Below are 144,179 nucleotides of genomic sequence, written 5' to 3' on the forward strand. Positions count from 1 at the left end.
TCTTGATTTTCGAATCCGACGTAAAACTGATATTTAATTGTAATGTTCGAGGGCCTCCTAATGACGATGGAACACTGAAATAGCGTCGAGATCAATACATCGTCCTTCAGCCGTCTTGTCTCCAAGCGTCCATTGCTGCCTCGTGCACCTTATGGTCGTTCTTCTATGAGACTACATTTTCGATTCCGACACATAACTGATAGTTAATTATAACGTTCAGGGCCTCCTAATGACGATGCTACACTTAAATTGCGTCGAGATTCAATACATCGACCTCCAGCCGACTTGTCTCCAAGGGGATATTGCTGCCTCGGGCACCATATGGTCCGTGTCCTGTGAGACTAGATTTTCGAATCCGACTCAAACCTTGTAGTTAATTGTAACGTTCATGGCCTCCTAATGACGATGGAACACTCAAATTGCGTCGAGATCCAATACATCGTCCTCCCGCCGTCTTGTCTCCAAGGGTCTATTGCTGCCTCGGGCACCTCATGATCGTTCTCATGTGAGTCTAGATTCTCGGATCCGACGCATAACTGATAGTTAATTGTAACGTTCAGGGCCTAGTAATGACGATGGAACACTCAAATTGCGTCGAGAATCAATACATCGTCCTCCAGCCGACTTGACTCCAAGGGTCTATTGCTACCTTGGTCACCATATGGTCCGACTCCTGTGAGTCTAGAATTTCGAATCCGAAGCAAAACTGATAGTTAATTGTAACGTTCAGGGCCTAGTAATGACGATGGAACACTCAAATTGCGTCGAGAATCAATACATCGTCCTCCAGCCGACTTGACTCTAAGGGTCTATTGCTACCTTGGTCAAAATATGGTCCGACTCCTGTAAGTCTGGAATTTCGAATCCGAAGAAAACTAATAGTTAAGTGTAACGTTCAGGGCCATCTAATGGCGATAGAGTACTCAAATTGCGTCGAGATTCAATACGTCGCCCTCCAGCCGACTTGTCTCCAAGGGGATATTGCTGCCTCCTGCACCATATGGTCCATCTCCTGTGAGTCTAGATTTTCGAATCCGACTCAAAACTTGTAGTTACTTGTAACGTTCAGGTCCTCCTAATGACGATGTAACACTCAAATTACGTCGAGATTCAATACATCGTCCACCCGCTGAATGGTCTCCAACGGGATATTGCTGCCTCGGGCACCATGTGGTCCGTTTCATGTGAGTGCAGATTATCGAATCCGACGCAAAAAAGTTAGTTAATTGTAACGATCAGTGCCTCCAAATGACGAGGGAACACTCAAATTGCGTCGAAATTCAATACATCGTCCTTCAGCCGACTTTTCTGCATGGGTCTATTGCTACCTCGCTCACCTTATGGTTGTTCTCCTGTAAGTCTAGATTTCCGAATCCGACGCAAAACTGATGGTTAATTGTAACGTTCACGGCCTCCTAAGGGCGATGACACACTCAAATTGCGTCGAGATTCAATACATCGCCCTCCAGCCGACTTGTCTCCAAGGGGATATTGCTGCCTCAAGCACCATATTGGTCTGTCTCCTGTGAGTAGATTTTCGAATCCGACGCAAAGCTTCTAGTTAATTGTAACGTTCAGGGTCTCCTAATGACGATGGAACACTCAAATTGCGTCGGGATCCAATACATCGTCCTCCCGCCGACTTGTCTCCAACGGAATATTGCTGCCTCGGGTACAATGTGGTCCGTCTCCTGTGAGTCTAGAATTTCAAATCAGACGCAAAAATGAAAGTTAATTGTAACGTCCTGGGCCTCCTAATGTCGAAGGAACACTCAAATTGCGTCGAGATTCAATACATCGTCCTCCAGCCGACTTGTCTCCATGGGTCTATTGCTACCTCGCTCACCTTATGGTCGTTCTCCAGTGAGTCTTGATTTTCGAATCCGACGCATAACTGATAGTCAATTGTAACGTTCAGTGCCACCTAATGACGATAGAACACTCAAATTGCGTCGAGATTCGATACATCGTCCTCCCGCCGACTTGTCTCCAACGGAATATTGCTGCCTCGGGTACAATGTGGTCCGTCTCCTGTGAGTCTAGAATTTCAAATCAGATGCAAAAATGAAAGTTAATTGTAACGTTCAGAGCCTCCTAATGACGATGGAACACTCAAACTGCATCAAGATTCAATACATCGTCATTCAGAAGACTTGTCTCCAACAGTCTATTGCTGCCTCGGGCACCTTATTGTCGTTTTCCTCTGAGTCTAAACTTTCGAATCCGACGCAAAACTGATAGTTAATTGTAACGTTCAGGGCCTCCTAATGACGATGGAACACTCAAATTGCGTCGCGATTCAATACATCGTCCTCTAGCCGCCTTCACTTCCAAGGGTCAATTGCTGCCTTTGGCACCTACTGGTCTTGCTCCTGTCAGTCTAGATTTGCGAATCCGACACAAAAATGAAAGTTAATTGTAACGTTCAGGGCCTCCTAATGTCGAAGGAACACTCAAATTGCGTCGAGATTCAATACATCGTCCTCCAGCCGACTTGTCTCTGAGGGTCTGTTGCTGCCTTAGGCACCTTATGGTCCGCCTCCTGGTAGTGTAGATTTTCGTATCTCACGCGAAACTGATAGTTAATTGTAACGATCAGGGCCTCCTAATGACGATGGAACACCCTAATTGCGTCGAGATTCAATACATCGTCCTCCATCCGACCTGTCTCCAAGGGAGAAATTGCTGCCTCGGGCACCATGTGGTCCGTCTACTATGAGTCTAGATTTTCAAATCCGACGCAAAACCAGTAGTTAATTGTAACGTTCAGGGCCTCCTAATGACGATGGAACACGCAAATTACGTCGAGATTAAATACATCGTCGACCCGACGACTTGTCTCAAACGGGATATTGCTGCCTCGGGCACCATGTGGCCCGTCTCCTGCGAGTCTAGATTTTCGAATCCGACGCGAAACTGATAGTTAATTGTAACGTTGAGGGCCTCCTAATGTCGATGGAACACTCAAATTGCGTCGGGATTCAATACATCGTCATTCAGCCGACTTGTCTCCAACGGTCTATTGCTGCCTCGGGCACCTTATGGTCGTTCTCCTCTGTGTCTACATTTTCGAATCCGACGCAAAACCGATAGTTAATTGTAACGTTCAGGGCCTCCTAATGACGACGGAACACTGAAATAGCGTAGAGATTCAATACATGGCCCTTCAGTCGACTTGTCTCCAAGCGTCCATTGCTGCTTCGGGCACCATATGGTCCGTCTCCTGTGAGTCTAGATTTTCGAATCCGACACAAAACTTGTATTTACTTGTAACGTTCAGGGCCTCCTAATGACGATGCAGCACTCAAATTACGTCGAGATTCAATACATCGTCTACCCGCCGACTTGTCTCCAACGGGATATTGCTGCCTAGGGCACCATGTAGTCCGTCTCCTATGAGTCTAGATTTTCGAATCCGAATCACAAATGAAAGTTAATTGTAACGTTCAGGGCCTAGTAGTGACGACGGAACACTCTAATTGCGTCGAGAATCAATACATCGTCCTCCAGCCGACTTGACTCCAAGGGTCAATTGCTACCTTGGTCACCATATGGTCCGACTCCTGTGAGTCTAGAATTTCGAATCCGAAGCCAAACTGATAGTTAATTCTAACGTTCAGGGCCGAGTAATGACGATGGAACACTGACATTGCGTTGAGAATCAATACACCGTCCTCCAGCCGAATGGACTCCAAGGGTCTATTGCTACCTTGGTCACCATATGGTCCGACTCCTATGAGTCTAGAATTTCGAATCCGAAGCAAAACTAATATTTAAGTGTAACGTTCAGGGCCTTCTAATGACGATAGAGTACTCAAATTGCGTCGAGATACAATACGTCGTCCTCCAGCCAACTTGTCTCCAAGGGGATATTGCTGCCTCAAGCACCATATTGGTCCGTCTCCTGTGAGTAGATTTTCGAATCCGACGCAAAACTTGTAGTTAATTGTAACGTTCAGGGCCTCCTAATGACGATGGAACACTTAAACTGCATCAAGATTCAATACATCGTCATTCAGAAGACTTGTCACTAACAGTCTATTGCTGCCTCGGGCACCTTATTGTCGTTTTCCTCTGAGTCTAAACTTTTGAATCCGACGCAAAAGTGATAGTTAATTGTTACGTTCAGGGCCTCCTAATGACGATGGAACACTCAAATTGCATCGCGATTCAATACATCGTCCTCTAGCCGACTTCTCTCCAAGGGTTAATTGCTGCCTTTGGCACCTAATGGTCTTGCTCCTGTGAGTCTAGATTTTCGAATCCGACGCAAAACTGATATTTAATTGTAACGTTAAGGGCCTCTTAATGACGATGGAACACTCAAATTGCGTCGAGATCCAATACATCGACCTCCCGCCGACTTGTCTCCAACGGGATATTGCTGCCTCGGGCACCATGTGGTGCGTCTCCTGTTAGTCTAGATTTTCGAATCCGACGCAGAAGTGATAGTTAATTGAAACGTTCAGGGCCTCCTAATGACGAATGAACACTCAAATTGCGTCGAGATTCGACAAGTCGTCCTCCAGACGACTTGTCTACAAGGGGATCTTGCTGCCTCGGGCACCTTACGGTCCGCCTCCTGTGAGTCTAGATTTTCGAATCCGACGCAAAAGTGATAGTTTATTGTAACGTTCATGGCCTCCTAATGACGATGGAACACTCAAATTGCGTCGGGATTCAATACGTCGTCCTCCAGGCGACATGTCTCCAAGGGGATATTGCTGCCTCGGGCACCATATGTTCCGTCTACTGTGAGTCTAGATTTTCGAATCCGACGCGAAACTGATAGTTAATTGTAAAGTTCAGAACCTCCTAATGACGATGGAACACTCTAATTCCGTCGAGATTCAATACAACGTCCTCCAGCCGACATCTCTCCAAGGGGATATTGCTGCCTCGGGCACAACATGGTCCGTCTCCTGTAGGTCCAGATATTCGAATGCGACACAAAACGGACTGCTAATTGTAGCGTTCAGAGCCTCCAAATGACGATGGAGCACTCATATTGAATGAAGATTCAATACATCGTCATTCAGCCGACTTGTCTCCAACGGTCTATTGCTGCCTCGGGCACCTTATGGTCGTTCTCCTCTGACTCTACATTTTCGAATCCGACGCAAAACCGATAGTTAATTGTAAGGTTCAGGGCCCCCTAATGACGATGGAACACTGAAATAGCGTAGAGATTCAATACATCGTCCTTCAGTCGACTTCTCTCCAAGCGTCCATTGCTGCCTCGGGCACCATATAGTGCGTCTCCTGTGAGTCTAGATTTTCGAATCCGACACAAAACGTGTAGTTACTTGTAACGTTCAGGGCCTCCTAATGGCGATGACACACTCAAATTACATCCTCCTCCAGCCGACTTGTCTGCAAGGGGATATTGCTGCCTCGGGCAGCTTATCGTCGTTCCTCTGCGAGTCTAGATTTTCGAATCCGACGTAAAACTGATATTTAATTGTAATGTTCAGGGCCTCCTAATGACGATGGAACACTGAAATAGCGTCGAGATCAATACATCGTCCTTCAGCCGTCTTGTCTCCAAGCGTCCGTTGCTGCCTCGTGCACCTTATGGTCGTTCTTCTGTGAGACTACATTTTCGATTCCGACACATAACTGATAGTTAATTATAACGTTCAGGGCCTCCTAATGACGATGCTACACTTAAATTGCGTCGAGATTCAATACATCGACCTCCAGCCGACTTGTCTCCAAGGGGATATTGCTGCCTCGGGCACCATATGGTCCGTGTCCAGTGAGACTAGATTTTCGAATCCGACTCAAACCTTGTAGTTAATTGTAACGTTCATGGCCTCCTAATGACGATGGAACACTCAAATTGCGTCGAGATCCAATACATCGTCCTCCCGCCGTCTTGTCTCCAAGGGTCTATTGCTGCCTCGGGCACCTTATGATCGTTCTCATGTGAGTCTAGATTCTCGGATCCGACGCATAACTGATAGTTAATTGTAACGTTCAGCGCCTCCTAATGACGATAGAACACTCAAATTGCGTCGAGATTCAATACATCGTCCTCCAGCCTCCTTGTCCACAAGGGGATATTGCTGACTCCTGCGAGTCTAGATTTTCGAATGCTACGCAAAACTGATAGTTAATTGTAACGTTCATGGCCTCCTAATGACGATGGAACACTCAATTTGCGTCGAGTTCAATACATCGTCCTCCAGCCGACTTGTGTGCTAGGGGATATTGCTGCCTCGGGCACCTTATCGTCGTTCCTCTGTGGGTCTAGATTTTCGAATCCGTCGCTAAACTAATAGCTAATTGTAACGTTCAGGGCCTCCTAATGACGATAGAATACTCAAATTGCGTCGAGATTCAATACGTCGTCCTCCAGCCGACTGGTCTCCAAGGGGATATCGCTGCCTCGGGCACCCTGTGGTCCGTCTCCTGTGAGTCTAGATTTTCGATTCCGACACAAAAACGATTATTAATTGTAACGTTCAGACCCTCCTAATGACGAAGGAACACTCAAATTGCGTCGACATCCAGTACATCGTCCACCCGCCGACTTGTCTCCAACGGGATATTGCTGCCTCGAGCACCATGTGGTCCGTCTCCTGTGAGTTTAGAATTTCGAATCCGACGCGAAACTGATAGTTAATTGCAACTATCAGGGCCTCCTAATGACGATGGAACACTCAAATTGCGTCGAGATTCAATACACCGCCCTCCAGCCGACTTGTCTCCATGGGTCTACTGCTGCCTCGGTCACCTTATGGTCGTTCTCCTGTGAGTCCAGATATTCGAATCCGACGCAAAACGGACTGCTAATTGTAACGTTCAGAGCCTCCTAATGATGATGGAACACTCTAATTGCGTCCAGATTCAATACATCGTCCTCCTGCCTGTCTCCAAGGGGATATTGCTGCCTCGGGCACATATCGTCGTTCTCCTGTGAGTCTAGATTTTCGAACCCGACGCGAAACTGATAGTTAATTGTAACGTTCAGGTGCTCCTAATGACGATGGTACACTCAAATTGCGTCGAGATTCAATACATCGTCCTCCAGCCGACTTGTCTCCAAGGGGATATTGCTGCCTCAAGCACCATATTGGTCCGTCTCCTGTGAGTAGATTTTCGATTCCGACGCAAAACTTGTAGTTAATTGTAACGTTCGGGGCCTCCTAATGACGATGGAACACTCAAATTGCGTCGAGATCCAATACATCGACCTCCCGACGACTTGTCTCCAACGGGATATTGCTGCCTCGGGCACCATGTGTTCCGTCTCCTGTGAGTCTAGATTTTAAAATCCGACGCAAAATTGATAGTTAATTGTAACTTTCAGCGCCTCCTAATAACGATGGAACACTCAAATTGCGTCGAGATTCAATACATCGTCCTCCAGCCGACTTGTCTACAAGGGGATATTGCTGCCTCGGGAACCTTATGGTCCGCCTCCTGTTAGTCTACATTTTCGAATTCGACGCAAAACTGATAGTTAATAGTAACGTTCATGGCCTCCAAATGACGATGGAGCACGCAAATTGCGTCGAGATTCAATACATCGTCCTCCAGCCGACTTGTCTTCAAGGGGATATTGCTGCCTCGGGCACCATATGTTCCGTTTCCTGTAGGTCCAGATATTGGAATCCGACGCAAAATGGACTGCTAATTGTAACGTTCAGAGCCTCCTAATGGCGATGGAACACTCAAATTGCATCAAGATTCAATACATCGTCATTCAGAAGACTTGTATCCAACAGTCTATTGTTGCCTTGGGCACCTTATGGTCGTTTTCCTGAGAGTCTAGATTTTCGGATCCGACGCTTAACTAATAGTTAATTGTAACGTTCAGCGCCTCCTAAAGACGATAGAACACTCAAATTGCGACGAGATTCAATACATCTTCCTCCGGCCGACTTGCCTACAAGGGGATATTGCTGCCTCGGGCACCTTATGGTCCGCCTCCTGTTAGTCTAGATTTTCGAATCCGACGCGAAACTGATAGTTAATTGTAACGTTCAGTGCCTCCTAATGACGATGGAACACCCAAATTGCGTCGATATTCAATACATCGTCCTCCATCCGACTTGTCTCCAAGGGAACATTGCTGTTTCGGGCACCATATGGTCCGTCTCCTGTAGGTCCAGATAATCGAATCCGACGCAAAACGGACTGCTAATTGTAACGTTCAAAGCCTCCTAATGACGATGGAACACTCAAATTACGTCGAGATTCAATACATCGTCTACCCGCCGACTTGTCTCCAACGAGGTATTGCAGCTTTGGGCACCATGTGGTCCGTCTCCTGTGAGTCTAGATTTTCGAATCCGACGCACAAATGATAGTTAATTGTAACGTTCAGCGCCTCCTAATGACGATGGAACACTCAAATTGCGTCGTGATTCAATACATCGTCCTCCAGCCGACTTGACCCCAAGGGTCTAATGCTGCCTCGGTCACCATATGGTCCGACTCCTGTGAGTCTAGAATTTCGAATCCGACGCAAAACTGATAGTTAATTGTAACGTTCAGGGCCTAGTAATGACGATGGAACACTCAAATTGCGTCGAGATTCAATACATCGTCCACCAGGCGACTTGTCTCCAGATGTCTATTGTACCCTCGGGCACCTTATGGTCGTTCTTCTGTGAGACTACATTTTCGATTCCGACACATAACTGATAGTTAATTGTAACGTTCAGGGCCTCCTAATGACGATGGAACATTTACATTGCGTCGAGATTCAATACATCGTCCTCCAGCCGACTTGTCTCCATGGGTCTACTGCTTCCTTGGTCACCTTATCTTCGTTCTCCTGTAAGTCCAGATACTCGAATCCGACGCAAAACGGACTGCTACTTGTAACTTTCGGAGCCCCCTAATGATGATGGAACACTCAAATTGCATCGAGATTCAATACATCGTCCTCCAGCCGACTTGTCTCCAAGGGTCTATTTCTGCCTCGAGCACCTTATGGTCGTTCTCCTGTGAGTCTAGATTTTCGGATCCGACGCATAACTGTTAGTTAATTGAAACGTTCAGGGCCTCATAATGACGACAGCACACTCAAATTGCGTCGAGATTCAATACATCGTCCACCCGCCGACTTGTCTCCAACGGGATATTGGTGCCTCGGGCACCATGTGGTACGTCTCCTGTGAGTGCAGATTATCGAATCCGACGCAAAAAATATAGTTAATTGTAACGTTCTGGGCCTCCTGATGTCGAAGGAACTTTCAAATTGCGTCGAGATTCAATACATCGTCCTCCAGCCGACTTGTCTCCAAGGATCTATTGCTGCCTCGGGCACCATGTGGTCCGTCTCCTGTGAGTCTAGATTTTCGAATCCGACGCAAAAATGATAGTTAATTGTAACGTTCAGGGCCACCTAATGTCGAAGGAACACTCAAATTGCGTCGAGATTCAATACATCGTCCTCCAGCCGACTTGTCTCCAAGGATCTATTGCTGCCTCGGGCACCATGTGGTCCGTCTCCTGTGAGTCTAGATTTTCGAATATGACCCAAAAATGATAGTTAATTGTAACGTTCAGGGCCTCCTAATGTCGAAGGAACACTCAAATTGCGTCGAGATTCAATACATCGTCCTCCAGCCGACTTGTCTTCAAGGGGATATTGCAGCCTCGGGCGCCATATGGTCCGTCTCCTGTAGGTCCAGATATTCGAATCCGACGCAAAACGGAATGCTAATTGTAACGTTCAGAGACTCCTAATGACGATGGAGCACTCAAATTGCATCAAAATTCAATACATCGTCATACAGAAGACTTGTCTCCAAGTCTATTGCTGCCTCGAGCACCTTATGGTCCGTCTCCTGTGAGTCTAGATTTTCGAATCCGACGCAAAACTGATATTTAATTGTTACGTTCGGGGCATCCTAATGACGATGGAACACTCAAATTGCGTCGAGATCCAATACATCGGCCTCCCGTCATCTTGTCTTAAACGGGATATTGCTGCCTCGGGCACCATGTGGCCCGTCTCCTGGGAGTCTAGATTTTCGAATCCGACGCAAAAGTGATAGTTAATTGTAACGTTCAGCGCCTCCTAATGACGATGGAACACTCAAATTGCGTCGAGATTCAATACTTCGTCACCCGCCGACTTGTCTCCAACGGGATATTGCTGCCTCGGGCACCATGTTGTCCCTCTCCTGTAAGTCTAGATTTTCGAATCCGACGCAAAACCTGTAGTTAATTGTAACGTTCAGGGCCTCCTAATGACGATGGAACACTCAAATTACGTCGAGATTCAATACTTCGTCGACCCGCCGACTTGTCTCCAACGGGATATTGCTGCCTCGGGCACCATGTGGTCCCTCTCCTGTGAGTCTAGATTTTCGAATCCGACGCGAAACTGATAGATAATTGTAACGTTCAGGGCCTCCTAATGTCGATGGAACACTCAAATTGCGACGATATTCAATACATCGTCCTCCAGCCGACTTGTCTCCATGGGTCTTTTGCTACCTCGCTCACCTTATGGTCGTTCTCCTGTGAGTCTAGATTTTCGAATCCGTCGCAGAACTGATGGTTAATTGTAACGTTCATGGCCTCCTAATGACGATGGAACACTCAAATTGCGTCGAGATTCAATACATCGTCCTCCAGCCGACTTGTCTCCAAGGGGATATTGTTGCATCGGGCACATATCGTCGTTCTCCAGTGAGTCTAGATTTTCGAATCCGACGCAAAACTGATAGTTAATTGTAACATTCAACATTGTAACGATGGAACACACAAATTGCATCGAGATTCAATACATCGTCCTCAAGCCGACTTTTCTCCAAGGGGATATTGCTGCCTAGGGCACCATATGGTCCGTCTCCTGTAGGTCCAGCTATTCGAATCCTACGCAAAACGGACTGCTCATTGTAACGTTCAGATCCTCCTAATGACGATGGAACACTCAAATTGCATCAAGATTCAATACATCGTCTTTCAGAAGACTTGTCTCCAACAGTCTATTGCTGCCTCGGGCACCTTATGGTCTAAATTTTCGAATCCGACGCAAAACTGATAGTTAATTGTAACGTTCAGGGCCTCCTAATGACAATGGAACACTCAAATTGCGTCGCGATTCAATACATCGTCCTCCAGCAGATTTGTTTCCAATTGGCAATTGCTGCCTTTGGCACCTAATGATCTTGCTCCTGTGAGTCTAGATTTTCGAATCCGACGCAAAACTTATATTTAGCTGTAACGTTAAGGGCCTCCTAATGACGATGGTACCCTCAAATTGCGTCGTTCAGGGCCTCCTATTGACGATGTAACACTCAAATTGCGTCGAGATCCAATACATCGTCCTCCCGCCGACTTGTCTCCAAGGGTCTATTGCTGCCTCGGGCACCTTATGGTCGTTCTCATCTGAGTCTAGATTTTCGGATCCGACGCATAACTGACAGTTAATTGTAACGTTCAGCGCCTCCTAATGACGATAGAACACTCAATTTGCGTAGACATTCAATACATCGTCCTCCGGCCGACTTGTCCACAAGGGGATTTTGCTGCCTCGGGCTCCATATGGTCCGCCTCCTGTGAGTCTAGATTTTCGAATCCGACGCAAAACTGATAGTTAAGTGTAAGGTTCATGGCCTCCTAATGACGATGGAACACTCAAATTGCGTCGAGATTCAATACCTCGTCCTCCAGCCGACTTGTCTCCAAGGGCATATTGCAGCCTGGGGCACCATGTGGTCCGTCTCCTATGAGTGCAGATTGTCGAATCCGACGCAAAAAAGATAGTTAATTGTAACGTTCAGGGCCTCCTAATGACGACAGAACACTCAAATTGCGGCGAGATTCAATACGTCGTCCTCCAGCTGACTTGTCTCCAAGGGGATATTGCAGCCTGGGGCACCATGTGGTCCGCCTCCTGTGAGTGCAGATTATCGAATCCGACGCAAAAAAGATAGTTAATTGTATCGTTGAGGGCTTCCGAATCACGATGGAACACTCAATTGCGTCGAGATCCAATACGTCGACCTCCAGCCGACTTGTCTCCAACGGGATATTGCTACCTCGCTCACCTAATGGTCGTTCTCCTGTGAGTCTAGATTTTCGAATCCGACGCAAAACTGATGGTTAATTGTAACGTTCATGGCCTCCTAATGACGATTGAACACTCAAATTGCGACGAGATTCAATACATCGTCCTCCAGCCGACTTGTCTCCAAGTAGATATTGCTGCCTCGGGCACATATCGTCGTTCTCCTGTGAGCCTAGATTTTCGAATCCGACGTGAAACTCATAGTTAATTGTAACGTTCAGGGCCTCCTAATGACGATGGAACACTCAAATTGCGTCGAGATTCAATACATCGTCCTCCAGCCGTCTTGTCTCCAAGGGTCAATTGCTGCCTTTGGCACCTAATGGTCTTGCTCGTGTGAGTCTAGATTTTCGAATCCGACGCAAAACTGATATTTAATTGTAACGTTCAGGGCCTCCTAATGACGATGGAACACTCAAATTGCGTCGAGATTCAATACATCGTCCTCCAGCCGACTTATCTCCAAGCGTCCATTGCTGCCTCGGGCACCATATGGTGCGTCTCCAGTGAGTCTAGATTTTCGAATCCGACACAAAACTTGTAGTTACTTGTAACGTTCAGGGCCTCCTAATGACGATGGGACACTCAAATTACGTCGAAGTTCATTACATCGTCTACCCGCCGACTTGTCTCCAACGGGATATTGCTGCCTCGGGCACCATGTGGTCCATCTCCTGTGAGTCTAAATTTTCGAATCCGACGTACAAATGATAGTTAATTGTAACGTTCAGGGCCTAGTAATGACGATGGAACACTCAAATTGCTTCGAGATGCAATACATCGTCCACCAGGCGACTTGTCTCCCGATGTCTTTTGTACCCTCGGGCACCTTATGGTCGTTCTCCTGTGAGTGTAGATTTTCGAATTCGGCGCGAAACTGATAGTTAATTGTAACTTTCAGGGCCTCCTAATGACGATGGAACACTGAAATTGCGTCGAGATTCAATACATCCTCCTCCAGCCGACTTGTCTGCAAGGGGATATTGCTGCCTCGGGCAGCTTATCGTCGTTCCTCTGCGAGTCTAGATTTTCGAATCCGACGTAAAACTGATAGTTAATTGCAATGTTCAGGGCCTCCTAATGACGATGGAACAGTCAAATTGCGTCGAGATCCAATACATCGTCCTCCCGCCGTCTTGTCTCCAAGGGTCTATTGCTGCCTCGGGCACCTTATGGTCGTTCTCATGTGAGTCTAGATTTTCGGATCCGACGCATAACTGATAGTTAATTGTAACGTTCAGCGCCTCCTAATGACGATAGAACACTCAAATTGCGTCGAGATTCAATACATCGTCCTCCAGCCGCCTTGTCCACAAGGGGATATTGCTGCCTCCTGCGAGTCTAGATTTTCGAATCCTACGCAAAACTGATAGTTAATTGTAACGTTCATGGCCTCCTAATGACGATGGAACACTCAATTTGCGTCGAGATTCAATACATCGTCCTCCAGCCGACTTGTGTGCTAGGGGATATTGCTGCCTCGGGCACCTTATCGTCGTTCCTCTGTGAGTCTAGATTTTCGAATCCGTCGCTAAACTAATAGCTAATTGTAACGTTCAGGGCCTCCTAATGACGATAGAATACTCAAATTGCGTCGAGATTCAATACGTCGTTCTCCAGCCGACTGGTCTCCAAGGGGGTATCGCTGCCTCGGGCACCCTGTGGTCCGTCTCCTGTGAGTCTAGATTTTCGATTCCGACACAAAAACGATTGTTAATTGTAACGTTCAGAGACTCCTAATGACGAAGGAACACTTAAATTGCGTCGAGATTCAATACATCGTCCTCCAGCCGACTTGTCTCCAAGGGTCTATTGCTGCCTTGTGCAGCTTATGGTCGTTCTCCTGTGAGTCTAGATCTTCGGATCCGACGCATCACTGATAGTTAATTGTAACGTTCATGGCCTCCTAATGACAATGGAGCACTCAAATTGCGTCGAGATCCAGTACATCGTCCACCCGCCGACTTGTCTCCAACGGGATATTGCTGCCTCGAGCACCATGTGGTCCGTCTCCTGTGAGTCTAGATTTTCGAATCCGACGCGAAACTGATAGTTAATTGCAACAATCAGGGCCTCCTAATGACGTTGGAACACTCAAATTGCGTCGAGATTCAATACACCGCCCTCCAGCCGACTTGTCTCCATGGGTCTACTGCTGCCTCGGTCACCTTATGGTCGTTCTCCTGTGAGTCCAGATATTCGAATCCGACGCAAAACGGACTGCTAATTACAACGTTCAGAGCCTCCTAATGATGATGGAACACTCTAATTGCGTCCAGATTCAATACATCGTCCTCCTGCCGACTTGTCTCCAAGGGGATATTGCTGCCTCGGGCACATATCGTCGTTCTCCTGTGAGTCTAGATCTTCGGATCCGACGCATCACTGATAGTTAATTGTAACGTTCATGGCCTCCTAATGACGATGGAGCACTCAAATTGCGTCGAGATCCAGTACATCGACCTCCCGACGACTTGTCTCCAACGGGATATTGCTGCCTCGGGCACCATGTGTTCCGTCTCCTGTGAGTCTAGATTTTCGAATCCGACGCAAATATGATGGTTAATCTTAACGTTCAGCGCCTCCTAATGACGATGGAACACTCAAATTGCGTCGAGATTCAATACATCGTCCTCCAGCCGACTTGTCTCCAAGGGTCTATTGCTGCCTTGTGCAGCTTATGGTCGTTCTCCTGTGAGTCTAGATCTTCGGATCCGACGCATCACTGATAGTTAATTGTAACGTTCATGGCCTCCTAATGACGATGGAGCACTCAAATTGCGTCGAGATCCAGTACATCGTCCACCCGCCGACTTGTCTCCAACGGGATATTGCTGCCTCGAGCACCATGTGGTCCGTCTCCTGTGAGTCTAGATTTTCGAATATGACGCAAAAATGATAGTTAATTGTAACGTTCAGGGCCTCCTAATGTCGAAGGAACACTCAAATTGCGTCGAGGTTCACTACATCGTCCTCCAGCCGACTTGTCTTCAAGGGGATATTGCTGCCTCGGTAACTTTATGGTCCGCCTCCTGTTAGTCTAGATTTTCGAATCCAGCGCAAAACTGATAGTTAATAGTAACGTTCATGGCCTCCTAATGACGATGGAACACTCAAATTGCATCAAGATTCAATACATCGTCATTCAGAAGACTTGTATCCAACAGTCCATTGCTGCCTCGGGCACCTTATGGTCGTTCTCCTGAGAGTCTAGATTTTCGGATCAGACGCATAACTAATAGTTAATTGTAACGTTCAGCGCCTCCTAAAGACGATAGAACATTCAAATTGCGTCGAGATTCAATACATCTTCCTCCGGCCAACTTGTCTACAAGGGGATATTGCTGCCTCGGGCACCTTATGGTCCGCCTCCTGTTAGTCTAGATTTTCGAATCCGACGCGAAACTGGTAGTTAATTGTAACGTTCAGTGCCTCCTAATGACGATGGAACACTCAAATTGCGTCGATATTCAATACATCGTCCTCCATCCGACTTGTCTCCAAGGGAACATTGCTGTTTTGGGCACCATATGGTCCGTCTCCTGTAGGTCCAGATATTCGAATCCGACGCAAAACGGACTGCTAATTGTAACGTTCAGAGCCTCCTAATGACGATGGAACACTCAAATTGCATCAAGATTCAATACATCGTCATTCAGAAGACTTGTCTCCTAAGGACTATTGCTGTCTCGGGCACCTTATTGTCGTTCTCCTCTGAGTCAAAATTTTCGAATCCGACGCAAAACTTGTAGTTAATTGTAACGTTCAGGGCCTCCTAATGACGATGGAACACTCAAATTACGTCGAGATTCAATACATCGTCTACCCGCCGACTTGTCTCCAACGGGGTATTGCAGCTTTGGGCACCATGTGGTCCGCCTCCTGTGAGTCTAGATTTTCGAATCCGACGCACAAATGATAGTTAATTGTAACGTTCAGCGCCTCCTAATTACGATGGAACACTCAAATTGCGTCGAGATTCAATACATCGTCCTCCAGCCGACTTGACCCCAAGGGTCTAATGCTGCCTCGGTCACCATATGGTCCGACTCCTGTGAGTCTAGAATTTCGAATCCGACGCAAAACTGATAGTCAATTGAAACGTTCAGGGCCTAGTAATGACGATGGAACACTCAAATTGCGTCGAGATTCAATACATCGTCCACCAGGCGACTTGTCTCCAGATGTCTATTGTACCCTCGGGCACCTTATGGTCGTTCTCCTGTGAGTGTAGATTTTAGAATCCGACGCTAAACTGATAGTTAATTGTAATGTTCAGGGCCTCCTAATGACGATGGAACACTGAAATAGCGTCGAGATTCATTACATCGTCCACCCGCCGTCTTGTCTCCAAGCGTCCATTGCTGCCTCGTGCACCTTATGGTCGTTTTCCTGTGAGACTACATTTTCGATTCCGACACATAACTGATAGTTAATTGTAACGTTCAGGGCCTCCTAATGTCGATGGAACATTTACATTGCGTCGAGATTCAATACATCGTCCTCCAGCCGACTTGTCTCCATGGGTCTACTGCTTCCTTGGTCACCTTATCTTCGTTCTCCTGTAAGTCCAGATACTCGAATCCGACGCAAAACGGACTGCTAATTGTAACTTTCAGAGCCCCCTAATGATGATGGAACACTCAAATTGCGTCGAGATTCAATACATCGTCCACCCGCCGACTTATCTCCAACGGGATATTGGTGCCTCGGGCACCATGTGGTCCGTCTCCTGTGAGTGCTGATTATCGAATCCGACGCAAAAAAGATAGTTAATTGTAACGTTCTCGGCCTCCTGATGTCGAAGGAACACTCAAATTGCGTCGAGATTCAATGCATCGTCCTCCAGCCGACTTCTCTCCAAGGATCTATTGCTGCCTCGGGCACCATGTGGTCCGTCTCCTGTGAGTCTAGATTTTCGAATATGACGCAAAAATGATAGTTAATTGTAACGTTCAGGGCCTCCTAATGTCGAAGGAACACTCAAATTGCGTCGAGATTCAATACATCGTCCTCCAGCCGACTTGTCTCCAAGGGGATATTGCTGCCTCGGGCACCATATTGTCCGTCTCCTGTAGGTCCAGATATTCGAATCCGACGCAAAACGGACAGCATATTGTAACGTTCAGAGCCTCCTAACGACGATGGAACACTCAAATTGCATCAAGATTCAATACATCGTCGTACAGAAGACTTGTCTCCAAGTCTATTGCTGCCTCGGGCACCATGTGGTCCGTCTCCTGTGAGTCTAGATTTTCGAATCCGACGCAAAAATGACAGTTAATTGTAACGTTTAGGGCCTCCTAATGTCGAAGGAACACTCAAATTGCGTCGAGATTCAATACATCGTCCTCCAGCCGACTTGTCTCCAAGGATCAATTGCTGCCTCGGGCACCATGTGGTCCGTCTCCTGTGAGTCTAGATTTTCGAATATGACGCAAAAATGATAGTTAATTGTAACGTTCAGGGCCTCCTAATGTCGAAGGAACACTCAAATTGCGTCGAGGTTCACTACATCGTCCTCCAGCCGACTTGTCTTCAAGGGGATATTGCTGCCTCGGACGCCGTATGGTCCGTCTCCTGTAGGTCCAGATATTCGAATCCGACGCAAAACGGACTGCTAATTGTAACGTTCCGAGCCTCCTAATGACGATGGAGCACTCAAATTGCATCAAGATTCAATACATCGTCATACAGAAGACTTGTCTCCAAGTCTATTGCTGCCTCGAGCACCTTATGGTCCGTCTCCTGTGAGTCTAGATTTTCGAATCCGACGCAAAACTGATATTTAATTGTAACGTTCAGTGCCTCCTAATGACGATGGAACACTCAAATTGCGTCGAGATTCAATACATCGTCCTCCAGCCGACTTGTCTCCAAGGGAATATAGCTGCCTCGGGCACAATATGGTCCGTCTCCTGTGAGTCTAGATTTTCGAATCCGACGCAAAACTTGTAGTTAATCGTAACGTTCGGGGCATCCTAATGACGATGGAACACTCAAATTGCGTCGAGATCCAATACATCGGCCTCCCGTCGACTTGTCTTCAACGGGATATTGCTGCCTCGGGCACCATGTGGCCCGTCTCCTGTGAGTCTAGATTTTCGAATCCGACGCAAAAGTGATAGTTAATTGTAACGTTCAGCGCCTCCTAATGACGATGGAACACTCAAATTGCGTCGAGATTCAATACTTCGTCACCCGCCGACTTGTCTCCAACGGGATATTGCTGCCTCGGGCACCATGTTGTCCCTCTCCTGTGAGTCTAGATTTTCGAATCCGACGCAAAACCTGTAGTTAATTGTAACGTTCAGGGCCTCCTAATAACGATGGAACACTCAAATTACGTCGACATTCAATACTTCGTCGACCCGCCGACTTGTCTCCAACGGGATATTGCTGCCTCGGGCACCATGTGATCCCTCTCCTGTGATTCTAGGTTTTCGAATCCGACGCGAAACTGATAGATAATTGTAACGTTCAGGGCCTCCTAATGTCGATGGAACACTCAAATAGCGACGATATTCAATACATCGTCCTCCAGCCGACTTGTCTCCATGGGTCTCTTGCTACCTCGCTCACCTTATGGTCGTTCTCCTGTGAGTCTAGATTTTCGAATCCGTCGCAGAACTGATGGTTAATTGTAACGTTCATGGCCTCCTAATGACGATGGAACACTCAAATTGCGTGGAGATTCAATACATCGTCCTCAAGCCAACTTGTCTCCAAGGGGATATTGCTGCCTCGGGCACCATATGGTCCGTCTCCTGTAGGTCCAGCTATTCGAATCCTACGCAAAACGGACTGCTAATTGTAACGTTCAGATCCTCCTAATGACGATGGAACACTCAAATTGCATCAAGATTCGATACATCGTCTTTCAGAAGACTTGTCTCCAACAGTCTATTGCTGCCTCGGGCACCTTATGGTCTAAATTTTCGAATCCGACGCAAAACTGATAGTTAATTGTAACGTTCGGGGCCTCCTGATGACAATGGAACACTCAAATTGCGTCGCGATTCAATACATCGTCCTCCAGCCGATTTGTCTCCAATTGTCAATTGCGGCCTTTGGCACCTAATGATCTTGCACCTGTGAGTCTAGATTTTCGAATCCGACGCAAAACTTATATTTAATTGTAACGTTAAGGGCCTCCTAATGACGATGGTACCCTCAAATTGCGTCGTTTAGGACCTCCTATTGACGATGTAACACTCAAATTGCGTCGAGATCCAATACATCGTCCTCCCCCCGACTTGTCTCCAAGGGTCTATTGCTGCCTCGGGCACCTTAAGGTCGTTCTCATCTGAGTCTAGATTTTCGGATCCGACGCATAACTGACAGTTAATTGTAACGTTCAGCGCCTCCTAATGACGATAGAACACTCAATTTGCGTCGACATTCAATACATCGTCCTCCAGCCGACTTGTCCACAAGGGGATTTTGCTGCCTCGGGCTCCTTATGGTCCGCCTCCTGTGAGTCTAGATTTTCGAATCCGACGCAAAAAAGATAGTTAATTGTAACGTTCATGGCCTTCTAATGACGACAGAACACTCAAATTGCGGCGAGAATCAATACGTCGTCCTCCAGCCGACTTGTCTCCAAGGGGATATTGCAGCCTGGGGCACCATGTGGTCCGTCTCCTGTGAGTGCAGATTATCGAATCCGACGCAAAAAAGATAGTTAATTGTAACGTTGAGGGTTTCCGAATCACGATGGAACACTCAATTGCGTCGAGATCCAATACGTCGACCTCCCGCCGACTTGTCTCTAACGGGATATTGCTACCTCGCTCACCGTATGGTCGTTCTCCTGTGAGTCTAGTTTTTCGAATCCGAAGCAAAACTGATGGTTAGTTGTAACGTTCATGGCCTCCTAATGACGATGGAACACTCAAATTGCGACGAGATTAAATACATCGTCCTCCAGCTGACTTGTCTCCAAGTAGATATTGCTGCCTCGGGCACATATCGTCGTTCTCCTGTGAGCCTAGATTTTCGAATCCGACGCGAAACTGATAGTTAATTGTAACGTTCAGGGCCTCCTAATGACGATGGAACACTCAAATTGCGTCGAGATTCAATACATCGCCCTCCAGCCGTCTTGTCTCCAAGTGTCAATTGCTGCCTTTGGCACCTAATGGTCTTGCTCCTGTGAGTCTAGATTTTCGAATCCGACGCAAAACTGATATTTAATTGTAACGTTCAGGGCCTCCTAATGACGATGGAACACTCAAATTGCGTCGAGATTCAATACATCGTCCTCCAGCCGACTTATCTCCAAGGGGATATTGCTGCCTCGGGCACCATGTGGTCCGTCTCCTGTGAGTCTAGATTTTCGGATCCGACGCAAAACTTGTAGTTAATTGTAACGTTCGGGGCCACCTAATGACGATGGAACACTCAAATTGCGTCGAGATCCAATACATCGACCTCCCGTCGACTTGTCTCCAGCGGGATATTGCTGCCTTGGACACCATGTGGTCCGTCTCCTGTGAATCTAGATTTTCGATTGCGACGCAAAAGTGATAGTTAATTGAAACGTTCAGGGCCTCCTAATGTCGATGGAACCCTCAAATTGCGTCGAGATTCAATACATCGTCCTCCAGCCGACTTGTCTCCAAGGGGATATTGCTGCCTCGGCACATATCGTCGTTCTCCTGTAAGTCTACATTTTTGAATCCGACGCGAAACTCATAGTTAATTGTAATGTTCAGGGCCTCCTAAAGACGATGGAACACTCAAATTGCGTCGCGATTCAATACATCGTCCTCCAGCCGACTTGTCTCCAAGGGTCAATTGCTGCCTTTGGCAACTAATGGTCTTGCTCCTGTGAGTCTAGATTTTCGAATCCGACGCAAAACTGATAGTTAATTGTAACGTTCGGGCCTCCTAATGACGATGGAGCACTCAAATTGCGTCGAGATCCAGTACATCGACCTCCCGACGACTTGTCTCCAACGGGATATTGCTGCCTCGGGCACCATGTGTTCCGTCTCCTGTGAGTCTAGATTTTCGAATCCGACGCAAATATGATGGTTAATCTTAACGTTCAGCGCCTCCTAATGACGATGGAACACTCAAATTGCGTCGAGATTCAATACATCGTCCTCCAGCCGACTTGTCTCCAAGGGTCTATTGCTGCCTTGTGCAGCTTATGGTCGTTCTCCTGTGAGTCTAGATCTTCGGATCCGACGCATCACTGATAGTTAATTGTAACGTTCATGGCCTCCTAATGACGATGGAGCACTCAAATTGCGTCGAGATCCAGTACATCGTCCACCCGCCGACTTGTCTCCAACGGGATATTGCTGCCTCGAGCACCATGTGGTCCGTCTCCTGTGAGTCTAGATTTTCGAATCCGACGCGAAACTGATAGTTAATTGCAACAATCAGGGCCTCCTAATGACGTTGGAACACTCAAATTGCGTCGAGATTCAATACACCGCCCTCCAGCCGACTTGTCTCCATGGGTCTACTGCTGCCTCGGTCACCTTATGGTCGTTCTCCTGTGAGTCCAGATATTCGAATCCGACGCAAAACGGACTGCTAATTACAACGTTCAGAGCCTCCTAATGATGATGGAACACTCTAATTGCGTCCAGATTCAATACATCGTCCTCCTGCCGACTTGTCTCCAAGGGGATATTGCTGCCTCGGGCACATATCGTCGTTCTCCTGTGAGTCTAGATCTTCGGATCCGACGCATCACTGATAGTTAATTGTAACGTTCATGGCCTCCTAATGACGATGGAGCACTCAAATTGCGTCGAGATCCAGTACATCGACCTCCCGACGACTTGTCTCCAACGGGATATTGCTGCCTCGGGCACCATGTGTTCCGTCTCCTGTGAGTCTAGATTTTCGAATCCGACGCAAATATGATAGTTAATCTTAACGTTCAGCGCCTCCTAATGACGATGGAACACTCAAATTGCGTCGAGATTCAATACATCGTCCTCCAGCCGACTTGTCTACAAGGGGATATTGCTGCCTCGGTAACTTTATGGTCCGCCTCCTGTTAGTCTAGATTTTCGAATCCAGCGCAAAACTGATAGTTAATAGTAACGTTCATGGCCTCCTAATGACGATGGAACACTCAAATTGCATCAAGATTCAATACATCGTCATTCAGAAGACTTGTATCCAACAGTCCATTGCTGCCTCGGGCACCTTATGGTCGTTCTCCTGAGAGTCTAGATTTTCGGATCAGACGCATAACTAATAGTTAATTGTAACGTTCAGCGCCTCCTAAAGACGATAGAACATTCAAATTGCGTCGAGATTCAATACATCTTCCTCCGGCCAACTTGTCTACAAGGGGATATTGCTGCCTCGGGCACCTTATGGTCCGCCTCCTGTTAGTCTAGATTTTCGAATCCGACGCGAAACTGATAGTTAATTGTAACGTTCAGTGCCTCCTAATGACGATGGAACACTCAAATTGCGTCGATATTCAATACATCGTCCTCCATCCGACTTGTCTCCAAGGGAACATTGCTGTTTTGGGCACCATATGGTCCGTCTCCTGTAGGTCCAGATATTCGAATCCGACGCAAAACGGACTGCTAATTGTAACGTTCAGAGCCTCCTAATGACGATGGAACACTCAAATTGCATCAAGATTCAATACATCGTCATTCAGAAGACTTGTCTCCTAAGGACTATTGCTGTCTCGGGCACCTTATTGTCGTTCTCCTCTGAGTCAAAATTTTCGAATCCGACGCAAAACTTGTAGTTAATTGTAACGTTCAGGGCCTCCTAATGACGATGGAACACTCAAATTACGTCGAGATTCAATACATCGTCTACCCGCCGACTTGTCTCCAACGGGGTATTGCAGCTTTGGGCACCATGTGGTCCGCCTCCTGTGAGTCTAGATTTTCGAATCCGACGCACAAATGATAGTTAATTGTAACGTTCAGCGCCTCCTAATTACGATGGAACACTCAAATTGCGTCGAGATTCAATACATCGTCCTCCAGCCGACTTGACCCCAAGGGTCTAATGCTGCCTCGGTCACCATATGGTCCGACTCCTGTGAGTCTAGAATTTCGAATCCGACGCAAAACTGATAGTCAATTGAAACGTTCAGGGCCTAGTAATGACGATGGAACACTCAAATTGCGTCGAGATTCAATACATCGTCCACCAGGCGACTTGTCTCCAGATGTCTATTGTACCCTCGGGCACCTTATGGTCGTTCTCCTGTGAGTGTAGATTTTAGAATCCGACGCTAAACTGATAGTTAATTGTAATGTTCAGGGCCTCCTAATGACGATGGAACACTGAAATAGCGTCGAGATTCATTACATCGTCCACCCGCCGTCTTGTCTCCAAGCGTCCATTGCTGCCTCGTGCACCTTATGGTCGTTTTCCTGTGAGACTACATTTTCGATTCCGACACATAACTGATAGTTAATTGTAACGTTCAGGGCCTCCTAATGTCGATGGAACATTTACATTGCGTCGAGATTCAATACATCGTCCTCCAGCCGACTTGTCTCCATGGGTCTACTGCTTCCTTGGTCACCTTATCTTCGTTCTCCTGTAAGTCCAGATACTCGAATCCGACGCAAAACGGACTGCTAATTGTAACTTTCAGAGCCCCCTAATGATGATGGAACACTCAAATTGCGTCGAGATTCAATACATCGTCCACCCGCCGACTTATCTCCAACGGGATATTGGTGCCTCGGGCACCATGTGGTCCGTCTCCTGTGAGTGCTGATTATCGAATCCGACGCAAAAAAGATAGTTAATTGTAACGTTCTCGGCCTCCTGATGTCGAAGGAACACTCAAATTGCGTCGAGATTCAATGCATCGTCCTCCAGCCGACTTCTCTCCAAGGATCTATTGCTGCCTCGGGCACCATGTGGTCCGTCTCCTGTGAGTCTAGATTTTCGAATATGACGCAAAAATGATAGTTAATTGTAACGTTCAGGGCCTCCTAATGTCGAAGGAACACTCAAATTGCGTCGAGATTCAATACATCGTCCTCCAGCCGACTTGTCTCCAAGGGGATATTGCTGCCTCGGGCACCATATTGTCCGTCTCCTGTAGGTCCAGATATTCGAATCCGACGCAAAACGGACAGCATATTGTAACGTTCAGAGCCTCCTAACGACGATGGAACACTCAAATTGCATCAAGATTCAATACATCGTCGTACAGAAGACTTGTCTCCAAGTCTATTGCTGCCTCGGGCACCATGTGGTCCGTCTCCTGTGAGTCTAGATTTTCGAATCCGACGCAAAAATGACAGTTAATTGTAACGTTTAGGGCCTCCTAATGTCGAAGGAACACTCAAATTGCGTCGAGATTCAATACATCGTCCTCCAGCCGACTTGTCTCCAAGGATCAATTGCTGCCTCGGGCACCATGTGGTCCGTCTCCTGTGAGTCTAGATTTTCGAATATGACGCAAAAATGATAGTTAATTGTAACGTTCAGGGCCTCCTAATGTCGAAGGAACACTCAAATTGCGTCGAGGTTCACTACATCGTCCTCCAGCCGACTTGTCTTCAAGGGGATATTGCTGCCTCGGACGCCGTATGGTCCGTCTCCTGTAGGTCCAGATATTCGAATCCGACGCAAAACGGACTGCTAATTGTAACGTTCCGAGCCTCCTAATGACGATGGAGCACTCAAATTGCATCAAGATTCAATACATCGTCATACAGAAGACTTGTCTCCAAGTCTATTGCTGCCTCGAGCACCTTATGGTCCGTCTCCTGTGAGTCTAGATTTTCGAATCCGACGCAAAACTGATATTTAATTGTAACGTTCAGTGCCTCCTAATGACGATGGAACACTCAAATTGCGTCGAGATTCAATACATCGTCCTCCAGCCGACTTGTCTCCAAGGGAATATAGCTGCCTCGGGCACAATATGGTCCGTCTCCTGTGAGTCTAGATTTTCGAATCCGACGCAAAACTTGTAGTTAATCGTAACGTTCGGGGCATCCTAATGACGATGGAACACTCAAATTGCGTCGAGATCCAATACATCGGCCTCCCGTCGACTTGTCTTCAACGGGATATTGCTGCCTCGGGCACCATGTGGCCCGTCTCCTGTGAGTCTAGATTTTCGAATCCGACGCAAAAGTGATAGTTAATTGTAACGTTCAGCGCCTCCTAATGACGATGGAACACTCAAATTGCGTCGAGATTCAATACTTCGTCACCCGCCGACTTGTCTCCAACGGGATATTGCTGCCTCGGGCACCATGTTGTCCCTCTCCTGTGAGTCTAGATTTTCGAATCCGACGCAAAACCTGTAGTTAATTGTAACGTTCAGGGCCTCCTAATAACGATGGAACACTCAAATTACGTCGACATTCAATACTTCGTCGACCCGCCGACTTGTCTCCAACGGGATATTGCTGCCTCGGGCACCATGTGATCCCTCTCCTGTGATTCTAGGTTTTCGAATCCGACGCGAAACTGATAGATAATTGTAACGTTCAGGGCCTCCTAATGTCGATGGAACACTCAAATAGCGACGATATTCAATACATCGTCCTCCAGCCGACTTGTCTCCATGGGTCTCTTGCTACCTCGCTCACCTTATGGTCGTTCTCCTGTGAGTCTAGATTTTCGAATCCGTCGCAGAACTGATGGTTAATTGTAACGTTCATGGCCTCCTAATGACGATGGAACACTCAAATTGCGTGGAGATTCAATACATCGTCCTCAAGCCGACTTGTCTCCAAGGGGATATTGCTGCCTCGGGCACCATATGGTCCGTCTCCTGTAGGTCCAGCTATTCGAATCCTACGCAAAACGGACTGCTAATTGTAACGTTCAGATCCTCCTAATGACGATGGAACACTCAAATTGCATCAAGATTCGATACATCGTCTTTCAGAAGACTTGTCTCCAACAGTCTATTGCTGCCTCGGGCACCTTATGGTCTAAATTTTCGAATCCGACGCAAAACTGATAGTTAATTGTAACGTTCGGGGCCTCCTGATGACAATGGAACACTCAAATTGCGTCGCGATTCAATACATCGTCCTCCAGCCGATTTGTCTCCAATTGTCAATTGCGGCCTTTGGCACCTAATGATCTTGCACCTGTGAGTCTAGATTTTCGAATCCGACGCAAAACTTATATTTAATTGTAACGTTAAGGGCCTCCTAATGACGATGGTACCCTCAAATTGCGTCGTTTAGGACCTCCTATTGACGATGTAACACTCAAATTGCGTCGAGATCCAATACATCGTCCTCCCCCCGACTTGTCTCCAAGGGTCTATTGCTGCCTCGGGCACCTTAAGGTCGTTCTCATCTGAGTCTAGATTTTCGGATCCGACGCATAACTGACAGTTAATTGTAACGTTCAGCGCCTCCTAATGACGATAGAACACTCAATTTGCGTCGACATTCAATACATCGTCCTCCAGCCGACTTGTCCACAAGGGGATTTTGCTGCCTCGGGCTCCTTATGGTCCGCCTCCTGTGAGTCTAGATTTTCGAATCCGACGCAAAAAAGATAGTTAATTGTAACGTTCATGGCCTTCTAATGACGACAGAACACTCAAATTGCGGCGAGAATCAATACGTCGTCCTCCAGCCGACTTGTCTCCAAGGGGATATTGCAGCCTGGGGCACCATGTGGTCCGTCTCCTGTGAGTGCAGATTATCGAATCCGACGCAAAAAAGATAGTTAATTGTAACGTTGAGGGTTTCCGAATCACGATGGAACACTCAATTGCGTCGAGATCCAATACGTCGACCTCCCGCCGACTTGTCTCTAACGGGATATTGCTACCTCGCTCACCGTATGGTCGTTCTCCTGTGAGTCTAGTTTTTCGAATCCGAAGCAAAACTGATGGTTAGTTGTAACGTTCATGGCCTCCTAATGACGATGGAACACTCAAATTGCGACGAGATTAAATACATCGTCCTCCAGCTGACTTGTCTCCAAGTAGATATTGCTGCCTCGGGCACATATCGTCGTTCTCCTGTGAGCCTAGATTTTCGAATCCGACGCGAAACTGATAGTTAATTGTAACGTTCAGGGCCTCCTAATGACGATGGAACACTCAAATTGCGTCGAGATTCAATACATCGCCCTCCAGCCGTCTTGTCTCCAAGTGTCAATTGCTGCCTTTGGCACCTAATGGTCTTGCTCCTGTGAGTCTAGATTTTCGAATCCGACGCAAAACTGATATTTAATTGTAACGTTCAGGGCCTCCTAATGACGATGGAACACTCAAATTGCGTCGAGATTCAATACATCGTCCTCCAGCCGACTTATCTCCAAGGGGATATTGCTGCCTCGGGCACCATGTGGTCCGTCTCCTGTGAGTCTAGATTTTCGGATCCGACGCAAAACTTGTAGTTAATTGTAACGTTCGGGGCCACCTAATGACGATGGAACACTCAAATTGCGTCGAGATCCAATACATCGACCTCCCGTCGACTTGTCTCCAGCGGGATATTGCTGCCTTGGACACCATGTGGTCCGTCTCCTGTGAATCTAGATTTTCGAATGCGACGCAAAAGTGATAGTTAATTGAAACGTTCAGGGCCTCCTAATGTCGATGGAACCCTCAAATTGCGTCGAGATTCAATACATCGTCCTCCAGCCGACTTGTCTCCAAGGGGATATTGCTGCCTCGGCACATATCGTCGTTCTCCTGTAAGTCTACATTTTTGAATCCGACGCGAAACTCATAGTTAATTGTAATGTTCAGGGCCTCCTAAAGACGATGGAACACTCAAATTGCGTCGCGATTCAATACATCGTCCTCCAGCCGACTTGTCTCCAAGGGTCAATTGCTGCCTTTGGCAACTAATGGTCTTGCTCCTGTGAGTCTAGATTTTCGAATCCGACGCAAAACTGATAGTTAATTGTAACGTTCGGGCCTCCTAATGACGATGAAACACTCAAATTGCGTCGAGATCCAATACATCGACCTCCCGTCGACTTGTCTCCATGGGTCTATTGCTACCGCGCTCACCTTATGGTCGTTCTCCTGTGAGTCTAGATTTTCGAATCCGACGCAAAACTGATGGTTAATTGTACCGATCATGGCCTCCTAATGACGATGGGACACTCAAATTGCGTCGAGATTCAATACATCGTCATCCAGCCGACTTGTCTCCAAGGGCATATTGCTGCCTCGGGCAATATATGGTCCGTCTCCTGTAGGTCCAGATATTCGAATCCGACGCAAAACGGACTGCCAATTGTAACGTTCAGAGCCTCCTAATGACGATGGAACACTCAAATTGCATCAAGATTCAATACATCGTCATTCAGAAGACTTGTCTCCATCAGTCTATTGCTGCCTCGGGCACCTTATGGTCGTTCTCCTCTGAGTCTAAATTTTCGAATGCGACACATAACTAATAGTTAATTGTAACGTTCAGGGCCTCCTAATGACGATGGAACACTCAAATTGCGTCGAGATTCAATACATCGTCCTCCAGCCGACTTGTCTCCATGGGGATATTGCTGCCTTGGGCACCATATAGTCCTTCTCCTGTGAGTCTAGAATTTCGAGTCCGCCGCAAAACTGATAGTTAATTGTAACGTTCAGGACCTCCTAATGACGATGGAACACTAAAATTGCGTCGAGATTTAATACATCGTCCTCCAGCCTACTTGTCTCCAAAGGGATATTGCTGTCTCGGGCACCTTATGCTCCGTCTCCTGTGAGTCTAGATTTTCGAATCCGACGCAAAACTGATGGTTAATTGTAACGTTCAGGGCCTCCTAATGACGATGGAACACTCAATTTGCGACGCGATTCAATACATCGTCCTCCAGCAGACTTATCTCCAAGGGTCAATTTCTGCCTTTGGCACCTAATGGTCTTTCTCCTGTGAGTCTAGATTTTCGAAACCGACGCAAAACTGATGGTTAATTGTAACGTTCAAAGCCTCCTAATGACAATGGAACACTCAAATTGCGTCGCGATTCAATACATCGTCCTCCAGCCGTCTTGTCTCCAAGGGTCAATTGCTGCCTTTGGCACCTAATGGTCTTGCTCCTGTGAGTCTAGATTTTCGAATCCGACCCAAAACCGACATTTAATTGTAACGTTCAGGGCCTCCTAATGACGAGGGAACACTCAAATTGCGTCGAGATTCAATACATCGTCCTCCAGCCGACTTGTCTCCAAGGGGATATTGCTGCCTCGGGCACCATATGGTCCGTCTCCTGTGAGTCTAGATTTTCGAATCCGACGCAAAACTTGTAGTTAATTGTAACGTTCGGGGCCTCCTAATGACGATGGAACACTCAAATTGCGTCGAGATCCAATACATCGACCTCCCGTCGACTTGTCTCCAACGGCATATTGCTGCCTCAGGCACCATGTGGTCCGTCTCCTGTGAGTCTAGATTTTCGAATCCGACGCAAAAGTGATAGTTAATTGTAACGTTCAGGGCCTCCTAATGACGATGGAACACTCAAATTGCGTCGAAATTCAATACATCGTCCTCCAATCGACTTGTCACCAAGTGGATATGGCTGCCTCGGGCACCATATGGTCCGTCTCCTGTTGGTACAGATATTCGAATCCGACGCAAAACGGACTGCCAATTGTAACGTGCCGAGCCTCCTAATGACGATGGAACACTCAAATTGCATCAGGATTCAATACAACGTCATTCAACCGACTTGTCTCCAACGGTCTATTGCTGCCTCGGGTACCTTATGGTCGTTCTACTCTGAGTCTACATTTTCAAATCCGGCGCAAAACTGATAGTTAATTGTAACGTTCAGGGCCTCCTAATGACGATGGAACACTGAAATAGCGTCGAATTTCAATACATCGTCCTTCAGCCGACTTGTCTCCAAGCGTCCATTGCTGCCTCGGGAACCTTATGGTCGTTCTCCTGTGAGTCTACTTTTTCGATTTCGACACATAACTGATAGTTAGTTGTAACGTTCAGGGCCTCCTAATGACGATGGAACACTCAAATTGCGTCGAGATTCAATACATCGTCCTCCAGCCGACATGACTCCATGGGTCTACTGCTACCTCGTTCACCTTATCTTCGTTCTCCTGTGAGTCCAGATATTCGAATCCGACGCAAAACGGACTGCTAATTCTAACGTTCAGAGCCTCCTAATGATGATGGAACACTCTAATTGCGTCGAGATTCAATACATCGTCCTCCAGCCGACTTGTCTCCAAGGTGATATTGCTGCCTTGGGCACTATATAGTCATTCTCCTGTGAGTCTAGAATTTCGAATCCGACGCAAAACTGATAGTTAATTGTAACGTTCAGGACCTCCTGATGACGATGGAACACTCAAATTGCGTCGAGATTCAGCCTACTTGTCTCCAAAGGGATATTGCTGTCTCCGTCACCTTATGCTCCGTCTCCTGTGAGTCTAGATTTTAGAATCCGACGCAAAACTGATGGTTAATTGTAACGTTCAGCGCCTCCTAATGACGGTGGAACACTCAGATTGCGTCGCGATTCAATGCATCGTCCTCCAGCCGACTTGTCTCCAAGGCTCAATTGCTGCCTTTGGCACCTAATGGTCTTGCTCCTGTGAGTCTAGATTTTCGAATCCGACGCCAAACTGGTGGTTAATTGTAACATTCAGGGCCTCCTAATGACGATGGAAAACTCAAATTGCGTCGCGATTCAATATATCGTCTTCCAGCCGACTCGTCTCCAAGGGTCAATTGCTGCCTTTGGCACCTAATGGTCTTCCTCCTGTGAGTCTAGATTTTCGAATCCGACGCAAAACTGATATTTAATTGAAACGTTAAGGGCCTCCTAATAACGATGGAACACTCAAATAGCGTCAAGATTCAATACATCGTCCTCCAGCCGACTTGTCTTCAGCGGGATATTGCTGCCTCGGGCACCATGTGGACCGTCTCCTGTGTGTCTAGATTTTTGAATCCGACGCAAAAGTGATAATTAATTGTAACGTTCGGGGCTTCCTAATGTCAAAGGAACACTCAAATTGCGTCGAGATTCAATACATCGTCCTCCAGCCGACTTGTCTCCAAGGGTCTGTTGCTGCCTCGGGCACCTTATGGTCGTTGTCCTGTGAGTCTAGATTTTCGGATCCGACGCATAACTGATAGTTAATTGTAACGTTCAGCGCCTCCTAATGACGATAGAACACTCAAATTGCGTCGAGATTCAATACATCGTCCTCCAATCGACTTGTCACCAAGGGGATATTGCTGCCTCGGGCACCATATGGTCCGTCTCCTGTAGGTGAAGATTTTCGAATCCGACGCAAAACGGACTGCCAATTGTAACGTGCCGAGCCTCCTAATGACGATGGAACACTCAAATTGCATCAGGATTCAATACATCGTCATTCAGCCGACTTGTCTCCAACGGTCTATTGCTGCCTTGGGCACCTTATGGTCGTTCTACTCTGAGTCTACATTATCGAATCCGGCGCAAAACTGATAGTTAATTGTAACGTTCAGGGCCTCCTAATGACGATGGAACACTGAAATAGCGTCGAAATTCAATACATCGTCCTTCAGCCGACTTGTCTCCAAGCGTTCATTGCTGCCTCGGGCACCTTATGGTCGTTCTCCTGCGAGCCTACATTTTCGATTCCGACACATAACTGATAGTTAGTTGTAACGTTCAGGGCCTCCTAATGACGATGGAACACTCAAATTGCGTCGAGATTCAATACATCGTCCTCCAGCCGCCTTGTCTCCATTGGTCTACTGCTACCTCGTTCACCTTATCTTCGATCTCCTGTGAGTCCAGATATTCAAATCCGACGCAAATCGGACTGCTAATTCTAACGTTCAGAGCCTCCTAATGACGATGGAACACTCTAATTGCGTCGAGATTCAATACATCGTCCTCCAGCCGACTTGTCTCCAAGGGGATATTGCTGCCTTCTGCACCATATAGTCATTCTCCTGTGAGTCTAGAATTTCGAATCCGACCCAAAACTGATAGTTAATTGTTACGTTCAGGACCTCCTAATGACGATGGAACATTCTAATTGCGTCGAGATTCAATACATCGTCCTCCAGCCGACTAGTCACAAAAGGGTTACTGCTGTCTCCGGCACCTTATGCTCCGTCTCCTGTGAGTCTAGATTTTCGAATCCGACGCAACACTAAGAGTTAATTGTAACGTTCAGGGCCTCCTAATGGCGATAGAACACTAATATTGCGTCGAGATTCAATATGTAGTCCTCCAGTCTACTTGGCTCCAAGGGGATATTGCTGCTCGGGCACCTTATGGTCCGTCTCCTGTGAGTCTAGATTTTCGAATGCGACGCAAAACCTGTATTTAATTGTAACGTTCAGGGCCTCCTAATGACGATGGAATACTCAAATTACGTCGACATTAAATACATCGTCCACCCGCCGACTTGTATCCAATGGGATAAATCTGCCTAGGGCACTATGTGGTCCGTCTCCTGTGAGACCAGATTTTCGAATCCGACGCAAAAGTGATAGTTAATTGTAACGTTCAGGGCCTCCTAATGACAAAGGAACACTCAAATTGCTTCGAGATTCAATACATCGTCCTCCAGCCGACTTGTCTCCAAGGGGATATTGCTGCCTCGGGCACCATATGGTCCGTCTCCTGTAGGTCCAGATATTCGAATCCGACGCAAAACGGACAGCTAATTGTAACGTTCAGAGCCTTCTAATGACGATGGAACACTCAAATTGTATCAAGATTCAATACATCGTCATTCAGCTGACTTGTCTCCAAAGGTCTATTGCTGCCTCGGGCACCTTATGGTCGTTCTCCTCTGAGTCTACATTTTCCAATCCGACGCAAACTGATAGTTAATTGTAATGTTCAGGGCTTCCTAATGACGATGGAACACTGAAATAGCGTCGAGATTCAATACATCGTCCTTCAGCCGACTTGTCTCCAAGCGTCCATTGCTGACTCGGGCACCTTATGGTCGTTCTCCTATGAGTCTATATTTTTAATCGGACACATAACTGATAGTTAATTGTAACGTTCAGGGCCTCCTCATGACGATGGAACACTCAAATTGCGTCGAGATTCAATACATCGTCCTCCAGCGGATTTGTCTCCAAGGGGATGCTACTGCCTTGGGCACCGTATAGTCCTTCTCCTGTGAGTCTAGAATTTCGAATCCGACGCTAAACTGATGGTTAATTGTAACGTTCAGCGCCTCCTAATGACGATGGAACACTCAAATTGCGTTGCGATTCAATGCATCGTCCTCCAGCCGACTTGTCTCCCAGGGTCAATTGCTGCCTTTGGCACCTAATTTTCTTGCTCCTGTGAGTCTAGATTTTCGAATCCGACGCAAAACTGATAGTTAATTGTAACATTCAGGGCCTCCTAATGACGATGGAATACTCAAATTGCGTCGCGATTCATTACATCGTCCTCCAGCCGACTTGTCTCCAAGGGTCAATTGCTGCCTTTGGCACCTAATGGTCTTGTTCCTGTGAGACTAGATTTTCGAATCTGACGCAAAACTGACATTTAATTGAAACGTTAAGGGCCACCTAATGACGATGGAACACTCAAATTGCGTCGAGATTCAATACATCGTCCTCCAATCGAATTGTCACCAAGGGGATATTGCTGCCTCGGGCACCATATGGTCCGTCTCCTGTAGGTCCAGATATTCGAATCCGACGCAAAACGGACTGCCAATTGTAACGTTCAGAGCCTCCTAATGACGATGGAACACTCAAATTGCATCAAGATTCAATACATCGTCATACAGCCGACTTGTCTCCAACGGTCTATTGCTGCATCGGGCACCTTATGGTCGTTCTCCTCTGAGTCTACATTTTCGATTCCGACACATAATTGATAGTTAATTGTAACGTTCAGGGCCTCTTAATGACGATGGAACACTCAAATTGCGTCGAGATTCAATACATCGTCCTCCAGCCGACTTGTCTCCATGGGTCTACTGCTACCTCGGTCACCTTATCTTCGTTCTCCTGTGAGTCCAGATATTCGAATCCGACACAAAACGGACTGCTAATTGTAATGTTCAGAGCCTCCTAATGATGATGGAACAAACTAATTGCGTCGAGATTCAATACATCGTCCTCCAGCCGACTTGTCTCCAAGGGGATATTGCTGCCTCGTGCACCTTATGGTCCGCCTCCTGTGAGTCTAGATTTTCGAATCCGACGCAAAACAGTAGGTTAATTGTAACGTTCATGGCCTCCTAATGACGATGAAACACTCAAATTGCGTCGAGATTCAATAGATCGTCCTCCAATCGACTTGTCACCAAGGGGATATTGCTGCCTCGGGCACCATATGGTCCGTCTCCTGTAGGTCCAGATATTCGAATCCGACGCAAAACGGACTGCCAATTGTAACGTTCAGAGCCTCCTAATGACGATTGACCACTCAAATTGCATCAAGATTCAATACATCGTCATACAGCCGACTTGTCTCCAACGGTCTATTGCTGCATCGGGCACCTTATGGTCGTTCTCCTCTGAGACTACATTTTCGTATCCGACGAAAAACTGATAGTTAATTGTAACGTTCTGGGCCTCCTAATGACGATGGAACACTGAAATAGCGTCAAAACTCAATACATCGTCCTTCAGCCGACTTGTCTCCGAGCCTCCATTAATGCCTCGGGCACCTTATGGTCGTCCTCCTGTGAGTCTACATTTTCAATTCCGACACATAACTAATAGTTAGTTGTAACGTTCAGGGCCTCCTAATGACGATGGATCACTCAAATTGCGTCGAAATTCAATACATCGTCCTCCAGCCGACTTGTCTCAATGGGTCTACTGCTACCTCGTTCACCTTATCTTCGTTCTCCTGTGAGTCCAGATATTCGAATCTGACGCAAAACGGACTGCTAATTGTAACGTTCAGAGCCTCCTATTGATGACGGAACACTCTAATTGCGTCGAGATTCAATACATCGTCCTCCAGCCGACTTGTCTCCAAGGGGATATTGCTGCCTTGGGCACCATATAGTCCTTCTCCTGTGAGTCTAGAATTTCGAATCCGACGCAAAACTGATAGTTAATTGTAACGTTCAGGACCTCCTAATGACGATGCAACACTCAAATTGCGTCGAGATTCAATGCATCGTCGTCCAGCCGACTTGTCTCCAAGGGTCAATTGCTGCCTTTGGCACGTAATGGTCTTGCTCCTGTGAATCTAGATTTTCGAATCCGACGCAAAACTGATATTTAATTGTAACGTTAAGGGCCTCCTAATGACGATGGAACACTGAATTGTGTCGAGATCCAATACATCGACCTCCCGCCGACTTGTCTCCAACGGGGTATTGCTGCCTCGGGCACCATGTGGTCCGTCTCCTGTGAGTCTAGATTTTCGAATCCGACGCAAAAACGATAGTTAATTGTAACGTTCAGCGCCTCCTAATGACCATAGAACACTCAAATTGCGTCGAGATTCAATACGTTGTCCTCTAGACGACTTGTATACAAGGGGATATTGCTGCCTCGGGCACCTTATGGTCCGCCTCCTATGAGTCTAGATTTTCGAATCCGACGCAAAACTGATAGTTAAATGTAGCGTTCAGGACCTCCTAATGACGATGGAACACTCAAATTGCGTCGAGATTCAATACATCGTCCTCCAGCCGACTAGTCTCCAAAGGGTTATTGCTGTCTCGGGCACCTTATGCTCCGTCTCCTGTGAGTCTAGATTTTCGAATCCGACGCAAAACTGATGGTTAATTGTAACGTTCATGGCCTCCTAATGACGATGGAACACTCAAATTGCGTCGAGATTCAATAGATCGTCCTCCAATCGACTTGTCACCAAGGTAATATTGATGCCTCGGGCACCAAATGGTCCGTCTCCTGTAGGTCCAGCTATTCGAATCCGACAAAAACGGACTGCTAATTGTAACGTTCAGAGCCTGCTAATGATGATGGAACACTCTAATTGCGTCGAGATTCAATACATCGTCCTCCAGCCGACTAGTCTCCAAAGGGTTATTGCTGTCTCGGGCACCTTATGCTCCGTCTCCTGTGAGTCTAGATTTTCGAATCCGACGCAAAACTGATGGTTAATTGTAACGTTCATGGCCTCCTGATGACGATGGAACACTCAAATTGCGTCGAGATCTCAATACATCGTCCTCCAATCGAGTTGTCACCAAGGGGATACTGCTGCCTCGGGCACCATATGGTCCGTCTCCTGTAGGTCCAGATATTCGAATCCGGCGCAAAATGGATTGCCAATTGTAACATTCAGAGCCTCCTAATGACGATGGAACACACAAATTGCATCAAGATTCAATACATCGTCATTCAGCCAACTTTTCTCTAACGGTCTATTGCTGCCTCGGGCACCTTATGGTCGTTCTCCTTTGAGTCTACACTTTCGATTCCGACACATAACTGATAGACAATTGCAACGTTCAGGGCCTCCTAATGACGATGGAACACTCAAATTGCGTGGAGATTCAACACATCGTCCTCCAGCCGACTTGTCACCATGGGTCTACTTCTACCTCGGTCACCTTATCTTCGTTCTCCTGTGAGTCCAGATATTCGAATCCGACGCAAAACAGACTGCTAATTGTAACGTTCAGAGCCCCCTAATGATGATGGAACACTCTAATTGCGTCGAGATCCTATACATCGTCCTCCAGCCGACTTATCTCCAAGCGGATATTGCTGCCTTGGGCACCATATAGTCCTTCTCCTGTGAGTCTAGAATTTCGAATCCGACGCAAAACAGATAGTTAATTGTAACGTTCATGACCACCTAATGACGATGGAACAGTCAAATTGCGTCGAGATTCAATACATCGTCCTCCAGGCGATTTGTCTCCAAGGGGATATTGCTGCCTCGGGCACCTTATGGTCGTTCTACTCTGAGTCTACATTTTCGAATCCGACGCAAAACTGATAGTTAATTGTAACCTTCAGGGCCTCCTAATGACGATGGAACACTGAAATAGCGTCGAAATTCAATAGATCGTCCTTCAGCTGACTTGTCTCCAAGCGTCCATTGCTGCCTCGGGCACCTTATGGTCGTCCTCCTGTGAGTCTACAATTTCGATTCCGACACATAACTGCTAGTTAGTTGTAACGTTCAGGGCCTCCTAATGACGATGGAACAATCAAATTGCGTCGAGATTCAATACATCGTCCTCCAGCCGACTTGTCTCCATGGGTCTACTGCTACCTCGTTCACCTTATCTTCGTTCTCCTGTGAGGCCAGATATTCGAATCCGTCGCAAAACGGACTGCTAATTGTAACGTTCACAGCCTCCTAATGTTGATGGAACACTCTAATAGCTTCGCGATTCAATACATCGTCGTCCAGCCGACTTGTCTCCAAGGGTCAATTGCTGCCTTTGGCTCCTAATGGTCTTACTCCTGTGAGTCTAGATTTTCGAATCCGACGCAAAACTGATATTTAATTGTAACTTTAAGGGCCTCCTAATGACGATGGAACACTCAAATTGCGTCGAGATACAATACATCGTCCTCCAGCCGACTTGTCGCCAAGGGGATATTGCGGCCTCGGGCACCATATGGTCCGTCTCCTGTGAGTCTAGATTTTCGAATCCGACGCAAAACTTGTAGCTAATTGTAACGTTCAGGGCCACCTAATGACGATGGAACACTCAATTGCGTCGAGATTCAATACATCGACCTCTCGCCGACTTGTCTCCAACGGGATATTGCTGCCTCGGGCACCATGTGGTCCGTCTCCTGTGAGTCTAGATTTTCTAATCCGACGCAAAACTAATAGTTAATTGTAACGTTCAGGGCCTCCTAATGGCGATAGAACACTCAAATTGCGTCGAGATTCAATACGTAGTCCTCCAGCTGACTTGTCTCCAAGGGGATATTGCTGCCTCGGTCACCATATGGTCCGTCTCCTGTGAATCTAGATTTTCGAATCCGACGCAAAACCTATAGTTAATTGAAACGTTCAGGGCCCCCTAATGACGATGGAACACTCAAATTACGTCGACATTAAATACATCGTCCACCCGCCGACTTGTCTCCAATGGGATATTGCTGCCTAGAGCACCATGTGGTCCGTCTCCTGTGAGTCCAGATTTTCGAATCCGTCGCGAAACTCATAGTTAATTGTAATGTTCAGGGCCCCCTAATGATGATGGAACACTCAAATTGCGTCGCGATTCAATACATCGTCCTCCAGCCGACTTGTCTACGTGGGTCTACTGCTACCTCGGACACCTTATGGTCGTTCTCCTGTGGGTCCAGATATTCGAATCCGACGCAAAACGGACTGCTAAATGTAACGTTCAGAGCCTCCTAATGATGATGGAACACTCTAATTGCTTCGAGATTCAATACATCGTCCTCCAGCCGACTTGTCTCCAAGGGGATATTGCTGCCTTGGACACCATATTGTCATTGTCCTGTGAGTCTACAATTTCGAATCCGACGCAAAATCTGTAGTTAATTGTATAGCTCAGGGCCTCCTGATGACGATGGAATACTCAAATTACGTCGACATTAAATACATCGTCCACCCGCCGACTTGTCTCCAATGGGATATTGCTACCTCGGGCACCATGTGGTCCGTCTCCCGTGAGTCCAGATTTTCGAATCCGACGCAAAAATGACAGTTAATTGTAACGTTCAGCGCCTCCTAATGACCATAGAACACTTAACTTGCGTCGAGATTCAATACGCCGTCCTCCAGCCGACTTGTCTACAAAGGGATATTGCTGCCTCGGGCAGCTTATGGTCCGCCTCCTGTGAGTCTAGATTTTCGGATCCGACGCATAAGTGATAGTTAATTGTAACGTTCAGCGCCTCCTAATGACGATAGAACACTCAAATTGCGTCGAGATTCAATACATCGTCCTCCAGCCGATTTGTCTCCTAGGGGATATTACTGCCTTGTGCACCTTACGGTACGCCTCCTGTGAGTCTAGATTTTCGAATACGACGCAAAACAGTTGGTTAATTGTAACGTTCATGGCCTACGAATGACGATGGAACACTCAAATTGCGTTGAGATTCAATACATCGTCCTCCAGCCGACATGACTCCATGGGTCTACTGCTACCTCGTTCACCTTATCTTCGTTCTCCTGTGAGTCCAGATATTCGAATCCGACGCAAAACGGACTGCTAATTCTAACGTTCAGAGCCTCCTAATGATGATGGAACACTCTAATTGCGTCGAGATTCAATACATCGTCCTCCAGCCGACTTGTCTCCAAGGTGATATTGCTGCCTTGGGCACTATATAGTCATTCTCCTGTGAGTCTAGAATTTCGAATCCGACGCAAAACTGATAGTTAATTGTAACGTTCAGGACCTCCTGATGACGATGGAACACTCAAATTGCGTCGAGATTCAGCCTACTTGTCTCCAAATGGATATTGCTGTCTCCGTCACCTTATGCTCCGTCTCCTGTGAGACTAGATTTTAGAATCCGACGCAAAACTGATGGTTAATTGTAACGTTCAGCGCCTCCTAATGACGGTGGAACACTCAGATTGCGTCGCGATTCAATGCATCGTCCTCCAGCCGACTTGTCTCCAAGGCTCAATTGCTGCCTTTGGCACCTAATGGTCTTGCTCCTGTGAGTCTAGATTTTCGAATCCGACGCCAAACTGGTGGTTAATTGTAACATTCAGGGCCTTCTAATGACGATGGAAAACTCAAATTGCGTCGCGATTCAATATATCGTCTTCCAGCCGACTCGTCTCCAAGGGTCAATTGCTGCCTTTGGCACCTAATGGTCTTCCTCCTGTGAGTCTAGATTTTCGAATCCGACGCAAAACTGATATTTAATTGAAACGTTAAGGGCCTCCTAATAACGATGGAACACTCAAATAGCGTCAAGATTCAATACATCGTCCTCCAGCCGACTTGTCTTCAGCGGGATATTGCTGCCTCGGGCACCATGTGGACCGTCTCCTGTGTGTCTAGATTTTTGAATCCGACGCAAAAGTGATAATTAATTGTAACGTTCGGGGCTTCCTAATGTCAAAGGAACACTCAAATTGCGTCGAGATTCAATACATCGTCCTCCAGCCGACTTGTCTCCAAGGGTCTGTTGCTGCCTCGGGCACCTTATGGTCGTTGTCCTGTGAGTCTAGATTTTCGGATCCGACGCATAACTGATAGTTAATTGTAACGTTCAGCGCCTCCTAATGACGATAGAACACTCAAATTGCGTCGAGATTCAATACATCGTCCTCCAATCGACTTGTCACCAAGGGGATATTGCTGCCTCGGGCACCATATGGTCCGTCTCCTGTAGGTGAAGATTTTCGAATCCGACGCAAAACGGACTGCCAATTGTAACGTGCCGAGCCTCCTAATGACGATGGAACACTCAAATTGCATCAGGATTCAATACATCGTCATTCAGCCGACTTGTCTCCAACGGTCTATTGCTGCCTTGGGCACCTTATGGTCGTTCTACTCTGAGTCTACATTATCGAATCCGGCGCAAAACTGATAGTTAATTGTAACGTTCAGGGCCTCCTAATGACGATGGAACACTGAAATAGCGTCGAAATTCAATACATCGTCCTTCAGCCGACTTGTCTCCAAGCGTTCATTGCTGCCTCGGGCACCTTATGGTCGTTCTCCTGCGAGCCTACATTTTCGATTCCGACACATAACTGATAGTTAGTTGTAACGTTCAGGGCCTCCTAATGACGATGGAACACTCAAATTGCGTCGAGATTCAATACATCGTCCTCCAGCCGCCTTGTCTCCATTGGTCTACTGCTACCTCGTTCACCTTATCTTCGATCTCCTGTGAGTCCAGATATTCAAATCCGACGCAAATCGGACTGCTAATTCTAACGTTCAGAGCCTCCTAATGACGATGGAACACTCTAATTGCGTCGAGATTCAATACATCGTCCTCCAGCCGACTTGTCTCCAAGGGGATATTGCTGCCTTCTGCACCATATAGTCATTCTCCTGTGAGTCTAGAATTTCGAATCCGACCCAAAACTGATAGTTAATTGTTACGTTCAGGACCTCCTAATGACGATGGAACATTCTAATTGCGTCGAGATTCAATACATCGTCCTCCAGCCGACTAGTCACAAAAGGGTTACTGCTGTCTCCGGCACCTTATGCTCCGTCTCCTGTGAGTCTAGATTTTCGAATCCGACGCAACACTAAGAGTTAATTGTAACGTTCAGGGCCTCCTAATGGCGATAGAACACTAATATTGCGTCGAGATTCAATATGTAGTCCTCCAGTCTACTTGGCTCCAAGGGGATATTGCTGCTCGGGCACCTTATGGTCCGTCTCCTGTGAGTCTAGATTTTCGAATGCGACGCAAAACCTGTATTTAATTGTAACGTTCAGGGCCTCCTAATGACGATGGAATACTCAAATTACGTCGACATTAAATACATCGTCCACCCGCCGACTTGTCTCCAATGGGATAAATCTGCCTAGGGCACTATGTGGTCCGTCTCCTGTGAGACCAGATTTTCGAATCCGACGCGAAACTGATAGTTAATTGTAATGTTCAGGGCCCCCTAATGACGACGGAACACTCAAATTGCGTCGAGATTCAATACATCGTCCTCCAGCCGACTTGTCTACATGGGTCTACTGCTACCTCGGTCACCTTATCTTCGTTCTCCTGTGAGTCCAGATACAAGAATCCGACGCAAAACGGACTGCTAATTCTAACGTTCAGAGCCTCCTAATGATGATGGAACACTCCAATTGCGTCGAGATTCAATACATCGTCCTCCAGCCGACATGTCTCCAAGGTGATATTGCTGCCTTGGGCACCATATAGTCATTCTCCTGTGAGTCTAGAATTTCGAATCCGACGCAAAACTGATAGTTAATTGTAACGTTCACGACCTCCTAATGACGATGGAACACTCAAATTGCGTCGAGATTCAATACATCGTCCTCCAGCCGACTTGTCTCCAAATGGTTATTGCTGTCTCGGGCACCTTATGCTCCGTCTCCTGTGAGTCTAGATTTTCGAATCCGACGCAAAAGTGATAGTTAATTGTAACGTTCAGGGCCTCCTAATGACAAAGGAACACTCAAATTGCTTCGAGATTCAATACATCGTCCTCCAGCCGACTTGTCTCCAAGGGGATATTGCTGCCTCGGGCACCATATGGTCCGTCTCCTGTAGGTCCAGATATTCGAATCCGACGCAAAACGGACAGCTAATTGTAACGTTCAGAGCCTTCTAATGACGATGGAACACTCAAATTGTATCAAGATTCAATACATCGTCATTCAGCTGACTTGTCTCCAAAGGTCTATTGCTGCCTCGGGCACCTTATGGCCGTTCTCCTCTGAGTCTACATTTTCCAATCCGACGCAAACTGATAGTTAATTGTAACGTTCAGGGCTTCCTAATGACGATGGAACACTGAAATAGCGTCGAGATTCAATACATCGTCCTTCAGCCGACTTGTCTCCAAGCGTCCATTGCTGACTCGGGCACCTTATGGTCGTTCTCCTATGAGTCTATATTTTTAATCGGACACATAACTGACAGTTAATTGTAACGTTCAGGGCCTCCTCATGACGATGGAACACTCAAATTGCGTCGAGATTCAATACATCGTCCTCCAGCGGATTTGTCTCCAAGGGGATGCTACTGCCTTGGGCACCATATAGTCCTTCTCCTGTGAGTCTAGAATTTCGAATCCGACGCTAAACTGATGGTTAATTGTAACGTTCAGCGCCTCCTAATGACGATGGAACACTCAAATTGCGTTGCGATTCAATGCATCGTCCTCCAGCCGACTTGTCTCCCAGGGTCAATTGCTGCCTTTGGCACCTAATTTTCTTGCTCCTGTGAGTCTAGATTTTCGAATCCGACGCAAAACTGATAGTTAATTGTAACATTCAGGGCCTCCTAATGACGATGGAATACTCAAATTGCGTCGCGATTCATTACATCGTCCTCCAGCCGACTTGTCTCCAAGGGTCAATTGCTGCCTTTGGCACCTAATGGTCTTGTTCCTGTGAGACTAGATTTTCGAATCTGACGCAAAACTGACATTTAATTGAAACGTTAAGGGCCACCTAATGACGATGGAACACTCAAATTGCGTCGAGATTCAATACATCGTCCTCCAATCGACTTGTCACCAAGGGGATATTGCTGCCTCGGGCACCATATGGTCCGTCTCCTGTAGGTCCAGATATTCGAATCCGACGCAAAACGGACTGCCAATTGTAACGTTCAGAGCCTCCTAATGACGATGGAACACTCAAATTGCATCAAGATTCAATACATCGTCTTACAGCCGACTTGTCTCCAACGGTCTATTGCTGCATCGGGCACCTTATGGTCGTTCTCCTCTGAGTCTACATTTTCGATTCCGACACATAATTGATAGTTAATTGTAACGTTCAGGGCCTCTTAATGACGATGGAACACTCAAATTGCGTCGAGATTCAATACATCGTCCTCCAGCCGACTTGTCTCCATGGGTCTACTGCTACCTCGGTCACCTTATCTTCGTTCTCCTGTGAGTCCAGATATTCGAATCCGACACAAAACGGACTGCTAATTGTAATGTTCAGAGCCTCCTAATGATGATGGAACAAACTAATTGCGTCGAGATTCAATACATCGTCCTCCAGCCGACTTGTCTCCAAGGGGATATTGCTGCCTCGTGCACCTTATGGTCCGCCTCCTGTGAGTCTAGATTTTCGAATCCGACGCAAAACAGTAGGTTAATTGTAACGTTCATGGCCTCCTAATGACGATGAAACACTCAAATTGCGTCGAGATTCAATAGATCGTCCTCCAATCGACTTGTCACCAAGGGGATATTGCTGCCTCGGGCACCATATGGTCCGTCTCCTGTAGGTCCAGATATTCGAATCCGACGCAAAACGGACTGCCAATTGTAACGTTCAGAGCCTCCTAATGACGATTGACCACTCAAATTGCATCAAGATTCAATACATCGTCATACAGCCGACTTGTCTCCAACGGTCTATTGCTGCATCGGGCACCTTATGGTCGTTCTCCTCTGAGACTACATTTTCGAATCCGACGAAAAACTGATAGTTAATTGTAACGTTCTGGGCCTCCTAATGACGATGGAACACTGAAATAGCGTCAAAACTCAATACATCGTCCTTCAGCCGACTTGTCTCCGAGCCTCCATTAATGCCTCGGGCACCTTATGGTCGTCCTCCTGTGAGTCTACATTTTCAATTCCGACACATAACTAATAGTTAGTTGTAACGTTCAGGGCCTCCTAATGACGATGGATCACTCAAATTGCGTCGAAATTCAATACATCGTCCTCCAGCCGACTTGTCTCAATGGGTCTACTGCTACCTCGTTCACCTTATCTTCGTTCTCCTGTGAGTCCAGATATTCGAATCTGACGCAAAACGGACTGCTAATTGTAACGTTCAGAGCCTCCTATTGATGACGGAACACTCTAATTGCGTCGAGATTCAATACATCGTCCTCCAGCCGACTTGTCTCCAAGGGGATATTGCTGCCTTGGGCACCATATAGTCCTTCTCCTGTGAGTCTAGAATTTCGAATCCGACGCAAAACTGATAGTTAATTGTAACGTTCAGGACCTCCTAATGACGATGCAACACTCAAATTGCGTCGAGATTCAATGCATCGTCGTCCAGCCGACTTGTCTCCAAGGGTCAATTGCTGCCTTTGGCACGTAATGGTCTTGCTCCTGTGAATCTAGATTTTCGAATCCGACGCAAAACTGATATTTAATTGTAACGTTAAGGGCCTCCTAATGACGATGGAACACTGAATTGTGTCGAGATCCAATACATCGACCTCCCGCCGACTTGTCTCCAACGGGGTATTGCTGCCTCGGGCACCATGTGGTCCGTCTCCTGTGAGTCTAGATTTTCGAATCCGACGCAAAAACGATAGTTAATTGTAACGTTCAGCGTCTCCTAATGACCATAGAACACTCAAATTGCGTCGAGATTCAATACGTTGTCCTCTAGACGACTTGTATACAAGGGGATATTGCTGCCTCGGGCACCTTATGGTCCGCCTCCTATGAGTCTAGATTTTCGAATCCGACGCAAAACTGATAGTTAAATGTAGCGTTCAGGACCTCCTAATGACGATGGAACACTCAAATTGCGTCGAGATTCAATACATCGTCCTCCAGCCGACTAGTCTCCAAAGGGTTATTGCTGTCTCGGGCACCTTATGCTCCGTCTCCTGTGAGTCTAGATTTTCGAATCCGACGCAAAACTGATGGTTAATTGTAACGTTCATGGCCTCCTAATGACGATGGAACACTCAAATTGCGTCGAGATTCAATAGATCGTCCTCCAATCGACTTGTCACCAAGGTAATATTGATGCCTCGGGCACCAAATGGTCCGTCTCCTGTAGGTCCAGCTATTCGAATCCGACAAAAACGGACTGCTAATTGTAACGTTCAGAGCCTGCTAATGATGATGGAACACTCTAATTGCGTCGAGATTCAATACATCGTCCTCCAGCCGACTAGTCTCCAAAGGGTTATTGCTGTCTCGGGCACCTTATGCTCCGTCTCCTGTGAGTCTAGATTTTCGAATCCGACGCAAAACTGATGGTTAATTGTAACGTTCATGGCCTCCTGATGACGATGGAACACTCAAATTGCGTCGAGATCTCAATACATCGTCCTCCAATCGAGTTGTCACCAAGGGGATACTGCTGCCTCGGGCACCATATGGTCCGTCTCCTGTAGGTCCAGATATTCGAATCCGGCGCAAAATGGATTGCCAATTGTAACATTCAGAGCCTCCTAATGACGATGGAACACACAAATTGCATCAAGATTCAATACATCGTCATTCAGCCAACTTTTCTCTAACGGTCTATTGCTGCCTCGGGCACCTTATGGTCGTTCTCCTTTGAGTCTACACTTTCGATTCCGACACATAACTGATAGACAATTGCAACGTTCAGGGCCTCCTAATGACGATGGAACACTCAAATTGCGTGGAGATTCAACACATCGTCCTCCAGCCGACTTGTCACCATGGGTCTACTTCTACCTCGGTCACCTTATCTTCGTTCTCCTGTGAGTCCAGATATTCGAATCCGACGCAAAACAGACTGCTAATTGTAACGTTCAGAGCCCCCTAATGATGATGGAACACTCTAATTGCGTCGAGATCCTATACATCGTCCTCCAGCCGACTTATCTCCAAGCGGATATTGCTGCCTTGGGCACCATATAGTCCTTCTCCTGTGAGTCTAGAATTTCGAATCCGACGCAAAACAGATAGTTAATTGTAACGTTCAGGACCACCTAATGACGATGGAACAGTCAAATTGCGTCGAGATTCAATACATCGTCCTCCAGGCGATTTGTCTCCAAGGGGATATTGCTGCCTCGGGCACCTTATGGTCGTTCTACTCTGAGTCTACATTTTCGAATCCGACGCAAAACTGATAGTAATTGTAACCTTCAGGGCCTCCTAATGACGATGGAACACTGAAATAGCGTCGAAATTCAATAGATCGTCCTTCAGCTGACTTGTCTCCAAGCGTCCATTGCTGCCTCGGGCACCTTATGGTCGTCCTCCTGTGAGTCTACAATTTCGATTCCGACACATAACTGCTTGTTAGTTGTAACGTTCAGGGCCTCCTAATGACGATGGAACAATCAAATTGCGTCGAGATTCAATACATCGTCCTCCAGCCGACTTGACTCCATGGGTCTACTGCTACCTCGTTCACCTTATCTTCGTTCTCCTGTGAGGCCAGATATTCGAATCCGTCGCAAAACGGACTGCTAATTGTAACGTTCACAGCCTCCTAATGTTGATGGAACACTCTAATAGCTTCGCGATTCAATACATCGTCGTCCAGCCGACTTGTCTCCAAGGGTCAATTGCTGCCTTTGGCTCCTAATGGTCTTACTCCTGTGAGTCTAGATTTTCGAATCCGACGCAAAACTGATATTTAATTGTAACTTTAAGGGCCTCCTAATGACGATGGAACACTCAAATTGCGTCGAGATACAATACATCGTCCTCCAGCCGACTTGTCGCCAAGGGGATATTGCGGCCTCGGGCACCATATGGTCCGTCTCCTGTGAGTCTAGATTTTCGAATCCGACGCAAAACTTGTAGCTAATTGTAACGTTCAGGGCCACCTAATGACCATGGAACACTCAATTGCGTCGAGATTCAATACATCGACCTCTCGCCGACTTGTCTCCAACGGGATATTGCTGCCTCGGGCACCATGTGGTCCGTCTCCTGTGAGTCTAGATTTTCTAATCCGACGCAAAACTAATAGTTAATTGTAACGTTCAGGGCCTCCTAATGGCGATAGAACACTCAAATTGCGTCGAGATTCAATACGTAGTCCTCCAGCTGACTTGTCTCCAAGGGGATATTGCTGCCTCGGTCACCATATGGTCCGTCTCCTGTGAATCTAGATTTTCGAATCCGACGCAAAACCTATAGTTAATTGAAACGTTCAGGGCCCCCTAATGACGATGGAACACTCAAATTACGTCGACATTAAATACATCGTCCACCCGCCGACTTGTCTCCAATGGGATATTGCTGCCTAGAGCACCATGTGGTCCGTCTCCTGTGAGTCCAGATTTTCGAATCCGTCGCGAAACTCATAGTTAATTGTAATGTTCAGGGCCCCCTAATGATGATGGAACACTCAAATTGCGTCGCGATTCAATACATCGTCCTCCAGCCGACTTGTCTACGTGGGTCTACTGCTACCTCGGACACCTTATGGTCGTTCTCCTGTGGGTCCAGATATTCGAATCCGACGCAAAACGGACTGCTAAATGTAACGTTCAGAGCCTCCTAATGATGATGGAACACTCTAATTGCTTCGAGATTCAATACATCGTCCTCCAGCCGACTTGTCTCCAAGGGGATATTGCTGCCTTGGACACCATATAGTCATTGACCTGTGAGTCTACAATTTCGAATCCGACGCAAAATCTGTAGTTAATTGTATAGCTCAGGGCCTCCTGATGACGATGGAATACTCAAATTACGTCGACATTAAATACATCGTCCACCCGCCGACTTGTCTCCAATGGGATATTGCTACCTCGGGCACCATGTGGTCCGTCTCCCGTGAGTCCAGATTTTCGAATCCGACGCAAAAATGACAGTTAATTGTAACGTTCAGCGCCTCCTAATGACCATAGAACACTTAACTTGCGTCGAGATTCAATACGCCGTCCTCCAGCCGACTTGTCTACAAAGGGATATTGCTGCCTCGGGCAGCTTATGGTCCGCCTCCTGTGAGTCTAGATTTTCGGATCCGACGCATAAGTGATAGTTAATTGCAACGTTCAGCGCCTCCTAATGACGATAGAACACTCAAATTGCGTCGAGATTCAATACATCGTCCTCCAGCCGATTTGTCTCCAAGGGGATATTACTGCCTTGTGCACCTTACGGTACGCCTCCTGTGAGTCTAGATTTTCGAATACGACGCAAAACAGTTGGTTAATTGTAACGTTCATGGCCTACGAATGACGATGGAACACTCAAATTGCTTCGAGTTTCAATACATCGTCCTCCAATCGACTTGTCACCAAGGGGATATTGCTGCCTCGGGCACCATATGGTCCGTCACCTGTAGGTCCAGATATTCGAATCCGACGCAAAACGGACTGCCAATTGTAACGTTCAGAGCCTCCTAATGGCGATGGAACACTCAAATTGCATCAAAATTCAATACATCGTCATTCAGCCGTCTTGTCTAAAACGGTCTATTGCTGCCTCGGGCACATTATGGTCGTTCTACTCTGAGTCTACATTTTCGAATCCGACGAAAAACTGATAGTTAATTGTAACGTTCAGGGCCTCCTAATGACGACGGAACACTGAAATAGCGGCGAAATTCAATAGATCGTCCTTCAGCCGATTTGTCTCCAAGCGTCCATTGCTGCCTCGGGCACCTTATGGTCGTTCTCCTGTGAGTCTACATTTTCGATTCCGACACATAACTGTTAGTTAGTTGTAACGTTCAGGGCCTCCTAATGACGATGGAACACTCAAATTGCGTCGAGATTCAATACATCGTCCTCCAGCCGACTTGTCTCCATGGGTCTACTGCTACTTCGTTCACCTTATCTTCGTTCTCCTGTGAGGCCAGATATTCGAATCCGACGCAAAACGGACTGCTAATTGTAACGTTCACAGCCTCCTAATGATGGTGGTACACTCTAATAGCGTCGCGATTCAATACATCGTCCTCCAGCCGACTTGTCTCCAAGGGTCCATTGCTGCCTTTGGCACCTAATGGTCTTGCTCCTGTGAGTCTAGATTTACGAATCCGACCCTAAACTGATTTTTAATTGATACGTTCAGTGCCTCCTAATGACGATGGAACACTCAAATTGCGTCGCGATTCAATATATCGTCCTCCAGGAGACTTGTCTCAGAGGGTCAATTGCTTCCTTTGGCACCTAATGGTCTTGCCCCTGTGAGTCTAGATTTTAGATTCCGACGCGAAACTGATATTTAATTGTAACGTTCAGGGCCTCCTAATGACGATGGAACACTCAAATTGCGTCGAGATGCAATTCATCGTCCTCCAGCCGACTTGTCTCCAAGGGGATATTGCTGCCTCGGGCACCGTATGGTCCGTCTCCTGTGAGTCTAGATTTTCGAATCCGACGCAAAACTTGTAGTTAATTGTAACGTTCAGGGCTCCAAATGACGATGGAACACTCAAATTGCGTCGAGATCCAATACATCGACCTCCCGTCGACTTGTCTCCAACGAAATATTGCTGCCTCGGGCACCATGTGGTCCGTCTCCTATGAGTCTAGATTTTCGAATCCGACGCAAAAGTGATAATTATTGTAACGTTCAGGGCCTCTTAATGACGAAGGAACACTCAAATTGCGTCGAGATTCAATACATCGTCCTCCAGCCGTCTTGTCTCCAAGGGTCTATTGCTGCCTCGGCACCATTTGATCGTTGTCCTGCGAGTCTACATTTTCAAATCCGACGCATAACTGATAGTTAATTGTAACGTCCAGCGCCTCCTAATGATGATAGAACACTCAAATTGCGTCGAGATTCAATACGTCGTCCTCCAGACGACTTGTCTACAAGGGGATCTTGCTTTCTCGGGCAGTTTACGGTTCGCCTCCTGTGAGTCTAGATTTTCGAATTCGACGCAAAACTGATAGTTAAATGTATCGTTCATGGCCTCCTAATGACGATGGAACACTCAAATTGCGTCGAGATTCAATACGTCGTCCTCCAGCCGACTTGTCTCCACGGGTCTATTGCTACCTCGCTCACCTTATGGTCGTTCTCCTGCGAGTCTAGATTTTCGAATCCGACGCAAAACTGATGGTTAATTGTAACGTTCATGGCCTCCTAATGACGATGGAACACTGAAATTGCGTCGAGATTCAATACATCGTCCTCCAGCCGACTTGTCTCCAAGGGGATATTGCTGCCTTGGGCACGATATAGTCCTTCTCCTGTGAGTCGCGAATTTCGAATCCGACGCAAAACTGATAGTTAATTGTAACGTTCAGGGCCTCCTCATGACGATGGAACACTCAAATTGGTTCGAGATACAATACATCGTCCTCCAGCTGACTTGTCTCCAAGGGGATATTGCTGCCTTGGGCACCATATAGTCCTTCTCCTGTTAGTCTAGAATTTCGAATCCTTCGCAAAACTGATAGTTAATTGTAACGTTCAGGACATCCTGATGACGATGGAACACTCAAATTGCGTCGAGATTAAGCCTACTTGTCTCCAAAGGGATATTGCTGTCTCCGTCACCTTATGCTCCGTCTCCTGTGAGTCTAGATTTTCGAATCCGACGCAAAACTGATGGTTAATTGTAACGTTCAGCGCCTCCTATTGACGATGGAACACTCAAAAAGCGTCGCGATTCAATGCATCGTCCTCCAGCCGACATGTCTCCAAGGGTCAATTGCTGCCTCTGGCACCTAATGGTCTTGCTCCTGTGAGTCTAGATTTTCGAATACGACGCAAAACTGATGGTTAATTGTAACATTCAGGGCCTCCTAATGACGATGGAACACTCAAATTGCGTCGCGATTCAATAGATCGTCCTCCAGCCGACTTGTCTCCAAGGGTCAATTGCTGCCTTTGGCACCTAATAGTCTTGCTCCTGTGAAACTAGATTTTCGAATCCGACGCAAAACTGATATTCAGTTGAAACGTTAAGGGCCTCATAATGACGATGGAACACTCAAATTGCGTCGAGATTCAATTCATCGTCCTCCAGCCGACTTGTCTCCAACGGGATATTGCTGCCTCAGGCACCATGTGGTCCGTCTCCTGTGAGTCTAGATTTTCGAATCCGACGCAAAAGTGATAGTTAATTGTAACGTTCAGGGCCTCCTAATGACAAAGGAACACTCAAATTGCGTCGAGATTCAATACATCGTCCTCCAGCCGACTTGTCTCCAAGGGTCTATTGCTGCCTCGGGCACCTTATGGTCGTTGTCCTGTGAGTCTAGATTTCCGGATCCGACGCATAAGTGACAGTTAATTGTAACGTTCAGCGCCTCCTAATGACGATAGAACACTCAAATTGGGCCGAGATTCAATACATCGTCCTCCAGCCGATTTGTCTCCAAGGGGATATTACTGCCTCGTGCACCTTATGGTCCGCCTCCTGTGAGTCTTGATTTTCGAATCCGACGCAAAACAGTTGTTTAATTGTAACGTTCGTGGCCTCATAATGACGATGGAACACTCAAATTGCAACAAGATTCAATACATCGTCATTCAGGCGACTTGTCTCCAACGGTCTATTGCTGCCTCGGGCACCTTATGGTCGTTCTACCCTGAGTCTACGTTTTCGAATCCGGCGCAAAACTGATAGTTAATTGTAACGTTCAGGGCTTCCAAATGACGATGGAACACTGAAATAGCGTCGAAATTCAATACATCGTTCTTCAGCCAACTTGTCTCCAAGCGTCCATTGCTGATTCGGGCACCTTATTGTCGTTCTCCTGTGTGTCTACATTTTTGATTCCGACACATAACTGATAGTTAGTAGTAACGTTCAGGGCCACATAATGACGATGGAACACTCAATTTGCGTCGAGATTCAATACATCGTCCTCCAGCCGACTTGTCTCCATGGGTCTACTGCAACCTCGTTCACCTTATCTTCGTTCTCCTGTGAGTCCAGATATTCGAATCCGACGCAAAACTGATAGTTAATTGTAACGTTCAGGACCTCTTAATGACGATGGAACACTCACATTGCAACGAGATTCAATACATCGTCCTCCAGCCGACTTGTCTCCAAAGGGTTATTGCTGTCTCGGGCACCTTATGCTCCGTCTCCTGTGAGTCTACATTTTCGAATCCGACGCAAAACTGATGGTTAATTGTAATGTTCAGGGCCTCCTAATGACGATGGAACTCTCAAATTGCGTCGCGATCTCAATACATCGTCCTCCAGCCGACTTGTCTCCAAGGGGATAATGCTGCCTCGGGCACCTTATGCTCCGTCCCCTGTGAGTCTACATTTTCGAATCCGACGCAAAACTGATGGTTAATTGTAATGTTCAGGGCCTCCTAATGGCGATAGAACACTCAAATTGCGTCGAGATTCAATACGTCGTCCTCCAGCTGACTAGTCTCCAAGGGGATATTGCTGCCTCGGGCACCATATGGTCCGTCATCTGTGAGTCTATATTTTCGAATCCGACGCAAAACCTGTAGTTAATTGTAACGTTCAGGGCCTCCTAATGACGATGGAACATTAAAATTGCGTCGAGATTCAACAGATCGTCCTCCAGTCGACTTGTCACCAAGGGGATATTGCTGCCTCGGGCACCATATGGTCCGTCTGCTGTAGGTACAGATATTCGAATTCGACGCCAAACGGACTGCCAATTGTAACGTTCAGAGCCTCCTAATGACGATGGAACACTCACATTGCATCAAGATTCAATACATCGTCATTCAGCCGACTTGTCTCCAACGGTCTATTGCTGCCTCATGCACATTATTGTCGTTCCTCTGTGAGTCTACATTTTCGAATCCGACACAAAACTGATAGTTAATTGTAACGTTCAGGGCCTCCTAATGACGATGGAACACTGAAATAGCGTCGAAATTCAATACATCGTTCTCCAGCCGACTTGTCTCCAAAGGGTTATTGCTGTCTCGGGCACCTTATGCTCCGTCTCCTGTGAGTCTAGATTTTCGAATCCGACGCAAAGCTGATGGTTAATTGTAACGTTCAGGGCCTCCTAATGACGATGGAACTCTCAAATTGCGTCGCGATCTCAATACATCGTCCTCCAGCCGACTTGTCTCCAAGGGGATATTGCTGCCTCGGACACCATATGGTCCTTCTCCTGTAGGTCCAGATATTCGAATCCGACGCAAAACGGACCGCTAATTGTAACAATCAGGGCCTCCTAATGACAATGGAACACTGAAATAGCTTCGAAATTCAATACATCGTCCTTCAGCCGACTTGTCTGCAAGCGTCCATTGCTGCCTCGGGCACCTTATGGTCGTTCTCCTGTGAGTCTATATTTTCGATTCCGACACATAGCTGATAGTTAGTTGTAACGTTCAGGGTTTCCTAATGACGATGGAACACTGAAATAGCGTCGAGATTCAATAAATCGTCCTTAAGCCGAATTGTCTCCAAGCGTCCATTGCTGACTCGGGCACCTTATGGTCGTTCTCCTAGGAGTCTATATCTTCGAATCCGACACATAACTGATAGTTAATTGTAACGTTCAGGGCCTCCTCATGACGATGGAACACTCAAATGGCGTCGAGATTCAATACATCTTCCTCCGGCTGACTTGTCTCCAAGGGGATATTGCTGCCTTGGGCACCATATTGTCCTTCTCCTGTGAGTCTAGAATTTCGAATCCGACGCAAAACTGATAGCTAATTGTAACGTTCAGGACCTCCTGATGACGATGGAACACTCAAATTGCGTCAAGATTCAGCCTACTTGTCTAGAAAGGGATATTGCTGTCTCCGTCACCTTATGCTCCGTCTCCTGTGAGTCTAGATTTTCGAATCCGACTCAAAACTGATGGTTAATTGTAACGTTCAGCGCCTCCTAATGACGATGGAACACTCAAATTTCGTCGCGATTCAATGCATCGTCCTCCAGCCGACTTGTCTCCATGGGTCAATTGCTGCCTTTGGCACCTAATGGTCTTGCTCCTGTGAGTCTAGATTTTCGAATCCGACGCAAAACTGATGGTTAATTGTAAGATTCAGGGCTTCCTAATGACGATGGAACACTCAAATTGCGTCGCGATTCAATACATCGGCCTCCAGCCGACTTGTCTTCAAGGGTCAATTGCTGCTTTTTGGCACCTAATGATCTTGCTCCTGTGAGTCTAGATTTTCGAATCCGACGCAAAACTGATATTTAATTGAAACGTTAAAGGCCTCCTAATGACGATGGAACACTCAAATTGCGTCGAGATTCAATACATCGTCCTCCAGCCGACTTGTCTACAACGGGATATTGCTGCCTCGGGCACCATGTGGTCCGTCTCCTGTGAGTATAGATTTTCGAATCCGACGCAAAAGTGACAGTTAATTGTAACGTTCAAGGCCTCCTAATGACAAAGGAAAACTCAAATTGCGTCGAGATTCAATACATCGTCCTCCAGCCGACTTGTCTCCAAGCGTCCATTGCTGCCTCGGGCACCTTATGATCGTTGTCCTGTGAGTCTAGATTTTCGGATCCGACGCATAACTGATAGTTAATTGTAACTTTCAGCGCCTCCTAATGACGATAGAACACTCAAATTGCGTCGAGATTCAATACGTCGTCCTCCAGCCGACTTGTCTACAATGGGATATTGCTGCCTCGGGCAGCTTGTGGTCCGCCTCCTGTGAATCTAGATTTTCGGATCCGACGCTTAAGTGATAGTTAATTGCAACGTTCAGCGCCTCCTAATGACGATAGAACACTCAAATTGCGTCGAGATTCAATACATCGTCCTCCAGCCGACATGGCTCCAAGGGGATATTACTGCCTCGTGCACCTTATGGTCCGCCTCCTGTGAGTCTAGATTTTCGAATCCGACGCAAGACAGTCGGTTAATTGTAACGTTCATGGCCTCCTAATGACGATGGAACACTCAAATTGCGTCGAAATTCAATACATCGTCCTCCAATCGACTTGTCACCAAGGGGATATTGCTGCCTCGGGCACCATATGGTCCGTCTCCTGTAGGTCCAGATATTCGAATCCGACGCAAAACGGACTGCCAATTGTAACGTTCAGAGCCTCCTAATGACGATGGAACACTCAAATTGCATCAAGATTCAATACATCGTCATTCAGCCGACTAGTCTCCAACGGTCTATTGCTGCCTCGGGCACCTTATGGTCGTTCTACTCTGAGTCTACATTTTCGAATCCGGCGCAAAACTGATAGTTAATTGTAACGTTCAGGGCCTCCTAATGACGATGGAACACTGAAATGGCGTCGAATTTCATTACATCGTCCTTCAGCCGACTTGTCTCCAAGCGTCCATAGCTGTCTCGGGCACCTTATGGTCGTTCTCCTGTGAGTCTACTTTTTCGATTTCGACACATAACTGATAGTTAGTTGTAACGTTCAGGGCCTCCTAATGACGATGGAACACTCAAATTGCGTCGAGTTTCAATACATCGTCCTCCAGCCGACTTGTCTCCATGGGTCTACTGCTACCTCGTTCACCTTATCTTCGTTCTCCTGTAAGTCCAGATATTCGAATCCGACGCAAACCGGACTGCTAATTCTAACGTTCAGAGCCTCCTAATGATGATGGAACTTTCTAAATGCGTCGAGATTCAATACATCGTCCTCCAGCCGACTTGTTTCCAAAGGGTTGTTGCTGTCTCGGGCACCTTATGCTCCGTCTCCTGTGAGTCTAGATTTTCGAATCCGACGAAAACTGATGGTTAATTGTAACGTTCAGGGCCTCCTAATGACGATGGAACTCTCAAATTGCGTCGCGGTCTCAATACATCGTCCTCCAGCCGACTTTGTCTCCAAGGGGATATTGCTGCCTCGGGCACCATGTGGTCCGTCTCCTGTGAGTGTAGATTTTCGAATCCGACGCGAAACTGATAGTTAATTGTAACGTTCATGGCCTCCTAATGTCGATGGAACACTCAAATTGCGTCGTGATCCAATACGTCGACCTCCAGCCGACTTGTCTCCAAGGGTCAATTGCTGCTTCGGGCACTTTATTGTCGTTATCCTGTGAGTCTAGATTTTCGAATCCGACGCAAAACAGATGGTAAATTATAACGTTCATGGCCTCCTAATGACGATAGAACACTCAAATTGCGTCGAGATTCAATAGATCGCCCTCCAGTCGACTTGGCACCAAGGGGATATGGCTGCCTCGTGCACCATATGTTCCGTCACCTGTGGGTCCAGATATTCGAATCCGACGCAAAACCGACTGCCAGTTGTAACGTTCAGGGCCTCCTAATGACGATGGAACACTGAAATAGCGTCGAAATTCAATACATCGTCCTTCAGCCGACTTGTCTCCAAGCGTCCATTGCTGCCTCGGGCACCTTATGGTCGTTCTCCTGTGAGTCTACATTTTCGATACCGACACATAACTGATAGTTAGTTGTAACGTTCAGGGCCTCCTAATGTCGATGGAACACTCAAATTGCGTCGAAATTCAATACATCGTCCTCCAGCCGACTTGTCTCCATGGGTCTTTTGCTACCTAGTTCACCTTATCTTCGTTCTTCTGTGAGTCCAGATATAAGAATCCGACGCAAAACGGACTGCTAATTCTAACGTTCAGAGCCTCCTAATGATGAAGGAACTCTCAAATTGCGTCGCGATCTCAATACATCGTCCTCCAGCCGACTTTGTCTCCAATGGGATATTACTGCTACGGGCACCATATAGTCCTTCTCCAGTGAGTCTAGAATTTCGAATCCAACGCAAAACTGATGGTTAAATGTAACGTTCAGGGCCTCCTAATGACGATGGAACACTCAAATTGTGTCGCGATTCAATACAACGTCCTCCAGCCGACTTGTCTCCAAGGGTCAATTGCTGCCTCGGGCACCTTATGGTCGTTCTCCTGTGAGTCTAGATTTTCGGATCCGACGCATAAGTGATAGTTAATTGTAACGTTCAGCGCCTCCTAATGAAGATAGAACACTCAAATTGTGTCGAGATTCAATACATCGTCCTCCAGCCGACTTGTCTCCAAAGGGATATTTCTGCCTCGTGCACCTTATGGTCCGCCTCCTGTGAGTCTAGATTTTCGAATCCGACGCAAAATAGTAGGATAATTGTAACGTTCATGGCCTCCTAATGACGATGGAACACAAATATTGCGTCGAGATTCAATACATCGTCCTCCAATCGACTTGTTTCCAAAGGGTTGTTGCTGTCTCGGGCAACTTATGCTCCATCTCCTGTGAGTCTAGATTTTCGAATCCGACGAAAACTGATGGTTAATTGTAACGTTCAGGGCCTCCTAATGACGATGGAACTCTCAAATTGCGTCGCGATCTCAATACATCGTCCTCCAGCCGACTTTGTCTAGAAAGGGGATATTGCTGCCTCGGGCACCATATGGTCCGTCTCCTGTAGGTCCAGATATTCGAATCCGACGCAAAACGGACTGCTAATTGTAACGTTCAGGGCCTCCTAATGACGATGGAACACATAAATAGCGTCGAAATTCGAAACACCGTCCTTCAGCAGACTTGTCTCCAAGCGTCCATTGCTGCCTCGGGCACCTTATGGTCATTCACCTGTGAGACTACATTTTCGATTCCGACACATAACTGATAGTTAGTTGTAACGTACAGGGCTTCCTAATGACGACGGAACACTGAAATAACGTCGAGATTCAATACATCGTCCTTCAGCCGACTTGTCTCCAAGCGTACATTGCTGACTCGGGCACCTTATGGTCGTTCTCCTATGAGTCTATATTTTGGAATCGGACACATAACTGATAGTTAATTGTAACGTTCAGGGCCTCCTCATGACGATGGAACACTCAATTGCGTCGAGATTCAATACGTCGTCATTCAGCCGACTTGTCTCCAACGGTCTATTGCTGCCTCGGGCACCTTATGGTCGTTCTCCTCTGAGTCTACATTTTCGAATCCGTCGCAAAACTGATAGTTATTTGTAACGTTCAGGGCCTCCTAATGACGATGGAACACTGAAATAGCGTCGAAATTCAATACATCATCCTTCAGCTGACTTGTCTCCAAGCGTCCATTGCTGCCTCGGGCAGCTTATGGTCGTTCTCCTGTGAGTCTACATTTTCGATACCGACACATAACTGATAGTTAGTTGTAACGTTCAGGGCCTCCTAATGACGATGGAACACTCAAATTGCGTCGAGATTCAATACATCGTCCTCCAGCCGACTTGTCTCCATGGGTCTACTGCTACCTCGTTCACCTTATCTTCGTTCTCCTGTGAGTCCAGATATAAGAATCCGACGCAAAACGGACTGCTAATTCTAACGTTCAGAGCCTCCTAATGATGAAGGAACTCTCAAATTGCGTCGCGATCTCAATACATCGTCCTCCAGCCGACTTTGTCTCCAATGGGATATTACTGCTACGGGCACCACATAGTCCTTCTCCAGTGAGTCTAGAATTTCGAATCCAACGCAAAACTGATGGTTAAATGTAACGTTCAGGGCCTCCTAATGACGATGGAACACTCAAATTGTGTCGTGATACAATACAACGTCCTCCAGCCGACTTGTCTCCAAGGTTCAATTGCTGCCTCGGGCACCTTATGGTCGTTCTCCTGTGAGTCTAGATTTTCGGATCCGACGCATAAGGGATAGTTAATTGTAACGTTCAGCGCCTCCTAATGAAGATAGAACACTCAAATTGTGTCGAGATTCAATACATCGTCCTCCAGCCGACTTGTCTCCAAAGGGATACTGCTGCCTCGTGCACCTTATGGTCCGCCTCCTGTGAGTCTAGATTTTCGAATCCGACGCAAAATAGTAGGTTAATTGTAACGATCATGGCCTCCTAATGACGATGGAACACAAATATTGCGTCGAGATTCAATACATCGTCCTCCAATCGACTTGTCACCAAGGGGATATTGCTGCCTCGGGCACCATGTGGTCCGTCTCCTGTGAGTCTAGATGTTCGAATCCGACGCAAAAACGATAGTTAATTGTAACGTTGAGCGCCTCCTAATGACCATAGAACACTCACATTGCGTCTAGATTCAATACGTCGTCCTCTAGACGACATGTCTACAAGGGGATATTGCTGCCTTGGGCACCTTATGGTCCGCCACCTATGAGTCTAGATTTTCGAATCCGACGCAAAACTGATGGTTAATTGTAATGTTCAGGGCCTCCTAATGACGATGGAACTCTCAAATTGCGTCGCGATCTCAATACATCGTCCTCCAGCCGACTTGTCTCCAAGGGGATATTGCTGCCTCGGGCAACATATGGTCCGTCTCCTGTAGGTCCAGATATTCGAATCCGACGCAAAACGGACTGCCAATTGCAACGTTCAGAGCCTCCTAATGACGATGGAACACTCTAATTGCATCAAGATTCAATACATCGTCATATAGCCGACTTGTCTCCAACGGTCTATTGTTGCATCGGGCACCTTATGGTCGTTTTCCTCTGAGTCTACATTTTCGATTCCGACACATAATTGATAGTTAATTGTAACTTTCAGGGCCTCTTAATGACGATGGAACACTCAAATTGCGTCGAGATTCAATACATCGTCCTCCAGCCGACTTGTCTCCATGGGTCAATTGCTGCCTTTGGCACCTAATGGTCCTGTTCCTGTGAGTCTAGATTTTCGGATCTGACGCAAAACTGATATTTAATTGAAACGTTAAGGGCCTCCTAATGACGATGGAACACTCAAATTGCGTCGAGATTCAATACATCGTCCTCCAACCGACTTGTCTCCAACGGGATATTGCTGCCTCGGGCACCATGTGGTCCGTCTCCTGTGAGTCTAGATTTTCGAATACGACGCAAAACCTGTAGTTAATTGTAACGTTCAGGGTCTCCTAATGACGATGGAATACTCAAATTACGTCGACATTAGATACATCGTTCACCCGCCGACTTGTCCCCAATGGGATATTGCTGCCTCGGGCACCATGTGGTCCGTCTCCCGTGAGTCCAGATTTTCGAATCCGACGCGAAACTGATAGTTAATTGTAATGTTCAGCGCCTCCTAATGACGATAGAAGACTTAAGTTGCGTCGATATTCAATATGTAGTCCTCCAGCCTACTTGGCTCCAAGTGGATACTGCTGCCAAGGGCACCTAATGGTCCGTCTCCTGTGAGTCTAGATTTTCGAATCCGACGCAAAACCTGTAGTTAATTGTAACGTTCAGGGTCTCCTAATGACGATGGAATACTCAAATTACGTCGACATTAAATACATCGTTCACCCGCCGACTTGTCCCCAATGGGATATTGCTGCCTCGGGCACCATGTGGTCCGTCTCCCGTGAGTCCAGATTTTCGAATCCGACGCGAAACTGATAGTTAATTGTAATGTTCAGCGCCTCCTAATGACGACGGAACACTCAAATTGCATCGAGATTCAATACATCGTCCTCCAGCCGACTTGTCTACATGGGTCTACTGCTACCTCGGTCACCTTATGGTCGTTCTCCTGTGAGTCCAGATATTCGAATCCGACGCAAAACGGTCTGCTAATTGTAACGTTCAGAGCCTCTTAATGATGATGGAACACTCTAATTGCGTCGAGATTCAATACATCGTCCTCCAACCGACATGTCTCCAATGGGATATTACTGCCTCGGGCACCATATCGTCCTTCTCCTGTGAGTCTAGAATTTCGAATCCAACGCAAAACTGATGGGTAATTGTAACTTTCAGGGCCTCCTAATGACGATGGAACACTCAAATTGTGTCGCGATTCGATACAACGTCCTCCAGCCGACTTGTCTCCAAGGATCAATTGCTGCCTCGGGCACCTTATGGTCGTTCTCCTGTGAGTCTAGATTTTCGGATCCGACGCATAAGTGATAGTTAATTGTAACGTTCAGCGCCTCCTAATGTCGATGGAACACTCAAATTGTGTCGCGATTCGATACATCGTCCTCCAGCCGACTTGTCTCCATGGGTCAATTGCTGCCTTTGGCACCTAATGGTCTTGTTCCTGTGAGTCAAGATTTTCGGATCTGACGCAAAACTGATATTTAATTGAAACGTTAAGGGCCTCCTAATGACGATGGAACACTCAAATTGCGTCGAGATTCAATACATCGTCCTCCAACCGACTTGTCTCCAACGGGATATTGCTGCCTCGGGCACCATGTGGTCCGTCTCCTGTGAGTCTAGATTTTCGAATCCGCCGCAAAAGTGATAGTTAATTGTAACGATCAGGGCCTCCTAATGACAAAGGAACACTCAAATTGCGTCGATATTCAATACATCGTCCTCCAGCCGACTTGTCTCCAAGGGGATATTACTGCCTCGGGCACCTTATGGTCCGCCTCCTGTGAGTCTAAATTTTCGAATCCGACGCAACCCTAATAGTTAATTGTAACGATCAGGGCCCCCTAATGGCGATAGAACACTTAAGTTGCGTCGATATTCAATATGTAGTCCTCCAGCCTACTTGGCTCCAAGTGGATACTGCTGCCTCGGGCACCTTATGGTCCGTCTCCTGTGAGTCTAGATTTTCGAATCCGACGCATAAGTGATAGTTAATTGTAACGTTCAGCGCCTCCTAATGACGATAGAACACTCAAATTGTGTCGAGATTCAATACACCGTCCTCCAGCAGACTTGTCTCCAAAGGGAAATTGCTGCCTCGTGCACCTTATGGTCCGTCTCCTGTGAGTCTAGATTTTCGAATCCGACGCAAAACAGTAGGTTAATTGTAACGTTCATGGCCTCCTAATGACGATGGAACGCAATTATTGCGTCGAGATTCAATACATCGTCCTCCAATCGACTTGTCACCAAGGGGATATTGCTGCCTCGGGCACCATATGGTCCGTCTCCTGTAGGTCCAGATAGTCGAATCCGACGCAAAATGGATTGCCAGTTGTAACATTCAGAGCCTCCTAATGATGATGGAACACACAAATTGCATCAAGATTCAGTACATCGTCATTCAGCCGACTTGTCTCCAACGCTCTATTGCTGCCTCGGGCACTTTATGGTCGTTCTCCTCTGAGTCTACATTTTCGAATCCGACGCAAAGCTGATAGTTAATTGTAATATTCAGGGCCTCCTAATGACGATGGAACACTGAAATAGCGTCGAAATTCAATACATCGTCCTTCAGCCGACTTGTCTCCGAGCGTCCATTGCTCCCTCGTTCACCTTATGGTCGTCCTCCTGTGAGTCTACATTTTCGATTCCGACACATAACTGATAGTTAGTTGTAACGTTCAAGGCCTCCTAATGCCGATGGAACACTCAAATTGCGTCGAAATTCAATACATCGTCCTCCTGCCGACTTGTCTCCATGGGTCTACTGCTACATCGTTCACCTTATCTTCGTTCTCCTGTGAGTCCAAATATTCGAATCCGACGCAAAACTGACTGCTAATTGTATAATTCAGAGCCTCCTAATGATGTCGTAACACTCTAATTGCGTCGAGATTCAATACACTGTCCTCCAGCCGACTTGTCTACAAGGGGATATTGCTGCCTTGGGCACCATATAGTTCTTCTCCTGTGAGTCTAGAATTTCGAATCCGACGCAAAACTGATAGTTAATTGTAACGTTCAGGACCGCCTAATGACGATGGAACACTCAAATTGCGTCGAGATTCAATACATCGTCCTCCAGCCGACTTGTCTCCAAGGGTCAATTGCTGCCTTTGGCACCTAATGGTCTTGCTCCTGTTAATCTAGATTTTCGAATCCGACGCAAAACTGATATTTAATTGTAACGTTAAGGGCCTCCTAATGACGATGGATCACTCAATTGCGTCGAGATCCAATACATCGACCTCCCGCCGACTTGTCTCCAACGGGATATTGCTGCCTCGGGCACCATGTGGTCCGTCTCCTGTGAGTCTAGATTTTCGAATCAGACGCAAAAACGATAGTTAATTGTAACGTTCAGCGCCTCCTAATGACCATAGGACACTCAAATTGCGTCGAGATTCAATACGTCGTCCTCTAGACGACTTGTCTACAAGGGGATATTGCTGCCTCGGGCACCTTATGGTCCGCCTCCTAAGAGTCTAGATTTTCGAATCCGACGCAAAACTGATAGTTAAATGTAGCGTTCAGGACCTCCTAATGACGATGGAACACTCAAATTGCGTCGAGATTCAATAGATCGTCCTCCAATCGACTTGTCACCAAGGGGATATTGCTGCCTCGGGCACCATATGGTCCGTCTCCTGTAGGTCCAGATATTCGAATCCGACGCAAAACGGACTGCCAATTGTAACGTTCAGAGCCTCCAAATGACGATTTAACACTCAAATTGCATCAAGATTCAATACATCGTCATACAGCCGACTTGTCTCCAACGGTCTATTGCTGCATCGGGCACCTTATGGTCGTTCTCCTCTGAGTCTACATTTTCCATTCCGACACATAATTGATAGTTAATTGTAACGTTCAGGGCCTCTTAATGACGATGGAACATTCAAATTGCGTCGAGATCTCAATACATCGTCCTCCAATCGACTTGTCACCAAGGGGAAATTGCTGCCTCTGGCACCATATGGTCCGTCTCCTGTAGGTCCAGATATTCGAATCCGACGCAAATTGGATCGCCAATTGTAACATTCAGGGCCTCCTAATGACGATGGAACACACAAATTGCATCGAGATTGAATACATCGTCATTCAGCCGACTTGTCTCCAACGGTCTTTTGCTGCCTCGGGCACCTTATGGTCGTTCTCCTCTGAGTCTACATTTTTGATTCCGACACATAACTGATAGTTAGTTGTAACGTTCAGGGCCTCCTAGTGACGATGGAACACTCAAATTGCGTCGAGATTCAATACGTCGTCCTCTAGACGACTTGACTACAAGGGGATATTGCTGCCTCGGGCACCTTATGGTCCGCCTCCTGTGAGTCTAGATTTTCGAATCCGACGCAAAACTGATAGTTAATTGTAACGTTCATGGCCTTCTAATGACGATGGAACACTCAAATTGCGTCGAGATTCAATACATCGTCCTCCAGCTGACTTGCCTACAATGGGATATTGCTGCCTCGGGCACCATGTGGTCCGTCTCCTGGGAGTGTAGATTTTCGAATCCGACGCGAGCTGATAGTTAATTGTAATGTCCAGGGCCTCCTAATGACGATGGAACACTCAAATTGCGTCGTGATCCAATACATCGTCATCCAGCCGACTTGTCTCCAAGGGTCAATTGCTGCTTCGGGCACCTTATGGTCGTTATCCTGTGAGTCTAGATTTTCGAATCCGACGCAAAACAGATGGTTAATTATAACGTTCATGGCCTATAAATGACGATGGAACACTCAAATTGCGTCGAGATTCAATAGATCGCCCTCCAGTCGACTTGTCACCAAGGGGATATGGCTGCCTCGTGCACCATATGGTCCGTCTCCTGTAGGTCCAGATATTCGAATCCGACGCAAAACGGACTGCCAATTGTAACGTTCAGAGAATCCTAATGACGATGGAACACTCAAATTGCATCAAGATTCAATACATCGTCATTCAGCCGACTTGTCTCCAACGGTCTATTGCTGCCTCGGGCACCTTATGGTTGTTCTCCTCTGAGTCTACATTTTCGAATACGACGCAAAACTGATAGTTAATTGTAACGTTTAGGGCCTCCTAATGACGATGGAACAATGAAATAGCGTCGAAATTCAATACATCGTCCTTCAGTCGACTTGTCTCCAAGCGTCCATTGCTGCCTCGGGCACCTTATGGTCGTTCTCCTGTGAGTCTACATTTTCGATTCCGACACATAACTGATAGTTAGTTGTAACGTTCGGGGCCGCCTAATGACAATGGAACACTCAAATTGCGTGGAGATTCAATACATCGTCCTCCAACCGACTTGTCTCCATGGGTCTACTGCTACCTCGTTCACATTATCTTCGTTCTCCTGTGAGTCCAGATATAAGAATCCGACGCAAAACGGACTGCTAATTCTAACGTTCAGAGCCTCCTAATGATGATGGAACACTCTAATTGCGTCGAGATTCAATACATCGTCCTCCAGCCGACTTGTCTCCAAGGTGATATTGCTGCCTTGGGCACCATATAGTCATTCTCCTGTGAGTCTAGAATTTCGAATCCGACGCAAAACTGATGGTTAATTGCAACGTTCACGACCTCCTAATGACGATGGAACACTCAAATTGCGTCGAGACTCAATACATCGTCCTCCAGCCGACCTGTCTCCAAAGGGTTACTGCTGTCTCGGGCACCTTATGCTCCGTCTCCTGTGAGTCTAGATTTTCGAATCCGACGCAAAAGTGATAGTTAATTGTAACGTTCAGGGCCTCCTAATGACAAAGGAACACTCAAACTGCGTCGAGATTCAATACATCGTCCTCCAGCCGACTTGTCTCCAAAGGGATATTACTGCCTCGGGCACCTTATGGTCCGCCTCCTGTAGGTCCACATATTCGAATCCGACGCAAAACGGACTGCCAATTGTGACGTTCAGGGCCTCCTAATGAATATGGAACTCTCAAATTGCGTCGCGATCTCAACACAGCGTCCTCCAGCCGACTTGTCTCCAAGGGGATATTGCTGCCTCGGGCACCATATGGTCCGTCTCCTGTAGGTCCAGATATTCGAATCCGACGCAAAACGGACTGCTAATTGTAACGTTCAGAGCCTCCTAATGACGATGGAACACTCAAATTGAATCTAGATTCAATACATCGTCATTCAGCTGACTTGTCTCCAACGGTCTATTGCTGCCTCGGGCACCTTATGGTCGTTCACCTCTGAGTCTACATTTTCGAATCCGACGCAAACTGATAGTTAATTGCAACGTTCAGGGCTTCCTAATGACCATGGAACACTGAAATAGTGTCGAGATTCAATACATCGTCCTTCAGCCGACTTGTCTCCAAGTGTCCATTGCTGACTCGGGCACCTTATGGTCGTTCTCCTATGAGTCTATAATTTCGAATCCGACACATAACTCATAGTTAATTGTAACGTTCAGGGCCTCCTTATGATGATAAAACACTCAAATTGCGTCGAGATTCAGCCTACTTGTCTCCAAAGGGATATTGCTGTCTCCGTCACCTTATGCTCCGTCTCCTGTGAGTCTAGATTTTCGATTCCGACACAAAACTGATGGTTAATTTTAACGTTCAATGCCTCCTAATGACGATGGAACACTCAAATTGCGTCGCGATTCAATGCATCGTCCTCCAGCCGACTTGTCTCCAAGGGTCAATTGCTGCCTGTGGCACCTAATGGTCTTGCTCCTGTGAGTCTAGATTTTCGAATCCGACGCGAAACTGATACTTAATTGTAATGTTCAGGGCCTCCTAATGACGATAGAACACTCAAATTGCGTCGAGATTCAATACATCGTCCTCCAGCCGACTTGTCTACAAGGGTCTGCTGCTACCTCGGTCACCTTATGGTCGTTCTCCTGTGAGTCCAGATATTCGAATCCGACGCAAAACGGTCTGCTAATTGTAACGTTCAGAGCCTCTTAATGATGATGGAACACTCTAATTGCGTCGAGATTCAATACATCGTCTTCCAGCCTACTTGTCTCCAATGGGATATTACTGCCTCGGGCACCATATAGTCCTTCTCCTGTGAGTCTAGATTTTCGAATCCAACGCAAAACTGATGGTTAATTTTAACGTTCAGCGCCTCTTAATGACGATGGAACACTCAAATTGTGTCGCGATTCAATACAACGTCCTCCAGCCGACTTCTCTCCAAGGGTCAATTGCTGCCTCGGGCACCTTATGGTCGTTCTCCTGTGAGTCTAGATTTTCGGATCCGACGCATAAGTGATAGTTAATTGTAACGTTCAGCGCCTCCTAATGACGATAGAACACTCAAATTGCGTCGAGATTCAATACATCGTCCTCCAGCCTACTTGTCTCCAAGGGGATATTGCTGCCTCGTGCACCTTATGGTCCGCCTCCTGTGAGTCTAGATTTTCGAATCCGACGCAAAACAGTAGGTTAATTGTAACGTTCATAGTCTCCTAATGACGATGGAACACTCAAATTGCGTCGAAATTCAATACATCGTCCTCCAGCCGACTTGTCTCCATGGGTCTACTGCTACCTCGTTCACCTTATCTTCGTTCTCCTGTGAGTCCAGATATTCGAATCTGACGCAAAACGGACTGCTAATTGTAACGTTCAGAGCCTCCTATTGATGACGGAACACTCTAATTGCGTCGAGATTCAATACATCGTCCTCCAGCCGACATGTCTCCAAGGGGATATTGCTGCCTTGGGCACTATATAGTCCTTCTCCTGTGAGTCTAGAATTTCGAATCCGACGCAAAACTGATAGTTAATTGTAACGTTCAGGACCTCCTAATGACGGTGGAACACTCAAATTGCGTCGAGATTCAACGCATCGTCGTCCAGCCGACTTGTCTCAAAGGGTCAATAGCTGCCTTTGGTACCTAATGGTCTTGCTCCTGTGAATCTAGATTTTCGAATCCGACGCAAAACTGGTATTTAATTGTAACGTTATGGGCCTCCTAATGACGATGGAACACTGAATTGTGTCGAGATCCAATACATCGACCTCCCGCCGACTTGTCTCCAACGGGATATTGCTGCCTCGGGCACCATGTGGTCCGTCTCCTGTGAGTCTAGATTTTCGAATCCGACGCAAAAACGATAGTTAATTCTAACGTTCAGCGCCTCCTAATGACCATAGAACACTCAAATTGCGTCGAGATTCAATACGTCGTCCTCTAGACGACTTGTCTACAAGGGGATATTGCTGCCTCGGGCACCTTATGGTCCGCCTCCTATGAGTCTAGATTTTCGAATCCGACGCAAAACTGATAGTTAAATGTAACGTTGAGGACCTCCTAATGACGATGGAACACTCAAATTGCGTCGAGGTTCAATACATCGTCCTCCAGCCGACTAGTCTCCAAAGGGTTATTGCTGTCTCGGGCACCTTATGCTCCGTCTCCTGTGAGTCTAGATTTTCGAATCCGACGCAAAACTGATGGTTAATTGTAACGTTCATGGCCTCCAAATGACGATGGAACACTCAAATTGCGTCGAGATTCAATAGATCGTCCTCCAATCGACTTGTCACCAAGGTAATATTGCTGCCTCGGGCACCATATGGTCCGTCTCCTGTAGGTCCAGATATTCGAATCCGACAAAAACGGACTGCTAATTGTAACGTTCAGAGCCTGCTAATGATGATGGAACACTCTAATTGCGTCGAGATTCAATACATCGTCCTCCAGCCGACTAGTCTCCAAAGGGTTATTGCTGTCTCGGTCACCTTATGCTCCGTCTCCTGTGAGTCTAGATTTTCGAATCCGACGCAAAACCGATGGTTAATTGTAACGTTCATGGCCTCCTAATGACGATGGAACACTCAAATCGCGTCGAGATCTCAATACATCGTCCTCCAATCGACTTGTCACCAAGGGGATATTGCTGCCTGGGGCACCATATGACGATGGAACACACAAATTGCATCAAGATTCAATACATCGTCATTCAGCCAACTTTTCTCTAACGGTCTATTGCTGCCTCGGGCACCTTATGGTCGTTCTCCTCTGAGTCTACATTATCGAATCCGACGCAAAACTGATAGTTAATTGTAACGTTCAGGGCCTCCTAATGACGATGGAACACTGAAATAGCGTCAAAATTCAATACATCGTCCTTCAGCCGACTTGTCTCCATGGGTCTACTGCTATCTCGGTCACATTATCTTCGTTCTCCTGTGAGTCCAGATATTCGAATCCGACGCAAAACGGACTGCTAATTGTAACGTTCAGAGCCTCCTAATGATGATGGAACACTCTAATTGCGTCGATATTCAATAGATCGTCCTCCAATCGACTTGTCACCAAGGGGATATTGCTGCCTCGGGCACCATATGGTCCGTCTCCTGTAGGTCCAGATATTCGAATCCGACGCCAAACGGACTGCCAATTGTAACGTTCAGAGCCTCCTAATGACGATGGAACACTCAAATAGCATCAAGATTCAATACATCCTCATACAGCCGACTTGTCTCCAACGATCTATTGCTGCATCGGGCACCTTATGGTCGTTATCCTCTGAGTCTACATTTTGGATTCCGACACATAATTCATAGCTAATTGTAACGTTCAGGGCCTGTTAATGACGATGGAACACTCAAATTGCGTCGAGATTCAATACATCGTCCTCCAGCCGACTTGTCTCCATGGGTCTACTGCTACCTCGGTCACCTTATCTTCGTTCTCCTGTGAGTCCAGATATTCGAATCCGACGCAAAACGGACTGCTAATTGTAACGTTCAGAGCCTCCTAATGATGATGAGCACTCTAATTGCGTCGAGATTCAATACATCGTCCTCCAGCCGACTTGTCTCCAAGTGGATATTGCTGCCTTGGGCACCATATAGTCCTTCTCCTGTGAGTCTACAATTTCGAATCCCACGCAAAACAGATAGTTAATTGTAACGATCAGGACCACCTAACGACGATGGAACACTCAAATTGCGTCGAGATTCAATACATCGTCCTCCAGCCGGCTTGTCTCCAAAGGGTTATTGCTGTCTCGCGCACCTTATGCTCCTTCTCCTGTGAGTCTAGATTTTCGAATCCGACGCAAAACTGATATTTAATTGTACCGTCAAGGGCCTCCTAATGACGATGGAACACAAATTGCGTCGATATTCAATACATCGTCCTCCAGCCGTATTGTCTCCAAAGGGATATTGCTGCCTCGGGCAGCTTATGGTCCGCCTCCTGTGAGTCTAGATTTTCGGATCCGACGCATAAGTGATAGTTAATTGTAACGTTCAGCGCCTCCTAATGACGATGGAACACTCAAATTGCGTCGAGATTCAGTACATCGTCCTCCAATCGACTTGTCACCAAGGGGATATTGCTGCCTCGGGCACCAAATGGTCCGTCTCCTGTAGGTCCAGATATTCGAATCCGACGCAAAACGGACTGCCAATTGCAACGTTCAGAGCCTCCTAATGACGATGGAACACTCAAATTGCATCAAGATTCAATACATCGTCATTCAGCCGACTTGTCTAAAACGGTCTATTGCTGCCTCGGGCACCTTATGGTCGTTCTACTCTGAGTCTACATTTTCGAATCCGACGCAAAACTGATAGTTAGTTGTAACGTTCAGCTCCTCCTAATGACGATAGAACACTCAAATTGCGTCGAGAATCAATGCATCGTCCTCCAGCCAACTTGTCTCCATGGGTCTACTGCTACCTCGGCCACCTTATCTTCGTTGTCCTGTGAGTCCAGATATTCGAATCCGACGCAAAACGGACTGCTAAATGTAACGTTCAGAGCCTCCTAATGATGATGGAACACTCTAATTGCGTCGAAATTCAATTCATCATCCTCCAGCCGACTTGTCTCCATGGGTCTACTGCTACCTCGGTGACCTTATCTTCGTTCTCCTGTGAGTCCAGATATTCGAATCCGACGCAAAACGGACTGCTAAATGTAACGTTCAGAACCTCCTAATATCGATGGAACACTCAAATTGCATCAAGATTCAATACATCGTCATTCAACCGACTTGTCTCCAACGGTCTATTGCTGCCTCGGGCACCTTATGTCGTTCTACTCAGAGTCTACATTTTCTAATCAGGCGCAAAACTGATAGTTAATTGTAACGTTCTGGGCCTCCTAATGATGATGGAACACTGAAATAGCGTCGAAATTTAATACATCGTCCTTCACCCGACTTGTCTACATGGGTCTACTGCTACCTCGGTCACCTTATGGTCGTTCTCCTTTGAGTCCAAATATTCGAATCCGACGCAAAACTGACTGCTAATTGTATCGTTCAGAGCCTCCTAATGATGTCGGAACACTCTAATTGCGTCGAGATTCAATACACTGTCCTGCAGCCGACTTGTCTCCAAGGGGATATTGCTGCCTTGGGCACCATATAGTCCTTCTCCTGTGAGTCTAGAATTTCGAATCCGACGCAAAACTGATAGTTAATTGTAACTTTCAGGACCGCCTAATGACGATGGAACACTCAAATTGCGTCGAGATTCAATACATCGTCCTCCAGCCGACTTGTCTCCAAGGGTCAATTGCTGCCTTTGGCACCTAATGGTCTTGCTCCTGTGAATCTAGATTTTCGAATCCGACGCAAAACTGATATTTAATTGTAACTTTAAGGGCCTCCTAATGACGATGGAACACTGATTTGTGTCGAGATCCAATACATCGACCTCCCGCCGACTTGTCTCCAACGGGATATTGCTGCTCGGGCACCTTATGGTCGTTCTCCTCTGAGTCTACATTATCGAATCCGACGCAAAACTGATAGTTAATTGTAACGTTCAGGGCCTCCTAATGACGATGGAACACTGAAATAGCGCCAAAATTCAATACATCGTCCTTCAGCCGACTTGTCTCCATGGGTCTACTGCTACCTCGGTCACCTTATCTTCGTTCTCCTGTGAGTCCAGATATTCGAATCCGACGCAAAACGGACTGCTAATTGTAACGTTCAGAGCCTCCTAATGATGATGGAACACTCTAATTGCGTCGAGATTCAATAGATCGTTCTCCAATCGACTTGTTACCAAGGGGATATTGCTGCCTCGGGCACCATATGGTCCGTCTCCTGTGGGTCCAGATATTCGAATCCGACGCAAAACGGACTGCCAATTGTAACGTTCAGAGCCTCCTAATGACGATGGAACACTCAAATTGCATCAAGATTCAATACATCGTCATACAGCCGACTTGTCTCCAACGGTCTATTGCTGCATCGGGCACCTTATGGTCGTTCTCCTCTGAGTCTACATTTTGGATTCCGACACATAATCCATAGTTAATTGTAACGTTCAGGGCCTGTTAATGACGATGGAACACGCAAATTGCGTCGAGATTCAATACATCGTCCGCCAGCCGACTTGTCTCCATGGGTCTACTGCTACCTCGGTCACCTTATCTTCGTTCTCCTGTGAGTCCAGATATTCGAATCCGACGCAAAACGGACTGCTAATTGTAACGTTCAGAGCCTGCTAATGATGATGGAACACTCTAATTGCGTCGAGATTCAATACATCGTCCTCCAGCCGACTAGTCTCCAAAGGGTTATTGCTGTCTCGGGCACCTTATGCTCCGTCTCCTGTGAGTCTAGGTTTTCGAATCCGACGCAAAACTGATGGTTAATTGTAACGTTCATGGCCTCCAAATGACGATGGAACACTCAAATTGCGTCGAGATTCAATAGATCGTCCTCCAATCGACTTGTCACCAAGGTAATATTGCTGCCTCGGGCACCATATGGTCCGTCTCCTGTAGGTCCAGATATTCGAATCCGACAAAAACGGACTGCTAATTGTAACGTTCAGAGCCTGCTAATGATGATGGAACACTCTAATTGCGTCGAGATTCAATACATCGTCCTCCAGCCAACTAGTCTCCAAAGGGTTATTGCTGTCTCGGTCACCTTATGCTCCGTCTCCTGTGAGTCTAGATTTTCGAATCCGACGCAAAACCGATGGTTAATTGTAACGTTCATGGCCTCCTAATGACGATGGAACACTCAAATCGCGTCGAGATCTCAATACATCGTCCTCCAATCGACTTGTCACCAAGGGGATATTGCTGCCTCGGGCACCATATGACGATGGAACACACAAATTGCATCAAGATTCAATACATCGTCATTCAGCCAACTTTTCTCTAACGGTCTATTGCTGCCTCGGGCACCTTATGGTCGTTCTCCTCTGAGTCTACATTATCGAATCCGACGCAAAACTGATAGTTAATTGTAACGTTCAGGGCCTCCTAATGACGATGGAACACTGAAATAGCGTCAAAATTCAATACATCGTCCTTCAGCCGACTTGTCTCCATGGGTCTACTGCTATCTCGGTCACATTATCTTCGTTCTCCTGTGAGTCCAGATATTCGAATCCGACGCAAAACGGACTGCTAATTGTAACGTTCAGAGCCTCCTAATGATGATGGAACACTCTAATTGCGTCGATATTCAATAGATCGTCCTCCAATCGACTTGTCACCAAGGGGATATTGCTGCCTCGGGCACCATATGGTCCGTCTCCTGTAGGTCCAGATATTCGAATCCGACGCCAAACGGACTGCCAATTGTAACGTTCAGAGCCTCCTAATGACGATGGAACACTCAAATAGCATCAAGATTCAATACATCCTCATACAGCCGACTTGTCTCCAACGATCTATTGCTGCATCGGGCACCTTATGGTCGTTATCCTCTGAGTCTACATTTTGGATTCCGACACATAATTCATAGTTAATTGTAACGTTCAGGGCCTGTTAATGACGATGGAACACTCAAATTGCGTCGAGATTCAATACATCGTCCTCCAGCCGACTTGTCTCCATGGGTCTACTGCTACCTCGGTCACCTTATCTTCGTTCTCCTGTGAGTCCAGATATTCGAATCCGACGCAAAACGGACTGCTAATTGTAACGTTCAGAGCCTCCTAATGATGATGGGCACTCTAATTGCGTCGAGATTCAATACATCGTCCTCCAGCCGACTTGTCTCCAAGTGGATATTGTTGCCTTGGGCACCATATAGTCCTTCTCCTGTGAGTCTACAATTTCGAATCCCACGCAAAACAGATAGTTAATTGTAACGATCAGGACCACCTAACGACGATGGAACACTCAAATTGCGTCGAGATTCAATACATCGTCCTCCAGCCGGCTTGTCTCCAAAGGGTTATTGCTGTCTGGGGCACCTTATGCTCCTTCTCCTGTGAGTCTAGATTTTCGAATCCGACGCAAAACTGATATTTAATTGTACCGTCAAGGGCCTCCTAATGACGATGGAACACAAATTGCGTCGATATTCAATACATCGTCCTCCAGCCGTATTGTCTCCAAAGGGATATTGCTGCCTCGGGCAGCTTATGGTCCGCCTCCTGTGAGTCTAGATTTTCGGATCCGACGCATAAGTGATAGTTAATTGTAACGTTCAGCGCCTCCTAATGACGATAGAACACTCAAATTGCGTCGAGATTCAGTACATCGTCCTCCAATCGACTTGTCACCAAGGGGATATTGCTGCCTCGGGCACCAAATGGTCCGTCTCCTGTAGGTCCAGATATTCGAATCCGACGCAAAACGGACTGCCAATTGCAACGTTCAGAGCCTCCTAATGACGATGGAACACTCAAATTGCATCAAGATTCAATACATCGTCATTCAGCCGACTTGTCTAAAACGGTCTATTGCTGCCTCGGGCACCTTATGGTCGTTCTACTCTGAGTCTACATTTTCGAATCCGACGCAAAACTGATAGTTAGTTGTAACGTTCAGCGCCTCCTAATGACGATAGAACACTGAAATTGCGTCGAGAATCAATGCATCGTCCTCCAGCCAACTTGTCTCCATGGGTCTACTGCTACCTCGGCCACCTTATCTTCGTTGTCCTGTGAGTCCAGATATTCGAATCCGACGCAAAACGGACTGCTAAATGTAACGTTCAGAGCCTCCTAATGATGATGGAACACTCTAATTGCGTCGAAATTCAATTCATCATCCTCCAGCCGACTTGTCTCCATGGGTCTACTGCTACCTCGGTGACCTTATCTTCGTTCTCCTGTGAGTCCAGATATTCGAATCCGACGCAAAACGGACTGCTAAATGTAACGTTCAGAACCTCCTAATATCGATGGAACACTCAAATTGCATCAAGATTCAATACATCGTCATTCAACCGACTTGTCTCCAACGGTCTATTGCTGCCTCGGGCACCTTATGTCGTTCTACTCAGAGTCTACATTTTCTAATCAGGCGCAAAACTGATAGTTAATTGTAACGTTCTGGGCCTCCTAATGATGATGGAACACTGAAATAGCGTCGAAATTTAATACATCGTCCTTCACCCGACTTGTCTACATGGGTCTACTGCTACCTCGGTCACCTTATGGTCGTTCTCCTTTGAGTCCAAATATTCGAATCCGACGCAAAACTGACTGCTAATTGTATCGTTCAGAGCCTCCTAATGATGTCGGAACACTCTAATTGCGTCGAGATTCAATACACTGTCCTGCAGCCGACTTGTCTCCAAGGGGATATTGCTGCCTTGGGCACCATATAGTCCTTCTCCTGTGAGTCTAGAATTTCGAATCCGACGCAAAACTGATAGTTAATTGTAACTTTCAGGACCGCCTAATGACGATGGAACACTCAAATTGCGTCGAGATTCAATACATCGTCCTCCAGCCGACTTGTCTCCAAGGGTCAATTGCTGCCTTTGGCACCTAATGGTCTTGCTCCTGTGAATCTAGATTTTCGAATCCGACGCAAAACTGATATTTAATTGTAACTTTAAGGGCCTCCTAATGACGATGGAACACTGATTTGTGTCGAGATCCAATACATCGACCTCCCGCCGACTTGTCTCCAACGGGATATTGCTGCTCGGGCACCTTATGGTCGTTCTCCTCTGAGTCTACATTATCGAATCCGACGCAAAACTGATAGTTAATTGTAACGTTCAGGGCCTCCTAATGACGATGGAACACTGAAATAGCGCCAAAATTCAATACATCGTCCTTCAGCCGACTTGTCTCCATGGGTCTACTGCTACCTCGGTCACCTTATCTTCGTTCTCCTGTGAGTCCAGATATTCGAATCCGACGCAAAACGGACTGCTAATTGTAACGTTCAGAGCCTCCTAATGATGATGGAACACTCTAATTGCGTCGAGATTCAATAGATCGTTCTCCAATCGACTTGTTACCAAGGGGATATTGCTGCCTCGGGCACCATATGGTCCGTCTCCTGTGGGTCCAGATATTCGAATCCGACGCAAAACGGACTGCCAATTGTAACGTTCAGAGCCTCCTAATGACGATGGAACACTCAAATTGCATCAAGATTCAATACATCGTCATACAGCCGACTTGTCTCCAACGGTCTATTGCTGCATCGGGCACCTTATGGTCGTTCTCCTCTGAGTCTACATTTTGGATTCCGACACATAATCCATAGTTAATTGTAACGTTCAGGGCCTGTTAATGACGATGGAACACGCAAATTGCGTCGAGATTCAATACATCGTCCGCCAGCCGACTTGTCTCCATGGGTCTACTGCTACCTCGGTCACCTTATCTTCGTTCTCCTGTGAGTCCAGATATTCGAATCCGACGCAAAACGGACTGCTAATTGTAACGTTCAGAGCCTGCTAATGATGATGGAACACTCTAATTGCGTCGAGATTCAATACATCGTCCTCCAGCCGACTAGTCTCCAAAGGGTTATTGCTGTCTCGGGCACCTTATGCTCCGTCTCCTGTGAGTCTAGGTTTTCGAATCCGACGCAAAACTGATGGTTAATTGTAACGTTCATGGCCTCCAAATGACGATGGAACACTCAAATTGCGTCGAGATTCAATAGATCGTCCTCCAATCGACTTGTCACCAAGGTAATATTGCTGCCTCGGGCACCATATGGTCCGTCTCCTGTAGGTCCAGATATTCGAATCCGACAAAAACGGACTGCTAATTGTAACGTTCAGAGCCTGCTAATGATGATGGAACACTCTAATTGCGTCGAGATTCAATACATCGTCCTCCAGCCAACTAGTCTCCAAAGGGTTATTGCTGTCTCGGTCACCTTATGCTCCGTCTCCTGTGAGTCTAGATTTTCGAATCCGACGCAAAACCGATGGTTAATTGTAACGTTCATGGCCTCCTAATGACGATGGAACACTCAAATCGCGTCGAGATCTCAATACATCGTCCTCCAATCGACTTGTCACCAAGGGGATATTGCTGCCTCGGGCACCATATGACGATGGAACACACAAATTGCATCAAGATTCAATACATCGTCATTCAGCCAACTTTTCTCTAACGGTCTATTGCTGCCTCGGGCACCTTATGGTCGTTCTCCTCTGAGTCTACATTATCGAATCCGACGCAAAACTGATAGTTAATTGTAACGTTCAGGGCCTCCTAATGACGATGGAACACTGAAATAGCGTCAAAATTCAATACATCGTCCTTCAGCCGACTTGTCTCCATGGGTCTACTGCTATCTCGGTCACATTATCTTCGTTCTCCTGTGAGTCCAGATATTCGAATCCGACGCAAAACGGACTGCTAATTGTAACGTTCAGAGCCTCCTAATGATGATGGAACACTCTAATTGCGTCGATATTCAATAGATCGTCCTCCAATCGACTTGTCACCAAGGGGATATTGCTGCCTCGGGCACCATATGGTCCGTCTCCTGTAGGTCCAGATATTCGAATCCGACGCCAAACGGACTGCCAATTGTAACGTTCAGAGCCTCCTAATGACGATGGAACACTCAAATAGCATCAAGATTCAATACATCCTCATACAGCCGACTTGTCTCCAACGATCTATTGCTGCATCGGGCACCTTATGGTCGTTATCCTCTGAGTCTACATTTTGGATTCCGACACATAATTCATAGTTAATTGTAACGTTCAGGGCCTGTTAATGACGATGGAACACTCAAATTGCGTCGAGATTCAATACATCGTCCTCCAGCCGACTTGTCTCCATGGGTCTACTGCTACCTCGGTCACCTTATCTTCGTTCTCCTGTGAGTCCAGATATTCGAATCCGACGCAAAACGGACTGCTAATTGTAACGTTCAGAGCCTCCTAATGATGATGGGCACTCTAATTGCGTCGAGATTCAATACATCGTCCTCCAGCCGACTTGTCTCCAAGTGGATATTGTTGCCTTGGGCACCATATAGTCCTTCTCCTGTGAGTCTACAATTTCGAATCCCACGCAAAACAGATAGTTAATTGTAACGATCAGGACCACCTAACGACGATGGAACACTCAAATTGCGTCGAGATTCAATACATCGTCCTCCAGCCGGCTTGTCTCCAAAGGGTTATTGCTGTCTGGGGCACCTTATGCTCCTTCTCCTGTGAGTCTAGATTTTCGAATCCGACGCAAAACTGATATTTAATTGTACCGTCAAGGGCCTCCTAATGACGATGGAACACAAATTGCGTCGATATTCAATACATCGTCCTCCAGCCGTATTGTCTCCAAAGGGATATTGCTGCCTCGGGCAGCTTATGGTCCGCCTCCTGTGAGTCTAGATTTTCGGATCCGACGCATAAGTGATAGTTAATTGTAACGTTCAGCGCCTCCTAATGACGATAGAACACTCAAATTGCGTCGAGATTCAGTACATCGTCCTCCAATCGACTTGTCACCAAGGGGATATTGCTGCCTCGGGCACCAAATGGTCCGTCTCCTGTAGGTCCAGATATTCGAATCCGACGCAAAACGGACTGCCAATTGCAACGTTCAGAGCCTCCTAATGACGATGGAACACTCAAATTGCATCAAGATTCAATACATCGTCATTCAGCCGACTTGTCTAAAACGGTCTATTGCTGCCTCGGGCACCTTATGGTCGTTCTACTCTGAGTCTACATTTTCGAATCCGACGCAAAACTGATAGTTAGTTGTAACGTTCAGCGCCTCCTAATGACGATAGAACACTGAAATTGCGTCGAGAATCAATGCATCGTCCTCCAGCCAACTTGTCTCCATGGGTCTACTGCTACCTCGGCCACCTTATCTTCGTTGTCCTGTGAGTCCAGATATTCGAATCCGACGCAAAACGGACTGCTAAATGTAACGTTCAGAGCCTCCTAATGATGATGGAACACTCTAATTGCGTCGAAATTCAATTCATCATCCTCCAGCCGACTTGTCTCCATGGGTCTACTGCTACCTCGGTGACCTTATCTTCGTTCTCCTGTGAGTCCAGATATTCGAATCCGACGCAAAACGGACTGCTAAATGTAACGTTCAGAACCTCCTAATATCGATGGAACACTCAAATTGCATCAAGATTCAATACATCGTCATTCAACCGACTTGTCTCCAACGGTCTATTGCTGCCTCGGGCACCTTATGTCGTTCTACTCAGAGTCTACATTTTCTAATCAGGCGCAAAACTGATAGTTAATTGTAACGTTCTGGGCCTCCTAATGATGATGGAACACTGAAATAGCGTCGAAATTTAATACATCGTCCTTCACCCGACTTGTCTACATGGGTCTACTGCTACCTCGGTCACCTTATGGTCGTTCTCCTTTGAGTCCAAATATTCGAATCCGACGCAAAACTGACTTCTAATTGTATCGTTCAGAGCCTCCTAATGATGTCGGAACACTCTAATTGCGTCGAGATTCAATACACTGTCCTGCAGCCGACTTGTCTCCAAGGGGATATTGCTGCCTTGGGCACCATATAGTCCTTCTCCTGTGAGTCTAGAATTTCGAATCCGACGCAAAACTGATAGTTAATTGTAACTTTCAGGACCGCCAAATGACGATGGAACACTCAAATTGCGTCGAGATTCAATACATCGTCCTCCAGCCGACTTGTCTCCAAGGGTCAATTGCTGCCTTTGGCACCTAATGGTCTTGCTCCTGTGAATCTAGATTTTCGAATCCGACGCAAAACTGATATTTAATTGTAACTTTAAGGGCCTCCTAATGACGATGGAACACTGATTTGTGTCGAGATCCAATACATCGACCTCCCGCCGACTTGTCTCCAACGGGATATTGCTGCCTCGGGCACCTTATGGTCGTTCTCCTCTGAGTCTACATTATCGAATCCGACGCAAAACTGATAGTTAATTGTAACGTTCAGGGCCTCCTAATGACGATGGAACACTGAAATAGCGCCAAAATTCAATTCATCGTCCTTCAGCCGACTTGTCTCCATGGGTCTACTGCTACCTCGGTCACCTTATCTTCGTTCTCCTGTGAGTCCAGACATTCGAATCCGACGCAAAACGGACTGCTAATTGTAACGTTCAGAGCCTCCTAATGATGATGGAACACTTTAATTGCGTCGAGATTCAATAGATCGTCCTCCAATCGACTTGTTACCAAGGGGATATTGCTGCCTCGGGCACCATATGGTCCGTCTCCTGTGGGTCCAGATATTCGAATCCGACGCAAAACGGACTGCCAATTGTAACGTTCAGAGCCTCCTAATGACGATGGAACACTCAAATTGCATCAAGATTCAATACATCGTCCTCCAGCCGACTTGTCTCCATGGGTCTACTGCTACCTCGGTCACCTTATCTTCGTTCTCCTGTGAGTCCAGATATTCGAATCCGACGCAAAACGGACTGCTAATTGTAACGTTCAGAGCCTCCTAATGATGATGGAACACTCTAATTGCGTCGAGATCCAATACATCGTCCTCCAGCCGACTTGTCTCCAAGTGGATATTGCTGCCTTGGGCACCATATAGTCCTTCTCCTGTGAGTCTAGAATTTCGAATCCCACGCAAAACAGATAGTTAATTGTAACGATCAGGACCACGTAACGACGATGGAACACTCAAATTGCGTCGAGATTCAATACATCGTCCTCCAGCCGGCTTGTCTCCAAAGGGTTATTGCTGTCTCGGGCACCTTATGCTCCGTCTCCTGTGAGTCTAGATTTTCGAATCCGACGCAAAACTGATGGTTAATTCTAACGTTCAGGGCCTCCTAATGACGATGGATCACTCAAATTGCGTCGCTATTCAATACATCGTCCTCCAGCCGACATGACTCCATGGGTCAATTGCTGCCTTTGGCACCCAATGGTCTTGCTCCTGTGAGTCTAGATTTTTGAATTCGACGCAAAACTGATATTTAATTGTACCGTCAAGGGCCTCCTAATGACGATGGAACTCAAATTGCGTCGAGATTCAATACATCGTCCTCCAGCCGTATTGTCTCCAAAGGGATATTGCTGCCTCGGGCAGCTTATGGTCCGCCTCCTGTGAGTCTAGATTTTCGGATCCGACGCATAAGTGATAGTTAATTGTAACGTTCAGCGCCTCCTAATGACGATAGAACGCTCAAATTGCGTCGAGATTCAATACATCGTCCTCCAATCGACTTGTCACCTAGGGGATATTGCTGCCTCGGGCACCATGTGGTCCGTCTCCTGTAGGTCCAGATATTCGAATCCGACGCAAAACGGACTGCCAATTGCAACGTTCAGATCCTCCTAATGATGACGGAACACTCTAATTGCGTCGAGATTCAATACATCGTCCTCCAGCCGACTTGTCTCCAAAGGGTTATTGCTGTCTCGGGCACCTTATGCTCCGTCTCCTGTGAGTCGAGATTTTCGAATCCGACGCAAAACTGATGGTTAATTGTAATGTTGAGGGCCACCTAATGACGATGGAACTCTCAAATTGATTCGCGATCTCAATACATCGTCCTCCAGCCGAATTGTCTCCAAGGGGATATTGCTGTCTCGGGCACCTAATGCTCCGTCTCCTGTGAGTCCAGATTTTCGAATCCGACGCAAAACTGATGGTTAATTGTAACGTTCAGGGACTCCTAATGACGATGGATCACTCACATTGCGTCGCGATTCAATACATCATCCTCCAGCCGTTATGTCACCAAGGGTCAATTGCTGCCTGTGGCACCTAATGGTCTTGCTCCTGTGAGTCTAGATTTTCGAATCCGACGCAAAACTGATATCTAATTGTACCGTCAAGGGCCTCCTAATGACGATGGAACACAAATTGCGTCGAGATTCAATACATCGTCCTCCAGCCGACATGTATCCAAGGGGTATTGCTGCCTCGGGCACCATATGGTCCGTCTCCTGTGAGTCTACATTTTCGAATCCGACGCAAATCCTGTAGTTAATTGTAACGTTGTGGGCCTCCTAATCACGATGGAACACTCAATTGCGTCGAGATCCTATTCATCGACCTCCCGCAGACTTGTCTCCAACGGGTTATTGCTGCCTCGGGCACCATGTGGTCCGTCTCCTGTGAATCTAGATTTTCCAATCCGACGCAAAAATGATAGTTAATTGTAACGTTAAGCGCCTCCTAATGACCATAGAACACTCAAATTGCGTCGAGGTTCAATACGTCGTCCTTCATCCGACTTGTCTACAAGGGGATATTGCTGCCTCGGGGAGCTTATGGTTTGCCTCCTGTGAGTCTAGATTTTCGGATCCGACGCATAAGTGATAGTTAATTGCAATGTTCTGGGCCCCCTAAAGACGATGGAACACTAAAATAGCGTCGAAATTCAATAGATCGTCCTTCAGCCGACTTGTCTCCAAGCGTCCATTGCTGCCTCGGGCACCTTATGGTCGTTCTACCCTGAGTCTACATTTTCGATTCCGACACATAACTGATAGTTAGTTGTAACGTTCAGGGCCTCCTAATGACGATGGAACACTCAATTGCGTCGAGATCCAATACGTCGATCTCCCGCCGACTTGTCTCCAACGGGATATTGCTGCCTCGGGCACCATGTGGTCAGTCTCCTGTGAGTCTAGATTTTCGAATCCGACGGAAAAACGACTGTTAATTGTAACGTTCAGCGCCTCCTAATTACCATAAAACACTCAAATTGCGTCGAGATTCAATACGTCGTCCTCTAGACGACTTGTCTACAAGGGGATATTGCTGCCTCGGGCACCTTATGGTCCGCCTCCTATGAGTCTAGATTTTCGAATCCGACGCAAATCTGATAGTTAATTGTAACGTTCAGGACCTCCTAATGACGATGGAACACTCAAATTGCGTCGAGATTCAATACATCGTCCTCCAGCCGACTAGTCTCGAAAGGGTTATTGCTGTCTCGGGCACCTTATGCTCCGTCTCCTGTGAGTCTAGATTTTCGAATCCGACGCAAAACTGACGGTTAATTGTAACGTTCAGGGCCTCCTAATGACGATGGAACTCTCAAACTGCGTCGCTATTCAGTACATCGTCCTCCAGCCGACTTGTCTCCAAAGGTCAATTGCTGCCTTTGGCACCTAATGGTGTTGCTCCTGTGAGTCTAGATATTCGAATCCGACGCAAAACTGATATCTAATTCTAACGTTAAGGGCCTCCTAATGACGATGAAACACTCAATTTGCGTCGAGATACAATACATCGTCCTCCAGCCGACTTGTCTCCAAGTGGATATTGCTGCCTCGGGCACCATATGGTCCGTCTCTAGTGAGTCTAGATTTTCGAATCAGACGCAAAACTTGTAGTTAATTGAAACGTTCAGGGCCTCCTAATGACGAAGGAACACTCAAATTACGTCGACATTAAATACATCGTCCACCCCCCGACTTGTCTCCAACGGGATATTGCTGCCTCGGGCACCATGTGGTCTGTCTCCTGTGAGTCCAGATATTCGCATCCGACGCAAACCGGAATGCTAATTGTAACGTTCAGAGCCTCTTAATGATGATGCAACACTCTAATTGCGTCGAGATTCAATACATCGTCCTCCAGCCGACTTGTCTCCAAGGGGATTTTACTGCCTCGTGCACCATATAGTCCTTCTCCTGTGAGTCTAGAATTTCGAATCCAACGCAAAACTGATGGTTATTTGTAACGTTCAGGGCCTCCTAATGACGACGGAACACTCAAATTGCGTCGCGATTCAATACAAAGTCCTCCATCCGACTTCTCTCCAAGGGTCAATTGCTGCCTCGAACACCTTATGGTCGTTTTCTTGTGAGTGTAGATTTTTGGATCCGACGCATAAGTGATAGTTAATTGTAACGTTCAGCGCCTCCTAATGACGATAGAACACACAAATTGCGTCGAGATTCAATACATCGACATCCAGCCGACTTGTCTCCATGGGTCTACTACTACCTCGGTCACCTTATCTTCGTTCTCCTGTGAGTCCAGATATTCGAATCCGACGCAAAACGGACTGCTAAATGTAACGTTCAGAGCCTCCTAATGATGACGGAACACTCTAATTGCGCCGAGATACAATACATCGTCCTCCAGCCGACTTGTCTCCATGGGTCTACTGCTACCTCGGTAACCTTATCTTCGTTCTCCTGTGAGTCCAGATATTCGAATCCGACGCAAAACGAACTGCTAAATGTGACGTTCAGAGACTCCTAATGATGATGGAACACTCTAATTGCGTCGAGATTCAATACATCGTCCTCCAGCCGACTTGTCTCCAAGTGGACATTGCTGCCTTGGTCACCATATAGTCCTTCTCCTGTGAGTCTAGAATTTCGAATCCGACGCAAAACAGATGGTTAATTGTAACGTCAGGGCCTCCTAATGACGATGGAGCACTCAAATTGCGTCGCGATTCCATACATCGTCCTCCAGCCGACATGTCTCCAAGGGACAATTGCTGCCTTTGGCACCTAATGGTCTTGCTCCTGTGAGTCGAGATTTTCGAATCCGACGCAAAACAGATATCTAATTGTACCGTTAAGGGCCTCCTAATGACGATGGAACACAATTAAAAATGCGTCGAGATTCAATACATCGTCCTCCAGCCGACTTGTCTCCAAGGGGATATTGCTGCCTCGGGCACCATATGTTCCGTCTCCTGTGAGTCTAGATTTTCGAATCCGACGCAAAACTTGTAGTTAATTATAACGTTGAGGGCCTCCTAATCACGATGGAACACTCAAGTGCGTCGAGATCCAATTCATCGACCTCCCGCCGACTTGTCTCCAACGGGTTATTGCTGCCTCGGGCACCATGTGGTCCGTCTCCTGTGAGTCTACATTTTCGAATCCGACGCAAAAATGATAGTTAATTGTACCGTTCAGCGCCTCCTAATGACCATAGAACACTCAAATTGCGTCGAGACTCAATACGTCATCCTCCAGCCGACTTGTCTCCAACGGGATATTGCTGCCTTGGGCACCATATAGTCTTTCTCCTGTGAGTCTAGATTTTCGTATCCGACGCATAAGTGATAGTTAATTGTAACGTTCAGCGCCTCCTAATGACGATAGAACACTCAAATTGCGTCGAGATTCAATACATCGTCCTCCAGCCGACTTGTCTCCAAGGGGATATTACTGCCTCGTGCACCTTATGGTCCGCCTCCTGTGAGTCTAGATTCTCGAATCCGACGCAAAACAGTTGGTTAATTGTAACGTTCATGGCCTCCTAATGACGATGGAACACTCAAATTGCGTCGAGATTCAATACATCGTCATTCAGCCGACTTGTATCCAACGGTCTATTGCTGCCTCGGGCACCTTATGGTCGTTCTACTCTGAGTCTACATTTTCGAATCCGACGCAAAACTGATAGTTAATTGTAACGTTCAGGGCCTCCTAATGACGATGGAACACTGAAATAACGTCGAAATTCAATACATCGTCCTTCAGCCGACTTGCCTCCAAGCGTCCATTGCTGCCTCGGGCACCTTATGGTCGTTCTCCTGTAAGTCTACATTTTCGATTCCGACACATAACTGATAGTTAGTTGTAACCTTCAGGGCCTCCTAATGACGATGGAACACTCAAATTGCGTCGAGATTCAATACATCGTCCTCCAGCCGACTTGTCTCCTTGGGTCTACTACTACCTCGTTCACCTTATCTTCGTTCTCCTGTGAGTCCAGATATTCGAATCCGACGCAAAACGGACTGTTAATTGTAACGTTCAGAGCCTCCTAATGACGATGGAACACTCAAATTACGTCGACATTAAATACATCGTCCTCCAGCCGACTTGTCTGCAAGGGGATATTGCTGCCTCGGGCACCTTATCGTCGTTCCTCTGTGAGTCTAGATTTACGAATCCGAAGCAAAACTAATAATTAATTGTAACGTTCAGGGCCTCCTAATATCGATGGAACACTCAAATTGCGTCGAGATTCAATACGTCGTCCTCCAGCAGTCTTGTCTCCAAGGGGATATTGCTGCCTCGGGCACCAGATGGTCCGTCTCCTGTGAGTCTAGATTTTCGAATCCGACGCAAAAGTTGTAGTTAATTGTAACGTTCAGGGCCTCCTAATGACGATGGAACACTCAAATTACGTCGACATTAAATACATCGTCCACCCGCCGACTTGTCTCCAATGGGATATTGCTGCCTCGGGCACCATGTGGTCCGTCTCCTGTGAGTCTAGATTTTCGCATCCGACGCGAAACTGATAGTTAATTGTTATGTTCAGGGCCTCCTAATGACGATGGAATACTCAAATGCGTCGAGATCCAATACATCGACCTCCCGCCGACTTGTCTCCAACGGGATATTGCTGCCTCGGGCACCATGTGGTCCGTCTCCTGTGAGTCTAGATTTTCGAATCCGACGCAAAAACGATAGTTAATTCTAACGTTCAGCGCCTCCTAATGACCATAGAACACTCAAATTGCGTCGAGATTCAATACGTCGACCTCTAGACGACTTGTCTACAAGGGGATATTGCTGCCTCGGGCACCTTATGGTCCGCCTCCTGTGAGTCTAGATTTTCGAATCCGACGCAAAACTTATAGTTAATTGTAACGTTCAGCGCCTCCTAATGACGATAGAACACTCTAATTGCGTCGAGATTCCATACGTCGTCCTCCAGCTGATTTGTCTCCAAGGGGATATTGCTGCCTCGTGCACCTTATGGTCCGCCTCCTGTGAGTCTAGAATTTTGAATCCGACGCAAAACATATGGTTAATTGTAACGTTCATGGCCTCCTAATGACGATGGAACACTCAAATTGCGTCGAGAATCAATAGATCGTCCTCGAGTCGACTTGTCACCAAGGTGATATTGGTGCCTCGGGCACAATGTGGTCCGTCTCCTGTAGGTCCAGATATTCGAATCCGACGCAAAACGGACTGCCAATTGTAACGTTCAGAGCCTCCTAATGACGATGGAACACTGAAATTGCATCAAGATTCAATACATCGTCATTCAGCAGACTTGTCTCCAACGGTCTATTGCTGCCTCGGGCACCTTATGGTCGTTCTCCTCTGAGTCTACATTTTCGAATCCGACGCAAAACTGATAGTTAATTGTAACGTTCAGGGCTCCTAATGACGGTGGAACACTGAAATAGCGTCGAAATTCAATAGATCGGCCTTCAGCCGACTTGTCTCCAAGCGTCCATTGCTGACTCTGGCACCTTATGGTCGTTCTGCTGTGAGTCTACATTTTGGATTCCGACACATAACTGATAGTTGATTGTAACGTTCAGGACGTCCCAATGACGATGGAACACTCAAATTGCGTGGAGATTCAATACATCGTCCTCCAACCGACTTGTCTCCATGGGTCTAATGCTACCTCGGTCACCTTATCTTCGTTCTCCTGTGAGTCCAGATATTCGAATCCGACGCAAAACCTGTAGTTAATTGTAACGTTCAGGGCCTCCCAATGACGATGGAACACTCAAATTACGTCGACATTAAATACATCGTCCTCCAGCCGACTTTTCTCAAAGGGGATATTGCTGCCTCGGGCACCGTATGGTCCGTCTCCTGTGAGTCTAGATTTTCGAATCCGACGCAAAACGGACTGCTAATTGTAACGTTCAGAGCCCCCTAATGATGATGGAACACTCTAATTGCGTCGAGATTCAATACATCGTCCTCCAGCCGACTTGTCTCCAAGCGGATATTGCTGCCTTGGGCACCATATAGTCCTTCTCCTTTGAGTCTAGAATTTCGAATCCGACGCAAAACAGATAGTTAATTGTAACGTTCAGGACCATCTTATGACGATGGAACACTCAAATTGCGTCGAGATTCAATACATCGTCCTCCAGGCGACTTGTCTCCAAAGGTTTATTGCTGTCTCGGGCACCTTATGCTCCGTCTCCTGTGAGTCTAGATTTTCGAATCCGACGCAAAACTGATGGTTAATTGTGACGTTCAGGGCCTCCCAATGACGATGGCACGCTCAAATTGCGTCGTGAATCAATACATCGTCCTCCAGCCGACATGTCCAAAAGGGTCAATTGCTGCCTTTGGCACCTAATGGTCTTGCTCCTGAGAGTCTAGATTTTCGAATCCGACGCAAAACTGATAATTAATTGTACCGTTAAGGGCCTCCTAATGACGATGGAACCCTCAAATTGCGTCGAGATTCAATACATAGTCCTCCAGCCGACTTGTCTCCAAGGGGATATTGCTGCCTCGGGCACCATATGGTCCGTCTCCTGTGAGTCTAGATTTTCGCATCCGACGCAAAACTTGTAGTTAATTGTAACGTTGAGGGCATCCTAATCACGATGGAACACTCATTTGCGTCGAGATCCGATTCATCGACCTCCCGCCGACTTGTCTCCAACGTGTTATTGCTGCCTCGGGCACCAAGTGGTCCGTCTCCTATGAGTGTAGATTTTCAAATCCGACGCAAAAATGATAGTTAATTGTAACGTTCAGCGATTCCTAATGACCATAGAATACTCAAATTGCGTCGAGATTCAATACGTCGTCCTCCAGACGACTTGTCTACAAGGGGATATTGCTGCCTCGGGCAGCTTATTGTCCGCCTCCTGTGAGTCTAGATTCTCGGATCCGACGCATAAGTGATAGTTAATTGTAACGTTCAGCGCCTCCTAATGACGATAGAATACTCAAATTGCGTCGAGATTCAATACATCGTCCTCCAGCCGACTTGTCTACAAGGGGATATTACTGCCTCGTGCACCTTATGTTCCGCCTCCTGTGAGTCTAGATTTTCGAATCCGACGCAAAACAGTTGGTTAATTGTAACGTTCATGGCCTCCTAATGACGATGGAACACTCAAATTGCGTCGAGATTCAATACATCGTCCACCAATCGACTTGTCACCAAGGGGATATTGCTGTCTCGGGCACCATATGGTCCGTCTCCTGTGGGTCCAGATATTCGAATCCGACGCAAAACCGGACTGCCAGTTGTAACGTTCAGAGCCTCCTAATGACGATGGATCACTAAAATTGCATCAAGATTCAATACATCGTCCTCCAGCCGACTTGTCTCCAAGGGGATATTACTGCCTCGTGCACCTTATGTTCCGCCTCCTGTGAGTCTAGATTTTCGAATCCGACGCAAAACAGTTGGTTAATTGTAACGTTCATGGCCTCCTAATGACGATGGAACACTCAAATTGCGTCGAGATTCAATACATCGTCCACCAATCGACTTGTCACCAAGGGGATATTGCTGTCTCGGGCACCATATGGTCCGTCTCCTGTGGGTCCAGATATTCGAATCCGACGCAAAACCGGACTGCCAGTTGTAACGTTCAGAGCCTCCTAATGACGATGGATCACTCAAATTGCATCAAGATTCAATACATCGTCATTCAGCCGACTTGTCTCCAAAGGGTTATTGCTGTCTCGTGCACCTTATGCTCCGTCTCCCGTGAGTCTAAATTTTCGAATCCGACGCAAAACTGATGGTTAATTGTAACGTTCAGTGCCTCCTAATGACGATGGAACTCTCAAATTGCGGCGAGATTCAATACATCGTCCTCCAGCCGACTAGTCTCCAAAGGGTTATTGCTGTCTCGGGCTCCATATGCTCCGTCTCCCGAGAGTCTAGATTTTCGAATCCGACGCAAAACTGATGGTTAATTGTAACATTCAGGGCCTCCTAATGACGATGGATCTCTCAAATTGCGTCGAGATTCAATACATCGTCCTCCAGCCGATTTGTCTCCATGGGTCTACTGCTACCTCGTTTACCTTATCTTCGTTCTCCTGTGAGTCCAGATATTCGATGCCGACGCAAGACGGACTGCTAATTGTAACGTTCAGAGCCTCCTAATGATGATGGACCACTCTAATTGCGTCGAGATTCAATACATCGTCCTCCAGCCGACTTGTCTCCAAGGGGATATTGCTGCCTTGGGCACCATATATTCCTTCTCCTGTGAGTCTAGAATTTCGAATCCGAGGCAAAACTTGTAGTTAATTGTAACGTTGAGGGCATCCTAATCACGATGGAACACTCATTTGCGTCGAGATCCGATTCATCGACCTCCCGCCGACATGTGTCCAACGGGTTATTGCTGCCTCGGGCATCAAGTGGTCCGTCTCCTATGAGTCTAGATTTTCGAATCCGACGCAAAAATGATAGTTAATTATAACGTTCAGCGATTCCTAATGACCATAGAATATTCAAATTGCGTCGAGATTCAATACGTCGTCCTCCAGCCGACTTGTCTACAAGGGGATATTGCTGCCTCGCGCAGCTTATTGTCCGCCTCCTGTGAGTCTAGATTTTCGGATCCGACGCATAAGTGATAGTTAATTGTAACGTTCAGCGCCTCCTAATGACGATACAACACTCAAATTGCGTCGAGATTCAATACATCGTCCTCCATCCGACTTGTCTCCAAAGGGATATTACTGCCTCGTGCACCTTATTGTCCGCCTCCTGTGAGTCCAGATTTTCGAATCCGACGCATAACAGTTGGTTAATTGTAACGTTCATGGCCTCCTATTGACGATGAAACACACAAATTGCGTCGAGATTCAATACATCGTCCACCAATCGACTTGTCACCAAGGGGATATTGCTGTCTCGGGCACCGTATGGTCCGTCTCCTGTAGGTCCAGATATTCGAATCCGACGCAAAACCGGACTGCCAGTTGTAACGTTCAGAGCCTCCTAATGACGATGGATCACTCAAATTGCATCAAGATTCAATACATCGTCATTCAGCCGACTTGTCTCCAAAGGGTTATTGCTGTCTCGTGCACCTTATGCTCCGTCTCCCGTGAGTCTAAATTTTCGAATCCGACGCAAAACTGATGGTTAATTGTAACGTTCAGGGCCTCCTAATGACGATGGAACTCTCAAATTGCGGCGAGATTCAATACATCGTCCTCCAGCTGACTTGTCTCCAAGGGGATATTGCTGCCTTGGGCACCATATATTCCTTCTCCTGTGAGTCTAGAATTTCGAATCCGACGCAAAACTGATGGGTAATTGTATCGTTCAGGACCTCCTAATGACGATGGAACACTCAAATTGCGGCGTGATTCAATACATCGTCCTCCAGCCGACTTGTCTCCAAAGGGTTATTGCTGTCTCGGGCACCTTATGCTCCGTCTCCCGTGAGTCTAGATTTTCGAATCCGATGGAAAACTGATGGTTAATTGTAACGTTCAGGGCCTCCTAATGACGACGGAACTCTCAAATTGCGTCGCGATTCAATACATCGTAATCCAGCCGACTTGTCTCCAATGGTCAATTGCTGCCTTTGGCACCGAATGGTCTGGCTCCTGTGAGTCTAGATTTTCGAGTCCGACGCACAACTGATATTTAAATGTAACGATAAGGGCCTCCTAATGACGAAGGAACATTCAAATTGCGTCGAGATACAATACATCGTCCTCCAGCCGACTTGACTCAAAGGGGATATTGCTGCCTTGGGCACCATACAGTCCTTCTCCTGTGAGTCTAGAATTTCGAATCCGACGCAAAACAGATAGTTAATTGTAACGTTCAGGACCACCTAATGACGATGGAACACTCAAATTGCGTCGAGACTCAATACATCGTCCTCCAGGCGACTTGTCTCCAAATGTTTATTGCAGTCTCGGGCACCTTATGCTCCGTCTCCTGTGAGTCTAGATTTTCGAAACTGACCCAAAACTGATGGTTAATTGTAACGCTCAGGGCCTCCTAATGACGATGGAACTCTCAAATTGCGTCGCGATTCAATACATCGTCCTCCAGCCGACTTGTCTCCAATGGTCAATTGCTGCCTTTGGCACCGAATGGTCTGGCTCCTGTGAGTCTAGATTTTCGAATCCGACGCAAAACTGATATTTAATTGTACCGTTAAGGGCCTCCTAATGACGATGGAACACTCAAATTGCGTCGAGATTCAATACATAGTCCTCCAGCCGACTTGTCTCCAAGGGGATATTGCTGCCTTGGGCACCATATGGTCCTTCTCCTGTGAGTCTAGATTTTCGAATCCGACGCAAAACTTGTAGTTAATTGTAACGTTGAGGGCATCCTAATCACGATGGAACACTCATTTGCGTCGAGATCCGATTCATCGACCTCCCGCCGACATGTCTCCAACGGGTTATTGCTGCCTCGGGCATCAAGTGGTCCGTCTCCTATGAGTCTAGATTTTCGAATCCGACGCAAAAATGATAGTTAATTGTAACGTTCAGCGATTCCTAATGACCATAGAATACTCAAATTGCGTCGAGATTCAATACGTCGTCCTCCAGCCGACTTGTCTACAAGGGGATATTGCTGCCTCGCGCAGCTTATTGTCCGCCTCCTGTGAGTCTAGATTTTCGGATCCGACGCATAAGTGATAGTTAATTGTAACGTTCAGCGCCTCCTAATGACGATACAACACTCAAATTGCGTCGAGATTCAATACATCGTCCTCCAGCCGACTTGTCTCCAAAGGGATATTACTGCCTCGTGCACCTTATTGTCCGCCTCCTGTGAGTCCAGATTTTCGAATCCGACGCATAACAGTTGGTTAATTGTAACGTTCATGGCCTCCTATTGACGATGAAACACTCAAATTGCGTCGAGATTCAATACATCGTCCACCAATCGACTTGTCACCAAGGGGATATTGCTGTCTGGGGCACCGTATGGTCCGTCTCCTGTAGGTCCAGATATTCGAATCCGACGCAAAACCGGACTGCCAGTTGTAACGTTCAGAGCCTCCTAATGACGATGGATCACTAAAATTGCATCAAGATTCAATACATCGTCCTCCAGCCGACTTGTCTCCAAGGGGATATTACTGCCTCGTGCACCTTATGTTCCGCCTCCTGTGAGTCTAGATTTTTGAATCCGTCGCAAAGCAGTTGGTTAATTGTAACGTTCATGGCCTCCTAATGACGATGGAACACTCAAATTGCGTCGAGATTCAATACATCGTCCACCAATCGACTTGTCACCAAGGGGATATTGCTGTCACGGGCACCATATGGTCCGTCTCCTGTAGGTCCAGATATTCGAATGCGACGCAAAACCGGACTGCCAGTTGTAACGTTCAGAGCCTCCTAATGACGATGGATCACTCAAATTGCATCAAGATTCAATACATCGTCCTCCAGCCGACTTGACTCCAATGGTCAATTGCTGCCTTTGGCACCGAATGGTCTGGCTCCTGTGAGTCTAGATTTTCGAATCCGACGCAAAACTGATATTTAATTGTACCGTTAAGGGCCTCCTAATGACGATGGAACACTCAAATTGCGGCGAGATTCAATACATCGTCCTCCAGCCGACTTGTCTCCAAAGGGTTATTGCTGTCTCGGGCACCTTATGCTCCGTCTCCCGTGAGTCTAGATTTTCGAATCCGATGGAAAACTGATGGTTAATTGTAACGTTCAGGGCCTGCTAATGACGACGGAACTCTCAAATTGCGTCGCGATTCAATACATCGTCCTCCAGCCGACTTGTCTCCAATGGTCAATTGCTGCCTTTGGCACCGAATGGTCTGGCTCCTGTGAGTCTAGATTTTCGAGTCCGACGCACAACTGATATTTAAATGTAACGGTAAGGGCCTCCTAATGACGAAGGAACATTCAAATTGCGTCGAGATACAATACATCGTCCTCCAGCCGACTTGACTCCAAGGGGATATTGCTGCCTTGGGCACCATATAGTCCTTCTCCTGTGAGTCTAGAATTTCGAATCCGACGCATAACTGATAGTTAATTGTATCGTTCAGGACCTCCTAATGACGATGGAACACTCAATTGCGTCGAGATCCAATACATCGACCTCCCGCCGACTTGTCTCCAACGGGATATTGCTGCCTCGGGCACCATGTGGTCCGTCTCCTGTGAGTCTAGATTTTCGATTCCGACGCAAAAATGTTAGTTAATTATAACGTTCAGCGCCTCCTAATGGCGATAGAACACTCAAATTGCGTCGAGATTCAATACGTTGTCCTCCAGCTGACTTGTCTCCAAGGGGATATTGCTGCCCCGGGCACCATGTGGTCCGTCTCGTGTAGGTCCAGATATTCGAATCCGACGCAAAACGGACTGCCAATTGAAACGTTCAAAGCCTCCTAATGACGATGGAACACTGAAATTGCATCAAGATTCAATAGATCGTCATTCAGCCGACTTGTCTCCAACGGTCTATTGCTGCCTCGGGCACCTTATGGTCGTTCTCCTCTGAGTCTACATTTTCGAATCCGACGCAAAACTGATGGTTAATTGTAACGTTCAGGGCCTCCTAATGACTCATGGAACTCTCAAATTGCGTCGAGATTCAATACATCGTCCTCCAGCCGACTTGTCTCCATGGGTCTACTGCTACCTCGTTTACCTTATCTTCGTTCTCCTGTGAGTTCAGATATTCGATGCCGACGCAAGACGGACTGCTAATTGTAACGTTCAGAGCCTCCTAATGATGATGGACCACTCTAATTGCGTCGAGGTTCAATACATCGTCCTCCAACCGACTTGTCTCCAAGGGGATATTGCTGCCTTGGGCACCATATAGTCCTTCTCCTGTTAGTCTAGAATTTCGAATCCGACGCATAACTGATAGTTAATTGTATCGTTCAGGACCTCCTAATGACGATGGAACACTCAAATTGCGGCGAGATTCGATACATCGTCCTCCAGGCAACTTGTCTCCAAAGGGTTATTGCTGTCTCGGCCACCTTATGCTCCGTCTCCCGTGAGTCTAGATTATCGAATCCGACGCAAAACTGATGGTTAATTGTAACGTTCAGGGCCTCCTAATGATGATGGAACTCTCAAATTGCGTCGCGATTCAATACATCGTCCTCCAGCCGACTTGTCTCCAATGGTCAATTGCTGCCTTTGGCACCGAATGGTCTGGCTGGTGTGAGTCTAGATTTTCGAGTCCGACGCACAACTGATATTTAAATGTAACGATAAGGGCCTCCTATTGACGAAGGAACATTCAAATTGCGTCGAGATACAATACATCGTCCTCCAGCCGACTTGTCTCCAAGGGGATATTGCTGCCTTGGGCGACATATAGTCCTTCTCCTGTGAGTCTAGAATTTCGAATCCGACGCAAAACAGGTAGTTAATTGTAACGTTCAGGACCACCTAATGACGATGGAACACTCAAATTGCGTCGAGTCTCAATACATCGTCCTCCAGGCGACTTGTCTCCAAAGGTTTATTGCTGTCTCGGGCACCTTATGCTCCGTCTCCTGTGAGTCTAGATTTTCGAATCTGACGCAAAACTAATGGTTACTTGTAACGTGCAGGGCCTCCTAATGACGATGGAACACTCAAATTGCGTCGCGATTCAATATATCGTCCTCCAGCCGACTTGACTCCAAGGGTCAATTGCTGCCTTGGCACCTAATGCTCTTGCTCCTGTGAGTCTAGATTTTCGAATCCGACGCAAAACTGATATTTAATTGTAACGTTATGGGCCTCCTAATGACGATGGAACACTCAAATTGCGTCGAGATAATATACATCGTTCTCCCGCCGACTTGTCTCCAACGGGATATTGCTGCCTCGGGCACCATATGGTCCGTCTCCTGTGAGTCTACATTTTCGAATCCGACGCAAAACTTGTAGTTAATTGTAAAGTTCAGGGCCTCCTAATGACGATGGAACACTCAATTGCGTCGAGATCCAATACATCTACCTCCCGCCGACTTGTCTCCAACGGGATTTTGCTGCCTCGTGCACCTTATGGTCCGCCTCCTGTGAGTGTAGAATTTTGAATCCGACGCAAGACAGATGGTTAATTGTAACGTTCATGGCCACCTAATGACGATGGAACACTCAAATTGCGTCGAGAATCAATAGATCGTCATCCAGTCGACTTGTCACCAAGGGGATATTGCTGCCTCGGGCACCATGTGGTCCGACTCCTGTAGGTCCAGTTATTCGAATCCGACGCAAAACGGACTGCCAATTGTAACGTTCAGAGCCTCCTAATAACGATGGAACACTGAAATTGCATCAAGATTCAATACATCGTCATTCACCCGACTTGTCTCCAACGGTCTATTGCTGCCTCGGGCACCTTTTGGTCGTTCTACTCTGAGTCTACATTTTCGAATCCGACGCAAAACTGATGGTTATTTGTAACGTTCAGCGCCTAATAATGACGATGGAACTCTCACATTGCGTCGAGATTCAATACATCGTCCTCCAGCCGACTTGTCTCCAAAGGGTTATAGCTGTCTCGGGCACCTTATGCTCCGTCTCCCGTGAGTCTAGATTTTCGAATCCGACGCAAAACTGATGGTTAATTGTAATGTTCAGGGCCTCCTAATGACGATGGAACTCTCAAATTGCGTCGCGATTCAATACATCGTCCTCCAGCCGACTTGTCTCCAATGGTCAATTGCTGCCTTTGGCACCGAATGCTCTGGCTCCTGTGAGTCTAGATTTTCGTGTCCGACGCACAACTGATATTTAGATGTAACGATAAGGGCCTCCTAATGACGGAGGAACATTCAAATTGCGTCGAGATACAATACATCGTCCTCCAGCCGACTTGTCTCCAAGGGGATATTGCTGTCTTGGGCACCTTATAGTCCTTCTCCTGTGAGTCTAGAATTTCGAATCCGACGCAAAACAGGTAGTTAATTGTAACGTTCAGGACCACCTAAAGACGATGGAACACTCAAATTGCGTCGAGACTCAATACATCGTCCTCCAGGCGACTTGTCTCCAAAGGTTTATTGCTGTCTCGGGCACCTTATGCTCCGTCTCCTGTGAGTCTAGATCTTCGAATCTGACGCAAAACTGATGGTTACTTGTAACGTGCAGGGCCTCCTAATGACGATGGAACACTCAAATTGCGTCGCGATTCAATATATCGTCCTCCAGCCGACTTGACTCCAAGGGGATATTGCTGCCTTGGGCACCATATGGTCCGTCTCCTGTGAGTCTAGATTTTCGAATCCGACGCAAAACTGATAGTTAATTGTAACGTTCATGGCCTCCTAATGACGATGGAACACTCCAATTGCGTCGAGATTCAATACATCGTCCTCCAGCCGACTTGTCTGCAAGGGGATAATGCTGCCTCGGGCACCTTATCGTCGTTCCTCTGTGAGTCTAGATTTACGAATCCGATGCAAAACTAATAGTTAATTGTAATGTTCAGGGCCACCTAATGACGATAGAACACTCAAATTGCGTCGAGATTCAATACATCGTCCTCCAGCCGACTTGACTCCATGGGTCTACAGCTACCTCGGTCACCTTATGGTCGTTCTCCAGTGAGTCCAGATATTCGAATCCGACGCTAAACCGACTGCTAATTGTAACGTTCAGAGCGTCTTAATGATGATGAAACACTCTAATTGCGTCGAGATTCAATACATCGTCCTCCAGCCGACTTGTCTCCAAGGGGATATTGCTGCCTCGTGCACCTTATGGTCCGCCTATTGTGAGTCTAGATTTTCGAATCCGACGCAAAACAGATGGTTAATTAAAACGTTCATGGCCTCCTAATGACGATGGAACACTCAAATTGCGTCGAGATTCAATAGATCGTCCTCCAGTCGACTTGTCACCAAGGGGATATTGCTGCCTCGGGCACCATATGGTCCATCTCCTGTAGGTCCAGATATACGAATCCGACGCAAAACGGACTGGTAATTGCAACGTTCAGTGCCTCCTAATGATGATGGAACACAGTAATTGCGTCGAGAATCAATACATCGTCCTCCGGCCGACTTGCCTCCAAGTGGATATTGCTGCCTTGGGCACCATATAGTCCTTCTCCTGTGAGTCTAGAATTTCGAATGCGACGCAAAACAGATAGTTATTTGTAACGATCAGGACCACCTAATGACGATGGAACACTCAAATTGCGTCGAGATTCAATACATCGTCCTCCAGCCGAATTGTCTCCAAAGGGTTATTGCTGTCTCGGGCACCTTATGCTCCGTCTCCTGTGAGTCTAGATTTTCGAATCCGACGCAAAACTGATGGTTAATTGTAACGTTCAGGGCTTCCTAACGACGATGGAACACTCAAATTGCGTCGCGATTCATTACATCGTCCTCCAGCCGACATGTGTCCAAGGGTCAATTGCTGCCTTAAGCACCTAATGGTCTGGCTCCTGTGAGTCTAGATTTTCGAATCCGACGCAAAACTGATAGTTAATTGTAACGTAAAGGGCCTCCTAATGACGATGGAACACTCAAATTGCGTCGAGATTCAATACATCGTCCTCCAGCCGACTTGTCTCCAATGGTCTATTGCTGCCTCGGGCACCATATGGTCCGTCTCCTGTGAGTCTAGATTTTCGAATCCGACGCAAAACTTGTGGTTAATTGTAACGTTGAGGGCCACCTAATCACGATGGAACACTAAATTGCGTCGAGATCCAATTCATCGACCTCCCGTCGACTTGTCTCCAACGGGTTATTGCTGCCTCGCGCACCATGTGGTCCGTCTCCTGTGAGTTTAGATTTTCGAATCCGACGCAAAAATGATAGTTAATTGTATCGATCAAGGCCTCCTAATGACCATAGAACACCCAAATTTTGTCGAGATTCAATACGTCGTCCTCTAGACGACTTGTCTACCAGGGGATATTGCTGCCACGTGCACCATATGGTCCTTCTCCTGTGAGTCTAGATTTTCGAATCCGACGCAAAACTGATAGTTAATTGTAATGTTCATGGCCTCCTAATGACGATTGAACACTCAAATTGCGTCGAGATTCAAAACATCGTCCTCCAGCCGACTTGTCTGCAAGGGGATATTGCTGCCTCGGGCACCTTATCGTCCTTCCTCTGTGAGTCTAGATTATCGAATCCGACGCAAAACTAATAGTTAATTGTAACATTCAGGGCCTCCTAATGGCGATAGAACACTCAAATTGCGTCGAGATTCAATACGTCGTCCTCCAGTCGACTTGTCACCAAGGGGATATTGCAGCCTCGGGCACCATATGGTCCGTCTCCTGTGAGTCTAGATTTGGGAATCCGACGCAAAACCTGTTGTTAATGGTAACATTCAGGGCCTCCTAATGACGTTGGAACACTCTAATTGCGTCGAGATTCAATACGTCGTCCTCCAGCCAACTTGTCTCCAAAGGGATATTACTGCCTCGTGCACCATATAGTCCTTCTCCTGTGAATCTAGAATTTCGTTTCCAACGCAAAACTGATGGTTAATTGTAACGTTCAGGGCCTCCTAATGACGATGGAACACTCAAATTGCGTTGCGATTCAATACAACGTCCTCCAGCCGACTTGTCTCCAAGGGTCAATTGCTGCCTCGGGCACCTTATGGTCGTTCTCCTGTGAGTCTAGATTTTCAGATCCGACGCATAAGTGATAGTTAATTGTAACGTTCAGGGCCTCCTAATGACGATGGAACACTCAAATTGCGTCGAGATTCAATACATCGTCCTCCAATCGACTTGTCACCAAGGGGATATTGCTGCCCCAGGCACCATATGGTCCGTCTCCTGTAGGTCCAGATATTCGAATCCGACGCAAAATGGACTGCCAATTGTAACGTTCAGAGCCTCCTAATGACGGTGGAACAGTCAAATTGCATCAAGATTCAATACATCGTCATTCAGCCAACTTGTCTCCAAAGGACTATTGCTGCCTCAGGCACCTTATGGTCGCTCTCCTCTGAGTCTACATTTTCGAATCCGACGCAAAACTGATAGTTAATTGTGACGTTCAGGGCCCCCTAATGACGATGGAACACTGAAATAGCGTCGAAATTCAATACATCGTCCTTCAGCCGACATGTCTCCAAGCGTCCATTGCTGCCTCGGGCACCTTATGGTCGTTCTCCTGTGAGTCTACATTTTCGATTCCGACACATAATTGATAGTTAGTTGTAACGTTCAGGGCCTCCAAATGACGATGGAACACTCAAATTGCGTCGAGATTCAATACATCGTCCTCCAGCCGACTTGTCTCCATGGGTCTACTGCTACCTCGTTCACCTTATCTTCGTTCTCTTGTGAGTCCAGATATTCGAATCCGACGCAAAACGGACTGCTAATTGTAACGTTCAGAGCCTCCTAAAGATGACGGAACACTCTAATTGCGTCGAGATTCAAAACATCGTCCTCCAGCCGACTTGTCTCCAAGGGGATATTGCTGCCTTGGGCACCACATAGTCCTTCTCCTGTGAGTCTAGAATTTCGAATCCGACGCAAAACTGATAGTTAATTGTTACGTACAGGACCTCCTAATGACGATGGAACACTCAAATTGCGTCGAGATTCAATACACCGTCCTCCAGAAGACTTGTCTCCAAAGGGTTATTGCTGTCTCGGGCACCTTATGCTCCGTCTCCTGTGAGTCTAGATTTTCGCATCCGACGCAAAACTGATGGTTAATTGTGTTCAGGGTCTCCTAATGACGATGGAAACACTCAAATTGCGTCGCGATTCAATGCAACGTCTTCCAGCCGACTTGTCTCCAAGGGTCAATTGCTGCCTTTGGCACCTAATGTTCTTGCTCCTGTGAGTCTGGATTTTCGAATCCGACGCAAAACTGATATTTAATTGTAACGTTAAGGGCCTCCTAATGACGATAGAACACTGAAATAGCGTCGAAATTCAATACATCGTCCTTCAGCCGGCATGTCTCCAAGCGTCCATTGTTGCCTCCTGCACCTTATGGTCGTTCGCCTGTGAGTCTACATTTTCGATTCCGAAACATAACTGATAGTTAGTTGTAACGTTCAGGGCCTCCAAATGACGATGGAACACTCAAATTACTTCCAGATCCAATACATCGTCCTCCAGCCGACTTCTCTCCAAGGAAATATTGATGCCTCGGGCACCATGTGGTCCGTCTCCTGTGAGTCTAGATTTTCGAATCCGACGCAAAACCTGTAGTTAATTGAAACGTTCAGGGCCTCTGAATGACGATGGAACACTCAAATTAGTCGACATTAACTACATCGTCCACCCGCCGACTTGTCTAGAATGGGATATTGCTGCCTCGGGCACCATGTGGTCCGTCTCCTGTGAGTCCAGATATTCGAATCCAAAGCAAAACGGACTGCTAATTGTAACGTTCAGAGCCTCTTAATGATGATGGAACACTCTAATTGCGTCGAGATTCAGTACATCGTCCTCCAACCGACTTGTCACCTAGGGGATATTACTGCCTCGGGCAGCATATAATCCTTCTCCTGTGAGTCTAGAATTTCGAATCCGACGCAAAACTGACGGTTAATTGAAACGTTCAGCGCCTCCTAATGACGATAGAATACTCAAATTGCGTCGAGATCTAATACATCTACCTCCCGCCGACTTGTCTCCAACGGGATTTGCTGCCTCGGGCACCATGTGGTCCGTCTCCTGTGAGTCTAGATTTTCGAATCCGACGCAAAACCTGTAGTTAATTGCAACGTTCAGGGCCTCCTAATGACGATGGAACACTCAAATTACGTCGACATTAAATACATCGTCCTCCAGCCGACTTGTTTCCATGGGTCTACTGCTACCTCGTTTACCTTATCTTCGTTCTCCTGTGAGTCCAGATATTCGATGCCGACGCAAGACGGACTGCTAATTGTAACGTTCAGAGCCTCCTAATGATGATGGACCACTCTAATTGCGTCGAGATTCAATACATCGTCCTCCAACCGACTTGTCTCCAAGGGGATATTGCTGCCTTGGGCACCGTATAGTCCTTCTCCTGTTAGTCTAGAATTTCGAATCCGACGCATAACTGATAGTTAATTGTATCGTTCAGGACCTCCTAATGACGATGGAACACTCAAATTGCGGCGAGATTCAATACATCGTCCTCCAGCCGACTTGTCTCCAAAGGGTTATTGCTGTCTCGGGCACCTTATGCTCCGTCTCCTGTGAGTCTAGATTTTCGAATCCGACGCAAAACTGATATTTAATTGTAACGTTATGGGCCTCCTAATGACGATGGAACACTCAAGTTGCGTCGAGATACAATACATCGTCCTCCAGCCGACTTGTCTCCAAGGGGATATTCCTGCCTCGGGCACCATATGGTCAGTCTCCTGTGAGGCTACATTTTCGAATCCGACGCAAAACTTGTAGTTAATTGTAAAGTTCAGGGCCTCCTAATGACGATGGAACACTCAATTGCGTCGAGATCCAATACATCGACCTCCCGCCGACTTGTCTCCAACGGGATATTGCTGCCTCGGGCTCCATGTGGTCCGTCTCCTGTGAGTCTAGATTTTCGATTCCGACGCAAAAATGATAGTTAATTATAACGTTCAGCGCCTCCTAATGGCGATACAACACTCAAATTGCGTCGAGATTCAATACGTTGTCCTCCAGCTGACTTGTCTCCAAGGGGATATTGCTGCCTCGGGCACCATGTGGTCCGTCTCGTGTAGGTCCAGATATTCGAATCCGACGCAAAACGGACTGCCAATTGTAACGTTCAGAGCCTCCTAATGACGATGGAACACTGAAATTGCATCAAGATTCAATACATCGTCATTCAGCCGACTTGTCTCCAACGGTCTATTGCTGCCTCGGGGACCTTATGGTCGTTCTCCTCTGAGTCTACATTTTCGAATCCGACGCAAAACTGATGGTTAATTGTAACGTTCGGGGCCTCCTAATGACGATGGAACTCTCAAATTGCGTCGAGATTCAATACATCGACCTCCAGCCGACTTGTCTCCATGGGTCTACTGCTACCTCGTTTACCTTATCTTCGTTCTCCTGTGAGTCCAGATATTCGATGCCGGCGCAAGACGGACTGCTAATTGTAACGTTCAGAGCCTCCTAATGATGATGGACCACTCTAATTGCGTCGAGATTCAATACATCGTCCTCCAACCGACTTGTCTCCAAGGGGATATTGCTGCCTTGGGCACCATATAGTCCTTCTCCTGTTAGTGTAGAATTTCGAATCCGACGCATAACTGATAGTTAATTGTATCGTTCAGGACCTCCTAATGACGATGGAACACTCAGATTGCGGCGAGATTCAATACATCGTCCTCCAGGCGACTTGTCTCCAAAGGGTTATTGCTGTCTCGGCCACCTGATGCTCCGTCTCCCGTGAGTCTAGATTTTCGAATCCGACGCAAAACTGATGGTTAATTGTAACGTTCAGGGCCTCCTAATGACGATGGAACTCTCAAATTGCGTCGCGATTCAATACATCGTCCTCCAGCCGACTTGTCTCCAAAGGTTTATTGCTGTCTCGGGCACCTTATGCTCCGTCTCCTGTGAGTCTAGATTTTCGAATCTGACGCAAAACTGATGGTTACTTGTAACGTGCAGGGCCTCCTAATGACGATGGAACACTCAAATTGCGTCGCGATTCAATATATCGTCCTCCAGCCGACTTGACTCCAAGGGTCAATTGCTGCCTTGGCACCTAATGTTCTTGCTCCTGTGAGTCTAGATTTTCGAATCCGACGCAAAACTGATATTTAATTGTAGCGTTATGGGCCTCCTAATGACGATGGAACACTCAAATTGCGTCGAGATACAATACATCGTCCTCCCGCCGACTTGTCTCTAACGGGATATTGCTGCCTCGGGCACCATATGATCCGTCTCCTGTGAGTCTACATTTTCGAATCCGACGCAAAACTTGTAGTTAATTGTAAAGTTCAGTGCCTCCTAATGACGATGGAACACTCAATTGCGTCGAGATCCAATACATCGACCTCCCGCCGACTTGTCTCCAACGGGATATTGCTGCCTCGGGCACCATGTGGTCCGTCTCCTGTGAGTCTAGATTTTCGATTCCGACGCAAAAATGATAGTTAATTATAACGTTCAGCGCCTCCTAATGGCGATAGAACACTCAAATTGCGTCGAGATTCAATACGTTGTCCTCCAGCTGACTTGTCTCCAAGGGGATATTGCTGCCTCGGGCACCATTTGGTCCGTCTCCTGTGAGTCTAGATTTTCGAATCCGACGCAAAACCTGTAGTTAATTGCAACGTTCAGGGCCTCCTAATGACGATGGAACACTCAAATTACGTCGACATTAAATACATCGTCCTCCAGCCGACTTGTCTCCAAGGGTCAATTGCTGCCTAATGCACCTTATGGTTGTTCTCCTGTGAGTTTAGATTTTCGGATCCGACGCATAACTGTTAGTTAATTGTTACGTTCAGCGCCTCCTAATGACGATAGAACACTCAAATTGCGTCGGAATGCAATACATCGTCCTCCAGCCGACTTGTCTCCAAGGGGATATTGCTGCCTCGTGCACCTTATGGTCCGCCTCCTGTGAGTCTAGAATTTTGAATCCGACGCAAGACAGATGGTTAATTGTAACGTTCATGGCCTCCTAATGACGATGGAACACTCAAATTGCGTCGAGAATCAATAGATCGTCATCCAGTCGACTTGTCACCAAGGGGATATTGCTGCCTCGGGCACCATGTGGTCCGACTCCTGTAGGTCCAGATATTCGAATCCGACGCAAAACGGACTGCCAATTGTAACGTTCAGAGCCTCCTAATAACGATGGAACACTGAAATTGCATCAAGATTCAATACATCGTCATTCAGCCGACTTGTCTCCAACGGTCTATTGCTGCCTCGGGTACCTTTTGGTCGTTCTACTCTGAGTCTACATTTTCGAATCCGACGCAAAACTGATGGTTAATTGTAACGTTCAGGACCACCTAAAGACGATGGAACACTCAAATTGCGTCGAGACTCAATACATCGTCCTCCAGGCGACTTGTCTCCAAAGGTTTATTGCTGTCTCGGGCACCTTATGCTCCGTCTCCTGTGAGTCTAGATTTTCGAATCTGACGCAAAACTGATGGTTACTTGTAACGTGCAGGGCCTCCTAATGACGATGGAACACTCAAATTGCGTCGCGATTCAATATATCGTCCTCCAGCCGACTTGACTCCAAGGGGATATTGCTGCCTTGGGCACCATATGGTCCGTCTCCTGTGAGTCTAGATTTTCGAATCCGACGCAAAACTGATAGTTAATTGTAACGTTCATGGCCTCCTAATGACGATGCAACACTCAAATTGCGTCGAGATTCAATACATCGTCCTCCAGCCGACTTGACTCCATGGGTCTACAGCTGCCTCGGTCACCTTATGGTCGTTCTCCAGTGAGTCCAGATATTCGAATCCGACGCAAAACCGACTGTTAATTGTAACGTTCAGAGCGTCTTAATGATGATGGAACACTCTAATTGCGTCGAGATTCAATACATCGTCCTCCAGCCGACTTGTCTCCAAGGGGATATTGCTGCCTCGTGCACCTTATGGTCCGCCTATTGTGAGTCTAGATTTTCGAATCCGACGCAAAACAGATGGTTAATTAAAACGTTCATGGCCTCCTAATGACGATGGAACACTCAAATTGCGTCGAGATTCAATAAATCGTCCTCCAGTCGACTTGTCACCAAGGGGATATTGCTGCCTCGGGCACCATATGGTCCATCTCCTGTAGGTCCAGATATACGAATCCGACGCAAAACGGACTGGTAATTGTAACGTTCAGTGGCTCCTAATGATGATGGAACACACTAATTGCGTCGAGAATCAATACATCGTCCTCCGGCCGACTTGCCTCCAAGTGGATATTGCTGCCTTGGGCACCATATAGTCCTTCTCCTGTGAGTCTAGAATTTCGAATCCGACGCAAAACAGATAGTTAATTGTAACGTTCAAGGCCTCCTAATGACCATAGAACACTCAAATTGCGTCGAGATTCAATACGTCGTCCTCTAGACGACTTGTCTACCAGGGGATATTGCTGCCACGTGCACCATATGGTCCTTCTCCTGTGAGTCTAGATTTTCGAATCCGACGCAAAACTGATAGTTAATTGTAAAGTTCATGGCCTCCTAATGACGATTGAACACTCAAATTGCGTCGAGATTCTAAACATCGTCCTCCAGCCGACTTGTCTGCAAGGGGATATTGCTGCCTCGGGCACCTTATCGTCGTTCCTCTGTGAGTCTAGATTATCGAATCCGACGCAAAACTAATAGTTAATTGTAACATTCAGGGCCTCCTAATGGCGATAGAACACTCAAATTGCGTCGAGATTCAATACGTCGTCCTCCAGTCGACTTGTCACCAAGGGGATATTGCAGCCTCGGGCACCATATGGTCCGTCTCCTGTGAGTCTAGATTTGGGAATCCGACGCAAAACCTGTTGTTAGTGGTAACGTTCAGGGCCTCCTAATGACGTTGGAACACTCTAATTGCGTCGAGATTCAATACGTCGTCCTCCAGCCGACTTGTCTCCAAAGGGATATTACTGCCTCGTGCACCATATAGTCCTTCTCCTGTGAATCTAGAATTTCGTTTCCAACGCAAAACTGATGGTTAATTGTAACGTTCAGTGCCTCCTAATGACGATGGAACACTCAAATTGCGTTGCGATTCAATACAACGTCCTCCAGCCGACTTGTCTCCAAGGGTCAATTGCTGCCTCGGGCACCTTATGGTCGTTCTCCTGTGAGTCTAGATTTTCAGATCCGACGTATAAGTGATAGTTAATTGTAACGTTCAGGGCCTCCTAATGACGATGGAACACTCAAATTGCGTCGAGATTCAATACATCGTCCTCCAATCGACTTGTCACCAAGGGGATATTGCTGCCCCAGGCACCATATGGTCCGTCTCCTGTAGGTCCAGATATTCGAATCCGACGCCAAATGGACTGCCAATTGTAACGTTCAGAGCCTCCTAATGACGGTGGAACAGTCAAATTGCATCAAGATTCAATACATCGTCATTCAGCCGACTTGTCTCCAAAGGACTATTGCTGCCTCAGGCACCTTATGGTCGCTCTCCTCTGAGTCTACATTTTCGAATCCGACGCAAAACTGATAGTTAATTGTGACGTTCAGGGCCTCCTAATGACGATGGAACACTGAAATAGCGTCGAAATTCAATACATCGTCCTTCAGCCGACATGTCTCCAAGCGTCCATTGCTGCCTCGGGCACCTTATGGTCGTTCTCCTGTGAGTCTACATTTTCGATTCCGACACATAACTGATAGTTAGTTGTAACGTTCAGGGCCTCCAAATGACGATGGAACACTCAAATTGCGTCGAGATTCAATACATCGTCCTCCAGCCGACTTGTCTCCATGGGTCTACTGCTACCTCGTTCACCTTATCTTCGTTCTCTTGTGAGTCCAGATATTCGAATCCGACGCAAAACGGACTGCTAATTGTAACGTTCAGAGCCTCCTAAAGATGACGGAACACTCTAATTGCGTCGAGATGCAATACATCGTCCTCCAGCCGACTTGTCTCCAAGGGGATATTGCTGCCTTGGGCACCATATAGTCCTTCTCCTGTGAGTCTAGAATTTCGAATCCGACGCAAAACTGATAGTTATTTGTTACGTTCAGGACCTCCTAATGACGATGGAACACTCAAATTGCGTCGAGATTCAATACACCCTCCTCCAGCCGACTTGTCACCAAAGGGTTATTGCTGTCTCGGGCACCTTATGCTCCGTCTCCTGTGAGTCTAGATTTTCGCATGCGACGCAAAACTGATGGTTAATTGTGTTCAGGGTCTCCTAATGACGATGGAACACTCAAATTGCGTCGCGATTCAATGCAACGTCCTCCAGCCGACTTGTCTCCAAGGGTCAATTGCTGCCTTTGGCACCTGATGTTCTTGCTCCTGTGAGTCTGGATTTTCGAATCCGACGCAAAACTGATTTTTAATTGTAACGTTAAGGGCCTCCTAATGACGATGGAACACTGAAATAGCGTCGAAATTCAATACATCGTCCTTCAGCCGACATGTCTCCAAGCGTCCATTGTTGCCTCCTGCACCTTATGGTCGTTCGCCTGTGAGTCTACATTTTCGATTCCGAAACATAACTGATAATTAGTTGTAACGTTCAGGGCCTCCAAATGACGATGGAACACTCAAATTGCTTCCAGATCCAATACATCGTCCTCCAGCCGACTTCTCTCCAAGGGGATATTGCTGCCTCGGGCACCATGTGGTCCGTCTCCTGTGAGTCTAGATTTTCGAATACGACGCAAAACCTGTAGTTAATTGTAACGTTCAGGGCCTCCCAATGACGATGGAACACTCAAATTACGTCGACATTAACTACATCGTCCACCCGCCGACTTGTCTCCAATGGGATATTGCTGCCTCGGGCACCATGTGGTCCGTCTCCTGTGAGTCCAGATATTCGAATCCAACGCAAAACGGACTGCTAATTGTAACGTTCAGAGCCTCTTAATGATGATGGAACACTCTAATTGCGTCGAGACTCAGTACATCGTCCTCCAACCGACTTGTCACCTAGGGGATATTACTGCCTCGGGCAGCATATAATCCTTCTCCTGTGAGTCTAGAATTTCGAATCCGACGCAAAACTGACGGTTAATTGAAACGTTCAGCGCCTCCTAATGACGATAGAATACTCAAATTGCGTCGAGATTCAATACATCGTCCTCCAGTCGACTTGTCACCAAGGGGATATTGCTGCCTCGGGCACCATATGGTACGTCTTCTGTAGGTCCAGATATTCGAATCCGACTCAAAACGGACTGCCTATTGTAACGTTCAGAGCCTCCTAATGACGGTGGAACACTCAAATTGCATCAAGATTCAATACATCGTCATTCAGCCGACTTGTCTCCAAAGGACTATTGCTGCCTCAGGCACCTTATGGTCGTTCTCCTCTGAGTCTACATTTTCGAATCCGACGCAAAACTGATAGTTAATTGTGACGTTCAGGGCCTCCTAATGACGATGGAACACTGAAATAGCGTCGAAATTCAATACATCGTCCTTCAGCCGACATGTCTCCAAGCGTCCATTGCTGCATCGGGCACCTTATAGTCGTTCTCCTGTGATTCTACTTTTTCGATTCCGACACATAACTGAAAGTTAGTTGTAACGTTCAGGGCCTCCAAATGACGATGGAACACTCAAACTGCGTCGAGATTCAATACATCGTCCTCCAGCCGACTTGTCTCCATGGGTCTACTGCTACCTCGTACACCTTATCTTCGTTCTCTTGTGAGTCCAGATATTCGAATCCGACGCAAAACGGACTGCTAATTGTAACGTTCAGAGCCTCCTAATAATGACGGAACACTCTAATTGCGTCGAGATTCAATACATCGTCCTCCAGCCGACTTGTCTCCAAGGGGATATTGCTGCCTTGGGCACTATATAGTCCTTCTCCTGTGAGTCTAGAATTTCGAATCCGACGCAAAACTGATAGTTAATTGTAGCGTTCAGGACCTCCTAATGACGATGGAACACTCAAATTGCGTCGAGATTCAATACATCGTCCTCCAGCCGACTTGTCTCCAAACGGTTATTACTGTCTCGGGCACCTTATGCTCCGTCTTCTGTGAGTCTACATTTTCGAATCCGACGCAAAACTGATGGTTAATTGTGTTCAGGGTCTAATAATGACGATGGAACACTCAAATTGCGTCGCGATTCAATACATCGTCCTCCAGCCGACTCGTCTCCAAGGGTCAATTGCTGCCTTTGGCACCTAATGGTCTTGTTCCTGTCAGTCTCGATTTTCCAATCCGACGCAAAACTGATATTTAATTGAAACGTTAAGGGCCTCCTATTGACGATGGAACACTCAAATTACGTCGAGATCCAACACAATGTCCTCCAGCCGACTTCTCTCCAAGGGGATATTGCTGCCTCGGGCACCATGTGGTCCGTCTCCTGTGAGTCTAGATTTTCGAATCCGACACAAAAACGATAGTTAATTGTAACGTTCAGCGCCTCCTAATGACCATAGACCGCTCAAATTGCGTCGAGATTCAATACGTCGTCCTCTAGACCACTTGTCTCCAAGGGTCAATTGCTGCCTTTGGCTCCTATTGGTCTTGCTCCTGTGAGTCTAGATTTTCGGATCCGGCAGAAAACTGATATTTAATTGTAACGTTAAGGGCCTCCTAATGACGATGGAACACTCAAATTGCGTCGAGATTCAATACATCGTCCTCCAGCCGACTTGTCTCCAAGGGGATATTGCTGCCTCGGGCACCATATGGTCCGTCTCCTGTGAGTCTAGATTTTCGAATCCGACGCAAAACCTGTAGTTAATTGTAACTTTCAGGGCCTCCTACTGACGATGGAACACTCAAATTCCGTCGACATTAAATAGATCGTCCACCCGCCGACTTGTCTCCAATGGGATATTGCTGCCTCGGGCACCATGTGGTCCGTCTCCTGTGAGTCTAGATTTTCGAATCCGACGCGAAACTGATAGTTAATTGTAATGTTCACAGGGCCTCGTAATGACGATGGAACACTCAAACTGCATCGAGAATCAATACATCGTCCTCCAGCCGACTTGTCTCCATGGGTCTACTGCTACCTCGGTCACCTTATGGTCGTTCTCCTGTGATTCCAGATATTCGAATCCGACGCAAAACGGACTGCTAATTGTAACGTTCAGAGCCTCTTAATGATGATGGAACACTCTAATTGCGTCGAGATTCAGTACATCGTCCTCCAACCGACTTGTCACCTAGGGGATATTACTGCCTCGGGCAGCATACAATCCTTCTCCTGTGAGTCTAGAATTTCGAATCCGACGCAAAACTGATGGTAATTGTAACGTTCAGGGCCTCCTAATTACAATGGAACACTCAAATTGCGTCGCGATTCAATACTTCGTCCCCCAGCCGACTTGCCTCCAAGGGTGAATTGCTGCCTCGGGCACCTTATGGTCGTTCTCCTGTGAGCCCAGATTTTCGGATCCGACGCATAACTGATAGTTAATTGAAACGTTCAGCACCTCCTAATGACGATAGAATACTCAAATTGCGTCGAGATTCAATACAACGTCCTCCAGTCGTCTTGTCACCAAGGGGATATTGCTGCCTCGGGCACCATATGGTACGTCTCCTGTAGGTCCAGATATTCGTATCTGACTCAAAACGGACTGCCTATTGTAACGTTCAGAGCCTCCTAATGACGATGGAACACTCAAATTGCATCAACATTCAATACATCGTCATTCAGCCGACTTGTCTTCAACGGTCTATTGCTGCCTGGGGCACCTTATGGTCGTTCTCCTCTGAGTCTACATTTTCGAATCCGACGCAAAACTGATAGTTAATTGTAACGTTCAGGGCCTCCTAATGACGATGGAACACTGAAATAGCGTCGAAAGTCAATACATCGTCCTTCAGCCGACTTGTCTCCAAGCGTCAATTGCTGTCTCGGGCACCTAATGGTCGTTCTCCTGTAAGTCTACATTTTCGATTCCGACACATAACTGATAGTTAATTGTAACGTTCAGGGCCTCCTAAGGACGATGGAACACTCCAATTGCGTCGAGATTCAATACATCGTCCTCCAGCCGACTTGTCTCCATGGGCCTACTGCTACCTCGGTCACCTTATCTTTGTTCTCCTGTGAGTCCAGATATTCGAATCCAACGCAAACGGACAGCTAATTGTAACGTTCAGAGGTCCTAATGATGATGGAACACTCTAATTGCGTCGAGATTCAATACATCGTCCTCCTGCCGACTTGTCTCCATGGGGATATTGCTGCCTTGGGCACCATATAGTCCTTCTCCTGTGAGTCTACAAGTTCGAATCCGACGCAAAACAGATAGTTAATTGTAACGTTCAGGACCACCTAATGACGATGGAACACCCAAATTGCGTCGAGATTCAATACATCGTCCTCCAGTCAACTTGTCTCCAAGGGGATATTGCTGCCTCGGGCACCATATGGTCCGTCTCCTGTGAGTCTAAATTTTTGAATCCGACGCAAAACTTGTACTTAATTGTAACGTTGAGGGCCTCCGAATCACGATGGAACACTCAATTGCGTCGAGATCCAATACTACGACCTTCCGCCGACTTGTCTCCAACGGGATATTGCTTCCTCGGGCACCATGTGGTCCGTCTCCTGTGAGTCTAGATTTTCGAATCCGTCGCGAAACTGATAGTTAATTGTAACGTTCAGGACCTCCTAATGACGATGGAACACTCAAGTTGCGTCGAGATTCAATACATCGTCCTCCAGCCGACTTGTCTCCATGGGTCTATTGCTACCTCGGTCACCTTATGGTCGTTCTCTTGTAAGTCCAGATATTCGAATCCGACGCAAAACGGACTGCTAATTGTAACGTTCAAAGCCTCCTAATGTTGATGGAACACTCCAATTGCGTCGAGATTCAATACATCGTCCTCCAGGCTACTTGTCTACAAGGGTCTATTGCTGCCTCGGGCACCATATAGTCCTTCTCCTGTGTATCTAGAATTTCGAATCCGACGCAAAACTGATGGTTAATTGTAACGTTCAGGGCTTCCTAATGGCGATGGAACACTCATATTGCGTCGCGAATCAATACATCGTCCTCCAGCCGACTTGTCTCCAAGGGTCAATTGCTGCCTCGGGGACCTTATGGTCGTTCTCCTGTGAGTCTAGATATTCGGATCCGACGCGGACCTGATAGTTAATTGTAACGTTCAGCGCCTCCAAATGACGATAGAACACTCAAATTGTGTCGAGATTCAATACATCGTCCTCCAGACGACTTGTCTACAAGGGGATATTGCTGCCTTGGGCACCATATAGTCCCACTCATGTGAGTGTAGATTTACGAATCCGTCGCAAAACTGTTGGATAATTGTAACGTTCATGGCCTCCTAATGACAATGGAACACTCAAATTGCGTCGAGATTCAATACACCGTCCTCCAGCCGACTTGTCTCCAAGGGGATATTGCTGCCTCGGGCACATATCGTCGTTCTCCTGTGAGTCTAGATTTTCGAATCCGACGCGAAACTGATAGTTAATTGTAGCATTCAGGGCGTCCTAATGACGATGGAACACTCAAATTGCGTCGAAATTCAATACATAGTCCTCCAGCCGACTTGTCTCCAAGGGGATATTGCTGCCTCGGGCACTTTACGGTCGTTCACCTCTGAGTCTAGATTTTCGAATCCGACGCAAAACCGATAGTTAATTGTAACGTTCAGGGCCTCCTAGTGACGATATAACACTCAAATAGCGTCGAGATTCAATACATCGTCCTTCAGCCGACTTGTCTCCAAGCGTCCATTGCTGCCTCGGGCACCTTATGGTCGATCTCCTGTGAGTCTACTTTTTCGATTCCGACTTATAACTGATGGTTAATTGTAACGTTCAGGGCCTCCTAATGAAAATGGAACAGTCAAATTGCGTCGAGATTCAATACATCGTCCTCCAGCCGCCTTGTCTCTATGGGTCTACTGCTACCTCGGTCACCTTATCTTCGTTCTCCTGTGAGTCCAGATATTCGAATCCGAAGCAAAACGGACTGCTAATTGTAACATTCAGAGCCACCTAATGACGATGGAATACCAAAATTGCGTTGAGATTCAATACATCGTCCTCCAGCCGACTTGTCTCCAAGGGGATATTCCTGCCTTGGGCACCATATAGTCCTGCTCCTGTGAGTCTAGAATTTCGAATCCGACGCAAAACTGATAGTTAATTGTTACGTTCATGCCCTCCTAATGACGATGGATCACTCAAATTGCGTCGAGATTCAATACATCGTCCTCCAGCCGACTTGTCTCCAAAGGGCTATTGCTGCCTCGGGCACCATTTGGTCCGCCTCTTGTGAGTCTAGATTTTCGAATCCGACGCGAAACTGATAGTTAATTGTAACGTTCAGCGCCTCCTAATGACGATAGAACACTCAAATTGAGTCGAGATTCAATACGTCGCCCTCCAGCCGACTTGTCTACATGGGGATTTTGCTGCCTCGGGCACCATATGGTCCGTCACCTGTGAGTCTAGATTTTCCAATCCTACGCAAAACTTGTGGTTAATTGTAACGTTCAGGGCCGCCTAATGACGATGGAACACTCAAATTACGTCGAGATTCAATACATCGTCCGCCCGCCGACTCGTCTCCAACGAGATATTGCTGCCCGGGCACCATGTGGTCCGTCTCCTGTGAGTGTAGATTTTAAAATCCGACGCGAAACTGATAGTTAATTGTAACGTTCAGGGCCTCCTAATGACGATGGAACACTCACATTGCGTCGAGATTCAATTCATCGACCTCCAGCCGACTTGTCCATATGGGTCTACTGCTACCTCGGTCACCTTATGGTCGTTGTCCTGTGAGTTCAGATATTCGAATCCGATGCAAAACGGACTGCCAATTGTAACGTTCAGAGCCTCCTAATGACGATGGAACACTCAAATTGCATCAAGATTCGATACATCGTCATTCTGCCGACTTGTCTCCAACGGTCTATTGCTGCCTCGGGCACCTTATGGTCGTTCTCCTCTGGGTCTAGATTTTCGGATCCGACGCAAAACTGATAGTTAATTGTAACGTTCAGGGCCTCCTAGTGACGATGGAACACTTACATAGCGTCGAGATTCTATACATCGTCCTTCAGCCGACTTGTCTCCAAACGTCCATTGCTGCCTCGGGCACCTTATGGTCGTTCTCTTGTGAGTCTACTTTTTCGATTCCGACACATAACTAATAGTTAATTGTAACGTTCAGGGCCTCCTAATGACGATGGAACACTCAAATTGCGTCGAGATTCAATACATCGTCCTCCAGCCGTCTTGTCACCATGGGTCTACTGCTACCTCGGTCACCTTATCTTCGTTCTCCTGTGAATCCAGATATTCGAATCCCACGCAAAGCAGACTGCTAATTGTAACGTTCAGAGCCACCTAATGACGATGGAATACTCAAATTGCGTCGAGATTCAATACATCGTCCTCCAGCCGACTTGTCTCCAAGGGTATGTTCCTGCCTTGGGCACCATTTAGTCCTTCTCCTGTGAGTCTAGATTTTCGAATCCGACGCATAACTTGTAGTTAATTGTAACGTTAAGGGCCTCTTAATGACGATGGAACACTCAAATTACGTCGAGATTCAATTCATCGTCCACACGCCGACTTGTCCCCAACGGGATACTGCCGCCTTGGGGCACCATGTGGTCCGTATCCTATGAGTCTACATTTTCGAATCCAACGCAAAAATGATAGTTAAATGTAACGTTCAAGACTTCCTAATGGCGAAGGAACACTCAAATTGCGTCGAGATTCAATACATCGACCTCCAGCCGACTTGTCTCCAAGGTTCTATTGCTGCTTCGGGCACCTTATGGTCGTTCTCCTGTGAGTCTAGATTTTCGGATCCGACGCTTAACTGATAGTTATATGTAACGTTCAGGGCCTCCTAATGTCGATGGAACACTTATATTGCGTCGAGATTCAATACATTGTCCTCCAGGCGACTTGTCTCCAAGGGTATATTGCTGCGTCGGGCACTTTGTGGTCGTTCTCCTGTGAGTGTAGATTATCAAATCCGACGCAAAAAAGATAGTTAATAGTAACGTTCAGCGCCTCCTAATGACCATAGAACACTCAAATTGCGTCGAGATTCAATACGTCGTCCTCTGAACTACTTGTCTAAAAGGGGATATTGCTGCCTCGGGCACATTATGGTCCGCATCCTGTGAGTCTATATTTTCGAATCCGACGCAAAACGGACTGCTAATTGTAACGTTCAGCGCCTGCTAATGACGATAGAATACTCAAATTGCGTCGACATTCAATACATCGTCCTCCAGCCGACTTGTCTACAAGGGGATATTGCTGCCTCGGGCACCGTATAGTCCTTCTCCTGTGAGTCTAGAGATTCGAATCCGACGCAAAACTGATGGTTAATTGTAACGTTCAGGGCCTCCTAATGACGATGGAACACTCAAATTGCGTCGAGATTCAATACATCGTCCTCCAGTCGACTTGTCTCCATGGGTCTACTGCTACCTCGGTCACCTTATGGTCGTTCTCCTGTGAGTCCAGATATTCGAATCCGACGCAAAACGGACTGCTAATTGTAACGTTCAGAGCCTCCTAATGATGATGGTAGACTCTAATTGCGTCGAGATTCAATACATCGTCCTTCAGCCGACTTGTCTCCAAGCTTCCATTGCTGCCTCGGACACCTTGTGGTCGATCTCCTGTGAGTCTCCTTTTTCGATTCCGACACATAACTGATGGTTAATTGTAACGTTCAGGGCCTCCTAATGAAAATGGAACATTCAAATTGCTTCGAGATTCAATATATCGTCCTCCAGCCGCCTTGTCTCTATGGGTCTACTGCTACCTCGGTCACCTTATCTTCGTTCTCCTGTGAGTCCAGATATTCGAATCCGACGCAAAACGGACTGCTAATTGTAACGTTCAGAGCCACCGAATGACGATGGAAGTCCAAAATTGCGTTGAGATTCAATACATCGTCCTCCGGCCGACTTGCCTCCAAGGGGATATTCCTGCCTTGGGCATCATATAAGCCTTCTCCTGTGAATCTAGAATTTCGAATCCGACGCAAAACTGATAGTTAATTGTTACGTTCATGCCCTCCTAATGACGATGGATCACTCAAATTGCGTCGAGATTCAATACATCGTCCTCCAGCCGACTTGTCTCCAAAGGGATATTGCTGCCTCGGGCACCATATGGTCCGTCACCTGTGAGTCTAGATTTTCCGATCCGACGCAAAACTTGTGGTTAATTGTAACGTTCAGGGCCTCTTAATGACGATGGAACACTCAAATTACGTCGAGAATCAATACATCGTCCACCCGCCGACTTGTCCCCAACGGGATATTGCTGATTATGGGCACCATGTGGTCCGTCTCCTGTGATTCTAGATTTTCGAATCCGTCGCAAAAATGATAGTTAATTGTAACGTTCAGGACCTCGTAATGACGAAGGAACACTCAATTTGCGTCGAGATTCAATACATCGTCCTCCAGCCGACTTGTCTCCAAGGCTCTATTGCTGCTTCGGGCACCTTATGGTCGTTCTCCTGTGAGTCTAGATTTTCGGATCCGACGCTTAACTGATAGTTATATGTAACGTTCAGGGCCTCCTAATGTCGATGGAAAACCTATATTGCGTCGAGATTCAATACATTGTCCTCCAGGCGACTTGTCTCCAAGGGTATATTGCTGCGTCGGGCACTTTATCGTCGTTCTCCTGTGAGTGTAGATTCTCAAATCCGACGCAAAAAAGATAGTTAATAGTAACGTTCAGCGCCTCCTAATGATCATAGAACACTCAAATTGCGTCGAGATTCAATACGTCGTCCTCTGGACTACTTGTCTAAAAGGGGATATTGCTGCCTCGGGCACATTATGGTCCGCCTCCTGTGAGTCTATATTTTCGAATCCGACGCATAACTTGTAGTTAATTGTAACGTTCAGGGCCTCTTAATGACGATGGAACACTCAAATTACGTCGAGAATCAATACATCGTCCACCCGCCGACTTGTCCCCAACGGGATATTGCTGCCTATGGGCACCATGTGGTCCGTATCCTGTGAGTCTACATTTTCGAATCCAACGCAAAAATGATAGTTAAATGTAACGTTCAAGACTTCCTAATGACGAAGGAACACTCAAATTGCGTCGAGATTCTATACATCGTCCTCCAGCCGGCTTGTCTCCAAGGTTCTATTGCTGCTTCGGGCACCTTATGGGCGTTCTCCTGTGAGTCTAGATTTTCGGATCCGACGCTTAACTGATAGTTATATGTAACGTTCAGGGCCTCATAATGTCGAGGGAACACTTATATTGCGTCAAGATTCAATACATTGTCCTCCAGGCGACTTGTCTCCAAGGGTATATTGCTGCGTCGGGCACTTTATCGTCGTTCTCCTGTGAGTGTAGATTATCAAATCCGACGCAAAAAAGATAGTTAATAGTAACGTTCAGCGCCTCCTAATGACCATAGAACACTCAAATTGCGTCGAGATTCAATACGTCGTCCTCTGAACTACTTGTCTAAAAGGGGATATTGCTGCCTCGGCCACATTATGGTCCGCATCCTGTGAGTCTATATTTTCGAATCCGACGCAAAACGGACTGCTAATTGTAACGTTCAGCGCCTGCTAATGACGATAGAATACTCAAATTGCGTCGACATTCAATACATCGTCCTCCAGCCGACTTGTCTACAAGGGGATATTGCTGCCTCGGGCACCGTATAGTCCTTCTCCTGTGAGTCTAGAGATTCGAATCCGACGCAAAACTGATGATTAATTGTAACGTTCAGGGCCTCCTAATGACGATGGAACACTCAAATTGCGTCGAGATTCAATACATCGTCCTCCAGTCGACTTGTCTCCATGGGTCTACTGCTACCTCGGTCACCTTATGGTCGTTCTCCTGTGAGTCCAGATATTCGAATCCGACGCAAAACGGACTGCTAATTGTAACGTTCAGAGCCTCCTAATGATGATGGTAGACTCTAATTGCGTCGAGATTCAATACATCGTCCTTCAGCCGACTTGTCTCCAAGCTTCCATTGCTGCCTCGGACACCTTATGGTCGATCTCCTGTGAGTCTCCTTTTTCGATTCCGACACATAACTGATGGTTAATTGTAACGTTCAGGGCCTCCTAATGAAAATGGAACATTCAAATTGCTTCGAGATTCAATATATCGTCCTCCAGCCGCCTTGTCTCTATGGGTCTACTGCTACCTCGGTCACCTTATCTTCGTTCTCCTGTGAGTCCAGATATTCGAATCCGACGCAAAACGGACTGCTAATTGTAACGTTCAGAGCCACCGAATGACGATGGAAGTCCAAAATTGCGTTGAGATTCAATACATCGTCCTCCGGCCGACTTGCCTCCAAGGGGATATTCCTGCCTTGGGCATCATATAAGCCTTCTCCTGTGAATCTAGAATTTCGAATCCGACGCAAAACTGATAGTTAATTGTTACGTTGATGCCCTCCTAATGACGATGGATCACTCAAATTGCGTCGAGATTCAATACATCGTCCTCCAGCCGACTTGTCTCCAAAGGGATATTGCTGCCTCGGGCACCATATGTTCCGTCACCTGTGAGTCTAGATTTTCCAATCCGACGCAAAACTTGTGGTTAATTGTAACGTTCAGGGCCTCTTAATGACGATGGAACACTCAAATTACGTCGAGAATCAATACATCGTCCACCCGCCGACTTGTCCCCAACGGGATATTGCTGATTATGGGCACCATGTGGTCCGTCTCCTGTGATTCTAGATTTTCGAATCCGTCGCAAAAATGATAGTTAATTGTAACGTTCAGGACCTCCTAATGACGAAGGAACACTCAATTTGCGTCGAGATTCAATACATCGTCCTCCAGCCGACTTGTCTCCAAGGCTCTATTGCTGCTTCGGGCACCTTATGGTCGTTCTCCTGTGAGTCTAGATTTTCGGATCCGACGCTTAACTGATAGTTATATGTAACGTTCAGGGCCTCCTAATGTCGATGGAAAACCTATATTGCGTCGAGATTCAATACATTGTCCTCCAGGCGACTTGTCTCCAAGGGTATATTGCTGCGTCGGGCACTTTATCGTCGTTCTCCTGTGAGTGTAGATTATCAAATCCGACGCAAAAAAGATAGTTAATAGTAACGTTCAGCGCCTCCTAATGACCATAGAACACTCAAATTGCGTCGAGATTCAATACGTCGTCCTCTGGACTACTTGTCTAAAAGGGGATATTGCTGCCTCGGGCACATTATGGTCCGCCTCCTGTGAGTCTATATTTTCGAATCCGACGCATAACTTGTAGTTAATTGTAACGTTCAGGGCCTCTTAATGACGATGGAACACTCAAATTACGTCGAGAATCAATACATCGTCCACCCGCCGACTTGTCCCCAACGGGATATTGCTGCCTATGGGCACCATGTGGTCCGTATCCTGTGAGTCTACATTTTCGAATCCAACGCAAAAATGATAGTTAAATGTAACGTTCAAGACTTCCTAATGACGAAGGAACACTCAAATTGCGTCGAGATTCTATACATCGTCCTCCAGCCGGCTTGTCTCCAAGGTTCTATTGCTGCTTCGGGCACCTTATGGGCGTTCTCCTGTGAGTCTAGATTTTCGGATCCGACGCTTAACTGATAGTTATATGTAACGTTCAGGGCCTCATAATGTCGAGGGAACACTTATATTGCGTCAAGATTCAATACATTGTCCTCCAGGCGACTTGTCTCCAAGGGTATATTGCTGCGTCGGGCACTTTATCGTCGTTCTCCTGTGAGTGTAGATTATCAAATCCGACGCAAAAAAGATAGTTAATAGTAACGTTCAGCGCCTCCTAATGACCATAGAACACTCAAATTGCGTCGAGATTCAATACGTCGTCCTCTGAACTACTTGTCTAAAAGGGGATATTGCTGCCTCGGCCACATTATGGTCCGCATCCTGTGAGTCTATATTTTCGAATCCGACGCAAAACGGACTGCTAATTGTAACGTTCAGCGCCTGCTAATGACGATAGAATACTCAAATTGCGTCGACATTCAATACATCGTCCTCCAGCCGACTTGTCTACAAGGGGATATTGCTGCCTCGGGCACCGTATAGTCCTTCTCCTGTGAGTCTAGAGATTCGAATCCGACGCAAAACTGATGATTAATTGTAACGTTCAGGGCCTCCTAATGACGATGGAACACTCAAATTGCGTCGAGATTCAATACATCGTCCTCCAGTCGACTTGTCTCCATGGGTCTACTGCTACCTCGGTCACCTTATGGTCGTTCTCCTGTGAGTCCAGATATTCGAATCCGACGCAAAACGGACTGCTAATTGTAACGTTCAGAGCCTCCTAATGATGATGGTAGACTCTAATTGCGTCGAGATTCAATACATCGTCCTTCAGCCGACTTGTCTCCAAGCTTCCATTGCTGCCTCGGACACCTTATGGTCGATCTCCTGTGAGTCTCCTTTTTCGATTCCGACACATAACTGATGGTTAATTGTAACGTTCAGGGCCTCCTAATGAAAATGGAACATTCAAATTGCTTCGAGATTCAATATATCGTCCTCCAGCCGCCTTGTCTCTATGGGTCTACTGCTACCTCGGTCACCTTATCTTCGTTCTCCTGTGAGTCCAGATATTCGAATCCGACGCAAAACGGACTGCTAATTGTAACGTTCAGAGCCACCGAATGACGATGGAAGTCCAAAATTGCGTTGAGATTCAATACATCGCCCTCAGGCCGACTTGCCTCCAAGGGGATATTCCTGCCTTGGGCATCATATAAGCCTTCTCCTGTGAATCTAGAATTTCGAATCCGACGCTAAACTGATAGTTAATTGTTACGTTCATGCCCTCCTAATGACGATGGATCACTCAAATTGCGTCGAGATTCAATACATCGTCCTCCAGCCGACTTGTCTCCAAAGGGATATTGCTGCCTCGGGCACCATATGGTCCGTCACCTGTGAGTCTAGATTTTCCAATCCGACGCAAAACTTGTGGTTAATTGTAACGTTCAGGGCCTCTTAATGACGATGGAACACTCAAATTACGTCGAGAATCAATACATCGTCCACCCGCCGACTTGTCCCCAACGGGATATTGCTGATTATGGGCACCATGTGGTCCGTCTCCTGTGATTCTAGATTTTCGAATCCGTCGCAAAAATGATAGTTAATTGTAACGTTCAGGACCTCCTAATGACGAAGGAACACTCAATTTGCGTCGAGATTCAATACATCGTCCTCCAGCCGACTTGTCTCCAAGGCTCTATTGCTGCTTCGGGCACCTTATGGTCGTTCTCCTGTGAGTCTAGATTTTCGGATCCGACGCTTAACTGATAGTTATATGTAACGTTCAGGGCCTCCTAATGTCGATGGAAAACCTATATTGCGTCGAGATTCAATACATTGTCCTCCAGGCGACTTGTCTCCAAGGGTATATTGCTGCGTCGGGCACTTTATCGTCGTTCTCCTGTGGGTGTAGATTATCAAATCCGACGCAAAAAAGATAGTTAATAGTAACGTTCAGCGCCTCCTAATGACCATAGAACACTCAAATTGCGTCGAGATTCAATACGTCGTCCTCTGGACTACTTGTCTAAAAGGGGATATTGCTGCCTCGGGCACATTATGGTCCGCCTCCTGTGAGTCTATATTTTCGAATCCGACGCATAACTTGTAGTTAATTGTAACGTTCAGGGCCTCTTAATGACGATGGAACACTCAAATTACGTCGAGAATCAACACATCGTCCACCCGCCGACTTGTCCCCAACGGGATATTGCTGCCTATGGGCACCATGTGGTCCGTATCCTGTGAGTCTACATTTTCGAATCCAACGCAAAAATGATAGTTAAATGTAACGTTCAAGACTTCCTAATGACGAAGGAACACTCAAATTGCGTCGAGATTCTATACATCGTCCTCCAGCCGGCTTGTCTCCAAGGTTCTATTGCTGCTTCGGGCACCTTATGGGCGTTCTCCTGTGAGTCTAGATTTTCGGATCCGACGCTTAACTGATAGTTATATGTAACGTTCAGGGCCTCCTAATGTCGAGGGAACACTTATATTGCGTCAAGATTCAATACATTGTCCTCCAGGCGACTTGTCTCCAAGGGTATATTGCTGCGTCGGGCACTTTATCGTCGTTCTCCTGTGAGTGTAGATTATCAAATCCGACGCAAAAAAGATAGTTAATAGTAACGTTCAGCGCCTCCTAATGACCATAGAACACTCAAATTGCGTCGAGATTCAATACGTCGTCATCTGGACTACTTGTCTAAAAGGGGATATTGCTGCCTCGGGCACATTATGGTCCGCCTCCTGTGAGTCTATATTTTCGAATCCAACGCAAAACGGATTGCTAATTGTAACGTTCAGCGCCTGCTAATGACGATAGAATACTCAAATTGCGTCGAGATTCAATACATCGTAATCCAGCCGACTTGTTTCCAAGGGGATATTGCTGCCTCGGGCACCATATAGCCCTTCTCCTGTGAGTCTAGAGATTCGAATCCGACGCAAAACTGATGGTTAATTGTAACGTTCATGGCCTCCTAATGACGATGGAACACTCAAATTGCGTCGCTATTCAATAAATCGTCCTCCAGCCGACTTGTCTCCAACGGTCTATTGCTGCCTCTGGCACCTTATGGTCGTTCTCCTGTGAGTCTACTTTTTCGATTCCGACACATAACTGATAGTTAATTGTAACGTTCAGGGCCTCCTAATGACGATGGAACACTCAAATTGCGTCGAGATTCAATACATCGTCCTCCAGTCGACTTGTCTCCATGGGTCTACTGCTACCTAGGTCACCTTATGGTCGTTCTCCTGTGAGTCCAGATATTCGAATCCGACGCAAAGCGGACTGCTAATTGTAACGTTCAGAGCCTCCTAATGATGATGGTAGACTCTAATTGAGTCGAGATTCAATACATCGTCCTCCAGCACACTTGTCTCCAAGGGGATATTGCTGCCTCGGGCACCATATAGTCCTTCTCCTGTGAGTCTAGAAATTCGAATCCGACGCAAAACTGATGGTTAATTGTAACGTTCAGGGCCTCCTAATCACGATGGAACACTCAAATTGCGTCGCGATTCAATACATCGCTCTCCATCCGACTTGTGTCCAAAGGTCAATTGCTGCATTTGGCACCTAATGGCTTGCTCCAGTGAGTCTAGATTATCGTATCCGACGCAAAACTGATATTTAATTGTAACGTTAAGGGCCTGCTAATGACGATGGAACACTCAAATTGCGTCGAGATTCAATACATCCTCCTCCTGCCGACTTGTCTCCAAGGGTCTATTGCTGCCTCGCGCACCTTATGGTCGTTGTCCTGTGAGTCTAGATTTTCGGATCCGACGCATAACTGATAGTTAATTGTAACGTTCAGGGCCTCCTAATGACGATGGAACACTCAAATTGCGTCGAGATTCCATACATCGTCATTTTATTTATTTATTTATTTATTTATTTATTTATTGTTCCGTGGGACCACATTTAGGAGAAGTCTCCATGGTCATGGAACGAGTCAATACATGAAATTATAACACGATTGTAGAAACAGATAAAATGAAACAAGTCGTTAGTTTAAATAAAGAAAATCAAGAATGTAACACTGGAATTTGCTTAATTTTTTATCTCTTCCAGGAGCTCCTCGACAGAATAGAAGGAGTGAGCCATGAGGAAACTCTTCAGTTTAGACTTAAAAGTGTTTGGGCTACTGCTAAGATTTTTGAGTTCTTGTGGTAGCTTATTGAAAATGGATGCAGCAGTATACTGCACTCCTTTCTGCACAAGAGTCAAGGAAGTGCATTCCACATGCAGATTTGATTTCTGCCTAGTATTAACTGAGTGAAAGCTGCTAACTCTTGGGAATAAGCTAATATTGCTAACAACAAACGACATTAAAGAAAATACATACTGTGAGGGCAATGTCAAAATTCCCAGACTATTGAATAGGGGTCGACAAGAGGTTTTCGAACTTACACCATACATAGCTCGAACAGCCCGTTTTTGAGCCAAAAATACCCTTTTTGAATCAGAAGAATTACCCCAAAAAATAATACCATATGACATAAGCGTATGAAAATATGCGAAGTATACTACTTTTCGTGTTGAAATGTCACTTATTTCAGATACTGTTCTAATGGTAAATAAAGCGGCATTTAGTTTCTGAACAAGATCCTGAACATGGGCTTTCCACAACAGCTTACTATCTATCCGTACGCCTAGGAACTTGAACTGTTCCGTCTCGCTTATAACATGCCCATTCTGTCTGATTAAAATGTCAGTTCTTGTTGAATTGTGTTTTAGAAACTGTAAAAACTGAGTCTCACTGTGATTTAGCATCAAATTATTTTCCAAAAGCCACGAACTTACTTCATGAACTACATTATTTGATAATGTTTCAATATTACACACAAGATCCTTCACTACCAAGGTGGTGTCATCAGCAAACAGAAATATTTTTGAATCACCTGTAATACTAGAAGGCATATCATTTACATAAATAAGGAACAGCAGTGGCCCCAGCACCGACCCTTGGGGAACGCCCCATTTAACAGTGCCCCATTGGGACTGAACATCATTACCACTCTCAATATTGCGGAGGATTACCTTCTGCTTTCTGTTCTTAAAGTAGGAGGCGAACCAATTGTAAGCTACTCCCCTTACTCCATAATGTTCCAACTTCTGCAGTAATATTTTGTGGTCAACACAGTCAAAAGCCTTCGTTAAATCAAAGAAAACACCTAACGTTCTCAACCTTTTATTTAATCCGTCCAAAACCTCACAGAGAAAAGAGAATATAGCATTTTCAGTTGTTAAGCCATTTCTAAAACCAAACTGTACATTTGACAGCAAATTATGTGAATTTAAATGCTGCAGTAACCTTGTATATACAAGCCTCTCGATAACTTTAGCAAACACCGATGGCATAGAAATAGGTCTATAATTGTCAACATTATCCCTGTCTCCCTTTTTATAAAGTGGCTTCACTACCGAGTACTTTAATCGGTCAGGAAACCGACCACTGCTAAAGGAAAAGTTACAGATATGGCTAAGTACTGAGCTAATAAACGTGGAACAATACTTCAGTATTCTGCTAGATACCCCGTCATATCCATGAGAGTTCTTGGTCTTTAGTGATTTAATTATTAACTCAATCTCCCTCTTGTCAGTATCATGGAGGAGCATTTCAGGTAACAGTCTCGGAACACTTTTTTCTAAGAGCGCTGTATGATTCCCTGTTGGGACTAGGTTTCTATTTAGTTCACCTGCTATATTCAGAAAGTGATTATTAAGTACTGTACATATATGCGACTTATCAGCAACACGGACATCCCCACTACGCACTGATTCTATATCCTCGACCTGTCTCTGCAAACCAGCCACTTCCTTTACGACTGACCATATGGTTTTAATTTTATCCTGAGACTTAGCTATTCTATCTGCATACCACATACTTTTTGCCTTCCTAATAACTTTTTTAAGCACCTTACAATACTGTTTGTAATGGGCTGCTGCATTTAGATTTTGACTGTTTCTAACGTTTTGATATAATTGCCACTTTGTTCTACAAGATATTCTTATCCCTTTAGTCAGCCACCCAGGCTGCCTGTTTGTGCTAGTACCCTGTTTTAAACGTTCTAACGGAAAGCAACTTTCAAAGAGCACGAGAAAAGTCTTGAGGAAAGCATTATATTTATCGTCTACTGTATCAGCACTATAAACATCTTGCCAATCTTGTTCCTTGATAAGGTTTACAAAAGTCTGTACAGCAACTGGATCAGCTTTCCTAAAAAGTTGGTAACTATATTTAACATGTGTTGAAGCACAAAAATCTTTTAGACTTAAAATTTGTGCATCATGATCTGAAAGGCCATTCACTTTTTTGCTAACAGAATGCCCTTCTAATAATGACGAATGAACAAAAATATTGTCTATGGTTGTTCTACTGTTCCCTTGCACTCTCGTTGGAAAGAATACGGTTTGCATAAGATTATATGAATTAAGGAGGTCTACCAGCATCCTTTTCCTTGCACAATCACTTATACAATTAATATTGAAGTCACCACATATAACTAACTTTTTGTATTTCCTATAAAGTGAACCAAGAACCTCCTCTAGCTTTAGCAAAAACGTTGTGAAATCGGAGTCTGGGGATCTATAAATAACAACAGTAAGAAGTTTAGCTCCACTAAATTTAACCACACCTGCACAACATTCAAACACCTTTTCAGTGCAGTACTTTGAAACATCAATTGACTCAAATGGGATACCGTTTTTCACATACATGGCTACTCCCCCACACCGCAAAGAGCTCCTAGAAAAGCTGCCAGCCAACCTGTATCCTGGTAAAGGAAGCCTCTGAATTATCTCCTTATTTAAGAAGTGTTCAGATATACCAATAATTTCAGAGTCAACATCTATAAGCAGTTCACTAACTTTATCTCGAATACCTTGTATATTTTGATGAAATATACTAATTCCCTCATTAATCGGATACCCAAGCTTTGTAGAAAGTGGTTTCTTTGTTAGAGAGACTTCCCTTAAGCAGGAATACCTATCAGCTGACTTCAATCTAAAAAAGGTACAGCTCTAACACCCACAACTACCGGAATTTTCCCATGAGTGATCCCACCACCCCCACCTATGCTGTCACCTATAAGTTTTGCCAACCTCCCCTTCCCATACCTGTTGAGGTGCAGGCCATGTCTAGTGAAACCCGTCCTACTGATAGACTCCACCGACACCACTGAAATGTGACTCATGCCTTCTGTCATCAGCGCACCCCCAAGTCTCATGTTATTACGCCTGACGGCTATATTAAGATGAGGCCGATCGTGACGCTGAAACAGTCCCACGAAATGCACATTCGTGTTGCCAGTCTGAGTGGCTATCTTTTCCAGGTCACCATCTATGTCATACTTCCCATCCCTATCAATACTATTACCAGCCCCACCCACAATCACTACCTGATCCTCTTTAGTAAAATCCCTACATAACCCCCCTATGTTAAAAGTCACCTGAGCCAATCCTGCATTAGGCTTCACAATGCTGGTGACCTGGTACTCACTCCCCAAAACTTCCTGCAACTGCTGGCCTACACCTCTACCATGAGAACTACCTAACAGCAGAACCTTCTTCTTTCTCTTAGACTTTGCATTCAGTCGACATGTCTCCAACGGTCTATTGCTGCCTCGGGCACCTTATGGTCGTTCTCCTCTGACTCTACATTTTCGAATCCGACGCAAAACTGATAGTTAATTGTAACGTTCAAGACCTCCAAATGGCGATGGAACACTCAAATTGCGTCGAGATTCAATACATCGTCCTCCAGCCGACTTGTCTCCAAGGTTCTATTGCTGCTTCGGGCACCTTATGGTCCTTCTCCTGTGAGTCTAGATTTTCGGATCCGACGCTTAACTGATAGTTAAATGTAACGTTCAGGGCCTCCTAATGACGATGGAACACTTATATTGCGTCGAGATTCAATACATTGTCCTCCAGGCTACTTGTCTCCAAGGGTCAATTGCTGCATTTGGCACCTAATGGCTTGCTCCTGTGAGTCTAGATTATCGTATCCGACGCAAAACTGATATTTAATTGTGACGTTAAGGGCCAGCTAATGAGGATGGAACACTCAAATTGCGTCGAGATTCAATACATCCTCCTCCAGCCGACTTTTCTCCAAGGGTCTATTGCTGCCACGCGCACCTTATGGTCGTTGACCTGTGAGTCTAGATTTTCGGATCCGATGCATAACTGATAGTTAATTGTAACGTTCAGGGCCTCCTAATGACGATGGAACACTCAAATTGCGTCGAGATTCAATACATCGTCATTCAGTCGACATGTCTCCAACGGTCTATTGCTGCCTCGGGCACCTTATGGTCGTTCTCCTCTGACTCTACATTTTCGAATCCGACGAAAAACTGATAGTTAATTGTAACGTTCAAGACCTCCTAATGGCGATGGAACACTCAAATTGCGTCGAGATTCAATACATCGTCCTCCAGCCGACTTGTCTCCAAAGGGATATTGCTGTCTCGGGCACCATATAGTCCTTCTCCTGTGAGTCTAGATATTCGAATCCGACGCAAAACTGATGGTTAATTGTAACGTTCAGGGCCTCCTAATGACGATGGAACACTCAAATTGCGTCGCGATTTAATACATCGTCCTCCAGCCGACTTGTCTCCAAGGGTCAGTTACTCCCTTTGGCACCTAATGGTCTTGCTCCAGTGAGTGTAGATTTTCAAATCCGACGCAAAACTGATGGTTAATTGTTACGTTCATGGCCTCCTAATGACGATGGAACACTCAAATTGCGTCGAGATTCAATACATCGTCCACCAGCCGACTTGTCTCCATGGGGATATTGCTTACTCGGGCACCATATGGTCCGCCTCCTGTAAGTCCAGATATTCGGATCCGACGCAATACGGACTGCCAATTGTAATGTTCAGAGCCTCCTAATGACGATGAAACACTCAAATTGCATCAAGGTTCAATACATCGTCCTTCAGTCGACATGTCTCCAACGGTCTATTGCTGCCTCGGGCACCTTATGGTCGTTCTCCTGTGAGTGTAAATTATCGAATCCGACGCAAAACTGATAGTTAATTGTAACGTCCAGGGACTCCAAATGACGATCGAACACTCAAATTGCGTCAAGATTTAATACATCGGCCGCCAGCCGACTTGTCTCCAAGGTGATATTGCTGGCTCGGACACCTTTTGGTCGTTCTCCTGTGAGTCTAGATTTTAGAATCCGACCCATAACCGAATGCTAATTGTAACGTTCATGGCATCCTATTGACGATGGAACTCTCAAATTGCGTCGAAATTCATTACATCGTCCTCCAGCCGACTTGTCTCGTAGGGGATATTCCTGCCTCGGGCACCTAATGGTCGTTCTCCTGTGAGTCTAGATTTTCGAATCCGACGCAGAACTGATAGTTAATTGTAACATTCAGCGCCTCCTAATGACGATGGAACACTGAAATTGCGTCGAGATTCAGTACATCGACCTTCAGCAGATTTGTATCCAAGGGTCAATTGCTGCCTCGGGCACCTTATGGTCGTTCTCCTGTGAGTCTAGATTTTCGGATGCGACGCATAACTGATAGTTAATTGTAACGTTCAGTGCCTCCTAATGACGATAGAACACGCAAATTGCTTCGAGATTCAATACATCGTCCTCCAGCCGACTTGTCTCCAAGGGGATATTGCTGCCTTGGGCACCGTATGGACCTTCTCATGTGAGTCTAGAATTTCGAATCCAACGCAAAACAGTTAATTGTAACGTTCAGGACCTCCTAATGTCGATGGAGCACTGACATTTCGTCGAGATTCAATACATCGTTCTCCAGCCGACTTGTCTCCAAAGGGATATTGCTGTCTCGGGCACCTTATGGTCGTTCTCCTGTGAGTCTAGATTTTCGGATCCGACGCATAACTGATAGTTAATTGTAACGTTCAGTGCCTCCTAATGACGATAGAACACTCAAATTGCGTCGAGATGCAACACATCTTCCTCCAGCCAACTTGCCAACAAGGGGTTATTGCTGCCTCGGGCACCATATAGTCCTTCTCCTGTGAGTCTAAAGATTCGAATCCGACGCAAAACTGATGGTTAATTGTAACGTTCATGGCCTCCTAATGACGATGGAACAATCAAATTGCGTCGCTATTCAATAAATCGTCCTCCAGCCGACTTGTCTCCAACGGTCTATTGCTGCCTCTGTCACCTTATGGTCGTTCTCCTGTGAGTCTACTTTTTCGATTCCGACACATAACTGATAGTTAATTGTAACGTTCAGGGCCTCCTAAGTACGATGGAACACTCAAATTGCGTCGAGATTCAATACATCGTCCTCCAGTCGACTTGTCTCCATGGGTCTACTGCTACCTCGGTCACCTTATGGTCGTTCTCCTGTGAGTCCAGGTAATCGAATCCGACGCAAAACGGACTGCTAATTGTAACGTTCAGAGCCTCCTAATGATGATGGTAGACTCTAATTGCGTCGAGATTCAATACATCATCCTCCAGCACACTTGTCTCCAAGGGGATATTGCTGCCTCGGGCACCATATAGTCCTTCTCCTGTGAGTCTAGAAATTAGAATTCGACGCAAAACTGATGGTCAATTGTAACGTTCTGGGCCTCTAATCACGATGGAACACTCAAATTGCGTCGCGATTCAATACATCGCTCTCCAGCCGACTTGTCTCCAAGGGTCAATTGCTGCATTTGGCACCTAATGGCTTGCTCCTGTGAGTCTAGATTATCGTATCCGACGCAAAACTGATATTTAATTGTAACGTTAAGGGCCTGCTAATGACGATGGAACACTGAAATTGCGTCGAGATTTAATACATCCTCCTCCAGCCGACTTGTCTCCAAGGGTCTATTGCTGCCTCGCGCACCTTATGGTCGTTGTCCTGTGAGTCTAGATTTTCGGATCCGACGCATAACTGATAGTTAATTGTAACGTTCAGGACCTCCAAATGGCGATGGAACACTCAAATTCCGTCGAGATTCAATACATCGTCCTCCAGCCAACTTGTCTCCAAAGGGATATTGCTGTCTCGGGCACCTTATGTTCCGTCTCCTGTGAGTCTAGATATTCGAATCCGACGCAAAACTGATGGTTAATTGTAACGTTCAGGGCCTCCTAATGACGATGGAACACTCAAATTGCGTCGCGATTTAATACATCGTCCTCCAGCCGACTTGTCTTTAAGGTCAGTTGCTGCCTTTGGCACCTAATCGTCTTGCTCCTGTGAGTGTAGATTTTCAAGGCCTACGAAAACTGATGGTTAATTGTAACGTTCATGGCGTCCTAATGACGATGGAACACTCAAATTGCGTCGAGATTCAATACATCGTCCACCAGCCGACTTGTCTCCATGGGGATATTGCTTACTCGGGCACCATATGGTCCGCCTCCTTTAGGTCCAGATATTCGAATCCGACGCAAAACGGACTGCCAATTGTAATGTTCAGAGCCTCCTAATGACGATGAAACACTCAAATTGCATCAAGGTTCAATACACCGTCCTTCAGTCGACATGTCTCCAACGGTCTATTGCTGCCTCGGGCACCTTATTACCGTTCTCCTGTGGGTGTAGATTATCGAATCCGACGCAAAACTGATAGTTAATTGTAACGTTCAGGGTCTCCTAATGACGATGGAACACTGAAATTGCGTCGCGATTCAATACATTGTCCTCCAGCCGACCTGTCTCCATGTTTCTATTGCTACATCGCTCACTTTGTGGTCGTTCTCCTGTGGGTCCAGATAATCGAATCCGACACAAAACGAACTGACAATTGTAAAGTTCAGAGCCTAATAATGAAGAAAGAACACTCAAATTGCATCGAGATTCAATACATCGCCCTCCAGCCGACTTGTGTCCAAAGGTCTATTGCTGCCTCGGGCACCTAATGGTCCGTCTCCTGTGAGTCTAGATTTTCTAATCCGACGCAAAAATGATAGTTAATTGTAACGTTCAGCGCCTCCTAATGACGATAGAACACTCAAATTGCGTCGAGATTCAGTACATCGTCCTCCAGCCGACTTGTCTCCAAGGGGATATTGCTCCCTCGGGCTCCATATGTTCCGTCTCCTGTAGCTCGAGATATTCGAATCGGACGCAAAACGGACTGCCAATTGTAACGTTCAGAGCCTCCTAATGACAATGGAACACTCAAATTGCATCAAGATTCATTACATCGTCCAACAGCCGACTTGTCTCCAAGCGTCCATTGCTGCATCGGGCACCTTATGGTCGTTCTCCTGTGAGTCTACATTTTCGATTCCGACACATAACTGGTAGTTAACTGTAACCTTCGGAGCCTCCTAATGACGATGGAACACTTAAATTGCGTCGAGATTCAATACATCGTCCTCCTGCCGACTTGTCTCCAGAGGGACATTGCTGTCTCGGGCACCTTATGCTCCGTCTCCTGTGAGTCTAGATTTTCGTATCCGACGCAAAACTGATGGGTAATTGTAACGGTCAGGGCCTCCTAATGACGATGGAACACTCAAATTGCGTCGCGATTCAATACATCGTCCTCCAGCCGACTTGTCCCCAACGGTCTATTGCTCCCTCGGGCTCCATATGTTCCGTCTCCTGTAGCTCGAGATATTCGAATCGGACGCAAAACGGACTGCCAATTGTAACGTTCAGAGCCTCCTAATGACAATGGAACACTCAAATTGCATCAAGATTCATTACATCGCCCAACAGCCGACTTGTCTCCAAGCGTCCATTGCTGCATCGGGCACCTTATGGTCGTTCTCCTGTGATTCTACTTTTTCGGTTCCGACACATAACTGATAGTTAATTGTAACGTTCTGGGCCTCCTATTGACGATGGAACACTCAAATTGCGTCGAGAATTCAATACATCGTCCTCCAGTCGACTTGGCCCCATTGGTCTAGTGATACCTCGGTCACTGTATGTTCGTTCTCCTGTGAGTCCAGATATTCGAATCCGACGCAAAACGGACTGTTAATTGTAACGTTCAAAGTCTCCTAATGATGATGGTAGACTCTAATTGCGTCGAGATTCAATACATCGTCACCAGCACACGTGTTTCCAAGGAGATATTGCTGCCTCGAGCACCATATGGTCCTTCTCCGATGAGTCTAGAAAATCGAATCCGACGCAAAACTGATGGTTAATTGTAACGTTTAGGGCCTCCTAATGACGAAGGAACACTCAAATTGCGTCGAGATTCAACACATTGTTCTCCAGCCGACTTGTCTCCAAGGGTCAATAATTCCATTTTTCACCTAATGGCTAGCTCCTGTGAGTCTAGATTATCGTATCCGACGCAAAACTGATATTTTATTGTAACGTTAATGGGCTGCTAAAGACGATGAAACACTCAAATTGCGTCGAGATCCAATACATCGTCCTCCCGTCAACTTGTCTCCAACGGGATATCGCTGCCTCGGGCACCATATGGTCCGGCTCCTGTGAGTCTAGATATTCGAATCCGACGCAAAACTTACTGCCAATTGTAACGTTCAGAGCCTCCGAATGACGATGGAACACTCAAATTGCATCGACATTCAATGCATCGTCCTCCAGCCGACTTGTCTCTAAGGGGATACTGCTGCCTCGGGCACCATATAGTCCTTCTCCTGTGGGTCTAGAATTTCGAATCCGACGCAAAACTGATGGTTAATTGTAACGTTCAGGGCTTCCTAATGACGATGGAACACTGAAATTGCGTCGCGATTCAATACATCGTCCTCCAGCCGACTTGTCTCCAAGGGTCAATTGCTGCCTCGGGCACCTTATTTACGTTCTCCTGTGAGTCTAGATTTTCGATTCCGACACATAACTGTTAGTTAATTGTAATGTTCAGGGCCTCCTAATGACGATGGAACACTCAAATTTCGTCGCGATTCAATACATCGTCCTCCCGCCGACTTGTCTCCAGGGGTCTATTGCTGCCTGTGGCACCTAATGGTCTTGCTCCTGTGAGTCTAGATTTTCGAATCCGTCGCCAAACTGATATTTAATTGTAACGTTAAGGGCCTCCTAATGACGATGGATCATTCAAATTGAGTCGAGATTCAATACACCGTCCTCCAGCCGACTTCTCTCCAAGGGGATATTGCTGCCTCGGGCACCATATGGTCCGTCTCCTGTGAGTCTAGATTTTCGAATCCGACGCAAAACTAATAGTTAATTGTAACGTTCAGGGCCTCCTAATGACGATAGAACACTCAAATTGCGTCGAGATTTAATACATCGTCCTCCAGCCGACTTGTCTACAGGGGGATATTGATGCCTCGGGCACCTTATCGTCCTTCTTCTGTGAGTCTAGATTTTCGAATCCGGCCCAAAATTGAAACGTTCAGGGCCTCCTAATGACGATAGAACACTAAAATTGCGTCGAGATTCAATACGTCGTCCTCCAGCCGACTTGTCTCTAAGGGTCTATTCCTGCCTCGGGCACCTTATGGTCGTTCTACTGTGAGTCTAGATATTCGAATCCAACGCAAAACGGACTGCCAATTGTAACATTCAGAACCTGCTAATGACGATGGGCCACTCAAATTGCATCGAGATTCAATACGTCGTCCGTCAGCCGACTTGTCTCCAGGGGGATATTGTTGCCACGGGCACCATATGGTCCGACCCTGTGAGTCTAGATTATCGAATCCGACGCAAAACTTGTAGTTAATTGTAACGTTCATTGCCTCCTAATGACGATGGAACACTCAAATTGCGTCGAGATTCAATACATCGTCCTCCAACCGAGTTGTCTACGTGGGTCTATTGCTACCTCGCTCACCTTATGGTCGTTCTCCTGTGAATGCAGATATTCGAATCCAACGCAAAACGGACTGCCAATTGTAACATTCAGAGCCTGCTAATGACGATGGAACACTCAAATTGCATCGAGATTCAATACATCGTCCTCCAGCCGACTTGTCTCCAAGGGGATATTGCTGCCTCGGACACCTTATGGTCGTTCTCCTGTGAGTCTAGATTTTAGAATCCGACGCATAACTGATAGTTAATTGTAACGTTCAGGGCCTCCTAATGATGATGGAACACTCAAATTGCGTCGAGATTCAATACATCGTCCACCAGCCGACTTGTCTCCACGGGGAATATAGCTGCCTCGAGCACCATATGGTCCTTCCCCTGTGAGTCTAAATTTTTGAATCCGACGCAAAAGTGATAGTTAATTGTAACATTCAGAGCCTCCTAATGACGAATGAACACTCAAATTGCGTCGAGATTCCATACATCGTCCTCCAGCCGATTTGTCTCCAAGGGTCTATTCCTGCCTCGGGCATCTTATGGTGGTTCTACTGTGAGTCTAGATATTCGAATCCAACACAAAACGGACTGCGAATTGTAACATTCAGAGCCTCCTAATGACGATGGAACACTCAAATTGCATCGAGATTCAATAGGTCGCTCTCCAGCCGACTTGTCTCCAAGGGGATATTGCTGCCACGGGCACCATATGGTCCGACCCTGTGAGTCTAGATTATCGAATCCGACGCAAAACTTGTAGTTAATTGTAACGTTCAGGGCCTCCTAATGACGATGGAACACTCAAATTGCGTCGAGATTCAATACATCGTCCTCCAGCCGATTTGTCTCCAAGGGGTAATTCCTGCCTAGGGCGCCTTATGGTCTTTCTACTGTGAGTCTACATTTTCAAATACGACGAATAACTGATAGTTAATTGTAACGTTCAGCGCCTCCAAATAACGATTGCGTCGAGATCAATACATCGCCCTCCAGCCGACTTGTCTACAAGGGGATTTTGCTGCCTCGGGCACCTTTTGATCCGCCTCCTGTGAGTCTAGATTTTCGAATCCGACGCAAAACAGTTGGTTAATGGTAACGTTCATGGCCTCCTAATGACGATGGAACACTCAAATTGCATCAAGATTCAATATATCGTCATTCAGCCGACTTGTCTCCAAGGGTCTATTGTTGCCACGGGCACCTTATGGTCGTTCTCCTCTGATTCTACATTTCCGAATGCGACGCAAAACTGATAGTTAATTGTAACGTTCAGGGCCTCCTAATGGCGATGGAATACTCAAATTGCGTCGAGATTCAATATACCGTCCTCCAGCCGATTTGTCTCCAAGGATCTATTCCTGCCTCTGGCACCTTATGGTCGTGCTCCTGTGAGTCTAGATTATCGAATCCGACGCAAATCTGATAGTTAATTGTAACGTTCAGGGCCTCCTAATGACGATGGATCACTCAAATTGCGTCGAGATTCAATACATCGTCCTCCAGCCAACTTGTCTCCAAGGTGATATGGCTGCCTCGGGCACCATATGGTCCTTTACCTACGTGTCTAGATTTTCGAATCCGACGCGAAACTGATAGTTAATGTAACATTCAGCGCCTCCTAATGACGATGGAACACTCAAATTGCATCGAGATTCAATACAGCGGCCTCCAGCGGACTTGTCTCCAAGGGTCTACTGCTGCCTGGGGCACCGCATGGTCGTTCTCCTGTGAGTCTAGATTTTCGAATCCGACGCATAACCGATATTTAATTGTAACGTTCCGGGACTCCAAATAACGATGGAACACTGAAATTGCGTCGAGATTCAATACATCGTCCTTCAGCCGACTTGTCTCCAAGTGTCCATTGCTGCCTCGGGCACCTTATGGTAGTTCTCCTTTGAATCTACATTTTCTATTCCGACATATAACTGATAGTTAATTGTAACGTTCAGGGCCTCCTAATGACGAAGGAACACTCAAATTGCGTCGAGATTCAAAACATCGACCTTCAGCCGACTTGTCTCCAATGTTCTATTTAAACTTCGAGCTCCTTATGGTCGTTGTCCTGTGAGTCTAGATTTTCGGATCCGTCGCATAACTGATAGTTAATTGTAACGTTCAGCGCCTCCTAACGACGATAGAACACTCAAATTGCGTCGAGATTCAATACATCGTCCTCCAGTCGACTTGTCTACAAGGGGATATTGCTGCCTCAGGGAACCTTATGGTCCGCCTCCTGTGGGTCTAGTTTTTCGAATCCGACGCAAAACTGATGGTTAATTGCAACGTTCATGGCCTCCTAATGACGATGGAACACTCTAATTGCGTCGAGATTCAATACATCGTCCTCTAGCCGACTTGTCTCCAAGGAGATATTGCTGCAACGGGAACTTTATCGTCGTTATTCGGTGAGTCTAGATTTTCGAATCCGACGCAAAACTAAAAGTTCAGGGCCTCCTAATGACGATAAAACACTCAAATTGCGTCGAGATTCAATACGTCGTCCTCCAGCCGACTTGTCTCCAAGGGTCTATTGCTGCCTCGGTCACCATATGGTCCAACTCCTGTGAGTCTAGAATTTCGAATCCTACGCAAAACTGATAGTTAATTGTAACGTTCAGGGCCTCCTAATGACGATGGAACACTCAAAATGCGTCGAGATTTAATACATCGTCCTCCAGCCGACTTGTTTCGTAGGGGATATTCCTGCCTCGGGCACCTTATGGTCGTTCTCCTGTGAGTCTATATTTTCGGACCCGACGCAAAACTGATAATTAATTGTAACATTCAGCGCCTCCTAATGACGATGGAATACTCAAATTGCGTCGAGATTCAATACATCGTCCTCCAGCCGACTTGTCTCCAATGGTCTATTGCTGCCTGGGGCACCGCATGGTCGTTCCCCTGTGAGTCTAGATTTTCGAATCCGACGCACAACTGATAGTTAATTGTAACGTTCAGGGCCTCCTAATGACGATGAAACACTCAAATTGCGACGAGATACAATACATCGTCCTCCAGCCGACTTGTCTCCAAAGGGATATTGCCAGCTCGGGTACCTTCTGCTCCGTCTCCTGTATGTCTGAATTTGCGTATCAGACGCAAAACTGATGGTTAATTGTAACAGTCAGGGCCTTCTATTGACGGTGGAACACTCAAATTGCGTCGCGATTCAATACATCGTCCTCCAGCCGACATGTCACCAAGGGGATATTGCTGCTACGGCCACTTATCATCGTTCTTCTGTGAGTGTAGATTTTCGAATCCGACGCAAAACTAATAGTTAATTGTAGCGTTCAGGGCCTCCTAATGACGATAGAACACTCAAATTGGGTCGCGATTCAATACATCGTCTTCCAGCCGACTTGCCTCCGAGGGTCTATTGCTGCCTCTGGCACCTAATGGTCTTGCTCCTGTGAGTCTAGATTTTCGAATCCGACGCAAAACGGACTGATAATTGTAACGTTCAGAACCTCCTAATGACGATGGAACACTCAAATCGCATCGAGATTCAATACATCGTCCTCCAGCCGACTTGTCTCCAACGGGATATTGCTGCCTCGGGCACCATGTCGTCCGTCTCCTGTGAGTCTAGATTTTCGAATCCGACGCAAAAATGATTGTTAATTGTAACGTTCAGGGCCTCCTAATGACGAAGGAACACTCAAATTGCGTCGAAATTCAATACATCCTCCTCCAGCCGACTTGTCTCCAAGGGTCTATTGCTGCCTCGGGAACCTTATGGTGGTTGTCCTGTGAGTCTAGATTTTCGGATCCGACGTATACCTGATAGTTAATTGTAACGATCAGCGCCTCCTAATGACGATAGAACACTCAAATTGCGTCGAGATTCAATACATCGTCCTCCAGCCGATTTGTCTCCAAGGGGTAATTCCTGCCTAGGGCACCTTATGGTCTTTCTACTGTGAGTCTAAATTTTCGAATACGACGAATAACTGATAGTTAATTGTAACGTTCAGCGCCTCCAAATAACGATTGCGTCGAGATCAATACATCGTCCTCCAGCCGACTTGTCTACAAGGGGCTATTGCTGCCTCGGGCACCTTTTGGTCCGCCTCCTGTGAGTCTAGATTTTCGAATCCGACGCAAAACAGTTGGTTAATTGTAACGTTCATGGCCTCCTAATGTCGATGGAACACTCAAATTGCATCAAGATTCAATATATCGTCATTCAGCCGACTTGTCTCCAAGGGTCTATGGTTGCCACGGGCACGTTATGGTCGTTCTCCTCTGATTCTACATTTTCGAATGCGACGCAAAACTGATAGTTAATTGTAACGTTCAGGGCCTCCTAATGGCGTTGGAATACTCAAATTGCGTCGAGATTCAATATATCGTCCACCAGCCGATTTGTCTCCAAGGGTCTATTCCTGCCTCTGGCACCTTATGGTCGTGCTCCTGTGAGTCTAGATTATCGAATCCGACGCAAATCTGATATTTGATTGTAACGTTCAGGGCCTCCTAATGATGATGGATCACTCAAATTGCGTCGAGATTCAATACATCGTCCTCCAGCCAACTTGTCTCCAAGGTGATATGGCTGCCTCGGGCACCATATAGTCCTTTACCTACGTGTCTATATTTTCGAATCCGACGCGAGACTGATAGTTAATGTAACATTCAGCGCCTCCTAATGACGATAGAACACTCAAATTGCGTCGAGATTCAATACATCGTCCTCCAGCCGACTTGTCAACAAGGGGATATTGCTGTCTCGTGCACCTTATGGTCCGCCTCCTGTCAGTCTAGATTTTCGAATCCGACGCAAAACTGATGGTTAATTGTAACGTTCATGGCCTCTTAATGACGATGGAACACTCAAATTGCGTCGAGATTCAATAAATCGACCTCTTGCCGACTTGTCTCCAAGGTGATATTGCTGCCTCGGGCACATATCGTCGTTCTCCTGTGAGTCTAGATTTTCGAATCCGACGCATAACCGATATTTAATTGTAACGTTCTGGGACTCCAAATAACGATGGAACACTCAAATTGCGTCGAGATTCAATACATCGTCCTCCAGTCGACTTGTCTACAAGGGATATTGCTGCCTCAGGGAACCTTATGGTCCGCCTCCTGTGGGTCTAGTTTTTCGAATCCGACGCAAAACTGATGGTTAATTGCAACGTTCATGGCCTCCTAATGACTATGGAACACTCAAATTGCGTCGAGATTCAATACTTCGTCCTCTAGCCGACTTGTCTCCAAGGGGATATTGCTGCAACGGGAACCTTATCGTCGTTATTCGGTGAGTCTAGATTTTCGAATCCGACGCAAAACTAATAGTTCAGGGCCTCCTAATGTCGATACAACACTCAAATTGCGTCGAGATTCAATACGTCGTCCTCCAGCCGACTTGTCTCCAAGGGGATATAGCTGCCTCGGGCACCATATTGTCCGTCCCCTGTGAGTCTAGATTTTCGAATCCGACGCGAAACTGATAGTTAATTGTAACGTTCAGGGCCTCCTAATGACGATGGAACACTCAAATTGCGTCGAGATTCAATACATCGTCCTCCAGGCGACTTGTCTCCAAGGGTCTATTGGTGCCTCGGGCACCTTATTGTCGATCTCCTGTGAGTGTAGATTATCGAATCCGACTCAAAACTGATAGTTAATTGCAACGTTCAGGGCCTCCTAATGACGATGGAAAGTCAAATTGCGTCGAGATCCAATACATCGTGCTCCAGCCCACTTGTCTCCATGGGTCTATTGCTACCTCGCTCACCTTATGGTCGTTCTCCTGTGAGTCCAGATATTCGAATCCGACACAAAACGGACTGACAATTGTAACGTTCAGAGCCTCCTAATGACGATGGAACACTCAAATTGCGTCGAGATTTAATACATCGTCCTCCAGCCGACTTGTTTCGTAGGGGATATTCCTGCCTCGGGCACCTTATGGTCGTTCTCCTGTGAGTCTAGATTTTCGGACCCGACGCAAAACTGATAGTTAATTGTAATATTCAGCGCCTCCTAATGACGATGGAATACTCAAATTGCGTCGTGATTCGATACATCGTCCTCCAGCCGACTTGTCTCCAAGGGTCTATTGCTGCCTGGGGCACCGCATGGTCGTTCCCCTGTGAGTCTAGATTTTCGAATCCGACGCAAAACTGATATTCAATTGTAACGATAAGGGCCTCCTAATGACGATGGAACACACAAATTCCGTCGAGATTCAATACATCGGCCTCCAGCCGACTTGTCTCCAAAGGGATATTGCTTCCTCGGGCACCATGTGGTCCTTCCCCTGTGAGAATAGATTTTCGAATCAGACGCAAAAATGATAGTTAATTGTTACATTCAGGGCCTCCTGATGACGATGGAACACTCAAATTGCGTCGAGATTCAATACATCGTCCTCCAGCCGACTTGTCTCCAAGGGTCTATTGCTGCTTCTGGCAACTTATGGTCGTACTCCTGTGAGTCTAGATTTTCGTATCCGACGCGAATCTGATAGTTAATTGTAACGTTCAGGGCCTCCTAATGCCGATGGAACACTCAAATTGCGTCGAGATTAAATACATCGTCCTCCAGACGACTTGTCTCCAAGGGGATATTGTTGCCTCGGACACCTTATGGTCGTTCTCCTGTGAGTTTGGTTTTTAAAATCCGACGCATAACTGATAGATAATTGTAACGTTCAGGGCCTCCTAATGACGATGGAACCTTCAAATTGCGTCGAGATTCAATACATCGTCCTCCAGTTGACTTGTCTACAAGGGGATATTGCTGCCTCAGGGAACCTTATGGTCCGCCTCCTGTGGGTCTAGTTTTTCGAATCCGACGCAAAACTGATGGTTACTTGCAACGTTCATGGCCTCCTAATGACGATGGAACACTCAAATTGCGTCGAGATTCAATACATCGTCCTCCAGCCGATTTGTCTCCAAGGGGTAATTCCTGCCTAGGGCACCTTATGGTCTTTCTACTGTGAGTCTAGATTTTCGAATACGACGAATACCTGATAGTTAATTGTAACGTTCAGCGCCTCCAAATAACGATTGCGTCGAGATCAATACATCGTCCTCCAGCCGACTTGTCTACAAGGGGCTATTGCTGCCTCGGGCACCTTTTGGTCCGCCTCCTGTGAGTCTAGATTTTCGAATCCGACGCAAAACAGTTGGTTAATTGTAACGTTCATGGCCTCCTAATGTCGATGGAACACTCAAATTGCATCAAGATTCAATATATCGTCATTCAGCCGACTTGTCTCCAAGGGTCTATTGTTGCCACGGGCACGTTATGGTCGTTCTCCTCTGATTCTACATTTTCGAATGCGACGCAAAACTGATAGTTAATTGTAACGTTCAGGGCCTCCTAATGGCGTTGGAATACTCAAATTGCGTCGAGATTCAATATATCGTCCACCAGCCGATTTGTCTCCAAGGGTCTATTCCTGCCTCTGGCACCTTATGGTCGTGCTCCTGTGAGTCTAGATTATCGAATCCGACGCAAATCTGATATTTGATTGTAACGTTCAGGGCCTCCTAATGATGATGGATCACTCAAATTGCGTCGAGATTCAATACATCGTCCTCCAGCCAACTTGTCTCCAAGGTGATATGGCTGCCTCGGGCACCATATAGTCCTTTACCTACGTGTCTATATTTTCGAATCCGACGCGAGACTGATAGTTAATGTAACATTCAGCGCCTCCTAATGACGATAGAACACTCAAATTGCGTCGAGATTCAATACATCGTCCTCCAGCCGACTTGTCAACAAGGGGATATTGCTGCCTCGTGCACCTTATGGTCCGCCTCCTGTCAGTCTAGATTTTCGAATCCGACGCAAAACTGACGGTTAATTGTAACGTTCATGGCCTCCTAATGACGATGGAACACTCAAATTGCGTCGAGATTCAATAAATCGACCTCTTGCCGACTTGTCTCCAAGGTGATATTGCTGCCTCGGGCACATATCGTCGTTCTCCTGTGAGTCTAGATTTTCGAATCCGACGCATAACCGATATTTAATTGTAACGTTCCGGGACTCCAAATAACGATGGAACACTCAAATTGCGTCGAGATTCAATACATCGTCCTCCAGTCGACTTGTCTACAAGGGATATTGCTGCCTCATGGAACCTTATGGTCCGCCTCCTGTGGGTCTAGTTTTTCGAATCCGACGCAAAACTGACGGTTAATTGTAACGTTCAGGGCCTCCTAATGACGATGGAACACTCACATTGCGTCGAGATTCAATACATCGTCCTCCAGGCGACTTGTCTCCAAGGGTCTATTGGTGCCTCGGGCACCTTATTGTCGATCTCCTGTGAGTGTAGATTATCGAATCCGACTCAAAACTGATAGTTAATTGTAACGTTCGGGGCCTCCTAATGACGATGGAAAGTCAAATTGCGTCGAGATCCAATACATCGTGCTCCAGCCCACTTGTCTCCATGGGTCTATTGCTACTTCGCTCACCTTATGGTCGTTCTCCTGTGAGTCCAGATATTTAAATCCGACACAAAACGGACTGACAACTGTAACGTTCAGAGCCTCCTAATGACGATGGAACACTCAAATTGCGTCGAGATTTAATACATCGTCCTCCAGCCGACTTGTTTCGTAGGGGATATTCCTGCCTCGGGCACCTTATGGTCGTTCTCCAGTGAGTCTAGATTTTCGGACCCGACGCAAAACTGATAGTTAATTGTAACATTCAGCGCCTCCTAATGACGATGGAATACTCAAATTGCGTCGAGATTCGATACATCGTCCTCCAGCCGACTTGTCTCCAAGGGTCTATTGCTGCCTGGGGCACCGCATGGTCGTTCCCCTGTGGGTCTAGATTTTCGAATCCGACGCAAAACTGATATTTAATTGTAACGATAAGGGCCTCCTAATGACGATGGAACACACAAATTGCGTCGAGATTCAATACATCGGCCTCCAGCCGACTTGTCTCCTAAGGGATATTGCTTCCTCGGGCACCATGTGGTCCTTCCCCTGTGAGAATAGATTTTCGAATCAGACGCAAAAATGATAGTTAATTGTTACATTCAGGGCCTCCTGATGACGATGGAACACTCAAATTGCTTCGAGATTCAATACATCGTCCTCCAGCCGACTTGTCTCCAAGGGTCTACTGCTGCTTCTGGCAACTTATGGTCGTACTCCTGTGAGTCTAGATTTTCGTATCCGACGCGAATCTGATAGTTAATTGTAACGTTCAGGGCCTCCTAATGACGATGGAACACTCAAATTGCTTCGAGATTCAATACATCGTCCTCCAGACGACTTGTCTCCAAGGGGATATTGCTGCCTCGAACACCTTATGGTCGTTCTCCTGTGAGTCTAGATTTTAAAATCCGACGCATAACTGATAGATAATTGTAACGTTCAGGGCCTCCTAATGACGATGGAACCTTCAAATTGCGTCGAAATTCAATACATCGTCCTCCAACCGAATTGTCTACATGGGTCTATTGCTACCTCGCTCACCTTATAGTCGTTCTCCTGTGAGTGCAGATATTCGAATCCAACGCAAAACGGACTGCCAATAGTAACATTCAGAGCCTGCTAATGACGATGGAACACTCATATTGCATCGAGATTCAATACATCGTCCTCCAGCCGACTTGTCTCCAAGGGGATATTGCTGCCTCGGACACCTTATGGTCGTTCTCCTGTGAGTCTAGATTTTAGAATCCGACGCATAACTGATAGTTTATTGTAACGTTCAGGGCCTCCTAATGACGTTGGAACACTCAAATTGCGTCGCGATTCAATACATCGTCCTCCAGCCGACTTGTCTCCAGGTGTCTATTGCTGCATCTGGCACCTAATTGTCTTGC

This window comes from Schistocerca americana, unplaced genomic scaffold (assembly GCF_021461395.2).
Source record: "Schistocerca americana isolate TAMUIC-IGC-003095 unplaced genomic scaffold, iqSchAmer2.1 HiC_scaffold_17, whole genome shotgun sequence".
NCBI lineage: Eukaryota > Metazoa > Arthropoda > Insecta > Orthoptera > Acrididae > Schistocerca > Schistocerca americana.